The sequence below is a fragment of the Panthera tigris genome, chromosome D1, assembly GCF_018350195.1.
Source record: "Panthera tigris isolate Pti1 chromosome D1, P.tigris_Pti1_mat1.1, whole genome shotgun sequence".
NCBI lineage: Eukaryota > Metazoa > Chordata > Mammalia > Carnivora > Felidae > Panthera > Panthera tigris.
The window spans coordinates 88292910-88437088 of NC_056669.1; the positions used below are offsets into that span (position 1 = coordinate 88292910).

At 45.9% G+C, this 144179-nt stretch overlaps 1 protein-coding gene across 1 annotated transcript; it reads right to left on the minus strand.

Moving 5' to 3' along the window:
* Positions 1-12841: 12841 nt before the first annotated feature.
* On the minus strand, positions 12842-114841 carry SLC1A2 (solute carrier family 1 member 2). Its single transcript, XM_042958043.1, has 11 exons — positions 114777-114841; positions 62368-62507; positions 60389-60541; positions 57675-57925; positions 52673-52841; positions 48257-48383; positions 39638-39871; positions 34614-34808; positions 29916-30050; positions 16914-17145; positions 12842-12948 (listed from the first exon to the last, which is right to left on the minus strand). Exons 2-11 carry the CDS (start codon positions 62495-62497, stop codon positions 12877-12879), a joined length of 1698 nt encoding a protein of 565 aa, XP_042813977.1. The 5' UTR covers positions 62498-62507; positions 114777-114841; the 3' UTR covers positions 12842-12876.
* Between the last annotated feature and the right edge of the window lie 29338 nt (positions 114842-144179).

Below are 144179 nucleotides of genomic sequence, written 5' to 3' on the forward strand. Positions count from 1 at the left end.
TACAAAATTTGCATTTTTTCCAGGGACTCCACATTCTTCTATTCTTGCACAGCCCATGTCAAATGTGTGGGCATCTCCACCCATGCCTTCCTGTCCTCATGAAAGCTTCCCTGGAGGTGCTTGAACCCTCTGTCACCTGTGAATCTTTGAAACACAGGGTCCTGGCTTCCTGTTTATGTCTCTGTGCCTGGAAGAAGAGGTGCCCCGGGGGTTCGGTGCCTCAGGTGACGGCCACACAGCTCATCCTTTTCAGAGCCACTGCCCTTTACGGTACTGTAATCCTCCTTTAGTAGCTAAAGGGGCTGCTAGTGGTTCTGGGAGTAGGTGGAGAGTTTTCTTGTGACTTCCTGGAACGTCTTTTGTCAGACAACTGTCCGCATCATAGCACACGGCCTGCTGGGTGGAGGGAGAGGGGCCTAGAGCCTTATGCATCAGGAAGAGACAAGACTCAGTGGGTCCTGTCTGGCTGCCATCGGAGCCGTGTTCAGAGGCCGTGTGGTGTGAGTCTGAGGAAAGAACGCCTCAGCTTTCAATTGAAATTCCCTTCCGAAAAATGCTCCGGTTTCATTTGCCTCAGTCTTCCCGCTAGAGAGATGGGCTTCATTAAACAGCCAGCGGTGTGCGGATTATCAGGGGTTTCAGTAGTGGTCCACATGAGGGCCCACTGAAGGAGCCATGGACAAAGAAAAGATACGAATAGGTACTTTCCAATCACACGCACACACACACACACACACACACACACACTTTTTTTTTTATTGTATCTAGGAGCATATATGTCAAAATGTCAGGGGTGCCTGGGTGGTTCAGTTGGTTAAACAGCCAACTTCAGCTCAGGTCGTGATCTCACAGTGCGTGGGTTCGAGCCCCGCATCGGGCTCTGTGCTGGCAGCTCAGAGCCTGGAGCCTGCTTCAGATTCTGTGTCTCCCTCTCTCTCTGCTCCTCCCCTGCTCATACTCTGCCTCTCTCTGTCTTTCAAAAATAAATAAACGTTAAAAAATTTTTTTTAAACGTCAAAGCCTCCTAGGTTATGCACCCAGGAGACATATACAAGAATGTTCATAGCAGCCCTGTTTGACACAGAAACAAAACTGGAAATGAGGCAAATGTCCACTGGCAGGAAAGTGAATAAACCAAAATGTGGCATATTTTACATACTGTATTGTTCTACAGCAGTGACGATGAATGAACCATTAGAAATACATTAGGTAACAAAGAGACATGTTCAAAAAGCCTACGTGTAGTCCTTTTTATAAAGCTCAAAATAAGCAAAGCTTGCTTAGGCACGCATACCTGTGAGATAAAACCATTTTCTAAAAGCAGAGGAATGATAAACAAAATTCCTAGGAGCATTTCCTCTGGGAAGGAAAGCGGATGACTGGGGTAAGAAGGAGCACCAAGGCTAAGGGCAATTATTGGTGATGTTCTTGCAGGGGTAATGGCTTTGTGTGCTTCGATGCAGGTGGCATTATAACTCCGGTATAAGTTACATACATGATGACTTACCTGGATGATAGGTAAATTTCAGAGTTCAGAAGTTTAGAAATTGCCTAATCCAACGCCCTAATTTTACATATGCCAAAATTACTTCCAAACTGCAAAGGGACTTGGCCACATCTAATCAATACTTTAGTGACTATATGGAGATCAGAACTCATGTCTTGTAACCCTCAGTCCATAATTCCTCCTTTCATTCTTACCCCTAAAAGAATAATAGCTATTATTATTGTAATTATAATAATTATTAATTATAATTACATATAATATGTGATTTGTACATAATATATGATAATTATATATGGGGTTTTTTTTGTTTTTTGGTTTTTGGTTTTTGGTTTTTTTTTGCCGTGGAAAGTAAAAGCAACTGGCTTTCACAATGTCAATGGATGGATTAAACACCTCTGCTCCAGAAGAAAGGGTAAGAAATCAGAACATGGGGATCATACGACCTGAATAAGCAAAGTCAAGTTTCTCTCTGGCTGTGTCCTTTTTTTGAAGGACCAACCGAATTGTATCCATACTAAAGTGTTACGTGTACTTCAGCTGTGTTTTGTGGCTGTTTGCTATCTTACAACAAAATGGCAGCCCAGAAATTTACTGACCAGCATACATTCTGGAAATAAGATTTTAATACAATTTTGAATATGGATGTGATGTGATATATACTTGACTCCCAGGGAAGAAGGAAAAGTGTATGTTGAAATGTCCATTTTTACCAGGTGTTTAAACAAACTGCTGACATTCATAAAAAGAATTGTGGTGTATCAATATCTATTTTACTTATTCAAAATAAAATATTTGCTTCCTTTCATCCCCAAAAAGAATGAGAGAGGGTAATTCATTTAAGCCATTTTATTCAGTATGTGGGTGCCCTGGGGTGTCAAAAGAGAACCTGCCATTCTGTTGGTGGGTCTCCATTCCTGTACACATACCTTTTCCTGGGTGAGAATCTCATCACGCTGAGTGTGATCCTACTTTTGAAGACCATACATTTAATTTCTACAGTCTGACTGTCAAAAGCTTGCTACTTAACCTCCATAGCAATGGTTTTTCCAATGCTAGAGAAAAACTTGCAGTGTTGACTTATTGAAAGACTGTATGCTTGTATAGTATCCTTTCTGCATGATGTAAGGATTCTTTATGGCTATTCACCAAGCATTTCCAGTTTTCTTCCTGGGCACCTGGTAAGGCTGCACTTCCCTGCCCCCTTGAAGTTAGGCAGAGTCATATGACTTGCTCGGGCCTTTGAAATATGAACAGAAGTGAGGTACATAACATTTGGGAAGAAGCTTTAAGACTCAGTGTAACGTCGGCCATGTTCCCTTTCTCCTGCGTTGGCAACTGCAGAAGCCTGGAGATCAAGTCTTTCTCAGACTCCCTCAGTGAAGATGGTGCACGGCAGAGTCCTCTAGACAACTTGTGATGGGCATTCTACATGACTAAGAAATAAACCTTGTTTTAAGCCCTGAGACGTGGGAAATAGCCCATATTGACTAATTCATTGGGAAAACTTGGATTATATACCATTGCTGTCCAACTCACTACCTCAGGTAAGACGTGACTCCGCTGTATAGCTCAGCTTCCTGGAAAGTATTCATTTGGACACTTTAGTTTTGAATCCACAACTTCTCCAAAAGGAACACTGGAACAATTTCTCCAAAAGGAACCCTTCCTATGTAACCAATACGAGTTTAAAATGGGAAGTGAAGGAGAGGCAACAAGCAAGAGAAATTGGAATCCACATTTATTGATGAGAGATATATACACAAAAGTTAAAACACTTAGTGAAATATTGGATTCACAGATCATTTCCAGTATATAAAGAATATCCAGTTATTTTACACATGAAATGTTACAGTAATCAGTCCACGTTGTAAGAAAGCTTAGAGAGCTAGAGGTGAAAACAAAATATCTCAGCTACCCAAAATGTGCTTTGCCAACAAGGCATCTCCTAGTACCACATTTAAGAAACAACCCCAAAATTAGTTGACATTTTTATCTTTTTTCATTCATTAGTCCTTAAACTCTACGTGCTATTGACGCTCTATGCTACATGACTTTAGACCAATGGGGATTGTGAATGTGAGGGAAACAATTATCTTTCATTCTGGACACACAAGCATCTCCGGAGGAAATCCTGCCTAAAGGCCAGCTTTCCTTCAGCAAGGCTTCCAACCTAAATCTGACGAGGAGTTGAAGAAGCCACATGTTCAAGGAAAAACGTGCCTGTTCCACCATATGTGTGTGTGTATATATATATATATATATACACACGTATATATATATATATACGTATATATATATACACGTATATATATATATATATGTGTATATATATATATATATCTCCCCTTCCTCCAATCATTGGAGAAGCCACTGAAAATTCATGTGCTTGGTGCCCTCCTGGGATTGCTTAGGCTTCACTCCTTTTGTGAAAAGAGAGGGACACCCAGTGTCCCCAACTGCACATGGCCATTTTTCTCTGTCCTTGCAGAGAAGAAAGGGGTTATAGGAACTATCGACTCCAGAGCATTCCATTTGGTGGTAATTAGACAGAATGTGTGTTTTAGGAGGCAAGTGTATATTTGTATTAGTTAATCTCCATCACTGAAAACATGCACACAGAGCCTATTAGGTAGAGGTCACACTCCCGTCACATATGTGGGATCTGTGCTTCATCAGTTGCCTGTCTGCAACCCCAAAGCTGTGCCCTGACCGCTTCTGTGCCTCTGGCGCTCTTTCAACGGACAACTGTGCAGTTTGCTACCGGGACTGTGCTTTTGTGGGGTTTCACCTGCATGGAAGTTAGCCAGTGAATGCCCTTTCCGTAACCCTGACTCAAGAAACCAAGGGGGACAAGGCCCTCCAGAACCTTTAAGTCATGAGCATCATGATCAGTATTTGGCAACCAGGGAGGCAGACCTTTACCTAAGGACATGACGTTAGCATGCACATACGCAGACTAACCTTTTGTCTCTCTGAGCCCAATCCGCCAAGCAAAGGAGGGCTATAGCTAAGTGTCCTTCTAAACCTACCTAAGCCTAGATAATCCGAAGTTCCACAGCTGCATTCACCATGCATTATACAGAAGTCAGATGACCTTTCACTAAGAATCATGGCACACCTCCAGCCCTCCCTTGCTCCGAATGGCGTATTTACAAAGATGCTGGACCTCCAGACTTTCAAACAATCATTGGTACAAAAGATTCACAGCTAAGCTCTTCACTGATACATATCCCTAAATCACATTTAAAAAGAGGAGAAGTGATTCACTAGGCATCTAAGAAGGAAAAGAAGGGTTTTTAAAACACCAGTCCACATGTCTACTGCATTCAGATGAAGAGCCAAAAATAACATTTACATTAAATTAAAATACATCTATACACCATTTCACTGAAATTACACATGGAGACCTACATTATAGCTACACAAAGTGCAGAGGCACTGATTTTCATGCGCGAACCAAGTGTTACTGTATACACACAAGAACTTCATGCTTTGAACGGCTATCCGTACTTGAAAATCACAGGTACAATCGTTGCCATTTGAGGGCACATCTAATCTGTTTGCTTAATGAGGAACCGTTTTAAATACATACCAGTACACTTTCTATGTAACTATTTTGTTTTTTAAACGTGGCAAAAATACTAGCCCTACAAACGTATCAGAAGGTGTGTTTGGCAGAAGGAAGACCCCCTTGTCTTTGCAGTGGCTACTGATTTGCCTTTTGGGGAAATTACATATTCACCTGAGGACAGAATCTACCTGGGCTGCTTCTCAACAATTTCAGTATGACCCTAAGCCCCCACCTCCAGCCCCAGCGGTAAGAGTTATTATTGCTTCGTAGTTGGTACTGACAACTTTTTTTCTGAAAACGTTGTGCTCAATTCACATAACCATGTGACATTTACTTCCGATTTGCTTGGCAAGAAGGAACTGCAACACATCTCTCTCGATTTGCTTCCGAGCACTTGCCCTCAAGCTCTGCTGTTCGAGGGTTTCCGAAGCCAATGCACATGAATAATTGGGAAGGCAGGGGAGGTTCTGATATAGAAATGGTCCCACTGTTATCGCCTTGTTTTTCATCTTCTTGCTGTTGCAAAATTTGAACGCTTAGCCGGAAAACTGAGGTCTGGTGTCAAAAATGAGTTAGCACCATTCCTCAAGTTAAAAAGACTAATTGTGTGAATGCATATCTTCACCAGCTCACAGACTTAAGTGATTCCCTGTCCTTTACGGTCATTTTGCTCCTCGCATCGCGAAGGATTGGATTCTTAAATTTTTCAAATGCGGCTCTATGCTCAGGAAACAAGCGATAGCTCTAAATTGCTGTAGAAACTTCTTGCGCTCTAATTAGTTATAATTCTACATATGTGGTCATATAGAAAATACCATAAGAAAATATCTGTCTGCAAAATTACAGATACTAAATAGATTAATTCAGTCTACACTGAGTTCTTTACGCTTTATGAAGAGTAGATACAAACCTGTAACATTATGAAAGGCTAAATCAATAGTAAACATATAATATCCAGGTCTATAAATACATTTGCTCATGCTCTTTATAAATAATAACAAAGAAGCCCAGGGATTTGTTTAAAAAAGAATGTGAGATCGGGCTGGAGGAATTTGTGAGTGGGCGGGGGTGGGGGGTGGAATACTGATCAGGGGGCAGTGTATTGTCCCTGGTAACATCGATTCTTACCAGGAAGCCAAAATATATCTGCTGGCAGCAAGATCAAATTAGATTCACAGTTTGCCAGCTCTCTCCTTAAGCCGTAGAAAACAAATAGAAAAACAATATACAAAAATCCTCACAAAAGTAGTCTTTTATATACAAATCTCTATAGCGACCAGATAATCTGATCTGTGTTGTGCAACATGGGAATATGCAATGCTGAGGTTTCCCAAAGGGGAGGAAGAAGAGAGGAAATTAAGGTGATTTGTGGAAGGATCTGGATGCCCAACGTTGAGTTCCTAGTAAGGAAAATTGCTCTCCCGGAGTATTAAGCAACCAGAGTGCCAGCTTTCTGATCACACATCTCAGAGGATTCGCTCCATGGAGGAGAAACCTGAGTTGTGCTAGACCAACTTCCTTGGCTAGTGTGTGCATTTCTCTCCTACCAAAGGCAACAGCCATTTCTAGGCAGGCTGAATGGTTGCCATGGGGAGAAATGGAGCCCCAGAAGGAGCAAGGCTCTGACTTCATCATCCCCGGTCTCCATGGGGAACGATGACAAGGGTAACAGTCAGCTGGTACGCTCCAACACTCACCCAGGGGTTGGGGGTGTCCCTGGAGAAACTGGGGACCTGTCATTACCCATGCTCCAGGCCATGTGTCGACTCTGCAAAGCAGTGGGGTCTGTTTCGGTATCAGCCTTAGTCTCGGCACAAAAGGGCCCCCGTATAACAATCAGAAGAATAAAACTATAAAAATGGATACTTGGTTTGGAGGTAGGAGGGTGAAGCAAGGCTGGACACAGGAAAAAAAAAAAAAAAAACCCTCATCGGTAATTATTCAGGATATAATTTGAGTGAATGAAAGAAGAACGTGAGGGCTTCTCTCACTTTTCTAGGTTCTTATTTGGGTCAGTTAAGAAATAGCCTTTTCCTGGCTGCTCTCGCAATCCGGTCTTCTGCACGTAAAAAGCAAACCAACACAGAAAACTTAACCCCGTCCTTTCAGCCCCGGTCTTACATCATGGCTCCTCAAATCTAAAGAGCTGAAGTCTTCTCTGGCAATAAAGGTGCTCACAGCACATTCAATACCAAACCTATTCCATATTTAGCAGAAGTCTGGACACAGAGCGAGGATGAAGGCAGCGGCCCATTGGAAGCAGTACCAGAAAGTGCAAGAGGGTGTTGAAAGGCCACGGCTGGTGGCGCGCACCTTGCAGACAGACCATGCATTTTACCTACCTTAGAAATTCCTGAGGTATTGACGAGGGCAATGGTAACCAGCCCAGCTCCACTCTTGTGAGACAGAGCTTCTACGTGGTGCCCACGATAAAAACGAACCAGGGGGACAATTTGAGAGTGAATTCAAATATCCCTGCTCATCTCTCCAGAGAAATGACTGGGCCCAGGCTCAGCCTGTGCTTGGATGCGCGTGACTGCATACAGGCAGAGAGGGAAGATAGTGACAGATGGTTGCTGTTATTCTGTAAATCTTGCACCAAATTTCATAAAAGTGTTCAAGTTTACTTGCCAAAGCCTCCCCAATTCCCATACTGGGTTGGCAATTAGGACGGTTTGGAGAAAACCGTGTGTTTGGGGTGTTTGGAAGGGGCTCTGTTGCTACAGCAGGAATGATCTAAGGCCTTGAGTGAAGCTATGGACGCACCCTGCCCCTTGGCCAAGCAGCAGTTTCCTCTGAGCTCAATCGCTACTTCTACGAAGACAGTGAGTTAGGCAAAGGGCAGTTTTGTAAAAGGATGTCTGTTGGCATCCCAAAACACAAACTGTGGATTAATATGGCCAGCTTCCAAGCTTGTTGTAAAACATCAAATGAAGAGAGAGGCTTGAGTTTAATATCCCCCCAAGGGGATGAAAAAAGATCCAAAGTGATTATTCACCATCGAGGGCCACTCCGACTTAAATGATACGTAAGTCATATTTTATAATAGTAAGCCTCTAATAAAATAAGAAATTAAAGCAGAGATCATAATATCACGGATTCTCAGGACTGGAAGAGGGTTTTAATCACTTAAGCCGACCCCTTCACTTTACATATGGGAAGGAATGAGGTTTGGGCATAAAGTGACTTGTGTAAGTTATACAGCTACAAACTGGCACCATCCAAGTCAAATGTTTCCTGTACCCAATTGGGTCATTTCTCATCATCCCTATGTCATTACCTGAATTTGTTGTGCTATGCTATGCAATGGGATAGTGTCCAAATAAGATTCCTTGCCATCTTTTCTAAAGCCAACTCTTGCACTGACACATGTGGGCTTCTACTTAATTGTCTCTTAAGCAGCAACGATGGCAGGTGGAATAAGAAAGGAGGAGGAAGGGTGGGGCCTTGGGTTTTCCTTTTGGGAAAACCATAAGCTACTGTTGCATGAGAAGCTTTGGACTTGCTCCACCTAAGGAGAACAGTCTGCCGATAGGGCACCTGCCTGGGGTGGCGCTCAACGGCCCATATCCTAAGTTTTAACCAGAGGGCACCGGAGATACGGAGACCATTGATCTCTGACAACTAGATTTACAAAACTCTCACTTCAGAATTTCTTCAGGCTCTTTGCTTAATCTTTTTATGTTCTCAGAGAGAGTATAATGCTAAGTGAAATAAGTCAGAGACAGACAAATACCATAGGATTTCACTCATATGTCAAATTTAAGAAACAAATGAAGAAAGAAAAGAGAGACAGACAAAAAAAAAAAACAAAAAACCCAGAATTTTGAACATAGAGAACAGACCTGTGGTCACTAGAGGGGAGATGGGGTGTGTGTGAAACAGGTGATGGGGGTTAAGAGTATACTTATTGTGACCCAAATATTCCAAGAGCAAGTATTACGACAACTGAAAAAAATCTATCATTGGTCCATTTGCTTGGCTTGGAATGAGTTTATTTGGAGAATAAGAAGAGTAAAACCAACTATATGGCCCTAAGAATTAAAAAGCAGCACAGAAGAGCCACCTCCACTGGGTGTAACTGCTGAGCACTTTTAGCCATAAAGCCAAGCAAGGGCTACAAAGACCTGCTCCTCAAGAGTCTGAACTATGGAAGAATTCTCTCTGAGCATGTGCGTACCTGTTTGGACTTACTGCTGTATTTCCTGGGAAATACAGCACAGACAGAACCCGTAATCCTGACAAAAGTAAAATATTGTACTAAAAACTAAAGGAAGCGGGACAGTTGCAAAAACATGGCAGGATTGGGTTTCTTTTCAGAAACCTGGCAGATGAGTTACCCAACTCCAAAAGGGTTTCTTGATGAGACACACTGCCAAATGACCCACTTCCCCATGCAAGGTTGGAAATAACCCGAGGCCCTCTAATCAACCAGTCATTGGGATTCCTGACATCTCCTACCAGGAATACATCTCCCCACAAATTGAATTTCCCTGAAGCCTTTGTCAGTTTCCACCAGGCTAAATCCAGGAGCTAGGCATTGGGGTACCCTTTCTTTCTGCTGACGAGTAGTTGCAGGGGAGAAGCAAATCAGCTGACCAGCAGTTGCAGGGGAGAAGCACATACTTGTCTTTTACGGACAAGGTAACTTCTGCAGGCAATGAGACCCTAGACTGTGTTTCCACACACAACAGGAAGTGAATAATTCAATCTGACATCTACTTGGTTCAGATCTTATTACTTGAAGTCCATATTGAAGATCTACATAATCTACACGATTGCCTTGGTTCTTTGATACTCTATATGGGAGGCACATCCTCAAAGATCCCACCTTGAGAGATAAGCCATTCTTCTTGCTGACTGGATTTGGCTCTTTGCATTGTAGTTAGTAAGTACATGATGATTCTACTTGGGTTTCCCAGTGGGCAAAAATCGTAAAGGGGAAGATAAAAGTCTGGTTAGTTGGTTTGCTCTCAAAATGACGCGGATTCCTAAGAAGAGTGAATGGGTCTGTAACAAAATGGCTTTGCTGAAGCCCTGACTTACTGACCTCATAGGATGAGCGTGTGGTTCTGGCCTGCTGTGTCTGCATATAGCTTTTATGCATCATCAAATATTAATGGACTGTTATAAGCATTTATATCTGTGTTGAACCTATTAATATAAATCTATGCATATAACTGACAGATTATACAGATCTTATTTAGAAAAAGTGTCTTGGAGGTATACTCTGGATCTGTTTGTTCTGTTCATGGCACACATGATGGGCAAGGAAAGCCCAAATGGGCATGGCATAAGAAGAATGAATGAGACCTAAAAAAATAGAGAACACAGTCATACGTCAGCTCTACATACATCCTGGATTTTCAGCTTAGTCCTGAACTTGACAGATTATTCATTTTTAATGTGATTTGTCAAATTTCCAGATGAATGTGATTTCCTAAGCATATTCTCATGAAATTTGTTACATGTAGTCTAAAACCAGAAAAACCTGTTTTGTTAAGCATACACCTTGTTTCTCCTGAATCATTGTCCCCTTATGTATTCATAGGATAAGTAGGAAAATGCTGACGACAAAGCAAGGCAGGAAGACATTTAGGCAGAATCTTGGGAAGACAATCCTGAGACCACTCTTTCGGGAAACATGTCAGCGTGTATGAGTGCTAACCTGGCCTTAAATGGCAAAACCCACAAACTCCTCGCTGCCTTGCCTAGATCCTTCTCTTCGCCATAAAAAAGCTCTCGGGAGCACCACTTAAAGACAATCCATAACAGTTTCATAGCTAAATCCAGGAACTGTCCCCTTGACCCACAATATCTGCTCTAAAGGATGCATTTTCCACTACTACATTTCAGCACGTCCTTGGCCACCCAGTCAACTGTCCATCTAATGAAAATGAAGAACCAATGGCAATTTTTTTTTAAAGGCAAAAAGCTGCTTAATACTGCTCAATAGTGATCCTTATCCAAAAATAACAAGGGTTTCAGAGACAAAAGCAATTGGAAGCTCACATCTCTTGTATGTTCCAAAGGTGTCTGGTTTGGAAAAGAAAAGTCATCAGGAATAGGTAATAAAGCGTATGGGATGTCTATCACCCCTTCTCCCCAAAGAATTTGAACTCTACGACTACTCACGTATACCCCAGCACCCATCTGCTGGCCTCTGATGACCACCCGATTCCTACGTGTGCACCCAGCTTCTACACACTCTTCAGAGTTAGTCAAGTGTACTTTACTTCTCAGTGATTCACGTTCAAGTTCCCAGCAGACTCCCAAAGCCAGCAACCTTAGGAAAATACTGTGAGTTATTCAACGGGAAAAGGATAGTAGCGACATCAACAGATTTAGCTTGCACGATCTATCATCTGGAGTCATTGGGTGCCTGTGGCATACAAGGCACTGTGCTAATCCATTTGTATTACTGACTCCCTCAAACTGTGACAGCCTTGAAAAGATTCCGTCTGTGAAGCTGGAAGGAGTCATCATTTGCTCCCATTTCAGGGCTCAAGGCTGCCTTGACTTTGCCACAGGAATGTCACCTTTATAGGGATTTGCCCATGCTTGTTTTCTGTTCCTTGCTACAGAGAAGACTAGGGAAGAAGACGGACCCTGCTTTCAACTGTGCCCTGTACCTGGTTTTATGTGCTTTGAGAGAATAGTACCAAAAGCTTTCTACACATTCGATCAATGACAGTGTTTTGCTTTCATCAAGAGGTGGTGTTAAAAGAGGCATAGCCAACATAACTGTCCTCCATGTGTGAGGAGAGTAAAATGATTAGGTCTTCCAGGTTAATGAGGCTATAACTGAAATAATTTGGGGATTAAAAATGCCTTTTTTTTTTTTCTTGGTTAGAAACCCAAACAAGTATTTGAGGGCTGAAGCAAAGAAAGGAAAGCATAAATCAAATAATCTCACTTGATTTCACTATGTCCGGTGAATGCAAACCAAACCCAAACAAACTGGATTGTTTGAATCTGGTTCAAGTCTGCGTTGGCTGTGCTCTCTTACTTTTGTCAATATGTACAGCGGCTATGTGCAAATTACATGCTAATCCATTATCAAATTTGGAGCAAATTATGAAACATACTTTGAAATGTCAATAACTATTGCCACAGACTAGGTAAGGGTGGAGCAGAAACTCAGCGGGTTCCGTGATCAATTGTCGCGAGGAGCACAGTGCCCACTAGAATTTTCTTTGAAATACTTCGTTTCAAGACTATATATATATATATATATATATATAAGCTAGATCATCAGAGTTCCCTAAGGCAGGTATTTGCTTTTAATCAACACATGGGCAAACTCTACAAGACATTTCGAGAGAATTAACTTCTAGAGGCTTCTAACAGAATCTCTTGCGCGTAATGAAGCAGAAGCATGAAAAACACTTGACGGGATCACACGCTGAGTGTCTGCTCGTCATCCCAAATCCCCGGAGTGCACCACATTGCGTTAGTCGTATCCCCCGGGGAAAAGAGCGCCCACGGCTCTGCATTTAGAGAGAAAAGGGAAGCCGGCAAGAATGCGCGTTCAGTTCCAACTGGTTCCTCCAGCAGCATCCATCCAAACAATAATACGGGCGAGAAAACGAGACGGTTACGAAGCATGACTTGGCAAACACACAGCACCGTGCCTATCACTGACTCACAACAGATCCTCGAAGCCTCAGCTAACGGATTAAGTAAACACAGAAATAAATGCATCTTTTTTTCTTTTTAAAGAAAGCTTGTTTTGAACTCTCTTTTACCATAAGATAAGCTGGGGAGTTTATTCAAGAATTTGCTGAGAGTCATATCCTTATTTTTCACGCTTCCAAGGTTCTTCCTCAACACCGCCGTCGGCTGACTTTCCGTTGGCTGCCAGAGTTACCTGAAAATAATCACCATCAACATCCAGCTTACAGGCCACGAACCAGAAAACCACCCCGTGGGTTATGTGGAGAAGCACGAGATCTGAGTTACACTACATGACTTACATGTTGGCTTCAAATGTGGTTCTTTCCAAATTGATTTTGAGCCCGTCTTGCTTTTAGACACTGATTTGTAAATAGTGAAAAGTACATATTTGCCTTGGGGAGTACAGAGGAACTGGAGAGAGTCTGAAATTTGGGACATGAGTTCTACTAATGCTTTCAGGGTGGCGGGGGCGTCTAGCTACACATAGACCCATCAGAGAATAATGCAGCCCTTAACAAACAGTGCCCTTGTGCTACTCCATACAACCAGAGAAAAATCCAGAACTAGACAGCTAGTTCTACTCATGCACAGCTAGTGAAGGGTTCAGTTGCCATGAGGCCAGGTGGAGTTTATACACGTCCAGTTTCGAAATCGGAAATCATGATGGCGTGGATACCAGGTAAGCTATCCAGGCTTTAAAAATCGAGAAGGAAAGGGGAATTAAAAGCCAGACGTCCAAATTATTTCCAAATTATATCCAAATTATTCCCATGCAGGCATTTAACAATCAAGTATAACCACCAGAGTGTCTCTATTATGCTTCCCTGGCTCGAAGCGAACTGAACCCTCACACAGCGTGGGAGGTATTCCCCTCCACTTCTAAATCATTTTCCTAGCTTACCTTCCATCTGTCTGTCCTCAACGTCATGTGCAAACTTAAACCCACGACTGATATTCCACATAATGGAGAGACTGGATTTATGGAAGCATTAGGATATGGAGACATGACAAATGCAGCAATGTTGGAAAGAAATCGGATCTTCTTAACCCGAGAGGCAGCGAAACGCATGCGTTAGGAACACACACTACCATGCTAGGAACAGAACACAAGTGCCCTTCACAAACCGAGCGAATGAAAACAGAAGCCATTCGTTTCTCCAACCCCCACGTGGGCGCCCACAGTTTTCTAGAAAGACCATGCAACAAGCCATGACCACCCCACATGCAGTTATTCTGATGACAATTAAAAAGCTCTCACGTAACTTCCAACTACAAGGACAAGGCAAGAGTTTGAAAACAGCAGACACCAACATGACGTAGCAACGCTCGAAGTGGTTAACATTTTGACCAGAGCGGCAGCAAATTTGTTTCCCCTTCAGTGAACTCTCAGGAAAGAATGCCAGGAACAAACTGTCTGCCTGGAGAAAGCTGCCTGTTCGCTCTGACCTTGAATGTGCCTATTTGGCTTTCCGTGATGAACCAGATCAATAGCTGTACAAAAGTATAAATCATGCTGTGCGGCCTTTGGAACACCAGGCCGCACTTGGGGGTGTGCCCTGCTGTGGCCATCACTGTTGTTGAATACTGGGGCCTGTGTTTCCAAAGTGGCCGGGACAGCCCCTTTTTTGGCATTTCTTTTTCTGAGCCGGTTCAAGGAAGCCAGGACTCTAACTCCCCGGTCCATCCCACCCTGCTCTGCTCCAACCACCTGGGTAATAGAAAAGCAGGAAGGGGAGGGGGCTGACAGGAAGCATTGACGTCTCCCATCTTGGTTTTTAAAACAGTGAGACGGAGAATGGACCAGAAGGAAGTTCAAAGGCAGGAATAAATGTGACTCAGATATTCTGGGAAAGTGTGCAAATTCATCTTGATGGCTCTGGCTGCCTCCTCTCGTGCATCAGTGGCAACTCAGTTTCGTTGGTCTAGGTGGGAAGAGGTGTTCGCCTCACCTCGCGAAGGCTGAGGCCAACTAACCTTCGGTGAGCCGAACCCAATGACTTCACTGAAAAATCCAAACGGCCAGACAGTTATTAAACCAACATGGCCATTCGGCATGTCCCTGACCTGCTCAGTGTCCTTTCGACCATGTAAATGCTAATTCACCAAGATTGCAGGTGGTTGGGTAGGCAGTCAGTTATAGAGACAGACTAAGCCAGTATCTCTACAGAACTGGCCAGCAACAAGGTTGTCTGAAACAAAGCACAGGGTCAAGATGCTAAAAGGATACATACAACAAATATTTATAGAGCGCCTACTGCATGCCAGGTACTGCTTTAGGTGCTGGGATACAGCAGTGATAAATGCGGAAACAGGGTCTCTCCTCATGGGCTTGCTTCCTAGTGATAGGGACAGTTCACAAATCTCTTCCTTTAGGGGGCTTGAGTTGTTTTTGCTCTAAGAACATAGCAAACTTCTCCTAATGTCCTTTAAGAAAAAGAACCCAGGAAGTCTGAAATCTAAATGTATCTCCATATCTATATACGACCTTTTTCAAAACATGTCCTTCTAACACTATTAGGAAGCCTCTTGAGAAGCTCCAAAAGAGCCACACCACAGGCAATTAGTCACTATGATTCTTCTTACATATAATTGCAAAATGTAAAAATGTATGGTGATTTCATTTTATTTCATGCTATTCTTTTTCCTTGTATGGCAGTAACTTGGAATCAACCCTTCTCTTTCCTACAAAATTGTACATTCGCTTTTCTGTCCTCCCATTGCCTATTTCAGGGCTTTGCAGATAACGGGCACTCAATAAATATCTGATGAATGATCAAAATATAGGAGGTCACAGGAATGAGATGCTTAATTAAACCCCACAAGGCACACAATAAATATTGTTAAATAGAGCACAGAGCCATGTCATGAGAATGTGGACCCTTGTTGACCCAAATTTTGACGGGGAATAATCCAGCACATTCATCTAGACGTGGGAAGAGCTAACTTCCTAGGAGAATGGAATATGCGCTTTAGATACATCTGAATTTCGAATAATTTGAATCATTTTCACTGAGTCAATTAGTTTTTGCAGTTGCTCTTGATGGCTAAGTCCTTCCTTAATTTGTACCAGAGCCTTGGTTCACCCACACGTGTACCCGGTAGAGAGGGGGTGAGCAAAAGACTACTGCTGGCCCATTAGACTTCTGGACCTATGTTACAATCCAGTAAAGAGAAGCACTTCTGTGTCACCCTTATTTGCCTGGCAGAGGCCATGTGTATGTTTGGAATGACCCAGAAGTAACCCAGGGAGAAATTAACTATTAAATAAGATCCTGTCAGCAGGAATCAAAAGAATATCAGAAACCTGTACTGGGTGCTGATTGCCTTCAGATGCTACTTGGAACCATTTGGGCAACCCAACTCCCAGAGTTGACTCTGCTCACCTGCCAGGGTTTCTCCAAGTTTGCTTCACTCTGGTCATGACACTCTGTCTTTGACAATGTCAAGTTAGTTACAATGAAGGCTAGACAGAGCCCATCAAGCTTGAAGACTTAGTACCCAGCAGCTTGGAAAAGAGTCCAGAACATCCATGCTTCAAGAAAGATGGTGCCACCACTGTGTGAAATGTAGTGGCTATGGGATAATTGTCCTGAGGGATAGTTATCCTTTACTTGAAACAGCTTCCCCATTCTTGGAGCACAGTGACTGCAAGGTCAAAACTCACCTTCCCACAAAAATAATTAAGAGAAAAATAGTTGCACAAAGTTGTGTGGGCACATTTTTGACCAGCATGTAATATACAGCAAGTAGGAATACTTGTGCTACATATATTGAGTGATTCTGGGTATTTCTCTTAGTGTTTCATTCAAGGAATAGAATATTTGAAATCCAACAAAGCCTTAAGAACCACAAATTCTTCGGCAAAATGTTCAAGAAAACCAATCAAATTTGTGGAGTGGGTGGAAAGGGGGGGGGGTGGTCAAAATGATTGTTTTACATCACATGGACGAAACAAGCAACCGATTGGCTCTTTGACTGTTAGATCTGCCACGTTAGACACAGAGTTAGATGATCTGGGACTCATAGAAGCTTGGGTTACATGATTCTTCAGAAAAATAAATGTGACAATAATACATGCAGGACTTTTGGTGCTTGTCTTAGGAAACTGAGCATGCACTATTATATACAGGTCTCAATATCCATGAACGGGAAAGGTACCTTGCACTCATCTACTATGACAGAGTTGTGTGCAGCATAGACACATTGATTAGAGTTGCTTTCCCTATGGTTCTTCATGTCATCATAAATGGACTGAGTCTTGGTCATTTCAATATCTTCATGCACTCGATGCTGGGAGTCAATAGTATCCAGCTCAGACTTGGAGAGGTGATAGACAATCCCAGCCCCAAAGGAGTCACCCACAACATTGACTGAAGTCCTCATCCTGTCCCTGGGAACAAAGAACAAAAATGTTTAGTGAAGAAGCAGTGACATGCTGGTTGAGAGGCCAAGGTCTAGAACCCGGGGTTGAGTTCTGGCTCTACTTTTCCCTTTGCCTGATCTGGGGCAAGTCACTTAATCTTCATGAGCCTTGATTTCCTTGTTGGTCAACCGGAGAGAGCAATCATATCTGTCTCATAAACTTGTGTGACAATCAAATGAGATAATGTACGTAAAGGCCTTAGCAAAACGTCTGATGGATGGTAGAAACCCAATAACAACAGCAAACAGCAAAGAGAACAACAACAGCAAAGAGAAAGGAGAGAAAGAAGAATTGGACGACAATAATTCTCAGATCTCGGAATTAGCACCCAAAGCTCCAGACACTGTTAGCTGTGTCCTCTTGATTTCCACTGTTCTTCAAGGACACCAGATCACATCTGCTTATTTTGCTTATTAATCCTACCTGTGAATTCTCCCATGATAGAAAATTCATCTCTTCGTAAGGATTGAAATTAACATTGCCTTTCCCTCTGCACCTCAGTCTCCCACCGACACATACATATACACAGGCACAGGCACAGCTGATGGGTGAGAAACCCGGCCACAATTTTCTCCCTGACCAATAAGCACAGTGACTCTGTGTCCTGGAAAAACCAAAATACGTTGTCTTGCTCTCTCTGTTAACCAAAAAAAAAAAAATTAAATCTTCCAGAGTGCCTCTTGAATCAGGAAGTGTTCAGAAAAACCCTCCCTCCAATCTTGTTTCCCAAGTTCTGATTTAAAAAAAAAAAAAAAGCAGGATGGCCCAGAACCTTCCCTCTCAGAAAGTCAGCACCAGGAAAACTAAGTTCTTAAGAGTAAGTGGTGTTCTGTCATCCACTAGTTCAGATTGGTGTGAAAAGTCCTTCTAACCATGTTTATGAGATACTCAAAGTCTGAAAGAGAAGGGTGCTGGAAACTTTTTTTAAAAGAATTTAAGCAAAAATGCTGCTAAAATCTCTGTCCAGGACACTCTAGCCTTTAATTCAAAAAATATACATAAGGACACCAGAATCAGCTCAAGGCAAAGTGAAAGTCTTAATTGGTTCTTAGAACAAAGGCCTAAAATAAATTCCAGTTGCTACCACCCAATCTATTTCTCATTAGAGAAGAAAAATGACGCTGCACCAAGAGGACTGGCTTCCTCGCAAGGAGCTTGTGAGCAGCTATCCTCTGGGTTCAAGTGGGAAGATCCTGCCCATACAAAAGTCAAGATCAGACCCTGACATCAGCTCTCAGGGGCATCTCTCCACCTAAGAACGCTCTTCTCTTCCTTTCCACTTTGGAGAATCTGCCGCAGGGTGGTAAAATCTATACATGAACGAAGACTGGGTCTTTAAGTCATCCACAAAATTAGGCATCTGAGGCAGAGACTGGGTGTGAGAAGGCATACATAATGATGATTAAGAAAAACTATGGGCTCTGGAGACAGCCCGACTTGGATTCAGATGCCACTTTTTTCTTTTACTTGTTGGACAGCCCTGACCCTAGTTAACCTTTGTGACCCTTAGTTGCATTAACTATAAAATGGAAATAATAAAAATATCTACCACCTTGGGTTGAAGATTAAATAAGATAGCAACGTGCTTAGTACAGTTCCAGACATTCAGCAAGGATTCACAAAACATTAGTTATTACATGAGGTGTACTTTAAATATTACCGTTATTCTTATGAAGTTAATTTAAACATATTTTTGGCAACTCCTAGGTAGAACATCCAAACATCCTAGTTAAGCTACTATCTCCCCCGAAAACATCCATAAACATTTGCGGGACATTTCCCGTGGCAGCACTCCCAACCAACCAGCTGAGTTATTTGCCCATCATTTAGCTGTGGCCTACTCTGTTGTTTTTCAACTTTACTTTCAATCCCTCCTGGCGTGTGTTCTGAGTCATGCACCCAACATCCTTGGCCAATGGTTACATTCCAAAGAGCGCTAAAGACGTCAAGAGGAATCCACTGGGTACTCTTTTGTTTCACGGCCCAGGAGAATCTACATCATTTTCAAGTAGAAGGACCAAAGGTGATGGTGGGGTGATGATGATAGTGGCTGATATATTACATTTAATATGTAGAAGGATATGCTTTCCAGATATTACCTTGTTTAATCCTCACTACAATGCTGTAAGAAGTACAGTTATCCACACTGAGGAAATTGAAACACAGGGGTATGGAGAGATTAAATGGCTTCCCAAAGTCACACATCCTAGTGAAGTCATAGAAACGAAAAATTTGAGCACAGGACGTGTGCCTCCAGAATGCACTGTCTGCCACATGCTGCAAAGCACCTGGGAGCCAGAAAGCTCTGAATCTGAACCTAGTTCGGCCACTTACTAGCCGTGTAACCTGGGTGACTTCCTCTACCAGAATTTTTCTCAGGCAGGCAAAATACCTATTTTATAGCATTTCAAGAAGACAAAACCAGTTCCTGATCCACAGTTGATATTCATTAAATTCTGGTTCCTTCCCCTTTAGGGAACAGCCATCACTCATACGCCCATTTTATGGGCAAAAGCACAAGACACTGTCCCCAAGGGCTAATGACTTTTTAAGTTTAATAAATCCATTGCCACTCAAATGGATGATACAAGTTTACAAACTCTTGTTTCTTCAACTCTTGACTTTCTCTGATACCAAATCTCTACTCTCCAAAGAAGCCACTGAACCAAATTTTTTGACTAGGATATCTGTTCCATACTCTCAGATCTCCTTTTTATTTTTTATTTTTTTATGGTTTACTTATTTTTGAGACAGAGACAGAACATGAGTGGGGGAAAGGCAGAGAGAGAGGGAGACACAGAATCTAGAGCAGGCTCCAGCCTCTGAGCTGTCAGCACAGAGCCCAACGCAGGGCTTGAACCCACAAACTGCGAGACCATGACCTGAGCCAAAGTCGGACGCTTATTTGAGCCATACAGGCTCAGGTCTCCTTGAGTTTGAAAATGAACCTGGCCAGAGGAAATAGCTATCAGGCCAGGAATGAATGGAAGACAGAATCGAGCAGAATCAAAGCATACTGATGTTCGACACCAAAATCAAGAAGGAAAGGGCCCCGGACTTAGGGCTGGAAGCTCAACCCAGATCTTCTGACTCTCTTACCTTGAGCAAATCACCTCTCACCTGACCATGAAATATGGAATGGAGCTAATCCAAACCTCACAGAAGATTATGAGGGTTAAATAAAATGAGAGAAATATTTGGAATGCCATAACTACTCATTAAAGACTGGAGGAGCACAAGAGCATCAAAATGGCTACACAGAAATAAGAAGACAACACAGACTCTAATACTTGCTGAGTTCTTTGTTAGCTCATTCATTCATTCATTCATTCAACAGGTGTACAATGAGCATCTTTGTGCAGGGCACTATGTCAAGTGTCCTGGCAACGAAGAACAAGAAATGGCTCTTCCTATGCTCCCTCTTCCTCCAAGAACCCACGCTCTCTTTACGGGCGCTATGGGATTTAGTAGGTAGGACATTTTATCTACACTTGGGCCCCTGCAAAAGCTTGAGTAGAAGCGTGCCAAGTTTGGACCTGCGGATAAGTCTGAGAAAACGAGCTAGAGAGAAGAAATCGATAATGTGAAATCGAGGAGAGAGAAGCACGCAAGGCCACTCAGGAGGCAAATGAATGTAATGAGAGGCAGAAGGGAAGAACTGACCAAATCACGTATGGCCTCATCAGCCAAGTTCAGGAGGTCAGGGCTTTGTCCCAAGTGTCACGAGGAGCCACTGAGGAGCAGCAAGGGCACGCTTGCTCCCGTACGAAGACCGGTCTGAAGAAGGGCAAGGCTGAAAGAGCAAAACCCACTTGGTGAAGATGTGATGGAAGATGATGAGACAGAATTACAGGACTTGAGGACTGATTGGTCATAGAGAATAAACAAGAGTCAAGGATTCCTCTCAGGTATCGGGTGTGGGCAGCTGGCGTTGATATGTCTACTGGCAACCAGTAGACCATACCACCATGTGTAGGGGACATGACGGGTCGGGGTGAGAAAGGTTCTCATGTCAGCTTGAACATACTGGGGCTGAGGGTTGGGACCCAGCAAAGGAGAGATGTGCCATAAGTGGTTGGGAATTTGGACTAAAGATCAGGACCGACAACTGGGCTACAGGTAGTGAATTAGGAGGCGACACCTAAAGAGGCCATGAGGAGATGCCACAGGCGTTTTGGGTTCATTCTTGGAGAGAATGCAGAGTGGGAAGAAAAAACAGTCTTATCTAGGACCCTGAGAGTGACCAACACTTAAGGAGTGGGCAAAGGAATAAGAGTCCGCAAAGGTGGAAGAAAACTTAGAAGAGTTTGAGGGAAGCATGTTGCAAAAGTAAGGGTGTGATGGACAATTCCAATGACTGCCTGGAGATCAGGTAAGAGAAGAAAAAGAAGCGCCCCTTGGTTTTAGCAACAAAGAGGCCATCGCTGCCAGGGCAGCTGCAAGCCAGAGGCAGAGACAGAAGCCAGCTCGCCACGGGTAGAAAAGTGAATGAGAACTGAGTAAGTAGTGATATTATTTATAATCGTCTTATTCAAGACGATTGACTGAGAAGGTAAAGAGAGCGAGGGGAAGATGGTGGGAGATGGGAGATAGGATTTTTTTGGTTTGGCATTGAGGCCACCAGGGGGGATGTCTGACCAACTCTGGGGAAGTCCAAGTGTGGCCAAAAACAGGATATGGGAGTTTATGGTTCACATATGGAAAATTTCTCCACAGGCAAATGCTTTCATTTTGCCTCACAACCAGCCTTGACTGTTCGGGAAACCCTGCTGACCTCAGGAGCTTCAAGGCTACTTGGTAAAAAGAATTTCAGAGGGCCTGATGCTGTCCTTGAGTCTGGACACTCTGTGTCAGACCTGTGAAAAGGGACAGAGGTGAGATCCAAACTTGCGTTGAATGGGATCCGCTGCGGATGACACAGCTTTGGGGGCCACCAGGAACCAAAGGCGAGAGAGGGGCTTGCCTAAGTTATTCATACTGAGGTACTGGGTCTGGTTTCCTGGGAGAAAAGTAATTGCTAAGGTGTGCTCTCTTTTTTCTATCCCTTGATCTAAATCCTCTGGCAGGAAGGGGCGCCTGGGTGGCTCAGTCGGTTGAGCGTCCGACTTCGGCTTAGGTCATGACCTCACACTCTGTGAGTTCGAGCCCCGCATCGGACTCTGTGCAGATGGCTCAGAGCCTGGAGCCTGCTTCGGATTCTGTGTCTCCCTCTCTCTCTGCCCCTCCCCTGCTCATGCTCTGTGTCTGTCTGTCTCAAAAATAAATAAAAACATTAAGAAAAAAAAATTAAAAAAAAAATAAATCCTCTGGCAGGAAGGTGTTAGAATTGTCTGCAAGTCCTGGTTCTCACAGAATAACAGAGCCAAGGGAGCAGGGTTACTCAGGGTCATCTGGGTCTTTGAATTGGGCTGAACCATATGAAGTTGCCGCTTCTACAAGTTCCCAAAGGTCACATATTGGCAATTTCATGTGACTCAACTTAACATTCACAGGTAACAAACCATCATGTCTGCCTCTCAGAATGCAGGGTGCACAGTAATGGCGGAGGGGCCGCCCGAGGCCCCAGGCCTGAGAAGGCTGGCACAATCCTAAATATCCAAGGGCTAAAGCCACATGGGGTTGAGAAGGGAAGGAGGGCCTACGGAAGCATTGGTTAAGAGTGTGAACTCTGGATGGGAGCCCTGATTGCAATCCTGGCTCCGGCAGGCCAAGTCACTTAGCTTCTCCTGCTCATTTGTAAAATATGGAAAGTAATCCCTCCTTCCAAGCTTGTGGAGAAGATAGTAACTGTTAATGTGTCCTGAGTGCTTGTCATCAAGAGGACCTCAGCCAAACTCTGCATATAAAAGGTCTGACACCAACCCAGCGCTCAGCTGTTGGCCCATCCCCCTCTTCCTTCTTCCCCTCCTACTCCTCATCTTCTCAGTCCCAGTGAAAAGGGGAGTAGACCACTTCCTCTTTTGTTCTTCCACCAAGTCTTGTGCATTCCTCTTTTTGCACTTAGCACACTCAGGTTGGGATTTTTTTGACCACATCTGTCCCCATTACTAGATGATAAGCTCTTTGAGCGCGGACACCGTGTTGTATCTATTTGTGATATGGGCAGGGTGGGGGAACCTGGTGGGCGGGTGCGTGGAAGGAGGGGTGGGGAGGGGCTGTTAAAGAGAGCAGGTTAACTCTAGAAAGAGGACTGTCTTTTGTTCAGCAAATGTCTGGTTGGGTGTCTTGGAGGTGAAAAGTTAGGGCAAGGGCAAGATGGAGAGGGAGGAGGAGGGAGAGACAGAGCCCAAATTACCTTGCCTACAAAAATAAGACACGTGTCCTGAGCTCTGGGGGCAAACACAGGGAGGCCCAGCAACACAGGGAGAGATTGGGACCAAAGGGAAAAACTGGGCAGGGACAGGTCCCTAGAAGAGGGTGGCAAGCACTAAAAGATTTATTTTTTATTTTTTATTTTTTTAAGTTTATTTACTTTAAGAGGGTTGGAAGGGCACGGAGAGAGGGAGAGAGAGAGAGAGAGAGAGAGAGGATCCCAAGAGAATCCTGACACGGGGCTTGAACTCACCAACCGTGAGATCACAACCTGAGCCGAAATCAAGAGTCAGACACTTGACCAACTGAGCCGCCCAAGCGCCCCAAGGATTTATTTTTCAAGGAGAAAAGGTGCCTAACACTCAATTTTTGCTTCCGTGCTCCCTGAAATTATTCACACTGATTATTACTTCAAGGAAACAAAACTCAAGATTCAATTGCAAATATAGGGAGATTTTGTCTGTTTCATCTTATAACTCTCCTGAGCTCTGCCCCTCCCCTTTGTTTTTCCATGAACACATATTTCTTTTGTGATGCATTGAAGAATGATTCTGCTGCGCAGAACTGTAGCCCCACCCCCACCCCACCCCCAAACTGCAATCTCGCTGCTTCCAGTCAGGGACGCGTTGGCAGGGGAGGGAAGGACTCAGGGGGAAAGAGTGACATCCCAGCTGGCGTTGACATCACTGGAGGTCAGGAAAGTTGTAGAAAAGAACTCTGGTGGGAGCAGGGAGTCACGGCACAAGACTTCAACAATAAACTCCCAGCATCTTCAGAGATGTGATAGATGGAGGGATTGGTCTTCTCTTCCACCAGATATGGAGTGGGGTTTCGATCACACATAGCGGCACAAGTGTGTCTTAAATAAGAGAACGAGACCCCAGATTGGCGGGCCTGGACCCCCAAGGGACAGCCAGATCACCTGGGTTTGAATCCTAGTTCAGTCACTCGATATCCACTACATTGGGATAAATTACTTTTCTCTGAGCCTCAGTCTCCTCAACTGTAAAATGGGGATAATACTATGAACCGGTCTCATCATTGGGGGCACCTTTGAAACAGGTCCCTGTAAAGTGCTTAGAACACTGCCTGATATTTCAGGAGCACTTGCTAGGTATTAGCTATGAGTATCCCGAGTCCTTTCCATCTGTTCTCGTTGGCTGGATGCGTGAACTGTCAACTGGTATTCAAAAACCGTAGCGGTGCTTAGATACCCACAATCAGGGACTCCTACTCCCCCTTCCGCGTCTCCAGTCTCTGGTTTCTGGAAGTGAGGTCCCTGGCCTGCATCACCTGGGAACTTGTTGGCAATGTCAATTCTTGGTCCCCACCCCAGACCTCCTGAATCTCCAGGACGTTTGGGTGTGTGCTCAGGTTTGAGAATCCCTGCTCTATTCCCTCCAGGGAGGGATGTTAACAGGGAGCCTCAGAGAGCAACCCCCCCCACACCCCCGCCAAAGGGTGGAGGCCCTTAAGGTCTTCCTAGTAAGTTCACCTCTATCCCCCAGCTAGTAAATGTGTCCCCAGAAAAGACCTCCCCAGCAGTCTCATGTGATAAATGAGCCGCAGATCCACTCGGGTTTTCACTTTATTTTGGCTTCCCTTTGGCCACCTGTGGCCAGACCCGGTTATTTACGACCTCTTCCTGGGACTGGCTCCCAGTTTTCACTCCATCCTGCTTCCTTCAGAGAGAGAGGGGTGTCAGCGAGGTCTCTTATAAATATCAGTGGAGGATTCCCGACACAAAGGGCTTCTTGGCCCCAGGGGAAGGTTCTGGTTTTACCAGCCCTGCCCATCCGGTGTTTGAGGACTCCCAGCATTTTTCAGGGCCCAGAATCTTGGTTTTCACCATGACATTTACAGAGCAGCTAAGCCTGCCCACTGAAAAGCATCCAGGGCTTGGCGGGCAGTAAGGAGGCTGGCAGATCTCCAGCAGCTGGCAAACACTGTCGCACATTAAATGTCACTGCGGGCTTTGTTTGGTTTTAAATTGAAAAATTGCTAGAGTTATGAGAGCTTACGAGCTTTGCCCGGAGAGAATAATAAATCCCCTCACCTTTTCCTTTTCTCTGCTTTTCCCCCACACACTATTTTACTAGGGAACGGCCAGCCTCCCCCACACCTCTGTCTCAACCCTCCCCCTACCCCATTCACACTGTAATGGGCCCCCAACAGCCACGGAGCCCATGACCAAGAGCATGTTTCCAGAACTCCACTTGCTGGCGAGAAAGAATGTACCACCATTACTAATTCAAAGCAGATCTGACCTAGCTACAGACCCCTACGCACATTTTCCCAGGATCCTCTATCCTCCGTTGTTCTTCTCTTCTTAAAAGGAACGTTCAGGCTTATTTGTGTACAAACATCCATCACCAGCAGAATCCTAGTCCGGGTCTTAAAACCAGAAGGGCACTCAAGGGCATTGGGTCTAGACTCCGCTTTTAAGCCAACAAGTTCCCATTCCCATTGTACACATGACACAGGGGAAGTCCAGAGAGTAGCTTGTGCGAAGTCCTCCAGAGAATAAGCAGAGCTCAGATCCAGGGCTCCTGCCCCTTTGCTTTCCTTTCTCCAGTTACATGCCCCTCGCACCCCCACCCCCACCCCCTGCACCTGAGATCAGACCCCAGAACCAGAGAACAGCTCTTCATTTCTTCCTTCCTTTCCACTGCCAGCCTGGGATCGAGTTTTCTCATATACGGTTTCATCAATATAGGTAAACCAAATGTATCATCATTCTTGGGTTCGGCCAACTCCCTTCAGCTGGCATGATTCCACCATGGAGTTAGGACGCCCTGCTCTCCGTGCAAGTACGCACATGAGCGCACTAGTGTGGGGTGATCGGGGAGGACCCAGCCCTCCGATTCCATTCGCTGGCATTTAGGTCAGAAGTGGGCAGGGTCTTGGATGTCTCATGAAAGGACTCTCATCCAACAGGCTTGGAAGCAAACGACTGCCAAGAAGACCAGGGTCCACAATGGTCTCAGAGTAGCTGAGACCTTGATTGTACCCCATTTGTCCCCACTTAGGCTTTTTCTGCTCTTTTGTTCTAATCTTGAGAGGAGGAAAAAACAGGTCAAATGGAAAATTCCCTTTTATTATGTAAAATCAGAGGTGACCCTAATAGGTCTGTCTTCCCTAACCTTTCCTTGGGCCTCTTTGCTTCTGCCCATTGCTAGATCTCCTTGGTTCTAAGAATGAAGTTGTGTCAGGTGGGACGTAGCTCTCCAGTGCTGTAGGCAAGACACTTAACCCTTTCTGATTCCTGGTTTACTCATCTGTGAAACAGCCCTTAGGGCTCTTTAGGAATTAATCGCCAACAGATGCAAAGAACATGGCGGTCTCCGCCAAGTATCATCTTTTCTGCATCTCCTGATGATATTACTGCATTTGTTTTTCACTCAAAGTAAGGAATTTACATTAGAATGAGGGGAGGCAGCCTCTATAATGACAATTTTTTGAAAAGATAAACCTCTAATGGTGGAATCCAAGCCTCCGAAATAAACCCAAGAAGAGGCTAGGCAACGTAGTCACAGCAGGTAAGGTAGCCCGATGATACACGGGTTCAGGAGGTTCCAGGAACAAAGGGTCAGAGGACCTAGTAAGCAAAAGTCACAGGGGAAGCAGATTTAATTTTAATAGCTTCCTCTGTCTTTCTTCCTGTGTGGAAAGGCCCCTACACGCAGCAAGTCTGTGGTTAAACTGAGCACACATTTATTGAGCTCCTACTGACCCTAAACTATTGAAAATGCCTTCATTTCCCCCTTGTCCTCCCCCACTGAAGCCTACCCCACTGCTTCGCCTCCTTCATCCCATCCCCTCCCAATGCTTCCACCCACACACCACCACTGAGTCGCAGCGGCCATGACTGTGTGGTCTGAACTGACGTCCTGAGAAAGGTTCCCCTTGGGGCCTTCACAGGCGCCGAGAATAACCAAGCTAGCGGGGACGACCCCACCCCACCCCCTAAGAGACACTGGCAGAGACAGAAACGAGGCTATTTCGCTTACTCGTCACCTTCCCACTAAAGATATTTCCAGAGCATATCTCCGGTGATGAAAGAGCCAGTCAGGAAGATCCATGACCTTCCTCGCAGCCCTCCCTGAGGTGAAGAGATCACCTCCAGGGAGCCACTTCTCCATTCTCGCCCAAACCTTAACAGCAGACAAGTTCTATGGAGAGGCCAGTCTCCCTCCTAGCTTCTCAGACGTCCTTCCTTTCAGCCACGTGCACATTTTTCTCTTTGGAAGGGTGAATGAAGGGGGAAGGAACTGTGGTTTTAGCACGTGGGAAACTCGAGTCCATTAAAGATGGCTCCTGGCTCCTAAAATCTATGCTGACAGATGTCAGAAACATTGTCACTGCCATGTGGAACAGTTTTTAAAAGTGTGTGGGCACTTTGGCCTTGGACCTCTGCATCAGCACTTGTCACTCTGCTCTGACACCGAACCCAACAGCATTCCCCAGTCCCTGTCCCTTAGCTCCAAGACTGGACATGAGGCATCAGTGTGTACTCCACAGAACGTGAGAGGCTGAGTGGGCTCTTAGCAAGATCGACTCCCATCTCCCTACTGGGGACCTTCTGGCCAGACATGCCCACCTTTGTGAATGGGCAGTGAGTGTCCTACGTTTGGAAAATGCCCTTCACGGATAAACACACTGGGAAAGGTAGCTAGGCCACGCGTACACAGTCAAGTTCAAATTTCTCTGCATGGCCATACATGGTATCCATTTTTTGCCCCACTGTTCACCAATCCCTGCCTCCCACTCTGTGCTCCATCAATGCCACATCACTCCTAGGTCCCCACACTGCTGGCTGCCTCAGTGCCTTTGCACATGGCCTTGATTGGAAGGTCCTGTTTCCTTCTCTACCTACATCTCCCTACCAGTTATGATTCAGCTCAGCTATCACTGCCTTTGGAAGCTTGACTAGAGCCATGATGACAAATGTGGCGGCCTCCCAAACCCAGCCAACCTAGAGTCAAATCTCTGTTCACTCTCAAGTCACCTTACCTCCCCACACCTCAGTTTCCTCATCTATACAACAAGAGTGGTAATACCAAAACTTCAGGGTTAGAGAGCATAAGATATAAAGTGCCTGGTGCAGTGGCTGACATACAGTACCCATGCAAATTCAGTTGCCATTTTCATTATTTCCTGATTCGTCCACTCTAGACTAGGATGGGTGCCTCTTTCTATCACTAGCCTTTCATTTTATTTTTTAATATTTATTTTTTATATTAAATATAATTTATTGTCAAATTGCTTTCCATACAACACCCAGTGCTCAGCCCAACAGGTGCCCTCCTCCATGCCCATCACCCCCTTTCCCTTCTCCCCCACCCCCCATCAACCCTCAGTTCGTTCTCAGTATTTAAGCATCTCTTATGGTTTGCCTCCCTCCTTCTTGGTAATTTTTCCCCCTCCCCTCCCCCATGGTCTTCTGTTAAGTTTCTCAGGATCCACATATGAGTGAAAACATATGATATCTGTCTTTCTCTGCCTGACTTATCTCACTTAGCATAATACCCTCCAGCTCCATCCACATTGCTGCAAATGGCCAGATTTCATTCTTTCTCACTGCCAACTAGTATTCCATTGTATATATAAACCACATCTTCTTTATCCATTCGTCAGTTGATGGACATTTAGGCTCGTTTCATAATTTGGCTTATCTCTACGAGTACGGTAATAAAATAACCAAGGTCACAACAACAGAGAGCAAGTAACAATCTCCGAAAGAACACCTCCCGAAGGGCCAGGCCCTGGACAATGTATGACCCTCCTTTAATACAGCAGTGCTCACAGGTGCAGAGCACACATCACTATCTTTTTATATCTGTGTGCTATTTTTTGATCTATTTTATTGAAGTATAATTAACATACAATAAAATGTATCCATTTTAAGTGCATGGTTTGATGATTTTTGACAAATGTAGACACCTGTGGATACCAGTGCCTACGGAACATTTCTACCACCCCTCATGATTTCCCTGTGCCCCTTCCCAGTTAGTCTCTTCACCCCCTCCAGGCCCAGGCAATGACTAAGCTCTTTCTATCACTAGAGATTATACTGTCTTTCCTAGGGCTTCATATAAACGGGATCATACAGCATACACTCCCTCGTGTTTCTTCACTCGACATCATGGATTGAGACCCTCCGCAGGCATCAGTAGTGGGTTCCTTACTGTGATGCTTTAAACTTTGTATTATAATTTATGTGATTCCTCCACTGGACTGTGAGGCCCTCAAGGATTCCTTCTTCCTCTTTGGTTCCCAGTCAGGCTCTCCATAAATGTTAGAGGGAAGAAGGGAGGAAAGGAGAGAGGGAGTTGTCACGGGGATTGGCTAAGACCTTGGCTGAAACCTTGCCTCCGGGAGGCAGTACTCACATCCCCAGCAGAGCCCCATCCACCAGCACTTACAGCAGCCAGTCCACAGCCACCAGCAGGCTGATGTCCTCCGTTGGCAGGCCCACAGCCGTCAGGATGAGAAGCATGGTGACGAGGCCCGCGCTGGGGATACTGGCCGCACCGACGCTCGCCAGCGTGGCCGTGAGGCTGAGAGAACAGAGAAGACCAGGTCACAGGAGAAAGAGGACTTGGAAAAACCATCCCTGGCAGGCAACGTGAAGCTCCAATTTTTCCGGCAGTCATAAAGGTTCTTTTCTTTCTCAAGGAATAGAGAAATCTAGAGTACTGAGACCCAGGAATTAGGGTCTATTGGATTCTACTCAACTGTGATGGAAATTTGTAAACCCATGGATCGGAGCCTTATCCTCAGCATGATAGCCAACTAGCCTAATATATCACAGGGCTCAACTAAGGTAAGCGGGGCTCTGAAGCAGGCAAGGAAATAATAAAGGAGGAAAACAAATTGCCCTTAATCCTCCCATGGGAACATCACTGCATTCATTTCTGCTTACGCCTTTACCTCTCCGTCAGCCCCAGAGACATCTGGACTCTGAGGCAAGAGTCTGAGGAGACCACTGCCAATGTTAACATGAGAACTCACAATAGCAAATATCCAGACCCAACTGAGTGGACATGAGGGAAACAAATCAACAGATTCCAAATGACATTAAGTTTGAGACGCCTGGACATTTCACCATGGACTGGAAAATACATTATTCAAAACGAGGGCGCCAAGAAAAGATAATGAAATAACAGGAGGCTTTCTTTCTGAAGCATCTCACCACTTGCAATGCCAAGGGCACACCCAGCACCATTTTGAAGTTGTCTCTGGAGGAGGGTTTCATCTAGGGCTCGAGTGCCCTGTCTAGACACCAGGGGGTCTCTGTGGTCCAGCAAAGGGCAATAACCTGTCTCCCTTTTCTCTGGATGCCATTTACAAAAGTCGTCATTTCTAAATGGAAAGATGCTTCTGAAAATATAGACTCCCAACTTGCTTTTGTGGGTGCTGTAAAGAAAAGGAGGGGCTTTATTTGCAGTTAGATCATTCTAGACTTTCTAGAGTAGGCCAGCTAGCTCCAAACTAAGAGTTGGGCTCCCAAATCGGTTTGAAAGAGCCCAGACCATTGTTGTGACCAAGCACAGAATCCTTACAGGACTTATAGTGGGGAGGGACCTGAATTTACCTAATCTTACATATGAGGAAAGGAAGGCCCTAGGAGGTTTCGTAGTACACTGGTTTTCCATAGTGCCATCCTTCCAGATTTAGACCTGTCACCATAGACACCTCCCCTAGGTGGGGTCTACAGAACCCATCTGTGCTATTCCCCTGCCCCTTCATTGCGGAGCGGGTGTTAAGGCTTCAAGAACTCCGTATTCCTGGGATCCTTCTGGGTCATAGGAGGTAGTAATATTAGTGGTTATCAATGAGGATTATGGGATTAAACAACCTGGATTCAAACCCCAGCTCTTCCAATGATTAACCACATGACTTTGAGCAACTTAACCTCTTTGCGCCTTGACTTCCTTATCTGCAGCAAAGGAGATAATAATGGTGTCTCACTCATGGGGTATCAGGAGCTAATAAATAAAAAGCACTTAGAAGAGGCCAGGCACATTGCCACCGCCCAGTAAATGTGAATTATCTTATCAGGAAATCTGGGCAGGGTGAGGTCACTTTGCAATAAAAACTTCTCTAAAGCCCCAAGAGTTACAAGGTGGGAATTCTCAGCCATTTCCCTGACAAGGACAACAACACTAGGAAAGGGGGACTTCCCAAATCCCAACAGTCGTGGCCTCAGCCGTTTTATTTACAACATCAGTTGCTTCTGTTATGAGTCACTCTGACACATCCCTTTGCACTTTGGCCACACGGTCTGCCTGGTCCCTCTGGGTTGTGTGAGACGAAATCCTATAAAGAGAATTCTTCCTGGCAGTCGGTTCCCCCACACAGTCCCTCTATCCCAATTAATACCCTCATCCTACCATGGGCAGAGTGTCTGGGTGATTCTAAGTCCTGCAACCGCTTCTTGGGGCCGTGATCTCCTCTCCATCTCTCTATCCCTTTCTGCTTTTCCTGTCGTGCCACTCACTAGCCCACTTCTCTGAGGCTGGTTCTTGGATTCTGTGCAAGGTATGACACACACATTGTCACAGCAGAACTGCACAGTAACCCTGCAAAGTACATATGGTAGCATCTGCGTTCCATGTGGGCAAACCACAAATTGGATGGATGGAGAAACTTAGGGTCAAACAGGTTGACCATGGTCTGCTGGGATTGGAACACTTATCTACTGGATTGCAATGCCATGCCGGCCCCTGAGACCCCCCCCCCCCCCCCCCACCGATCCCTTCCAACACCGAAAACTCTGAATTAATCCCGATCATTGGTCGCTGGTCCATTCTTCCATCTCTTAATTTTTCATCTAACAGTGTGAACTTGATGGGCCAAGAATTCAGGGACCAGAATTCATCTTGTTTGGCTTCAAAAGAAGGGCTTTGTTAGGAAGCCCTGTTTGTCTCTGAGTTTTAAAGCAAGAGAGGTTGGTGGTCTCACGTGCAATCTGTGAGAACATGATTGAGAAGCCGTGACACCCGGATCTGAAGCATGTTTTCCACTGAGTAACAACATCATGGTACTCACTACATCACTGTCACATTGTTTTTTCGTATTCTAGAAGAACTGTATTTTATTGAGCATCAGTAATAATGATAATAGTAGCTAACATTTATTGATAGGTGAATGTGTTCCAGGCACAACGCTCACTCCCCCCTGGTGTGATGGGATTATTGTCCCCATCACACCAGTGAGGAAACTGAGGCTCCCGTACAGTACTGCTGTGCACTGATTGGTGTTCCCCCACCACCAAATTCGTTTGTTGAAGCCCTAATCTCCAGTGTGATGGTGTCTGAAGACACGGCCTTTGCGGGTAAGTAGATCATGAGGGCTTAGTGCTCTGATCAGAGAGACGTAAGAGAGCTTGCTCTCTCTCCATGCACCAAGGAAAGGCCAGGCAAGCAAACAGCTTGCAGTCATGCACAAGCCAAGAAGAGAGAGTCACCGGGAACTGAATTTGCCAGCACCTTCACCTTGGATTTCCCAGCCTCCAGAACTGTGAGAAATAAATATGTATCGTTTGATGGTCTATGGTCTTGCGTTATAGCCGTCTGAGCTAAGACAAGTATGGACCTTGAGGGTGGTTGTAAGGATTAGACAAATTAATATATGCACAGAGGTGTGACTTTAAGTTTATGGAGAAGCAACGTGGTTGATTGATTGATTCATTCATTCTAGACAGAGAGAAAATTAGAGTTGGGGAGAGAGGTGGGGGGGGGAGAGAAAGAGAGAGAGAGAGAGAGAGAGAGGAAGAGAGAGAATCCCAAGCAGACTCCACGCTTAGTGTGGAGCCTGACGTGGTGCTTGATCCCATGACCCTGCGATCATGACCTGAGCTGAAATCAAGAGTCAGACGCTCAACCACCTGAGTCGCCCAGGTGCCCCAGAAGCTATGTGTTGTTTTTTTAAATTTATACCCCAGTTAGTTAGCATATAGTGCAATATGATTTCAGGAGTAGAATCCAGTGATTCATCCCCTACATATAACACGCGGTGCTCATCCCAACGAGTGTCCTCCTTAACACCCATCACCCATTTAGCCCATTCCCCCAGCCATGACCCCTCCAGCGACCCTCAGTTTGTTCTCGACATTTAAGAGTCTCTTGTGTTTTGTCCCCCTCCCTGTTTTTGCTTCCCTTCCCTTACGTTCATCTGTTTTGTACCTTAAATCCCACGGACGAGTGAAGTCACAGGATAATCGTCTTTCTCTAACTTCACTTAGCATAATATACTCTAGTTCTATCCATGTTGTTGTAAATGGCAAGATTTCATTCTTTTTGATAAAAGCACTGTGTTTTTAATGTCCTCTTGGGAAGGTGTTCTTCCCGAATTTCTTTTTTTCTTTTTTAAATGTTTATGTATTGATTTTGAGAGAGCATGAGCTGAGAAGGGGCAGAGAGAGAGGGAGACTGAGAATCCCAGGCAGGCTCCATCCCAGCATGAGACCATGACCTGAGCTGAAATCAAGAGCTGGACGCTTAACCAACTAAGTCACCCAGGTGCCCCTCTTCCTAAATGTCTTAAACAATGAATACATAGGGTAAAAAACAGATTTAGTATACTTGTTAGCTGTTTGTAACAAAATGGTTTATACTCTATTGAGGAATCTCTTCCTTCCAGTATTTCATCATTTCTGCCATCACCCTCTGAAATGCTGAAGGGAACATATTTTAACGAAAGGAAAACTGGATCCAGAGTCAGCTGATATCGGTCCCAGTGACGGCCCTCCCGGCTCATTAACGGGGCAGCTTTGGACAAACCGCCATGCTCCTTGAAGCCTGTGCTTCCTCATCTATTAAACAGACAGAGAAATAAACTGCCTTGCAACATCACAGGACCGTGAAAAATCAAGTAATATCAAATTTCCAAAGCAATTTCACATGCGCAGTACAAACAGAGGGCATGAGTATGAGCCTGCTTCTTTCCTGTCACAATATTTTCCCTTTGAGACAGCCAATAATTCCTCTTCTGTGTTATTTCCTTCATTATTCTTCCACCAGGAGAACTGAAATCCAAGTGGCCCTGTCAAATGGAGTTAGTGGGGAAGGGACGAAGGTTAAATGTTGTTTCAGTGCTTCCCCACCTGCACCCCTCACCTCACAGTCACAATCTGGCCTCCATCCAAGATAACACCATTCATTTGGGCAATAAAGATGGCGGCCACTGCTTCATAAAGGGCTGTACCGTCCATGTTGATGGTTGCTCCAACTGGGAGGACAAATCTGGTTACACGCTTATCAATCCCCAGGTTTTCTTCCAAGCAACGGAAGGTAACAGGCAAAGTTCCCGCACTGAGGAACAAAGACAGAAAGAGAGAGACAAGAGTTTATGTCCACTTTAGAGAAACAGGACAAAACTCAAACTGGAATGCCAACCACAAAGTTTTTGTTCGTTTGTTCCAATCAGGCCATGTGACATGCAGAAAGCAGTGTTTGGAGGCAAATTAAAGACCAACTGTCTGGAGGTTCAAATTCAATCTTATTACGATGCTCATAGGCAGCAAGCTCTTTTTGTTGCTTCTGGTTTTCAAGATCTACTTAGAGGTTCACATTCTTTTTCCTTTGATCAGTGTTTCCCTCTTGGATGAAATATTAAAGGCCATCTGACTGCCCACATTAATTGAGCTGCTAAAAAAAAAAAAATGTGTCAGGAACCAATCAGCTGTCAACAGTGAAATGGAATGAGGAATTTTTGAATGACCCATAATTTCATGCTAGAAACGCTGTTTCCAACGATGCATGGACTGCATCCAGCCTCTGGGAATTGCCCTGAGCTAATTTTGACAATGCTGGATAAACATGTTAAGTACCATTTAGCCTGAACCTGAGCTTCTAGCAATTCACTGGGGACCCCTATACACAATCCAACTCCCTAATACATGGTCATTGGCCAACTGTACAGTCTTTCCAACAACATAGGGCATAAAAGCATATGCTCTGTAGCTAATCAAAGACCCAATAGGGAATGACTCCACCCCCACTCCGCCCTGGAAATTCCTGTCCGGAACTCACCACCGCATGACCCAGCCTCAAGGGCCAGAACCCCTGACATGTTCGTGTGTCTTCTAAATTAGGAGACCTGTAAGGATAAGGGTTGCTGACGGCCAAAATATTATTTCCATGTGGAGGGAGGTACATGGGAGGGTAGGTGGATTTGCTTCCAAGTTTAAGTAATATGGAAAGAAATGCAGAATGCCCATACTGCCATGCGAGTTCTTTGCGGTCCTTTCTCTTTTGGGGTTTTTTTGGTTTGGGGTTTTTCTGTTTGGTTCTTTTGATTTTGTTTCTGTTTTTTTTGCTTTTTTGCTTTTTTTTTTTTCTATTCAAAGCTTAGTAAAGTGAACTGGGGAACCTCCAATGCAGACACACTTATTTCTAGCACACACAGACAGCCTCATAGCTTCCTCCTTCTACTGGTCAGAACCAGGGCTCCCGCCAAGTTTGACATAGACCCTTGCCAGAGGTCTCAGTTTCTCAGAGAGTAGTAGAAAGCCACCAGCTTCAGAAAAGTTAAAGAGAATGCAGATTCCAGGGCCTACTCAGAAACAGGAAGCAGAAGCTCTAAAATTAGAGTCGCCTAAATCTGCATCTTATTAAACCACTGATAAACAAGCTCCTAGTAACAATCTTAGGGACATCAGAGTCATCTTATGGCAATATTCTTTGTGATTTCAAGTCAGAGGTCTGTCTTACGCCTCCTCCTTGCTCTTAGGGAGAAGAAATGAATGTTTGGAGACCTCTCATTACTAACACCTTATAAACCCAGGGAGAAAAGTTGAGGTCATTGTATTTGGTTAGCTGCTCCATTTTAATGAGACATTAGTGTCCCTTTATTCCTCCCACCCCCAGGCCCTCCCCACCCCACCCTTTCTTAGGACCCCTTTGAAGGTTTCTAGGACACCATGACTAGTCTGAAATGGCAGCTGTGGTTGGTGGCTGGGATTTTCAACGATATGAATCTAAGCAAACTTCTGGGCGGACGAGAATATAATAATGTTTATTATGGTATTCATTTTCCCAAAATGTCATCAAGAGGTCTTTGGACAATTAAATAGATTAGGGAAAGTAATTGACAAGGTATGAAAATATTCTCGATTTCTTTACTGCATGGGCTTTGTGTCTTAAAAGTCTATACCCAACCAATTCAAAATGGGACTTGGGAGTTTTAACTCTTTCCTGTCCTTCCAACATTCTGACGTGGATGTCTTCATGTGTTGCTAATAATAAGTCTTCAAATGTTGCTAATAATAACTATCAGTTACTTGACCGTCTTTTTTTTTCTAGAGTAGTTTTAATAGCATGCACTGATGTCAGGAGGATGCAGAGACATGTGTCCCAGGGCACCCCCTCTGTTAGTCCTCCCTGACATCAGCCTGTTGAGAAAAGGGGGTGACCCCTTCCCCTTCTCCATCAGTCCAAGGTCCAAGGAGGTAGAAAGAAATTTAGCTGACTGTACTGGGGTTTTGTTTTTTTTCCCTGTGGTCATAATGGCTGAGATAGTTCTTAGTACGTGATTCATGCCACAGTTTTTTCTTTAAGTGTATTTTCTTCTAAAAAATGAAATTCTGCATCCAGGAAAGAGTCACATTTTAAACAAAGATTAAAGTCACTTGAAAGACAGGGTAAGGAGAAGGGTCTAGCATCTGTGGCCTTGGCCAGATAACCCAAGCGTTTGGCTGATTTAAATATGAACTCGGGCTACCCATATGCTTTTAAGATTTACTTTGTCTTGTAAAGGTACTAGGGATAACTAGTCGTTCAAAGGGAAGATAATAATATTTTTAAAGATCAAAACCGCAAAGGTACTGGAAGAAAATATAAAGTAATGTTTCATAATTTTTAGTAGAGATGTTCCTGAGAAAATTGAAATTCTAAACACTAAATGAAAATAGTAACAACTTCAACAACACACAAATTAAAAACTTCCAGGGGCAAAAAGCCCTGTAAATTTACAAAACAAATGTCAGGTAGAGAGGAACATCATTTGTGACATGTGACACTTGAGTTAATATTTTTATATGTGAAGAGAGTGAAACAGCCAATCAGGAAAGGAATAATACCCCAACAGGAAATGACCATCACAAATAATTCACAGGGTTGGGGAGGGGAGAGGAGGATGGTCTGTAAGAACACAAAGAGATGCTTGCCTTCACTGGTAATCAAAGAAATGCAGAATCGATGAGATCATGTTTCACCAATAACATTGGCAAGTATTAAAGGGACTGATAATATCCAGTGCTCGTAAGTAGGTGGGGAAAAGCATACTCTCACACCCAGTTCATGGGGGCATAAACTAACATACTTTTCTGAGCGGCAAACTGGGGATATGTTTTACAACAGCCGGTGTGCTTACCATTGGACTCAGAAATTCCACTTCTATAAATTTACCCTGAGGGGATCATCAGACAAGCTTGCAGGGATGTATTTATAAGGATGCCTGTTCAATAGACATGCCTTAAATGTACATCCCAAGGTGGAGACAAGGGTGTATTGTAGCACCTACAGTGTATTATTATGCCATTTTAAAATAGTAGGAAGATGTATGTTGATAGAAATTTTATAATAGGTTGATCAGTAAAAAATGCAGTTTGCAATATCTTATATATAGTAAAACCTGGAAAAAATATATGACTGTTAAGATGAACTAAAAGGTTACTATCAATTATCACTGGGTAACAGAATAACTGGTGATGTTCATTTTCTCCTTCAAAACTTTATTCACTGTCTGAACTTTTTCCCAATGAGCAAACACCACTCTCATAACCAGAAAACAAATATCAAACTAAAAATGATTGGTTTTGGAAAAAAAAAAAAAAAAGATTTACTTTTTTTCCAAAGAGAGGGGATCTTTGTGGATAGAGATACTTAGCCATAGGGAGTTTATAAGACCAAGTAGGAAAAAGAAATTTCGGGATGTTTCCCTTCATCTTGGGAAACCAAATGCAGAATGTAGATCCCGAGGATTATATGTATTTTTAGCATCTTCTGAACCCCCACATTCTACAAGTACCAAAATCTCATTGATTTGCAAGATGGAAACACAATTTGGCTCCTCGGGTAGTCACCACTACTGGCCTGTCGGGTCACTTACGGAAAACCCGACTGCTTGCTCAGTAGCCTCGGAACAGCAGTCACTCTGTGTCACAGGGTGACGATCTCACTGGCAATGCATGGTCATGGGATCAACAAGAACCGGCTGACAGGTGACTCCAGAGATCACGCTGAGCTAGGGGCTGCAGCCTGCTTGCCCCCACCCCCATGCCCCCACCACCTGCTTCATGACCTCTGTCTCTGTTTTGTGACCCTTAGTTTTGTAAAGAAATACTAACAACTAGTGCAGTCTGAAACAATAAAACTCTTTAGTCTTTGAAATTCTAAATTGATAGGTGTTTCTAACGTATTTGTTCCTGTTTGTTTGTTCTTGTTAAATTCAGTCCAAGAAGACATCAAAAAATATTTTTTTTTCTCTGCATATCTCTGGAGTCCTCACTGGCTTTAGATGCCCTGGAACTTACTTAATGAAGAAGGAACGGACTCTCAGTCAATGTCAAGTTGAATCAATGCCAACCTGATTTTCTCAAAATCAATGGGGCAGAAGGGTCCCTTAGAGGTTCATGCAGGGGTCACAGGCTTCATTGACTTCTGGTTTGTTTTTTAAAAATCTCATCTAACATGTTTACCATGCAAAAGCTCATTTTTCCAGTTTTGAACCATAACTCCAATAGAGTGATATTTTCTGATAGCATTTTTCAAATCACAGGTGGGAGAATTTCTTAAATAGCACAATACGCTGTTACATCCTTCTGGAAAACATTTGGAACTAAACCAATGCTAGATGTGGCAACTTAGGCATGCATACTAATAGCATGTATTCATCTGGGAAGTTTAACATGAGATCATATTTCCAGGACAGTTGCATATCAGCAAAAATGTTCATCAGAAAGTTCCTAAGTTCCTGGGAGCCAAAAATAAAAGCATTTATCTTTTCCAGGAATATTTTAATAATACATGAAACATGTTCTCATTGAACTGTGTGATGAAAGGGTTTTGAAAAGAGGAAGTGGCAGAGAGGGGAAAGGAATGAGCAGAAAGAAAGAAAGGTGATTTCTTGTATTCTCTACCTGGAGGCGGTACCCAGGGCAGTGATCCAGGCTTGGAAAATGCCGGCAAAAAAGGAGAAAGGGTTTTTCCTGGTGACTAGAAAGTAAATCAAGGGGAGAAAGATGCCCCCATGGATGATGAGGCCCACTATCACCGTGACCATGTACATCCCCAGTTGCCTAGCAACCACTTCTAAGTCCTTGATTGCAATGATCTTTCCACAAATGAGGCAGGCGATACCCAGGGGAGAGTACCTGAAAAACATAAAAGGAAAAAAAAAAAGCATTGAAGACAGCCTTATGGGATCCAGAACCTAGATCTGGGCCCTTACATGTACTGCACTCTGAGGAAAACCCTTTGCATTTCGGTACAAAGAGTTTTGCTGGACGACGTCCATGAGATTCAACCGTTGCTGCATTTTACTTCGGACTAACTGTACCACCTGAAATCTGTGCCATGGATCTGGGGGGATCCCTGCTCTGATGAGAATTCCAAAGGTGAACTCTGTTGCTCAGGTGATTTTTAGGAATAACAGAGTCTAGCTTTACCATCTCCCGGGTAAGCACCGAGCTTGAGAGACACACAGGCTGTGTCTTTGAGAATCTTGTTTGGTTTCCCTGATCCCCCAATTCTTTCCTTGAAAACTGGGAATCCATTTTGAGCTTCCCAGGAAGCCCATTAGAGTTTCACCAAACTATACGCCGGTGTTTGCAAATTTGCTTTGTTTCTGCCTTGGAAGATGGGAAATTTATTAAAAAATGAGAGAGAGAGAGAGAGAGAGAGAGAGAGACCTGACAAATCAAGAAAACCATCTGAGCCAGAGAGTACATTTAGAGAAATGCGGTTTTATTACTTACTTCTAAGTCTGAAAGTATTTCTCTCCATCCTTACTCTACCAGCAATCCCGACCACCATACATCGCGTCTCAAGCGGTACAGTAAGAGCACTACACGCATCACCTCATTTAATTCTTACCACAACCCTGAAATCAAGGTATCATTACTCTTGGCAAACGAGGAAATCGACATTCAGAAAAGTTAAATAACCAGCCCACGACCACAAAACCAGGAAGTAGGAGGAGAACAATTCAGGTCCTGTGAAACTCCAAGGGTATTTTTCCCCTCACCAAGCCAAACCACTTCCCTTTAACTGGCAGTTGTAGCTCGTTGTAGCTAAGCCAACAGTTTACCATACACCGATTTATTCTCTATAACCTTATTTTATATTTCCATCTTACTATTGTTTGATAGGGAGCTTAGAAACCATTGGCTGTTGTCCTCACTCTTGAGTAAGCTCATCACGTGCTCTCTCATCTTGAGTGTATTTTTCCAATGTTGGGCAACATACTTTCTCTGTTGCCCAATCTGGTGGACCTGGAGCACAGACTTGGTCAGCCTGCGACACCTTCTGACTGAAATGAAACTGTTTGTGGGAAAGTTGATACCTTGGTAAGAATTATGAACTTATTTGAGAAAAAGACTGTGGGGGAAATGAAGTCCCAGGATAAGGCCATCAACAGGGGTAAAGGAGTCAGGAAAGGAAGACAGACACCCAAGCCAGATGTGATCTTTTTTTTTTTTTTTTTTGTAATTGTGCCTGAAGCAAACCCTTTCCTGGGTAAAGAAAAGATGTGAGGAGTAGATGAGAGTTATATACACATTTACATAAGACACGGAGCTTGTCCAGCCACTTACCAGCTACATGACCCTGGTTAGAGACTTATTCCCATTTTACAGGCATGCAAGTCAAGGCTTAGGCTAACTCCAGCCTCGTGGGATTGCTGCAAGGCTTACATTTTTGAAATGTAAATCCTGCACCCCTCCCTGTCAGCACCATTCATCTCCAACTGCTGACCAAGGAATCCTTTGTATGTTCTGTTTTTACACGGATTACGCACACCATGTCCTTTCCCCCACCATGCTTAATGAGTCAAGTCTGAGTTAATGCTGCTTTCTAAAACATCTCAGTCTACTGCCACCCAATGGTGGATGTTTTATAAGCAAAATATTTTGTCAAGGGGAACCTTCTTCTGAAAGAGCTGATTTGTAACTGACGATACGATACGTAGTAATAACATTAGAATAGCTGCTCCCTTCCTTGATGAATTTCCAGGCTGTAGCCTCCACGTGTTTCCCTGGGGTAAAGACTGATGATATTTGAGAACTGTTTCCGCAGGCATTAGGGAGCTATGTTGTTAAACCCTTGGCTTTCCCACCATTTTACACTCTCCTGGTGTGCCCATAGTCACAACATCTCCCAGATCAGCTGGGTAGTCTCAGAGGCCAACTCTTTGTTCCAGGGGATTGTAGGTAACTGAGCAGAATGCACCAATAAATGGCTTCCAATAAAGCCAACAAGCATTTATCTTCATAAACCAAGAGATCAATTATTTCCCAAGCACCAATCACCCTTTTGTGTACAGAAAAACACAAATATGAGCTATTCTGGGTGCCACTCAATTTTCCTGCTTTTCTGGGACAAGCCATTTGCAGAATGGAGAGAAAGTGTTTCCAAGGCTCTTTGCCAAGCAAGACAGCTATAGAATCCCCCTGGAGAACACATTTGAGCCAGAGCCAAATGGATTAGAGAGAGGGAACAGGTTACCTCCAGAGCACTCAGCTCGCTGGGAGAAACATGAGTTTCCCACTACAAATGGAGAGCGTTATTCAAAGGCCAGAAGGTAGAGTGTTAGGTAAATAAATATGGCAAGCAGGGGCCCTAGTTAACCCAAACACCTGGGTCTCCAGAACCAGAATGAGCATCAATTAGGACAAGGAAAGAGCCTTTAGCGCTATGGTGTCCTTTAAGGCCATTACTTCCCTGCACCTGTTTTCAAAACAAGTGGCTTAAGCTTCCACTCAGGAGCTAGAGCTTCTGAGTTCCTGGGTCACCGTATAATTCTCTCACTGGAAATGGCACTCCGTGGAAAAGAGAGGGCAAATGACCAGGATTCAAGGTCACCACTCAAAGCTTCTGAAATGAAGCAAACAATCAAAGCCATAAAGTAAAGTGCATAAAGAGGCTGAGGGCTCCAGTAAGCTTCTGAAGCCAAAGGGTGCCCAGTAATTGTTGGGCCAGTTTCTAAATTAGAAGGACATCACTGCAGAGCAGGGAGACAGAATGCCTCCCACCATGCCCTTAGACTGGTTGTACCTGCAGCTCTGGGCACTGTTTTCAAAGGCACTGATTCATCTAGGACTGGCCTGTCAAGCCTTTTTCTTACTATCACATCATCCATCCTTGCCTCCGTCCGCTTTGTACCTCAGTCCTTGTCATTTTAAGGTCTTTACCAAGTTGCCTTTCCCAAGACTGCGTTCGACTCCACAAACACAAACTCATACACAGAATTTAACATGCCCAGACCTCAGTGTGTCTGTGCATTCACAGACACCGGCTTCACACTCACCTGACCTGCCTGGTAACAACACGGATTCCCTGGGCTCACCACATACCTATTGAGTGAGAATCTCCTGGAGCTAACCTGGGGCATTTGTATTTTAAACAAGTTCCCCTAGGTAATTCTGACGTATTCTCGGAAACCAATGTTTCAAGGAATAAAATCTGTTCCACAACAGGATGAAATGCAGAAGTTACTTGGTTACCCTTCGGAAACCATTTGCATTAGCTCCAATTTATTCAAGACCTTTGGTCTTAACCCATTAAAGTAGTTAATTCAGGACTTTTAGTCACAGGACAGATGGTGGATCAGACAGTTAGATGGTTAGTGGAGAGACTTTCTCGGTCTGGCCATAAAGTCACTCTGGCTTTGCCCCGCACCGCTATTGGTTTTCAACAGCAACACCAGTCTCCCAGTTTGGGACAGATCCCAAGAGAACCAAAAAAAGGGAAGAGTCTGTCAACAAAGAGCCAAACACACATTCTAAGAGTTACCTAGATGTGTTGTCTGCTCTCAGGCTCAAAAAGTAACACAAATCTCCATTTTACCCAGTCCGCTTAGAGACTGGTGTTCCGGCTATCCAAGCAGTGACTGCTGACAGTTTCTCTGTGTGGACTAGAACTTTGGATGAGGATAGAGGGAAAATCAGTACGCAGAGCCTCCAGGCTTGTAGTCTCCCCTCCCCCCTCCCCCACACCTCCCCAGGGACTTCCTTTTGCAAGTAAATAGACCCCAACTTGTCAAGGTAGCCTGCAAGGCCTTAATGGCATCTGTCTCCGGCCCACCTCTCCAATTTCACTGCCTTCCACGCCCCCTCACCAACCAACCACATTGCAGGTACTCCGGACCTTCGTCTGAACCTTAAAAACCTTTCACTTGCTGTTTCCTCCCACTGAAAAATTCTAATATGGGTTCTTCGCAGAGCTGCCTCTTCCCATTCTTCAGATCTCCATCAAAAGCCACTTCCCCAGGCAGCCCTCCTGGACCCCCAGGATACAGTCCAAGCCATACTTCCATCCCCCGTCACTCTCTGTCCCACTCTCCTGGTTACTAACTTTGTAGCACTGACTGCTGTCTGAATTCTTATTTGCTTCCTTTTATTCTTTCTCTTTCCTTTCAGTAGAATGTAGGCTCTGTGAGGGCCAGAATATTTCTCTGTCTTCTTCACCATTACACTAGCTAAAATTGTTATTGGCATAGAAGAGGGGCTCAAAAACATTCATGGAGTGACAGAATGGATGGATAGCTGGATGGCTGGATGGCTGGATGGCTGGATGGATGGAAGGGATGGAGGGATGGAAGGGATGGATGGATGGATGGATGGATGGATGGAAGGGATGGATGGACAGTGGCAGTGGGTTAAAAAGGAGGGAGAATTGAGAGTGGACAGAGATCTCACTTCTCACTTTGTGTTTCTAGAGTGGTGAGATTATGAAAAGTTTTACTTTCTGTTTAAGGTTATCAGATTTTCAAAAAAAATGTTTTAAAGAAATTTGCAAAAAAATGAGGATATTAAAATCATACTGAAATTAAGGGTTTTTCTTTTTTTGATGAATCAGAGAGCCTTTTAGGCTTCTTAAAGGATCCATGAACACACAGAAACAGAGGATACGGATTGAATTGATAATAGTCATGATAATCACAAAATAACAACAATGATAACACTGTTCATAGAAAGTGTTTAGACAGGACCCAGCATATGAGAAATGCTTTGTAACTGTTGATCACAATTTCACTCAATTCTCACGGCAACCCTAAGACACTGATTCTATGCTCAATCCATTCAGATCATGGGGTTTAGAATGTGTCTAATTCGCCTAAAGTCACACAGTTAGTACTAGGAGGATGCCGGATTCACTCCAATCTGAAGTCAGACAGAAGTTGAATTAGGCACCACTCCCACACAACTCCCACTCTCCCACTACTTAGGCTGTGCGACACTGGGCAAGTTAACTTCTGTGCTTAGTTTTTACAACTGGAAAATGGGGCTAACAAAAGTCCCTATTTCTGCTAGGTATTATGGAGACCAATAAATGAATTAATGTATGGAAAATAATTGGAATAGTACTAAGCATATAGCAGGAAGTTGGCAAGTCTTAGCTATGATTTAATAATTATGATAATAATTATTAGCTCCCCAATAATAAATAGATACAATACAATCACTGAGGTAGTGCTGAGCATATAGCAAGAATTTAATAACTATAAGTTATAATTTAGTAATAATTGTTACTAGAATAATAGGGATCTCTGCAACGTTATATTTTGCTATTATACTGTTCTTATTAGCACACAGAGAAGAACACAAAAGAACTCTGATCATTTAAGCTTTGAGAGGGTCCGTTGAAGAGTAATTGACTGTCCTACCCCAAACCGTCTCACACACATTGTTATCAAACGCTGACGAGGCAGCTCAGGAATGAAAGAAATGTGTAGAATCGGCATCTCCTACCACGTCACACCCTCCTGACTGTTTGCCTAGATGAGGTAACTGAACAGCTGTCAGAAGTCATTGCATACACCTTGCTCCTGACTCACAATTGCTCGGCATCTCCTGGGTTTTGATGCTAAATCTTTAGGAGTTTTGGTTTCATTGAATAGGAAACCTTAATCCACACCCCTCTTCCTTGGGGAGAAGTGAGCGCACACACTTTATCCCATGATTCATCTCCCACATTTCCTCTCCTTCAAGGGCTCAGTGCAAATATTGCCCACATCACTGGCATCGTAGTACAGAAATCTGAACTGTAGTTTTAGAGCGAGGATGTTCATTCTGCTAAGAATTCCAGGGGACCAGTGCAGATCCTAATGTTTACTACCAAGAGGCATATTCTGCTTCATTATTTACTAAGTCCTCAGCAAGCTCAGGCAGATTTGTAAAAAAGACTCGAAACATATTTTTAGACCGTCACATTGTGGGTGACTTTAAATTTTCATACAAAAGAAGTATTCAGAAATCTAGGGTTGCCTGAGCAGTTGAAGAATCGATACAATAAAAACAAAAACAAAATCACATTATTTTACCAGCGTCCTGTCCATGTTTTCAAAGTACAATAAAGCGATCTGAACAAGCCAGGCCTGGTAAATATGGTTCATGAAATCATAAGGAACATCTTTTTTTCTTTTCCTGCTTATTTACTCATTTATTCATTCAATAAATACTAATTTTTTTTTCCGTGAAGTGTATTCTCTTTTTTTTTTTTTTTTTTTTTTTTTTAATGTCAAGTTGGCTAACATACAGTGTATACAGTGTGCTCTTGGTTTTGGGGGTAGATTCCCATGTTAACAATGGCCAAATGATGGAAAGAGCCTAAATGTCCATCAACTGACGAATGGATAAAGAAGATGTGGTTTATATATACAATGGAATACTACTTGGCAGTGAGAAAGAATGAAATCTGGCCTTTTGCAGCAATGTGGATGGAACCGGAGTGTGGATGGAACGCTGAGTGAGATAAGTCAGGCAGAGAAAGACACGTATCATATGTTTTCACTCATATGAGGAACATCTTCTGGATCTGAGACCCTGGGGCCTTCAGCTAGTCCACTCACTCTTGAGGTTTTAGTAAGAATTACTACCAGCACATCACAAGGTTGGGTTCTGTGGGGATAAAAAATAAGCCAGGAGCAGATTCTTGTTCTTGGAAAGGGGGAGGAGGAGCCGAGGAAAGGAAGAAGAGAAAAAGAAGGTAGAATTTTAGTGGGAGGCACCATGCAGAAATGAAGGAAGCCCAGAGGAGGAGGAGGGTTGGGGAAGGTGAGTAGGCTGAGAACAAGCAGAGACGGAGAATTGGCAATCCTGAATTCCTGTGACAGGACACAGGGGTCGTTTGGTCTCATAATGGTTTTGGTTTTTTTCTAGACAGGCATATCAGACCATCAAAGAGGTCCGGAACAAATGCACGTAAAAATCTTTCATCCGAGAGAGAGTGGACGCTAGAGGTCTGAAGGTGGTACCGTTTCCTTTACAGAAGACTGGGCACTCATACCCTCCTGGGCTGCCCTAGATTTCAGAACCGCTGACCACAAAGACACACGCAATAAAGCAGAGACAGTATTGCTTAGATAATTCAAAGAAAAAAGTCACCCACTTAGGCATCAAGGATTATGAAATCCACAGGCACTCCAGCTCTTCGCCCCACTAGCTATGTCATCTTAAGCAAAATTAATTCACCTCAATACACCTCAGTTGCCTTTTCTGTAAAATGGGAGTCATGGTGCCATCTTTGCGGGGCTTACTGGGATCACATTTGATAGGCACTAAGCACTTATCCTGGCTCTTGGCAGATACAAGGAAATCAATAGCTGGTAACTTTTATGATTATAATGATCAGGACGATGTTAAGGAATCAAGATTTGGTGACTCTGGATGTATCATATGATACAGTTTTCTCTTCCATAAAACTAGAGGGTGGAACAAGATTTCCAAGAGCACTTACAACTCTAATATTGCCTCTGTGATTTCACTGTTTGCATGGCCTGAGAACTGCCTCTTTTTCCTGCTGCACGAGTCATAAAACTACAATACCTTGCTTTTGGACACCAGAATATTAGCGTAGTGGTCCTGCCACACACCCTCAGTCATGCTGTATCATCCTGGGTATCTTGGACTTATCTTAGCGTTTCCTCACAGTGCTCAGGTTCAGGGTTACTAATCGGTTTTTCCAGCTTGTCTATCTTTTCTTGCTTTTCGTTGTTGTTTTTGTTTTCCCACAGGCAGGAATAGGCAAACTTTATGTGAAGGGCCAAAGAGTAAAGACTTCAGTTTTTTAAGGCTACACAATCTTGGTCTGAACTGCCCAACTCTGCCATTTGGCACAAAGCAACCCTAGACAATATGTGAACGAATGGGCATAGCTGTGTGCCAATAAGACTTTATTTATGGGTCCTGAAGGTGAATTTCATATAATTTTCATGTGTTGTGGAACACTATTACTCTTTTGATTTTTTTTTTTCCGGCAACATGAAAACATAAAACCCATTCCTAACTTGTAGGCCACACTAAACGCATAGCAAGCAGATAGGATCTGGCCCAAGGATGGGCCACGGTTTTCCAACCCATTTTCCAGGGGCAGCTCCCCCCAGAGAAGATTTTCATCCTTTTCTCAAAGTTTTTTTTCCAGAGAGCCCTTTGCTTGCTCCATGCCTACTCTCTCCTGCTGGGAGGGCTCTGTTATCTTTCAAGGATCCCAAGACCTTCAGACACCCTCCCCCAACACTGAGTAAGAACAAGCCCACTTACCACATGATCATGATCACTAACTTCATTACAATCTCATTCAAAATGTTGAAGAATTCCACCATCAGCTTGGCCTGCTCTCCCATCTTCCCCATGGCGATGCCAAAAGCAATGAAAAACCCGATCAGACCTGTTGAGTGAATCACATCGCGCAGAAGGACAAGTTACAAAGTGTGTGTTTCTTCTCCCTCCTTCACCATTCCCGACACAGGGAGCCACCTTCTCACCTGCCCGTTACCCCGCAAATGAGGCATTAGGGTTCACACTGAAAATACCTTTCCCTTGGATAATTATGGCATCCCTTAACATTTCCCACAAGAGCGAGTTGAACTGTCAGCGGTATCAGTTCCTTGAAAAAAATGAATTCCATTTCATTCCAAACTCAAAAGCACTCTTCTCTCTCCTCCTCCCTTACCATGGGTAAGCAGATTCCAGAGTACACAGATTAACAAAGGAAGGCTTGTTGAGGCTTGGGGATTATCATGCAAACTTTGGGGCCCACATTAGAACTGCAGAGACCAATTAGCCAATAAAGTCTCTGCCAGAGTTATGTCTACATTGGCTTAGGGCTAGTGCAAATTCATGTGTGGCTGGTATGTTCCGCTGCAGAAAAATCCTAAGTATAAAAGTATCTTTCTACTGCTACATGCCTAATACGAGAAGGAGGAAGAATGTCGAAAAGTCAAATGGAAAGCAGTGAGAAATCCAAAATAGTTGGGAAACCCCAACTGACCCAGTTCGTTTGTATTTAACCTGTGATTTATTAACTCCTCAACATTCTTTTCATGGTCAAAATGGTTAGAATGCTTCCCCTTTTTTTTTTCAACTGTATTTTTTATCAGTATCATAAAGGCAGAACATAGACTTTGAAACTCGCTAGCCCCTCAGTCCCCTTCTCACTTCACTTGGCATGGCTTGACTTCTATCTAAATCTAGCCCCACCCCAGCCTCTAGGGTCAATCCTAACCCCAGGCTGGAAGGACGTGAGGAGCTCTGTCCCCATCAAAGGCACTAGGTCCTGGACCAGCTTCAACACCCAGCCTTGAGTCTTATCTCTGTGTTGTCTTTGCCTCTTTCCCCACACCAGAGTATGTTGGCATATGTGCTAGGAAGCTGCCATATACTTTGGTTCCTCCAAGCTTGGCCTGGCTTTTCTCCTCCCAGAAGTTTCTCTTCCCCTACCGCTCCTTCCCATCCTTTTCCTCAGAGTTTCACCCCCTGCCTAGTCTCACCCAGGCCCACCCAGGGACTGGGCCACTTTATGGCTAACAGATATCCCCATGATTGTCTGGGGGCTGTCTGGATTTCTGATTACTAGCCACTCTGTGCCCCCTTCCCACTCTGACCCATTGTGGCCAATCCTGGGGCTCCAATTCTGACTACTGGCATGGACTACCAACCAATGTTGCTGTCCCCATAGCTGCAGGCCCTTGCTTGCCCATCTGACATTTCTTCTGAACGGTAGTATGGCCAATATTCTAGGCCCTCTCTTTCCTTCCTCTTCCCTATGACTGCCGTGTCCCAGTTTGGCAGGTCTAATTTACAACCCTCCCTATTATATCGTTTCCTAATGTATCCAGTTATGCCTGGAGTCTTGAGTTACACTGGGTAAATTATATCATTATAATCTGATTCTCTTAGGGAAGAATTCTTTCTTTCTGAATCTCCGACTTCACCTTTTTCCTAGCCCCCCAGAGACACTCACCTCCCCACACTATGCACGTAACAACCCAGATTGTTCAACTATCCTTCACTGGACCCTCTCTCTCTTTAGCAAAAAGAACTCAGCACCTGCACTCAGGATTGTTAATCCCTGGTAACGAATATTTCCCCTTTTCAGTTCTTAGCTAGAAAGACTGGCAAGTGATTTACAAGTGAGTTATTGGCCATAAAGACAGAGGCTTTGTGAGAAGCAGTGACCAGGGGAGTGTGGTCTCACTCTGCAGTAACGTATGGAACCAAATTCAGACTATTCCCAAGCCTTCTCTCAAGCCCACGGAGAGGAGTCTGTTGGGTGTGTGATGAGACATAATCTGTGAACATTCTGGCTGAGAAGACCTAGTATTACCCAGTTAATTCCATTTGGAGATTTTAAGAGAAACTCCTCAAGGTCTCAAAGTCACAAAATGCTGGCATAAAAGGGCTACCCTTGCAGAGCCAGCAGAAATTGAGCCACATCTATGACTATGAGAGAGAGACGTTGGAAGGAGCAAAATCTCCCAGGAGTTGACTTAATGGATGGGGTTAGAGTGGAGCTCAGAAGTGGTCTGGAGGTTTTGGCGGAGAAAGGAGTCCTTCAAGAAGTAGGAGGCCAGAGTCAGGGTTTTGTCTTCACTTACTGCAATGTTCAATCATTGGGACTTTCCAAAGCCAAAAAAAAAAAAAAAAGCCACCTTCTCCACCCTCAGAAGACCAAGGGAAGAATCTTGTTTTAGCCATGACTTGTAAATGAGATGTTTCCCAACGGTCAAACTTCCCTTGGCTTTCCAGGACCTCACTCTGCACTTGGACACTCACGTCCAGCTTCCATGTCATTTCCCTCTGTCAACACAGCTTCACTGAACTCACTTACTGGAACTGGGGTGTTTCACTTGAACAAAGCCCTTTTAGACTTGGTCACTGGGGCTGAGAGAGTAGTGAGTTGTGTTGAAACTCCCTAGGGCAGCTCAAGGTCAACGTGACTTCCCAGAATCCACTGAGAATCTGGAAACGACCGTGTAAGTCTTCTGAATGATTCACCCCAAAGTTCGGCCTCATTACTCATGGCCTTAACCTCCTCCAGAGTATGTAGAAGACTGTGGGACCACTTTGACTATGGGGTTTGGGGGAACAGAGCAGGGCTGGCAAGGTCCTGAAAGGCTCACAGACATCTGGGCAGTGGAGGAGAAGGGCTTGATCAGGGGTGGAGGCTGAAGGTATTTGCAAGCTCTCCTCAGAGGAACTCACCCACTTTCTCCTCTCTCTTTCCTCCTGTCACCTCTCACTGATGGTCAACAACATTTACTGATCTTCCATTGCCTGCCAACCTATTCAGTGTATCTCCTCTCACACTGTCATTGACTCAACCTGTTTCCTTCGAGAACAAACCGAGATGATCCCTCACTGAAGCTTCTGCTTTTCAGTGCCTGGGCAATCCTTCTCTTCTACATCCTTCTCTCAACCATTCTGGGTTAGTTACTCATAAAATTATCAAATTTAGAATAAACAAACAAAACAGACAACCAGGATATCCAGTCAAAATGTGAATTGCAGATAAACAATGAATATATTTTATTTTGGTATAAGTATGTCTCGTGCAGTATTTGGGACATACTCTACACTAACAAATCATTTGTTGTTCATCTGAAATTCACCCTTAACTCGGCATCCAATACTTTACCTACAACCCTCCTAAAGAGACAAGGGTATTTGATCTCCTAGATGGCAAAGCGGAAGGACCACGGAGCTGATCCATTTCTAACCAGCTGTCCCTCAAACCCTTAGAAGTCTTGCTTGCACAGATTAACGTACTTTTTCCACCCAGCTTCCCCATTTCTTCCAGCTTAGGGCCAAATGTCCCTCTTTCTTGTTCATGGGACACCACTCTAACAGTGGGTGGGGGTTATGGTGGGGAGTGGTCCCAGGGGGTGGGTAGGGAGTAAACTGAGCAAAGGGGAGTCACTCCCATGATGGGGAATCTTCATCCTCTGTGGGGGCGTTTTCTTATGGTGCCCCTCAGCTCTCCACTCACCTTGGATAATGACAGTAGCTGAGAAGAGAGCACACACTATATACTACTGTGCTCCACAAGCACAATCTCATTTAATGCTCATAATGATCTGCAAGAGAAACGCAATCTCGTCCCGTTTCAAATGAATCTCGAGAAGTGAAGCAACTTGGCCATGGTCAGGTCACCAGTGAGTGGTCCATAAGGGATCTGAACCCAGCCTGTCTACCTGCAGAGCCGAAGAACCAAGTAATGGCATGCTATGAAGGCTCCAGGGTGGGGGAAAGGGCTCACTGGAATCCCAGAGAGTTAAACAAGATAATCTTTTGATAAGCTCCTCTGAGCACCAACACCAACACTTCACACTCCTGATAGCACTGTGTTGTTTTAAAGGCTGTGAAAGCTGGGGTGGGCTATCCCTGTGCCTAGTGCAGCACTAGCATGCAGGGCAGTTCAAAAAAAAAAAAATGCTGAAAAAAATGGAAGAATTGGATGCGTAACTTCCTGCAATGGACAGTCAGAGAAAGTTACTTGCCAACATCACGTTAGTCCCCTCTCTCTTCCCATAACTGACCTCTAGCTGCCATGTCCCCTCGCGGTCCTGCTTGCCTCTCTCCCTCTTCCTTAATCTTTCAACGAGGGATGCCGAGGTGCTGAGATGCAGGAAAGGTTGGCCATCGTCTCCCCCCAGAGGTGAACACCACGATGCCTACCTAAGACATTCATGCCATCCTTGAACTCCAGGCCCTTCTTGATAACCACCTTCGCTTCCTCAGGCGCCTCCGTCACGGTCTCGTTCAATAATGAGATGACAGCGTTGGTGGCATTGCCCTCCTCATCTGATGGAGGTGCCACCAGGACTTTCTTGGTCACCGTTTGAATCTAATGGAGTGGGAGGAGGAAGGGGGGAATATAAAGATAAGGCGTTTGACCACCAAAAGCCTAGGCACTTAGACGTTTTTAAAATCCCTAGGATGTTAAAAAATTAATTAAGAAATATCAAAACAAGGTTATGAAAGTTGGGCAATAGTTCAATGTTCGTGTTTAACGAAGTGATATTTTATTATACACATACAGTAGGAAACGATTGTCCTCATCACTTGATAATTATAGAACTGACAGCACTCATTTGTAATGTAGTGTGATCCAGTAATGGGACACAAGCTTCGAGTTGGGGGACAGTCCCATGATTGTAGCCCTTGACTGTAGCCTCTTTCAGTCCCATGATTGTAGCCCTGCATCTCAGAGACAACATCCAGCATCGATCACCGAAGCTCTTCATAATTGTGAACCCCAGTTGGATGGCCCTTTTTGCCTCTTGGGAGGGGCCCTGGATCTGGCCAAGAGTCGGAAAGTGAGGGTCTTCGCAGGGAACAGGTCCACCTGTTTTGTTCCTTCCTGCCTGGGACCTGTCTGGCGGTCTTCACAGACGAAGCCTCATTCGGGCTCCTTCCAGAGTCATGGTCTGCTGGGCAGCTCCATCTGGGCACCAGATGCTGGGTACTCGCAGCTGCCAGCAGCTGCCATGACAGGATTGTTGGCTTATATTTCAGACCAAAAATGTAAGATGGGAAGACACCCACTCCTTCTGGGCAGTGATGCCAAGGTTTGCTCAATGTTTGCCAAGCATCTCTGTGCAAGTGGCCCCCTGAGAACCTCTCATGCTATTCCTCGACATCTGTGGCATCCATTCTAATTTTAAAGGTGCCAGGCACCCTGCATGCAGAGTGCTGTAAAACACACTTCCGAGCCCCGAGAAACAATACCTCCAAGGGCATTAAAATAGAACTCCTGCAGAATCCTAGAATGTCAGTGCTGGTACATAGTAGGCAACAGATGGCTAAACCCTGAATAGCTATGGGAGAGGAGGCAAGGAGAACTCAGATGACCTGTCAGATGGCACAGAGTTCTTGGCAGAACTGGGACTTGAACTCCAAGGGCCACCACCAAGTTCTTCCACTCCCTGTGCTACCGAGACCCAGTCCTACGGCAGCTAGGCCTAACAGTGAACAGCGCCGAGCTGACCAGCTCTCCAAAGTGGGAGAGAAGCACGATGTGGCTCTGTTCTAGCCTGGCCACGTGTGCTTGTGCAGTGAGGAAGGAAGCCCAGGCTGAGTGTGCAAGGGGAGGACAGACAGCTCATGGGCTCCTGGGTCTGGGCAACGTTGGCAAGAAGAAAGAATGCAGGCATGATCAGAAGAGTCATACTCCCAGGAAAAATGGAGGGCCAGAAGCCAACATTCTCTGTCCTGAGAATGCTATAGAAGCCAAGTCTTGAGTTCAAAGGACGAACGGCCATGGTCGTAAACAAATGGTGGCTCTCAGGAACAGGTGGCAGCAGGTGTTGAATGTTTGACACACATTATCTCTTATGTCAACAGTAGCCCCTCAAGGCTCAGGGGGCTCGCTAACTGCAGGGCAGAAAGCTAGCTAGTTGCTGAAGCAGGATTCAAAATGAGTTACGTTTGACTCCCAAATCAGCTTCCAAATAGCATGGGCCAGTGGCTCAGGTTGAAGGCGAGGAGATAGGGATACTGGAACACAGGCCTGGTCTCTGCCTCAGTTCACGAGCCGAGCCTGTCTGGGTTGGACAACCCCATCTGGATGCCAACTCCAGTCTACCCGAGTCCAAGCCACCAGGGTCTGTCATCTTAAAACAGGTTGGTTCTGGACTGTGTCCCCCAACGCCCGAACATAAGTAAGTTCCATTGGGCGGGGACCCTGGCTGTCTCATTGCCTGTGGCATCTTGTGCACAGTGGAGAGCCAGCACCCAGGAAGTGCTCTCAAATATCAGATGGATGAGCAAACACACATCACTGGATTCCCCGCAAGAGAAGACCCATGCGGTCCCTGTGGCTAGCCTTGACTGAATGTGGTCAGACCGCACCTGACATTCCGCTGCTGTCCTGGAAAGCTCACGCTGGTTCAGCCCCAAGCAGCAAGCAGGAGGCCCCGCTGCTCTCTAAGACACAGGGCCTGCCACCTTGAGCAAGGCAGCCTCTGCTCCGGGGACAGTGCGCCTGCCTCTTTCCATCTCTGTGTCTAACTGTGGCAGTGAAGCCCTCCACACCCAAGGCAAGCTTTTTGTAGTCACTTCCAAGCTGTATCCCGAGGACACAGAAAGCACTTGCCTGGCATCCCTTCTCTCTGGTAACGGGATGTCACCCTACAACGGTTCCCTTTCGCTGAACCCTCTTTAAGGGCCCCCTGGGCCCATGGATTGCTCCTAGTTTAAGACCCCCTTCTTCTGGGCTGCCTGAGATGTACATGCTCCCTTGCCCTGAGGTAAATAAAAGAGTCTACACATTTTTTTCCTCTGATTGTCCCAACTCAAAGGGGCAGTGACCCTGGACTGAGCTGGGGGGTGGGGGGGGCGGCTAAGGGCTCATTCCCTCATACGAATATTGCCAGTGGAGGGGTGGGTCCAGGGCAGGGACGGGGCAGGGAATGGCTCAGCCCTCTATTCTAGTGTGCACAGTAGCCCTGCCGTGGGCAGCTTCATACGGAGATCGCCCACTGACCGGACAGGTCACCGAGTGAGCGTGGCTAACACCACTAAAGCTCACCCAAGATCAGAGCAACGGCTCCTGGTGCCTGTCTGCCTCAGTCCTGCTTTGCTAAGACGAAGGGGTCGCCTCTCATGGAGCATGGTCACGACGGGGCCCAGGAAGGAGGCCCCAGTCCGTGCCTCCATCGTGCCTCTCGTGCCACCCCTCCCCCCTGGTTCCCGAGTGCTTTCATGTAAGTAGGTTCCCTCTACAGAGGGAGCGCCAGGAAGCACCCCTCCCTTCCCTTCCCACCCTACCTCCTGAGCTGAAATGGTTTCTTTCATTTTTTTTATTATGTGCTAATGGAGGCTTTTTGATTTGTCCTTTGTGGTTGTTCTCGAATTTTATTTCATTTTTCCTTTTGATTGAAGTAGAGTGGACACACGATATATTTCGTTAGCTTCAGCTGTACCACACAGTGATTTGACAAGTCTACACATCACGCCTTGCTCACCCCAAGTGTAGTTACCGTCTGTCCCCTCACAACACCGTTACAGTATCATTGGCTGCAGTCCCTGTGCTGTGCCTTTCACCCCCACGACTTCTTCCTTCTATAACAGGAAGCCTATGCCTCCCCCTCTCCTTCACCCACTCTGCCCATCCCCCACTTCCTTCCCTCTGACGACCATCGGTTTATTCTCCGAAAGTAGAAGAAGGCTGTTGCTGCTTTTTACATGTTTGTGTATTCATTTGTCTTGGCTTTTGTTGTTGTTGTCGTTTTTTTTTTTTTTAGTTTGTACATATAAGTGAAATCACGTGGTATCTGTCTTTCCCTGACTTATTTCACTTAGCACCATGCCCTCCGGGTCCATCCACGTTGTCGCAAATGGCAAAAATCTCATTCTTTTTCACGGCTGAGTGCTATTCCATCGTGTATATGTATATACGCCACATCTTCTTTATCCATGAGATGGTTTCCTTTAACGTAGCCCTCTGCCCTAAGTGCCACCAACGCAGCACTGGAAATCAGAGAACACATCTTAACCCAGAGTAAGCGGGGCCCAGCCGTGGTTGACAATAGGATTTGGGGGACAGCTGGGAAAGCAAACTTTTCCTCTAGGCAGCCTGTCTCCGAAGTTCATTCTTCTGTGGTTCCCTGGAAATGGCTGGAGGAGATTCCTGGGTTCTGGTTGAACCTTGGTGCTAGCTCTCTCTCCCTCCATGGGCTAATGGGAACTGATGCGAATTCTCACCTAACCTGACCTTGGGGGCTAGACAACAGGCTGGGGAGCGAGGCCTCAGTCTCTCTCACTCTCTCCGTGGTTCCACCGAGCAGAATCCTCCATTTTCTTAAATTTGAAGCTTTAAAAAACTCGATCTGCCCGTACGCAGTCGGCAGGAGCATACATCACTACAAACCTTTGTAGAGCCGTTTTGCAACATCCAGCAAATTTGAAATCTAGAACTCCTGGGCAGGACATGAGCTCCCAAGAATTTATTTTTCAGAAATAACTACACAATCGTGAGGAGAGAGAGAGAGATGATGGTAAGGCACTGTTAAATAAAAGAGTACGGCACAGCACAGCATATACAATGCAGTTACCACTTGGGTTGAATTTTTTCTAAAGATTATGCACACAGGCAAAAAATATATATGGAAGGAAACAAAATTCCCAGCATGAGTAGTTCTAGGGAAGGGAAGTACATCTACACCGTTTAAACTTTTTACAGCCCTCATGTATTACTTCCACAATTTGAAAACACCCAATCCCCGGGCCTACACTACAGATTCTGACTCTGTAAGGCATGTGTCTTTTTTAAATGCATCACATGTGGTGTTGCTATCCTACCAACATAGAGACCCACTGGGCACTCTAGAGGGTTGAAGGCAAGGGCGATTTTCAAACGTGTGCCCTTGGACAGCCCACCCATGGAAACCAAAAAACAAGGGAAAAAGTAACGGGGTGGGGGAAAAAAGGAAGAAGGGGAATCCCAGAGCAAAGAGATGTGAAGTGAGCTGGAAAAAAAGGAAGGTTAATAAAATAAAGCAAAATACGACTTTAATTCCAAAATCCTGCTCCAAATCACCTCCTACAATCCCTAGACAGAGGTAATTAAATATAGGAAAATTGCTCCCCAGGGCTGGTTCACCGAAACACTCCCTAAGTTATTATCTTGATAACTGAAGGAGGCTAGAGAGGCAAGAACATCAGAACTCTGGGTTACCTGCTGAAAACAGGCTTGGACAAGGTTTTCAGGGAAGAGATTTCGGATGAGGTCCAGGAAGGCATCCAGGCTGGACACTTCATCATTTTTCTTCCCGGGTCCCAGCTGCTTCTTGAGTTTGGGGTTCCCTGGGTGGATGGCCAAGACCAAGATGACCCCCAGCACTGCGGCAATGACGGTTGTGGACATGTAATACACCATGGCTCTCGTGCCCAAGCGTCCACTGGCTTTAGCATCCAGGCCTGACAAACCTGGATTGAAATGATATGGGAAGGATTAATCCTACGATGCCCATCTCTGCATACCTAGAACGTGGCTTCATATTACTCAAATGCATGAATGGTTAATTAAACCTCCTCCTACTGAATGTTTGGTCCTACAAATCCTATAGTTTACAGTTCTTTTGTCTATTATTATTTTATTTAAAAAAATTTTTTTAATGTTTATTTTATTTTTGAGACAGAGAGAGACAGAGTATGAACGGGGGAGGGTCAGAGAAAGAGGGAGACACAGAATCTGAAACAGGCTCCAGGCTCTGAACTGTCAGCACAGAGCCCGATGCGGGGCTCGAACTCACGGACCGTGAGATCATGACCTGAGCCGAAGTTGGACGCTTAACCGACTGAGCCACCCAGGTGCCCCATATTATTACTTTATTTTAGAGAGAGAGAGCGTGCACATGCACACGAGAAGAGGAGAGGGGCAGGGGAAGAAAGAGAGAATCCTAAGCAGGCTCCATGCTCAGCACGGAGCCTGACACGGGGCTTGATCCCATGACCCTGGGATCATGACCCGAGCCGAATCAAGAGTCCAACGCTCAACAGACTGAGCCACCTAGGTGCCCCCTACAGTTTACCGTTCTGTTCTCCCAGGACATTTTTGAGATTCTAGAGAACCAGAGTTGAAGATTTCTGGTTCGGAGTTTATAAAATGATCAATGACTACTTTCTGTCAGTCTGCAATAGTGAGTTCAAGTTGAATGTATTCCATTTTTTAATTCTGAGAGCATGTCCTTCCCACCTATTTGGTATTAAGATATCCTTTCTTTATGAGGTGATGGTGCTGGAACGTTTTCTTTTAATGTCTTCACTTAAAAGACAAAAACAAAAACAAAACAAAACAAAAACAAAACAAAAAATCTGGCAGTCCTGGTGATTGATATCAAGCATCTAGCATAGTGATCAAGCACAGCCCTCCCTCCTCCAAGGCGAAGCATGACGGAGACCCACATTTTCCAACCCAGTGCAGGGATTAGAGAACACAAAGGTGGGTGCTCTGTCTACACTGTGGGAGGTTCTGTGATTGTTAGAGGAAATTCCAAGCAAGTCACAAAAACTCCTGCCTTCACTAGGTTTTTTCCCAGTTGTATGTTCAATTTTTCTACTTCCTGGTTTCAGTTTCTGCTTTTACTAGACAGAGAGATTGTAGCCCTTGCTGTGCGGGAGGAAGTCACTGGTGCAAAGTTTTCTGAATTAAGCTGACTTATCTACAAGCCACTTCTCCTTACAACCTAAAGTCGGATTCTGGCCAACAGACACTAAGTTTCCTTGCCAGGTTGACCAGTATATGGTCTGTTAAACAGGCATGGAGAATACTTTCTCTGGTTTGAAAAGGCGCCTTTAAGGTTAAAGCACAATTTCACTCAGTCTGGGGCTGATTGATGAGACCTTGCATTCACTGGGCTCGCTGGTTGACCCGAGATGAGACTATAGAACAACGTGGCTTAGCGTCTGAATCTCTTGATGTTTCGAGAGCCTCACTTCCTTCATAAGGTGGACAGCTTTCTCAAGGTCACCTAGATGGCACCAAGTATCAATCAAAGCCTAGCTTTCAGCCTTAAATCAGAGCCCAGTCTTTAAACTACATCAGTTTAATGGGGTGCCTGGCTGGCTCAGTCGGTTAAGCATCCAACTTTGACTCAGGTCGTGATCTCGCGGTTTGTGAGTTCAAGCCCCGTGTCAGGGCCTGTGCTGACAGCTTAGAGTGTGCAGCCTGCTTTGGATTCTGTGTCTCCCTCTCTCAGCCTCTTGCCCGCTCACACACACACACACACACTCTCTCTCTCTCTCTCTCTCTCTCTCTCTCTCTCTCTCTCAAAAAGTAAATAAATATTTAAAAAATTAAAAAAAATAAACTACATCAATTTGTACCCTATTTGAGCAGTGTTATTTAGTAAAGAGAAAACTACCAGCATAAGCCCAGAGAGGTGAAAACATTCTTTGCAATAAAAGACTTCTTTCAGCCCCAAAGAGTTGAACTTGATTTACACTTTAAGGGTAACTTTCTTCTTAAAAACTTGAAGGGTTTCACATCTAGTATTTAATTTATTTTTAATACCCACTTCCTTCTACACCCAGTTAAATAGTAAAGAGAAAATGTCCTTTTCTATTTATTACTTTTATCAGAATCTGAGCGAAATATAATTTGGAAAATGAGAAAAGTATACATTCAAAATTGAAATCACTATAGTTATTAACCCTTTGCAACATGTGGCAGTTTCCTTTTCATCTTTTTTTGCTAGACAGAAGGGCTGGCCAACAGATGAGAAATTCGTTTTGGGTTGATAGTCCCCATTTTAGGGACAGGAAAACCAAGGCTCTGAAATAAAATGACATAGACAATCACATTCATTCATTCATCCATTCATTCAATCAAATTGAGATTCGATGGTCACTCCACAAACCGGATGGGAGTACGATCCCCTGTGGCCTTACCTGTGATTAAGCTGGAGATGATGAGAGGCAGAATAAGCATTTTTAGCATCCTCATGAGTATATCCCCTGGGAAGGCTATTAACATAACCACGTCAGGGTGGAGAGGAGAGGCCAAGCGGAGAAGCCCTCCACATACTGCCCCCAGGATGACACCTATAAGGGAGAGGGGGAGATATCTGAATTTATTTTGGGCCCGATAAAGTGACTAACTCTAGGAAGTCTGCAACGTTGACCTTTTTCCTACTTCTCCATTATCGGATAATGAATAGCACATAATGAAAATACCATTAGATCGTGAAGTCGACTTTGACGACTAGTGAGAGAATACTGTGTACCTCCAACTATTCTAAACGGCAGTACTGACAGGGTCAAGGAGAGCCCTCTCAAGGCTTTGTGAGAAGGAGGATAAGGTAACTTGACTAACTTCTTTGAAGATACTGTCCCCTGGTAGAGTCAGAAATATAGTCAGAAATAATCCATAGTGCCAGATACTGCTTCCCAGGCCCTCCAAGCCTAGGCCTGGCCATTGGTATGGTGTTTAACATATTCCTTCCCTTTCTGACTGGATACCAGACAAAAGGAACATTTGATTTACCAAGCCGGTGCGAGTTTTCTTTTTCCTTCTATTTTCTTTGGCTCCCAACAATTTCCCCGTGGCTCATTCTCAAGAAGTTTTGTCCTTGACTTCTATGTTCTCTTACATAATCTTTAGACTTGCTGATTTTATGGCAGATTGTGGGGAGGGGGGGGGTCTCTAAAAGTGTATAATTTGGGAAGAAACAATTTAGGCAGAGTTGCTGGCAGGAGCCTTTCACTTTGCATACTTGGGGATTCCACGAGACAAACTTTGGATCTCTGCAGACAGGAGGCCGACATAAAAGATCCTTGTAGAAACCACAAATCAGGTCATAGCACCACTGGCTAGGAGGGAGGGAGGAAGTTCCTACATCCGTGGGCTATGATGTTAACTGCAGGGATGGGAGGGGAGTGATGTGTCCAAAAGCCTGATGGTTTTTACTTTTACAGGTAAAAAATATACTTCTTTAGAATCTACGATGAGTAAAATTTCTTCATGTGGAAGGTAACCTTTGGAAACCCTACCACACCTCTGTCTTCTTTCATTAAGTAAACTGAGCTGTGGCAAGCCCCCAGTCCAGACCCTGGTCCACTGACATCCAAGATGACTGACTCAGAGGAGAAGTCACGGAATGGAGTGGGGAAAGGGCAAGGCACGATGAGTTGTTCATTGCTTCTGTATGCAGCCTAAGTGAGAGCTGAAGAACAAGGAGGGATCGAGAGAGGAAATGATGTGGTTGTCACTACAAAATACTGCAATCTCCCCATTTTCAATAAACCCTGGTCGAAAACCCAAGACTAAGGTGTGTCAACAGTCACACAAAAGGACAACCACAGCCTGGGCGAGGTCTGAAGCAGAGGAATCAGGCTCTTGCGAAGGAGCCAGACCAGATCCAGGCTTCTGGACAAACCTCTTCTACCCTGACCTCATTAGCTAATGTGCTAATTTAATCTAAGTTAATGAGGGTGTTCGTAGGTGAGACGTTGGGAGCCCTCTTCGTGGGGTTTTCAGCAACTGCTGCCTTTATCGCCATGCAGGTATTTCTCTAAGTGTGGTATGCTGACCATCTGTCTTGGAACCACCTAGAAGATTTGTTAAGATGGAGATTCGAAGGCCTCACTGCAGATGGGCCACAGTCTCCGCGTGTAGGGCCGGGGAATCTGTGTGTTCACACACTCACAAGAGGTGGTGAGGACCACTAGAATCCCAAAGGAGAAAACAGATAGCCAGGGCAGGTGGATGGGAGACTGCATCGTCAAGGCAGCCGTGCCTGGGCAAAGGAGGCCTTAGGCTCCTTTACAGGGGGAGGGGCTTCCTTTACAGGGGGAGGGCGGCCGTGGGAGCCAGCTTCCGCACAGAGCCCGGAGGCAGCCAGAGAAGACAGGCAGGCCCTGTCACTTACCAAACACGGTCAGTGTGAGCAGGAGATTCTTCCCCAGCTTGTCGCACAGGCGCAGGCCCAGAGGCCGGTGCTTCGGCTCCTCTGAGCTGAGATGGCTGTCGTGCATCCGTACTTCCACCTGCTTGGGCATGTTGTTGGCACTGCAAGAAGAGCAAAGGTAGTGGTGAGGGCCTGCTGGGTGCCCCCCTTGTGCAGTCTGCGGGGCTCAGGTAACAGCAGGTCAAACAGGCCTCCCGCCAGGTACGGTGGGGTATCTAGAACCACTGGCAGGAAAATAAAAACCAGAGCAGCTCAGGGGACTCTGAACTGCAGTTACCTGTAAGCAGGACGCCAGGACACATGGAACCTCTACACGCCAGGCACTTTTATCCCTGCCATCTTGGATCATCATGGTAAAGAAAAGGCATACCACAAGGCGGGGTGAGGTTCTTCCAAGAGTTGCCCACCATGGCAACTCTGAGAGGCAAGTATTTCAGCCCCGTTTTCCAGAGAGTAACTTGCTCAGGGTCACAAGGCTAAAAGAAATGGAGATACAGGGGCGCCTGGGTGGCTCAGTCCCTTAAGCGTCTGACTCTGGCTCAGGTCATGATCTCACAGCTCGTGGGTTCTAGCCCTGCGTCGGGCTCTGTGCTGACAGCTCAGAGCCTGCAGCCTGTTTGGGATTCTGTGTCTCCCTCTCTCCCTGCCCCTCCCCGACTCGTGCTCTGTCTCTCTCTCTCTCTCTCTCTCTCTTTCAAAAATAAACATTATAACATTTTTTTAAAAAAATAAAAGAAATGGAGATATCAACCCAGCTATATCTGCCTCCAAAACCTGAGCTCTTTCATTCTTGTATCAATAGCCCAAAGTGACCTTTGGATTATCTCAGGTCAGAAGGGTCATGACCTAAGTCACGCTAAATTCAAACGCCTCTGAGCTCAAGCCTTCCCAATCCTGGTCATGGAAAAGTCATAAATGTGGGTGGTCCAAGTTCTGCCTCTCTTTTGGAAAGCATGGTCTATCTAGTTTTTTAAAAATTCAATCAACTGTGGTTTTTAAAAGGTCATCTGCATTATCAGGGCTTTGCTAAGCTGCCCAAGAGTCATGCTACTCAGCGTCAAAGACGTGTGGCTTTAAGAAGCACGTGATCCCCTTCAGCCCTCAGTGCAGCCCAGCCCTTTCCCAGATAAGCCCCATGCTGTGATGAGAGTCTTACAGGGGTGGTTGCGGGTAATGAGTACACTGCCTCTTTTTCCAGCTTGGTCATTGGCAGGCCAGTAAGATTTCAAATTTAGGCTTGGAGATTCACATCGGGAGGCCAATTTTTTTTACTTTGCCAACTTAAGACCCTTTTGTTAGTTGCCATTTACAATCACCATCGCGTGATTCAAAAAATCCCTTAAGTCTTCAACACCGAGAAAGACAGGTCACGGTCTCGAATAAATGGCAATGCCTTCGAAGATGGGAGGGAGCTAGCCTTACCCAGATATTGTCTCCAGAGATTGGGAAAGGCTTCCTTTGGAACCAGTAGCAATCGGCGGACCAGGGGTTTGAAATCACTGGTTATAATGGAAATCGTGTGGGTTTTGGAGACAGGGAACCTGGGATTTAAATCATGCCTCCATCACTTGCTAACTGTGTGGTGTGTAGAAAGAAGGCCTTGGGGCGCCTGGGTGGCTCAGTCGGTTAAGCGTCCAACTTCGGCTCAGGTCATGATCTCACGGTCCATGAGTTCGAGCCCCGCCTTGGGCTCTGTGCTGACAGCTCAGAGCCTGAAGCCTCTTCAGATTCTGTGTCTTTCTCTCTCTCTCTGCCCCTCCCCCACTCACACTCTGTCTCTCTCTCTCTCTCAAAAATAAATAAACATTAAAAAAAAAAGAAAGAAAGAAAGAAGGCCTCGATGCCTACCTTGTGGACATTAAACATGGTAAGATAGGTTAGGGGCCTCGCATGACACCTGGCATGGGTTGTGACTTTCTCCAGGCAGCACGGAAACATACGGTATTCATCAAGTTCATTACAAGGGTGACGTTTGCTCCACCATTCCAACAAGACACCAAGCTTAGCTTCCAGAGTCTCAGATTTAAGACCAGGGACCCAAATACAACTACGTACTCTTTCCTAACAGGCTCCTTAATATACTCGCTACCAAAATGTTTTGAAATTAGGAATGATGTCTCATGATCTGGTTAGAATACCCAAATGAAAATATTAGTCAAAATATCAGCATCTCGGTGTCCCCTTCGTGGCCTAATTATCTACTCATCTAGTTAGTTTTGGGGCAGCCTCTGACTAGCTGTCATGTGTGTGCTAATGATCACTCAGACTGTCTGAAAAGAAAGTAGGGCATGACTGCTCGCAGCAAGCACATGAGGGCCAATCTGGTCAGCAAGCAAGAAACACCACTTCCTCTAATCTCCACAGGAAACAGACAGAAAGGCTCTTTTTACAACACAGCAGGGGAAAATGATCAAAACGGTCTTTTTTAACATGGGTAGACCATATGTTTCCATTGGGATCTTTTGATAGTTTTAAGCATTTCTCCAGTCAGTAATCTAAAGCTCCAAACCAGGAAGCGGCCAACAAAGAACGGAGGCCGTGTGTGTTCTGAAATGGCGAGTGCATCCGTCAGCCAGCCTTTGGCATCACTCTAGGTCCCCTTGAGATTGTAAACCCCTCTGCCTCCTGCTTCGTTTGAATCCCTTTTGCCACTGAAGTTAGACTCAGGTGCACGATTGGTATTTAAGTGAGACTAGCAAGCATTTCAACCAAATGCTCTGGCAAGATCCAAAGGATATAATGAAAGTGTTAGGCACCAAAACAGCCACGTCAGAGTGAAGACACGCCAGTGTTAGGTAAACGCACGCACGCAGTCCAGCAGTGTGGCTGAGTGTCTGATGCGCACAATGCTTAGTTGTACGCACCTGCTGTATGTTTAATGGTTTGTTTCTCAGGCCATGACAAAATGTCCCCGAAACCCTGAATCAAAACAGCCACATCAAAGTGGCAGCATCAAAATGCCATGAACCCACATGTATTTATTGAGAGGATCCCTGTGACTTCCTCAGCTCCCTTGAAATTAACCAAATGCTCATAGGCTCAGAGGAGGTTCTGACATCGGCTCGTAGAGAATGATTTGCGACGTACATCAGGAACCCAGCTTGCATCTAGGAACACAAAGTCCCCTAAAAACTCTTGGTAGCAATTCTATACCAGCCTACATGATCACCACATCACCAGAACACAGGAGAGCCTGAAGTGGAGAATATTATAGAACACAGCATCACATCATACTGTACAACAGCGCAGAGCTGTTTGTAAGACTTATACATACATGGCATATGAATGCTGGTTACTGAATGCACACAATAACAGTGGCAGTAACAAGGATACCTGGTATTTACCAAGTATTCTATATGTCAAATGCTATCCTCAGGAGAGAGTAAGGTGTAATCCCTGCTCTTAAAGAGCTTGTCAAGGGAATCTGCTTTACATGTGGGCCGTGGTCAAGCTCTGCAGTGGGTAGCTGGGGAAATGGGAAAAATGGTACCCAACGTAGCTTTGGGGAAGAACAGTGTTCAAGAACAGCTCCCAGGAGGGCTGACACCAGAGTTCTATCTTAAAGAATGGATCTAATTCAAACGTCTATATCCGTCACCAGTCCGTGAACCCTGGGAGAGCAGGGCTGGATCTTTCACACCTGGTACCAAGGGCTTGATGACTATTTGCTCGAAGAAATTATAAATTGGAAAGCAACTACAAAGGGCAGGCACCTTCCTTTCTCCTGGGAATGAGGCCCTTTTACGGACAGAGTGGCAGCATATCGCTTCTGCAAGCCTCTTTCCGGTCTTGCGTTTATTCCACAGATTTCTACTGGACACATATGACAGGTCCCATGCTGTTCTGGATGCTAAAGATATCACAATAAACGAAGCAAGCAGAACCCTTGCTCTCATGCAGTGAACATTTTAGCGGAACAACAAATAAATGGACAAACATATTTCACGTGGAAATACGCGCTGGGAGGAAAATGACACGTGGAGAGGAGGTGTGCTATATTTTGCATCAGGTGGCTGGGGAAGGCTTCTGTGATAAGGGGGCCTTAAAAGCAAAACCTGCAGGGAATGAGGGCTCTCTTACATGAATCAGGCAATTTATCCAGAGCTTAGGAAATAAACGGAATGTACACCGTTTAGAAACCTGTATTTCCACACTGGAGCCTGAAGCTCCCACCAGATGTAATTCCAGGTGTCCACATGCTGGTTTCTTAGCACAGGCACTGATTCAAATGAATGTTGAACCAGTAATGCCGCGCTCTATTACCATCATGCATATGATGGGAGTTTCGGCTGTCCCAGCTCCCAGCAAGGGGAATGATACCAGGGAGAGGTGAGCTGGACACCAAAGGAAGGCTAAGGTCACAACAGCCTGCACATTTGCTTCCCTGGCAATGAACAGAAAGGGCAAGACCTGATATGGGCAAGCTCACCGGAGAAACACAGTAAGTTAATTCGAGTGTGTGCACTTACCCCCTTATCATTCCTCCCTTCCTACAACCTGTAGGAAGTGTACACAGAACCTGTGCCTGTGTACACAGAAAAGCAATGAGGAGTTTAGAAGCTCAGGTGTGGCTTGGTGAGATCAAGTCCATCCAGCCTGATGCTGTCCAACCCCGCTGACCACCTCTGTTTCCACTTGAGTGACTTCTGGATGGAACATTTAGCAATGCAATTCCTTAACACTGGAAGTTGTGCATGCCAATTCCGCTGGATCGCTCTCTATTGGCCCACAAAGGAAGGCCATGTGATGGGACATCTGTTTGGATAATTGAAAACTTCAAGAATGAGCCTATAATTTCCTTCAGCCATAACGTCTCCGCTGAATTAGTTAAACGGCTGTTAATTTCGCAGTCGCTGCCCTGTCCCTTCTCACGCAAATCCACGAGTACTGTTTCAGCTTCTCGCGCAAGACTTCCTCTGGGCTCGAAAGGGAACATGTAATGGGGCCGGCTGGTGCTGAGTTTTAAACTATTCTGAGAACCTGCTTTTCATTAGCATTCGATTTCCCTTGCTCTGTCAAGAGCCTCTAAGAATAGGCTCGTTAGATGTGGGCTCTGATTCAGATTTCCTGCCAGCACACTTCAGTGTTGCCTTATCTGGCACCATAGTCTTTCTTCCTCTTCCACTGGCTCAGTGAGGTGGCAACAGAACATTCCCCAGGGAACCTAAAAGCAACTGATGTGTTTCTGCCTGGAGGATGTGAGATCTCCAAGGAGCATCACCATCCAGCCCTCTGCTGTGCAAGTCCAAGAGCCTGAGGAGACAATGCCCAGGAATTGCCCTAAGGGGGACTCCTAGGTCAGACCCTCAAAAACAAAAATAGAGCCTGCTGAGGTCCTTTCCTCTTGGGTGGTTGGCGTGTTTGGAAAACAACGCTGGAAATGCCAGTGCTGTCACAAACCGGTGACTATAGCTGTGACTGCCCCACATCTGGGATTTCCCCAGCTCCCTAAAGAATGCCACCTTTGCTGTGAAAGGGACTGGAACTCTAAGACAGCGGGGCATTCCCAGCCCACCAGTCCCTCCACCCTCGCTAGGTCCTGTGAGACCTGGTTGAATGGTGTCATGACTCTCCCTCTGACAGCCACTGGGTCTTCAAGGACCCTGTGAATGAAATCTAAATGTTTGCAACCTCCAAATCTCCCTCCGGTCCCTTCTTCTGTTCATCTTTGGCTGCTATGTCCCCGTCTCGAATCACAGACATGCTTTCTAGAAAGGCCCTGCCAGTGGGCCACTCTAGACTTCACAAACGATACTCCTTTTCTATGGCTTTTTCCTGAGCATCCAAAGGTCTGGTTCAAGAGCACAGTTTAGAGTTTTCCCAAATCATGACAGGATCGGACCTGGGAACAAAATGCAACTGGAAGTCAGGAGGCCTGGGTTCTAATTCCAGGCCTGCTGCTACCTGGTAGCGTTGGGAATAGCATGGGGATAAAACGGATGTAAGGCTACTTGCCCATGACCAACAAACAGGGAACAAAGTAGTATGAAATGAGAAAAACAAACTCAACGGAAGATACCAATAGGGTTTAGGTGTCATTTTTGGCCGATTTTTATTTTTTAGGTTCCAGGCTCTTCATCTGTAAAATAAGGGGGGTGAATTAGACATTCTTTACCGTTCTAAGATTCTGTGATTCTCTGGGGGTGGGGGGAGGATATTCACAACCCTTGGTAGCTTTCATTTTAGTTACTCAAGACTGAATAAGCTTACAATGTACCATGAGATGAATCATTTCATCAACCATGAGGGGCAGCCCGCTCACTGCATGTCAGTCCCCACAGGGAGAGGCACATGGGTGACTTAGAGACAAGAGACAAACCAATAATAAAAATAAGCACCGTTTCTTTATGCCCTTACCTCCATGTTTCCCTCACCTCTCCGATCTCTGCTGCAAAAGCATATTTTTGTAGCATTACTAATGCTGAGTTAGGGGTCAAAGTTGTTACACAATTCAGACACGGGCATCTTCTTAATCCCCCATCCACCCTTGACCAATTCTCAGTCTAGATTTCTAAGATAGGCAGGTCAATGCCACAGGAACAGACTCAAACAGGTGAACCAGCACTGGGAGCCAGCCAATTGCCAGATTCATCCCTGAATCACCACCCATATCACTCCCAGTCAGCTCTCATGGAACTGGAGAGGTGGCATTCACAGAAACATTCCAGATGAAAAACTGAGGGAAAGGAGTCTTTTCTTCATAACATTTCCCAAACCATGGGGCCCAAACTGGCTAACGACATGAATGGTAAATATGGAGCTAACCAGGGCTGGAAGAAATTACAGGAGACAGAATCCTGAAGAGATAAATAAAAATAATACTCATTTGGCCCAGAAACAGAAGTTAAAACACCAGCCACCAATTGATTAGCAGCTGCCAAAAGGCGACTTGGTGGAATGCAATGACATAAATGCGTGGCCATTGGATTCTTGCTTAAAATCTCCCTTTTCCAACCATGCCTGGGACGAGGCATTGATTTCTTGGACAACAACATGCAGCTCACTGGGTCATTACAGAGCTTCAATGAGGTAATACTTAAGAAAGCACAGGCGGAGTAAGTAACATGTAACTGATACTCAATGTTAATTTCCTTTTTTGTCTTAAATGCCTAACATGGTGCAAAATGACCATTTCGATGGTCTCTTTACAGTTGAGTTTTGGCAATAAATGGTACTTGCGTTTTTTACAAAAAGAAAAGTCACAAAGGCGCCTAGGTGGCTCCATTTGTTGAGTGTCTGACTCTTGATTTCAGGCCAGGATCCAAGGGTCTTAGGATTGAGCCCTGCATTTGGGTGGATGGGGGAATGGGGGCTCAGGATGGAGCTTAAGATTTTCTCTCTCTCCCTCTGCCCCTCTCCCCTGCTTTCTCTCTCTCTCTCTCTCTCTCTCTCTCTCTCTCTCTCTCTCTCTCTTTCCCAGAAGGACCAGAGTGGGTGGGGGCCTGGGAAGCTTCTACACTGTGGAATAGCTGGACAACCTCCCAAAGAACATCAGAAATACAGTCTTAAGTATAAAACCTCTGGGCTTTTGTGAGATCCTCCCAAGGTTAGAGACTTAAACTGGCCTTGATACAACAGATTTCCCATTTCCAGAAAGGCTCACCACCCAAAACAGAAATAAGATGCCACGGAATAGGGACCCTCCAGGCCTGGGTGAGAGACTGGGGTGGGGTGTTTAATCATCTCCAATTGGCATAAAGGTTATGCCATGACCCAAGAAGACACTGGCCAGCCCTGTCTCCAGAGAGGCATTGTCACTCCTGAAGTAGTTGCTACCACCTGCGGTTCATGGAACAACATGAAAATACCCTTTGCAAACATCACACAACTCCAATAAATAGGGAAATCTATGTGGCACGCATTCTGGGTTTTGAGCCACAGGGAACTTGGCCCTGCTCCCAGTTTGCCTTGAAGCGAATGGTTTCCTCCGGCCAAAATGTCCTCTCCACCCTAGCCTCCAACCCTGCCTTCATGAACTAACTTCTGTTTCTTCTTCAAAACTCGGGGTTTTTTTTCCAGTATGACTCCCCTCAGAAAGTCTTCACTGACTTTTAGATGCTCCTTCTGCAGTTTACCTGTGTTTATCCGGGCCGACCTCTCTTGAGGCATTTATCACAATGACCTATCTGTTTCCCCCACTGGAATATAAACTCTTTGAGGGCATGGCCTCGTCTGAACTCCACTCTCTCTCCCTCAGCACGGTTCCTGGTATATGGTACATACTCAAGTTCTGTATGTTACATGAGTGAACCAATGAATGGGCAACAAGCTAGAAGGCATGTTCTCATCACAGGTTCTGTGGAGTAGTGCCCTGAAAGCCTAGGAAATATGGAAAGAGGAGAAAAATGAGAGCAAAAGCAGCGAACACCTGCATTAGGAAAACCCACAGGTGGCAGGAAGGGGCAGGCTGCTACCAGGTAGGTCTGGGCCCTTCCCTGCTGGCAGCTTTGATCCAGCTGCCTTGCCCAAGGCGTGGTGGCCCCAGTGCTCGTAGCATTCTCAGGGGAAGAGGAACCATGCACCCATCTAGGCTTGGCTAATGAGGCCTTCAGGGGACACCGATGAGGACCCCGGAAGATGCCGTGGGATCTAATTGCCAAAATCAACATCTCTAAATCTGGACCCTCCAAAATGTCCTTCTACCAAAGTGCATGACCACTCTTTCCTTTTCCAGAAGTCAGTGGAATTCTGATTTTGAGAAGCCCTCTTAATTAACAGAGCTCTGGATTTGGCCCTCAGGCCTGGGAGGCTCTTCTTTTGGCCCCTGAAGCTTCCAAGCTGAGCCTTCCTAGCCTGCCAGGCAGGGCAGCAACTGGGATGTTCACAAGTGGCTTAGCTTCGGTGCCTTCAGGCACCAGGCAGAGACCAGGCACCAGGAAAGGTAGCTGGGACTTCCTGGACGTTCTGGTCACACCTCACAGTTGTTTTTCATCAGTGCAGCCCTTGCCCTTCTTTGCCCTTCTTTGAGCAGAGCGGTCCCTGTGCCTTTTCTCTCCTTCTAGACCAGGCAGCCAACCTTGCGATGCAACGTGAACTCCAAACAGGAAGACAGTTGATGGCCGTGAGATTTCCCAGGGCTGGCTCTGGAAACGCCACGCTACGCTTCTGTGGGGAGATGTTGTAGGACGTCCTTTATGCCTCTCTGGAGGTCTCCAAAGGCGCCCACTTCTGGCTCCCAGAGGCCTGAAATTTCTCCTTGAGAGTCCCATCCTTCGCATCTCAAATTGAAGCCGCAGCCCGTGGAAAAACAACCCTTTCACTGACAACCCAGCATGAAGGAGCTTCTAAAAACAGGGTTTGCTGGGGATGGGGGACCCTTTGACATGAGTCCTGACCAGAACCACACCCAGAAGCTAAGTAAAAGGAGAGCTGCTCAGGACATTGGACACAAGCTTTGCCAACTACACGCTGTCACCCAGGGTCAGTTCTGAGCTTAACTGTGGCCTCAATAGGGTTTCTTGGCTACTAACAATTTCCTTTTTCTTTCTCTTTTTTGTTTTTAATCTGGATGCTAGTTTCACATGTGTGTTCAATTTGAGAAACCTAATCGAGCTGGTCATTTAAGATCTGTGTGCTTCTCTGTATGTGCATTGGACTTGAACAAAAAGCTGAAAAGAAACAGGCAAATGAAATTATGTTGTTGGCCCCCAAATGGCTGATTCCTACAGTGCTGCCTTTGCCGGCAAAAGGTGCAAATTTCGCCCACCTTCTACCTGGGAGGCATGTGGAAAGTCTCCTTCCAATGAGACAAAACCAGTAGGATCTGGGGTGAGCCGGTTATAAGGGGGTGGTCTCACTGGCCAAAAAAGATGCCCGTGGTCCTTATCTTCCTGCCGCTTTTCCATGTCCATAGCTGCAAAGGTCCCTCAACACATTACCTTCTCTTCCATCAGGAGACCCTTGTAGGCTCTTCACCTCATGTTCATCTTTCCAGTTACAAACAATAACCAACATTTCATCAGTCGGATTTATTAACAAGTACGTTAATAATAATATCACGACAAACCAACATGTGCAGAGATCCCAAAGAACTGTCATATCCATTACCTTACTTTGTCTTCATGACATCCCTGACAGGGGAGGAATGGTCCCATCTTAGAAATGGAGATTCTGGGGGCGCCCGGGGGGGCTCAGTTGGTGAAGCATCTGACTCTTGGTTTCGGCTCAGATCATGATCTCACGGTTTGTGGGATCGAGCCTCACGTCAGGCTCTGCGCTGACAATGCGGAGCCTGCTTGGGATTCTCTCTCTCCCCCTCTCTCTGCCTGCCCCTCCCAGCTTTCTCTCTCTCTCAAAAAATAAAGAAATAAACATTTAAAAATTTAAAAAAAGAAAGAAATGGAGATGCTGAAACTTGCCAGAGCTCACGGCGCTGAGAAGCAGCAGGGGCAGGGTTTGAACCAGGTGGTTCTGCAGCCAGGATTAAACCTGCGTTGCCATCTGCCTTTCAGTCCAGGGCTCCTTGGGTACATCCATCCTAGGGGTGTTTGCAAAGTGACAGACACCCTCGAACTTCCAAACCCACCAAAGCGCTATTAACCCAGAGACCTGTAACCCACCACCCAGGGAAGGAAGGCAGTGCAAGGAGCGAGCTGCCCAGTGAGGGAAAAGCAGCTGCTGGCTGCTTGCCTTAAATGACACAGGCTCTCGGCCCCTGGCCTCGGGTGTAGCATGAGCTAAAGTGGCAGCCACTTAACTGACTCCTCCCCTCAGGCCACCAGGGTGCACAGGTGTCACCCTGTCCCCGCGGACTCAGGCAGCACATGCTGATGTGAAATAACCTTGAGCTCGTCACCAGCAAGGACTCCTCACCTCAGAAGGGCTCAAATATCTGGTAACCGGTAATAATAAGGATGCAAATTATGATGAGGAAAATAGATAGTAAGTCAGGTCTATGCAAAGCTTGCTTCGTACCAGGCACTTTTCTAAGAGTTTTAGGTATAGGAACTGAGTTAACTCTCACAATAACCTCATGAAGTAAATACTATTACTAACAACCTTTACCAAAGGGGAAACTGAGGCACAGAATGGTTAAATTATTGGTCCAATGTCACAGTTAGCAGTTTGTAGAGTCTCGACTTGAACGCAGGCAGTCCTAAACTTGGAAAAACAGGTCAGTTCTCTCTCTCTCTCTCTCTCTCTCTCTCTCTCTCTCTCTCCAGCCCTAAAAAAAAAAAATCCTCTTTACATTTGGTAATTTTATGCTGGCAGTAAACATCGACACTGAATATTTAGCCAAAAGAGTGATTTTGCTTAAGGGGAGAAGAGTCCGGAGAAAACAAGGAACAGGTCTAGTCCAAACCAGACATTGACGTTTAAGAGCTATATACACAGTCCTCACAGAATCCTAGAATTTGGGGACTGGACAGGCTTCTGGTCCTCCGTCAACCTCAAAACAAATGATTATCTGGTCCAGAGGCCCCAAATCTGTCTCTGGGTCATTTGTTAAAGACACAGATGTCCAAAATTTATGTCCACACGTAGATGTTTTTTACAGTAGCTTTAAGATTATGAACCATGAAACTGCCAAAACCTGGAAGCAACCAAGATGTCCTTCAGTAGGTGAGTGGATCAGCAAATTGTGGTCCATCCGGCTCTTATCCAGAGCTTAAGAAAAAAAAAAAAAAAAAATCAGGGTGCCTGGGTGGCTCAGTCAGTTAAGCGTCCAACTTTGACTCAGGTCATGATCTCATGGTTCGTGACTTCGAGCCCCAGGTTAGGCTCTGTGCTGACAGCTCCGAGCCTGGAGCCTGCTTCAGTTTCTGTGTCTCCCTCTTTCTCTGCCCCACCCCTGCTTGTGCTCTGTCTCTGTCTCTCAAAATGAATAAACGTTAAAAAAAAAATTAAGAAAAAAAAAAAAGCTACCAAGCCATGAAAAGATATGGAGGAAACTCAGATGCACATTACTAGGTGAAAGTTGCTAATCCAAAAAGGCTACAAACTATACAGGACACTCTGAAAAAAGCAAAACTATGGAGATAGTAAGATCAGTGGGGAGGGGCAAGAGAGGGGTGCATAGGTGAAGTACAAAGGATTTTTAGAGCAGAGATAATTGGTATGATACTATAACAGTGGATACATGTTAAACATTTGTCCAAACCCATAGACTGTTCAACACCAAGAGGGAACCCTGTGGGCAACTATGGACCTTGGGTGTTTGCAGGTTTGTCCCTGATGACAAATGTATCTCTCTGGTGTGGGTTGTTGATGGCCCCTGCAGATTATGCGCGTGTTTGGGAACCAGGCAGTGGGTGCATGGAAATCTCTGTACTTGCTGCCCAATTTTGCCGTGAATCTAATGCTGCTTTTAGAAAATAAAATCTACTGGGAGAAAAAACCCAAACAGATTTTGGAGCCCCATCTCGGAATATCCCAAATGAGCATGTCTGGGTGGGGCCTAGACCCCTGGGCTGTTTTCAACCACCCCACCCCCACCCCCCACCCCGCCTTTATTGCAGGCGTGAATGTCTGGTCAATGACCGAACAGTTGCAGTGAAGGGGGGTCTGATGCACCACACCCCTCACCATCTTGACACAGCACAGCTTCCGCGGCTACAAAGCTCTTCCTTCATGGTAAACCTGAATCTGTTTCCCTGTAGCTTTTACCCACTGGTTATTTTTCTACCCTGCAGAGTGATTTAGTAACACTGACCATGGTTACTCTCAGGCAACTAATTGCTTCAGTGCACTCTCATTAACTCCTCCCAACGCTCCCACAAGGTAGATGCTATTATTATTCCTTCTTAACAGATGAAAAAACTGGAGGTCAGAGGTGAAGTCATTTGCCTAATGGCTGGTGAGGGGCCGGGCTGAGACTGAAAGCGCCAGTTCTACCTGAGCAAAAGGCTCATGCTGTTGATCACAACCCAACACTTAGCGATGCGTGAAGCCTGCCTCCTTCTCCATCCACCAGCCTTCCAGGAACATGAAGACAGCTTTTCTCTCTGCTCAGAGTTTTCTCTTCCTCAAGCTCCCCACCATCCTGGTTGCAGCGCCTCAAGCCACTTACACCCCTTTACAACGTGCCTCCTGGACCGGACACAACCATCCAGGTGGGGTGTGACCACATCCCTGCTCCCCCGAGCTAGTCAAGGCAGGCTTTCTAGCCCTCAGCTTGCAGCACCTCAGAATACGCCAGAGCTGGGGCTCTGACCCCCCATTTGGGGGAGTACTGGTAACAAATAGGGACCACTGATTGACTTTTTAGTACGTACCGGTAGTAGGCATAATAACACCACCACCCCCCCCCCAAAATGTCCGTGTCTTAACCCCCAGAACCAGTGAGTATGTGAGTTGCACGGCAAAAAGGAATTAAGTTTGCTAACCAACCTTGAGATGGAGAGTTTATCCTGGATTATCCAGGTGGGCTCAACGTAACCACAACGATCTTTACAAGTGGAAGGGAGACAGGAGAAGAATTAGAGTGACAGCAGCGAGAAAGACTCACCCCATACTGCTGGCTTTGCAGACAGAGGAGGGGGCCGTGAGCCAAGGAATACGTGGGTGGCTTCTAGAAGCTGGCAAGAGCAAGGAAAGGCATTCTCCTTTAGCGCCTCCAGAAAAGAATGCAGCCCGCTGACACTTGGAATTTAGCCCCATGAGCCCCATTTTGGACCTCTGCCCTCCAGAAGTATAAGAAAATAGATGTGTTGTTCCCAAACACCCCATTTGTGACAATTTGTTACAGCAACAATAGAAAACAAATGTAGTCCCAGACCCTAGGCTGTTTCCTACATTATCTTGCGTGATGTTTACAATAAACCCGAGAGGCAAGGTGGCAGCCGCTAAGGTTCTCTCGGTACCCACCCCTCACCTTCTAGAGCTCTGCCCAGAGCAGCAGTGTGCTCAGACAGCTACGTGCCTCTCAGCCTCCCTGGCTGAGACACAGGCCGAGGCCCTGGGCACCACCGTCTCCCTTCTCCCAGCTCTGAGGGAGCTGTGAGACAGACACAGGCTGAAGCAGCATCTTGGTCTCCTTGGCCAGTCACCAGTTCCAAAGGCTGGCCGACGCAAGGTCTCTGGTGGCTCCCACCACCAATGGAGGCATTTCAGGGCCTCCCCGGAGGGCCTGTGCCTTTTCTTACTGAAGTTCCTTCCAATGAGCCACGCAATTTGTGGCTATCGATCAGGCAGCTAAATCCTCGGGTCCCGAGGTCTCCACCAGTCAACTCAGCTTCCCGACTGCCCGATCACTCCTGAACTAGTTGGACGGCCTGATTTTACAGGTGAGAACCTGAGCCATCCAATCACCAGCAGGGTTATCCTCTCACCAGGAAAACGGCTTCTTGAGAGAAGAATGGGCATTTCACACACCGGCCGCTTGTTGAGACAGCTGGTTCACAGCATCCTGCGTGGCCGTGGCCCAGTCCACGAGCAGACTACAGCCTGTTCCGTTACCCACTTCCCCCGTTTTTCATAGACAGATGCAGTGCTTGGTGTTTGAGTACTGTATTACTTCTCCCATCAGAACCTGAAATCTTAATGGACTCTTTGACGTTGCTCCTTTGAACGATCCTTTCCTGAGCCCCCGCTTACTCTTCCTGCATCCATGATGCTGCATTTACCATTGCGATACATGAGTGTTGTTCCCTTACTGTCTGAATGGCTTCCCCAGCAGACTTGAGATTCTATTCACGAAGGGCCCATCTCTACCCCTGGACCCAATACGTATTAGATGCTCAATAAGAATCTGTTGAGAGATAATGACTCGGAGGTACGAGAGGCCCCAATTCCAGAGATCTGGGAAGTGCCTTTGGCAAAAGCCTACCCAGCACAGGGGCCGGATAAAAGGTTCCTCCCACGGATGTGGATTTGGAGAGGAGCCAAACAAAGCACGAGGAAAGGGTGCATGAAACTCCTTAGCTTGGGGTCTACCGAAGCTCAAACGGACAACCAGTGACCTTGCCAAAAGCAACTGCAGCTTGGAGTTACCGCAGGTGGACGCAACTTGACATTTTATGCTCTTCCTGAAGTCGCTCTGGCCCCACCTGCCCTCGGCTCCCCAGGAGCCAAGTTCAGTACGTTGGCCATTGAACACTACTTCATTCCACACTGTTACCAATATTGTATCTAGTTCTGTCAATCACTACAGGCATTTAAAAATCTCCCTCAATGATTGTAGATTTGCCCAGTTCTTCTTTCTTCTTTCGTGTCTGTCCATTTTCGCTTTATATATTTTAAGGCTATGTTGTAGGTATGCTAAAACTTGAAAGTTTAGGTCTTTTTTGTGAATGTAACCTCTCAGAACTATGAAATATCAATCCATATCTTTAACAGTGTTGAATGTGGGGCGCCTGGGTGGCTCAGTCGGTTAAGTGTCCGACTTCAGCTCGGGTCGTGATCTCACGGTTCGTGGGCTCGAGCCCCGCGTCGGGCTCTGTGCTGACAGCTCAGAGCCTGGAGCCTGCTTCCGATTCTGTGTCTCCCTCTCTCTCTGCCCCTCCCCGTTCATGCTCTGTCTCTCTCTCTCAAAAATAAATAAAACGTTAAAAAAAATTTAAAAAAAACACCAATGTTGAATGTACCTTTATCTGATATCAATATAACACTCCCATGTATGTTAAAAAAAAAACAAAAAAAACTCCACAGCAACTAAAGTGAAAGTCCTTCATCCCAGGTGTTTGGGAAAAAAGGCTCAATCTTGCTCAGTTTACAAAATCTTTCATTTTTTTCCACGCAGGGTTTCTTCGTGCATCCATGAGTTATCTAGTGGGCTCTTAAATCAAGACATCAAAGCCAGATCATACCCTGTCTTTGCTTGAATCCACTGTATAATGGCACGCACAATGCCAGACACCTAAAGGGATTCAGTCAAGACTAGTAGATCGCATTCCGTGCTGGGACAAAAGAGGGGAACAGGTAGGGGCTGGGTAAGGTCTGTGATGTTCCCTGGACTCCAGCACATCCTAAGGCTTTGCTTTAACACGGAACTGGCAGGCTCTCTCGCCCTGCCTCCTTCACCTACCTGCCCTCTCTCCCTGTCCACCCTAAGTGCCACATTCAGCTGACACTCAGCCCTTTGTGCCTTACCTGAGAACAGATCCAACCCTACGATCCGGTCCTGAGAAATCACCATCACACAGTATGGGGAGAAGGGGGAGAGGTTTTACCTCACACACCACCCAGCAAACACATAATAAAATTTCATTGGAGACAACTTTCTTCATCCTCCTCATACACCCCAAGTGTTTCTCCTCGTTCTCTTCATCTTTCACTCTCCACTTCCCTACCCCAGTGAGCAACACACAGCCTCACGGGCCGCCCAACAGCTGCCCCCCTGCTGTTCTTCAAGCACGATCCCGATCCCGATCCCGGTGGGTCTCAGTCCCCAGCCCTGCCCACTTACCAAGTGTTCACACAAAGCCTCTTCCTCAGCCACTAAGAAAATGTGACCTTGTCCCATACCGTTCTCCCCAAAATAATGAAGAGAAGTCACCAAATCCATCTGTTCCCTTTACGTAAGGATTCTTTCTCTTTATGGCTAAGCTCAGTAAGAAGTAACTTTTACAATGTTAATGATAACAAGCTGGGTATGAATTCTAAAACCTCTTTTAATTTGCAGTGATAAATTTCAGTAAAAAAAAATTTTTTTAAGTAGGCTTCATGCCCAGGGTGGCTTGAACACGGGGCTTGAACTCACCATCCAGAGATCAAGACCTGGGCTGAGATCAAGAGTCGGATGCTTAATTGACTGAGCCGCTCAGGCTCCCCAAACTGGGTAAACTATCATTTAAAATTTTCTTAACTAAACATCAATGCTCTTTGATTTAACCTTGTTATTGAAAAGCACTAAAGGTGCTTATCTGCTTTCCTGTCTCAGGAAGTAGAATCTAAGGCATATGATAAACTCGAATGAAATAGTCAAGCTTTTCCACTTGGAGAGTGTTGCAATAAATGCCACACACAATCTTTGAGGGGTTAGTCCACACGACCGTTTCTTCTCCCCTCAACATCATTTTTTCCCCACCAATTCTCCCTGTCGGTCTGTACAAGTGCTTATAAACTCAAGGGTAACACAAGATTGTTGTTGTCATTGTGGTGGTTGTTTTTTAATTAGAATCATTCAACAACATTTAAAAGCTAGTAGATTTCACATCAAAGTCCATATTTCTCCCTTTTCTTAAAGTACCAGAAAATCTAGATAACCTGGAACCTGAGTGGTTCTAACCATTCCTGAGTGGCGACCATCATCGAGAACTGAGAAGTGATTTTCCCTTAGATGGGCATGGGTTTGCCAGCCAGCCAGTCACCATGAGTCCTTATTTCTTCCCTAACCCCAAGGCCAAGCATCAAATACCATTTATCGTTGTGCTTCCATTGCTATTTCTCTGAAAGAAGTATTAAGAGGAAAGTAAACTGCTTTCTAATTTCATTCACACACCTTCCTATGATGGCTCTTATGGAGTTAGCAGCCCCTGTCCCATTTAGGTTTATCACTGTATAGATGGGAGCTGTCCCTGTGTGCTTAAATAAAATCCCCAAACAAGGAATGAATATTTATTTGCCAGGTTACAAAGTAGGTACACTGTGGGTTAACAGAGAGAATCACGTTGTTACCAAGGGTGTCACCTAATTTACAACTTCCAGCCAAGTTTCCCAGGGGACAAGTGTGAAAACATAAAGCCAGTGACCTGGGATCTCACCTTCCCTGAGAGCAGGCAGAGTCAGTGCCTGGGAATAATCTAGGACTGGCTAGCAGATTTCAGAGGGTGGAGCAGGGTTTCATTGTCTTCTCAGCAGATCTCCTTGGATCAATGGCTCCAGGATTACAACTCTCTAGAGGAATGACTTAGCATGTGTTAAAATGCTAAGAGTGACTTCAGTCTTTTTTTACAAGTCTACAGGGAGGGGGAGGGGGTGTGTAAATTTGGTAATTTGGACTCCGACCTTACAGTCCAAAAGATGACAGTTATTTGCATTAGACATTTTATACCATGTGAGAAGTGACTGTTAGTCATTTTACAGATGAGGAAGCAGGATTAAGTAAGTCGCCTGTTATCAAATAGCTAGGAAAGGGCAGAGGTAGGAATCACATCCCCGCCTGCCTCTAATGAAAAGCTAATCCTTTTTCACTACAACATGGTGGCTGCAAGAACGTGCAGCTTCATGCAAACGACATCCTTAGATGTTCCTTAGTTACTGCATCATGGACCTGACCTTGAATTATCCCAGGCAAAGTGTGTGTATATGTGTAGATGTGTGTAGAAGGAAGGGGTTGCTGTTTTTCATTGTTTTATTTTGCCATTCTTGAGTAAACTTGTTGTTCACCAGTCTCACTAACTCACCCAACCTCAACTTCATAGCTCATAATTCTTAAAATATCTATATTTAGTTATTGAAAGCTATATTCCCTAAGGATGTTGAACACATAGGTGGCTTCAGGCCAAATCCTTTCCAACTTCAGCCTTAGTAGCAACAGGAGGTGCAAAATGACAGGCAACATGATGAAGTCATTGGGAACTAATTAGCCTAGGTCCCAGAGCCGAAGTCCCAGAACGCTCCTCATCACTTATTCTCAGTGACGTTGATGATCCCGACCCAGAGCAGGCCATTTGGCTTAACTCCACGGCTGAAGAGAATGTTCAGTAAAGGACTTCTAATTTGAGATTTTCCTCTGAATGTGAGGCCTCATTTTTCAGAGAAAGAAAGATGATTTGTCTGAGTTAGCATGAGGCTCCTTACAATGTTGCAAAGCAAATCTCATAGTCTCGGACTCACCCCACAGAAGACAAGGGAAAAGGTTTCTTAGCACCTGTCATCTAGTTCCCTTTGAAGGTGACCACAGAGGTCAATTCCCTAATTGTATGCTATTGATTCATTCCTTACACCCATTGGGCTTGGTTATCAATCTGAGTACTGATTATACTACTGTCTTTTAGGCAGCATACCAACTCTGTGATAAGTGACTTCCTGCCTGTGCTTGTTCTGTACAACAAGTCTGTAAAGGGGATTATTATCATCTTCATTCGATAGACAAGGAAACCAAGGGAACTAACCTGACTTAAATCATCCACTAAGCAGCAGAACCACAGAGCTACATATACAACTCCAAAGCCCAAGTTTTTCAAGACTACATTCAAGTAAGTGGTCAGCCAATTCAAATACTCCATCTTTTGGTCTGCTCTTTATAATTAACTAGAGCTTAGAACAGGAGTCAGCAAATCACAGCCCACCATATGGCCCACAAAGCCTAAAATATTTACTATCTGATCCTATGCAGAAAAGTTTGCTGACCTTGAGCTTAAAAAGTAGTAAACCAAATCCCAAATGTTCCATTCTGTTAACTGAGGTCTCTGTAGTACTTGGGACCAGAGGATTCTATGGCATAGTTTCGATTCATGAAAATAGTTCTTTTCATTGACTTATGTAAATGACCCTGAGTAATAACAGTTGGAAACAACTGTTTCGGGGCGGGGGTTGTGGGGTGGGTGGCGGGTACGAAATAGCTCTGGGTCTAAAATATCCACTTCCTGGATCACTGCATAACTGTTGGTTAACCAAAACCCAAGGAGAGTTTTACCCATCGTGAAGAATTTGGCCAAGGGGTCTGTCCCACTGAGTGTAGACATAAGTGTCCATGGGCCTCTCTCTGTCCATGCTGATGGAGGGTTGGAGAGGAAGCCTTTCACCAGCATGCAAATTGAAGATATGCTGTTTTTAGATGGCTGCCAGCATGCTAAGCCAATGGAAATAATGATGAAGAGACAGTAAGGCATTCTATTCACTGTTTTCAAACGTAGCAAGAGGTGTTTAGTAATCTTCGTGTAAAACAGACATCTGAGTCATCCCAGCAGCAGGGAGTTCTCATGAGTCATAAAACACATACTGGTCCAGAATCAGGTCTTTGCACTGGCTCAAGAACACGCCTAGAATCATACCCCATACTAAGCCACCATACTCCCCAGTTGGGATCCAAAAATCAATGAATCTTTATCGTCTGACTCCACCCATGTGCTCAAATGTACTAGGCACACCATGTGTCTATCAGGTAGAGTCGTGCAAGGCTTCAGGAGATGGGCTGGAGGAAACAGCTGCAAATTCCAAAACTATCACTAGTTTGTTGTTTGAACTTGAGCCTAAGATTCATCTGTAAAATGAGGTAATTGAATCGGATCCCTCTGTGGTGCCTTCCAGCTCTATAAGTATGGAGAGCGGAAGGTCCACTAATAGTATAGAAACAACTCTTGAAAATATTGATGACATATTATTCATAACTCACTATATCTCATTATGCAATTAGTATTATTATAATTATCATTAATGTTATCATTGTTATTAGCATAATAAAATAATAATATAAGAATAATAATACACTTATTAAGTATTTTCAATGTGCCAGATGTCATTTGTAGAGGTTTCTGGAATAAGTAGGAAAAGAAGATTCTATGTTCTTCCTGTGCAGTCTATCTTTCAGACTGCAGGTTAACAAACCATAACCATGGATCAAATCCAGCCCACTGCTTATTTTTGTAAATAAAGTTCACTTGATAAGCCAGGCCCATCATTTAACTACTGCCTATGGTCGTTTTTGCACCACAACAGCAAAGCTGAGTAAGTTCAGCAGAAACCCTAAAATAATTGTTATCTGGCCCTTTATAGAAACAATTTGCTGACCCGGCTCATTTAGCCCCTACGCTGCAAGCCTCTTGCCTCCCTAGTATCCGTTGACTACTCTTTTGGTTCTCCCCTCTTGACTTTCCTCGGGGTACCTTCCCTCCTCTACTTACAACACTGTGGACTGGATGGATCTGACCCATTGCTTATCTCAGACCTGACGCATCAGGACATTTCATCCTCATGACCATGAAGATTTAGGGGCAGGAATGTAGGATTCAATCAATCCTAAGACTTTTGCTGTAAATAGTGGCCAAAAACAAAGCTTTTTTCTTTTTTTTTTTTTCCTGACATTTCTGAGCTACAAGTATGCAACTACAGAGCTTCCAAGAGCCTTCATAGAAATGACTTGCCTGTGTTTGAAAACAAAGAAAGATGAAAGAAAGCCTCGTGATAACATTTTAGACTCTGGATCCAACTATGCCTGAAGCTACAGGTAGACTTTTTAGCTAATAAGCCAACACCTTCTCTTTTGTTGGTTTAAATCAGATTCAGTTAGGCTTCTATCACCAGCAACTAAAACAAAACAGTCCTTTGAAACTGACATAACCATTTTCCCCCCCGCAAAGACTTATCTGCCCAAAATTACATGAGCTAATGAATGGCAGGGTCTACACTGAGCTCTGTAAGATGAAGGAACCAGTGTCCAGAGCTCTCCAGAAGATCTGGTTAGGCCAGGGACAGGACCAATAGGTTATTTTCCTGTCTTTGAAGAAGGAACGTTTCAAACCACATCTCTGTTCTCTAGAGAGCAGTTCCTTGGGGATCATCCTGTTTTCTACTTCTGACTATCCCAAGACAAGGCCCCATAGAGTACCAGCTCCTCATGTGCTAATTTGGAGGAAGTTATAATGAAAAGCGGTATCACAGCCATTTGTCAGCCCTTCATTCTTGCCATACTTAACTGGGAAGAGAGGTGCTGCAGAGAAAACTGACCGCCTCCTGTTGAAGCTCTCAGTTGTCCAGCAATCAACATACGTAAACAGGCAGTCTCAATGCAGGCAGCAGGAATGAACCTCAGGCAAGGAATGAATCAGAGCAGCCTTTGAAGAAGCACAGATTCTGTGAAATCTCACCTACCTAGAACTATCTATCCCACAGGGCATTGCAGGGGAGCAGAATATGCCACCCCAAACTACGCCTCTTTGGCATCAGGGTTATTTGGAGCTGAAGGCAATCAAGACCTACCAGACTCAGGAAAAGCTTTTTACCACCCACCCCCCAAACTGCCTAAAAGAATTTAGAAAGGGGGCCTGTACCAGGGAAAGAACTATTATCAGGGATAACATTTTCATCTCAAATACTTATCTGTATGGCAGGGCAAACATTTTTTTTAATGTTTATTTATTTTTGACAGAGAGGGAGAGACAGAGTGTGAGCAGGCGAGGGGCAGAGAGAGGGAGACACAGAATCCGAAGCAGGCTCCGGGCTCCGAGCTTTCAGCACAGAGCCCTACGCGGGGCTCGAACTCACAAACTGCGAGATCATGATCTGAGCCGAAGTCGGACGCTCAGCTGACTGAGCCACCCAGGCGCCCCGGGGCAAACATTTTTTAATCAAACATTTGTTCTTCTCCTCTTCCTGGTTATGACTTTCTCCCTTTTGAAGCCCCAGACCCCTATCTCTTTCTTTAGCTCACGATGGTATATAAGTCTCAAATGCCTGGCTGCCTTTGTGTCTCATAGCTTTGTGGGGTTCCTGGACATACATACAAAATTACATTTGTTTTTCTCCTATTAATCTGTCTTTTTATTACAGGCAGGTCTCAGTCAAGAATCTAGAAGTGTAGAGGAAAAAATAGTTTTATTCCTCTGTTGCATCTTCTTATATTCTGCTTTACAGAAAAAGACAGGGGCACCTGGGCAGCTCAGTCAGCTAAGCGTCCAACTCTTGGTGTTGGCTCAGACCATGATCTCACAGTTCATGAGTTCGAGCCCCGAATCAGGCTCTGGCCTGTCAGTGCAGAGCCTGCTTGGGATTCTCTCTCTCCCTCTCTCTCTGCCCCTTCTCTGCTTGCTCTCTCTCTCTCTCCCCCAAAATAAATAAACTTAAAAAAAAAAAATAAAGAGAATGACAGACTCCAGGAGGAATAGTATAGTGCAGTGTGGAAACACAATCTCTCAGAAAGGTCTTTGGTTGGTATGTGACTCAATGGTATACCTTCACCAGCTGAAGACTTTATAATAAGGACTGGACCTCAGACAGGCATCCCGGGCGACATGCCAGGCCCTCTGTCAGGGGTGTACTGGTCCCGACACACCAAACCAAGAGAGGATGAATTCTAGAATTTTGAATGATTTTCAACCAGACAAGCTGAGCATAAGTTGAAATGTAAGGATGGATGGATGCATGGACAGATGATAGATAGATAGATAGATAGATAGATAGATAGATAGATAATAGATAGATGATAGATAGATAGATAGATAGATAGATAGAGACAAAAAAAGTACACACTTAACCATAGCATATACAAAGATTACAGATAGCGTTCTGGAAGGATCACAGGATACGGGTAATAGCAGAGGACTCTCAAGAGAAGAACGAATAAATAGGCATCTCATGTGAGAGAGAGACTCACTGATCACTGCATACTCTTCAGTATGGTTTGAATGCTTCCCCATGTGTTTATTACTTTTTCAATATAAGGATGGAAAATAAGAGGGGATTCTCAAAAACATACTCAACAACAAACCCCTCTTGGTGCTTTTAATGACCCTAGAAGTTAAGTGACCAGAACCCCATTTCCTCGGACTGCCTGGTTAAGCTTTCTCCTCTGAGGCTTTGTTGTACTGGCCATGCAGTCGTTCACCCTGGTATGAACTCTGCTCGTGCGTCACTTCCCTAAGCAGAGAGATGAGACAACGGGACCCACCTTGTGCCAGGCAAACATGTTACGTGGGCTTTGTTGCCTTTGGGTCTGCCCTAGTTCAGAGGTAAAGGTGAAAGGGTGACATTAGGGAGTCCAAAGTCCCAGCCACAAAGCCTCCAGACCCTCTGCACACAGCCAGGGACAGGTCAGGGTTTCCTTGGCCCAGAGATCAAAGAGCTGGCCTCAGCCCGGCCTCCAAGGTACTCAAAGTTCTTGGAATAGCCTGAGCCCCTCATTGACCTTATTACAGCCGGTGGATACCATTCAAGACTTCAAGAGAACGGGGGACACATAGATGGTTCAGTCGGTTTAGTGTCTGACTTCAGCTCAGGTCGTGATCTCGTGACTCATAGGTCCGAGCCCCACATCCAGTTCTGTGCTGACAGCCGAGAGCTTGCTTCGGATTCTCTCTCTCGGTCTCTCTCTGTCTCTGTCTCTCTCTCTGTCCCTCCCCTGCTTCACACACTCTCTCTCTCTCTCTCTCCCAAAAATAAATAAACATTAAAAAAAATTTTTTTAAGGCTTCAAGAGAATGGGACATGAAATAGACTGTCCAGCATGATTCTGAGCCACTCCATGCCCCCCACGCCAGACACACACATGCACAGGTACATTCCACAGGAAGAAGCTGGGTCTGGCTTTACAGCCCAGTGCTACTGCTCTCTAGCGGAACGAACCTCACCAACTCCTTTTCATCCCTAGAGCCTGCTTCCTTATCCACACAAGGAAAGAGGATTGTAGAGAAGATTAAATTAGATGCAATCATTTCTGCTATAGATGCCCGCCACATAACAACAGTACTGTCCTTCCCTCGTTCCCCCTTCCCTTCGGCGATTTCAGAAATAAAGGAGCGCTTTTCAAAGAATTCAACGGACTGAAAGACAACATAAGCTTCTGTCAAAATGAACCTTCCGACTTCTTAGAAAACTCCGCAGACGCTCCAGTGGGATTCAGGTCTCTTGGACTCTTACACAATAAGTTACGTAAGGGTCATCTTATTCCCCCAGCGTGCCCTCTCGGATTACAGTGTGCAGGCTAAGGTCAAAAGGAAATTATGTAAGCATAATCCCGGGAAATCGGCATACAAAGCAGGGCCCAGTTCAAGAAGCAAACCAGCAGTATGTTACCACGAATCTCGGAGGCCAGAAACTGCTAAACATATAAAACATAGTTTGAGTACATTTGGTTGAGAGTTGGGGAGGGACTCGTGGAAATATTTTCTAAACGGTGTATCAGGGGGGCAAACAATATGAATAAGGCCTGGTTTTGCAATAGACGGTGGTCTTGAAAGTCTGCCTATTAACCTCTTAATTGCTGCCTTCCTGGGAGGTCCGGGCAAGGGGCCAGAGAGCCAGAGGGAGGGGGAGCCAGGGAATTGAGACTTGGGGCAGAGGCACTTTACCTACAAGTATGAAAGTATTTCAACACTTTAACTACCAGCTACACATTTGCCCTGGAGGCGAGGCATTTCTGAAATAGTCCTATTAGTGAAAATGTTTGAAACTGTGTCAAAAACCCAGCAACATACAGCAATGTACAAAAAGATTCTGAACTCCCTTAGAAAACAGAGCAAAGTAAATTAAAACTAAGTTTGCACATCAAATTGACAAAACTTTCTTAAAATCTTTTTAATGTTTATTTATTTTTGAGACAGAGAGAGACAGAGCATGACTGGGGGAGGGGCAGAGAGAGAGGGAGACACAGAATCCGAGGCAGGCTCCAGGCTCCGAGCCATCAGCACAGAGCCCGACGTGGGGCTCGAACTCGTCAACCGCGAGATCATGACCTGAGCTGAAGTCGGACACTCAACTGACTGAGCCACCCAGGCGTCCCGACAAAACTTTCTCAAAATCATAACATCTATGATTGGCAGGGACACAGGAAATTAGGTGTAAGACTCTGTGTTGGTAAGGTAAGGGTGGAGAGAGGGTCGATTTGGCATTTTCCATCAATATTAAAACTCTGCAATACCCTTGGACCCAGCAAAAATATCTTTCTGTCCTAGAGAAATGTGTGCATGCACAAAGGTGTATATCTTTTGCAAAATTGTAACAGTAAAAACTGAGAAGTCACCTAAATTCCATCAAATAAGGGGATGGCTGAATAAACACTGGTACATTTTGAAGCTATGCAAGACTATGTTCCTGTCGAAAAGAATGATGTATTGTTGTATAAACTGACATGGAAAAATGTCCAAAATATAGATATATGAAACGTATTCACGCACATGTACACTTATAGTGAACGGAGAGAAATTTTGGAAGAAGCAAAAGACTGCAGGAGTTACCTCTAGGAATGGGATTGGGTTTTAGAGTCAGGTACATAAGGGATCCTTTTATGTTTGTGTAGGATTTTTTTGTAGGTTTTGACTTTTAAAACCATGTTATGTTCATGTATTATACTGGATAATTCACATTTCCTTTGGTAAATGATGAATCAGCCATCTCAAATGTTTGGGAGAGGACAGTTGTTGTTTTTTTAATTCAGGAAAACATTAACTTTTTAAAAGATGAGGCCAAGAGGCTTCCATTTGTAAAAGAGGTTACCAGGAGGTAATAGCTCTGTGTGCTGAATTTACTGCCAAGATCACCTGATGCAGACAGTAACACAAGATAAATTTTCCAAAATGATTCTGAGGTTTATGCTCAAGAAACACAGCAAATAATCTGCCCAGCAGAGACTAGCGTTTATTTCTCTCAGAAGGAATGGACTTCCCGGAGGAGGGTGGTACCTTTTGTTCTCTCCTTTAAAATGAGAGGAAAATACAGGATCTCTTTTCCTAGTCTTAATTCCCACTGGCCTTGATCAGACACAGAGACAGTTGCCTCCCATGCACATAGGAGTTCATGCATCAGAAAACACTAGCCCCAAGCTGGTCCTGGTCACTTAAGTTCAACCCCTGGGACATCTTCTCCAGAACGGAATCATAAAGATTCCAGAGTGGGACTGTAGCTGCACGTGGGGCTTCCTCCACCGCCCTGCTCTGACACGTTGTGCAGCCACACACAAGTCACTGACACCTCGCTGTTGTGCCGGAAGTATCAGTACCCTGCCTTCAGGTAGGGATAACCCATTCTCTGTGCACCGAGATCATAACAAATAATAACAACAACAACAATAATAATAATATCTGTGCACCAGAATATCTCTCCATTTTTACACACACACACACACACACAGATCTGATATCTAGTGAATTCAAAGGTTTGATAAAGTTAACAACAGATGTGCCAACATTGTGAAATCCGTAGAAGGCTCCAGCCAAAACATCTTTTGCGGTGCCCGGGTGATCATTTCACAGTGCTTCAAACGTTTGGGACCCAAGGTATATGGCCAGGAAGTGACCCCAATGAGAACTCAGACCCTGATCTTCTATCATCAAAAAAAAACTGTTTACATCTAAGACCCAAATATGATCCATGTTATTATTTGGCTAATTCACTCATCCACTCAGTAGATATTTGCCAATCATCTATTCTGGACTTGCATCTACATGCAACAGACACAGTGGTGAACAAACAGAGGCTTACATAATAGTAACGGTAGGAGAAATAAACAAAGAATTAATGTCATAGAGGAATACATTCTATAAAGAACAATGAAGTGATATGGTAGTAAATGGGATACGGTGTGGTGAGGTACTATTTTATATAAGGTGGTCAGGAAGGCGACATTTATTTTTTTAAGTTTATTTACCTATTTTGAGAGAGGGGGTTACAGTAGGAGCAAAGGAAGGGCAGAGAGAGAGGAGATGGAGAATCCCAAGCAGGTTCTGTGCTGTCAGCACAGAGCCCGACACGGGGCTTGATCCCATGAACCGTGAGATCACGACTTGAGCCGAAACCAAGAGTCTGACGCTCCACCAATCGACTAAGCCACCCAGGCACCCCAGGAAGGTGACATTTAATCAGTGACTTGGAGAAAGTAAGGGTGACCATGTAGGATCCTAGAAAAAAGTATTCTGAGAGAGGAAACTACAAGTGCAAAGGCCCTGAGGCAGGAGCAAGCTGATGAATTCTAGGAACAGCAAGAAGGATCTCCTCACCACAGGCTCACAGGCAAAATTCTAGGAGCGTGTGCTTGGAGAATCAAAGGACAATTCCCCTAAAAATGCAAATACAGAAAAAATTTCCTTACAACTTAAGAGCACTGAGAATTAACTTAGGGCATTAAAGAGCACAACCTGCTCACTGCCCCGCCCTCAGTACTGGGAAGGGTTTCTCGGGTGCCAATCACCCTGACTGGATCAGATTCCTGTGCCCGGAACTGGAAGTGACCTCGAGGCACTTTTAGTTCCCAGAGGCAGTAAGAGAATTGAACCATTCAATTGGGCTTAGCAGCTCTGTTTCAGACCCAAAGCAAGTAACTGACAAATATTTTTGGTTTGTCTTTAAGTTGAGTGTTGAATGTCCCAAGAGTATTAAGTAAGTAAGTAAATAAATAAATAAATAAAAAGGAATAATTAAAAAAATAAAAATAAACAGGGGCGCCTGGGTGGCTCAGTCAGTTGAGCTTCTGACTCTTGATTTCAGCTCAGGTCATGATCTCAGGGTTCATGGGTTCAAGCCCCACGTTGGGCTCAGTGCTGACAGTGTAGAGTCTGTTTGGGATTCTCTCTCTCCCTGTCTTTCTGCCCCTCCTCTGCTTGCTCTCTCTCTCTCTCTCATTCTCTCTCTCAAAATAAATAAATGAACTTTAAAAAAAGAAATAAAGGGGCACCTGGGGGGCTCAGTCAGTTAAGCTTTGACTTTGGCTCAGGTTGTGATCTCACAGCTCGTGGGTTCGAACCCCGTCTTGGGCTCTGTGCTGACAGCTCGGGGTCTGGAGTCTGCTTTGGATTCTGTGTCTCCCTCTCTCTGTCCCTCCCCTGCTCGCACTGTGTGTGTATGTCTCTCTCTCTCTCTCAAAAAAAAATGAACATTAGAAAATTTTTCAATAGATAGGTAATAATAAAAAGAAATAAAAATTTAAAAAAGATAAAACAATAAAGAGGCCGATTTAAGCAGGATGCTGAATCAAAGCCACCCAACCCACTCCATGGCACTTACCTCGCCTGCTTCTCATGCCCCACCCCCAACTCTCATGTGAAGACCATCACACCTAGTAATTCTTGCGAAGTACCAGGCTTCCAAGTGCAGCTCGCCCATAAAACACTTCATAAAACGTGTGGACTTGGCTCCTGCTTTTGCAAGCACAACCTTGCCCTCCCTCCTTTCTCCTCGTGGCCAGGCACACCGCCCTCCCGCTCTTAGAGCACGCCTGGGAACCCCGGCCCGCACACCTTCTACCGCGCTGCCTGCCTCTCGCATCCCCTCTGGGGAGGCAGTGCTGGCTGGTTTCCTTCCCTCGTGCTCTTGCAGGACTCACTGGGCGCCAGTCCTGATACCACCCAGCAAGGTTGGAGGCTCGGCTGGGAGGTTCCTGGGACCACGAACAGTCAACGGGGACCCCCCAGGGGAGAGGGGCACTGAAGCTGGTCTTCCCCATGGCAAGTGTGCCGAGAGGTACACGCACCCGGCTACGGCCAGGGGCTGGCAGGGCCAACTGTGACCCCCTTCCCTACCAGACCCTTTGCTTGTCTCTTAAAAAAAAAAAAAAAAAAAAGAGAGAGAGAGAGATAGTTTTATTGTATGGTTTTCGGATTGCATCAATAATATGTACTTTGTTTACAGAAAGATATAAAAAAGAAGGGGAAAAATCACCAGTTAACTCCATTGTCCGGAAAGTCTAATAGCCAATGCTTGGGTCCAAGCATTGTTTTAAGTGCTACACACTCACTTAAACTCCCTTAAGATTTATTCATTTAAACCTCATAACCGTTGTACAAAGGTGACATTATTTTAAGACCCATTTTGCAGGTGAGAAAACCAAGGCACAGAGAAACGAAAGTCCTTTCCTAGGGCTCAAAGTAATAAAGCTGAGGAGCTAGAATTCGAACCTTGACCCAGGTTCTTAATGCATCTCGACTACGTCTACTTTCCATCTGAGGGGCCCATCTCTAGCCCGTGCTGCCTGGGTCATAGCACGGAGCAGGGAAGGTTCCCTCTCTTCGCCTCCGTGGGCTCACAAAGGCTGGGAGGGCTGACGGGAGGAAGAGCAGGCCGTGGAGGCTAAGAGCCCCACTGAAGGACTACACATTCACCAGACCTGACAGCAAAACAGACAGAGCAAGGAGCCGCTTTTCAGCCCATCGGGATGTGTTGAGTATCCAGTATCTGTCCGGGACTAGGGGGATATAATGACTGGCACCCAGCCTTTGACCACAAGGGTTTGGTCTATTGGCAGAGACAGAGCACGTAAGCAAGCGTAACTGACAACAGACATGGGACCAGACTGTAGGCTCCTCGGGGGCAGTTTCACCTTGTCTGCACTGGGGACTCGTTGGAAGTGTTGAGGAGCTATTTGTTGAACGACTGAATGACCTGAGCCAGTGGCACTGTTCTCTTCTGAAATCCTGGAGAAGTCAGGAAGGGATTTCCAGGTGTAACGACAGTTCAGCTGAGACCCACAGGCAGAGGGGAGGGGCAGGGGATGAGCAAAGCGTGGGGGCCGGACTCTACACGGCCAGCACCCAGGCTGGGGGAAGCCCGGTGCCCACGGCAGAGGCACGTTCCACAGGCGAGGAACGGAGACCATGCAGGGACTTGGAAAGACAAACAGGCTCAGATCAGGTGCTCTGAGGCCAAAGGAAGGAGTCCAGACGTGGGGGGAAAAAAAGACACATGTGAAGACAAAGTTTGAGAGTTAACACTTCATTTGTTCTCTACCCAAGGGAACAGGCAAGAAAAAAAGACCTTATGGAGGATAAGAGTTGAATCTTGCATAACAGCTACTTCTGTGGGGAAGAAGGAGGAAGAAGAATCTTCAAAAACGCAGGAAAACACCATGAGGGAGCAGGAGGGGCATGAAGGGGTTCCCAGGAGCAATCTAGGGGGCTTCCCCCCAGCACTGTTATTCTCAAGCACTCCGACTAAAGAGGTCTCCCAGTCTGCCCTGCACAGATGCAACCACTCACTGCGACAAGAGCCCTTTCCCTCTATCTCAGTGGCCTGCAGATCACCTTTAAGACAAGAGTGGTTCCAAGCCCCTTTCACCTCACAGGCAAAGTCCAATCCAGTAACGCTGGCTGCCTGGACCAGTGGGTTGAGATGGATTCTGAAGTTGAATCCAGATTCACAGCGAATGAGTTCTATGATCGATGAGCAAATATCTGCCACGGACACAAAACTGAGGAGTGGCCACCCATGTGCCCATATGGGCCCTCCCTGCTTCCAGCAATTTGCATTTATTTTATTTCGATGCGGACTCACGCAGAGCAGAGACTGTCGTATTTAGTCTCGTGCCAGGGGCTGTGCCACGTGGGCACTGAGGAAATAGAGATTACGATACTCAGCAAATGTTTGCTAAGTGAATGATCAAACTCATTTGTTCCCGAGAGAAGGGATGACAAAGAAGCTGGACGCTGTGAGCTTTCGGAGTGCAGAAGCGGCAGGAAGGGCCTCTTCCTTTGAAGCCAGCCCTCCAGCCCTCCATCCTGACCCTGCCCTGTGCCAAAGTCCCTGCGACAGGTCTGGGCCCCGGCTGCATCCCAGCACTGCTCTGCAAGAGGCGTTGCTCCTAACACAGCCAGTGAATTCTGGAATGCATGAGCTGAGTCTCGCTAGGAGTGGGCTCACAGGCTAAGCCAAAGCATTCCTCAGGCATCTGCTTTTACCAAAAGAGACACGGGAAAAAGCAGAGGCATGCCTGGCTTGGCCTCTCCTGGGGTTGGTGAAAGAACTGTCTAGAATTGGGTGGGCCAACCGACTCTCCCTCTGAGGGTCTCCCCTCGAGTACTGATGATGAGCAAACCCAATATTCCTCTTGGCTGCTCCCCAACCTTCAGTAGGGTGCCCCACATGGGTTGGACACTCAGTAGATAAGAGAGACACATTTCATTTAAAGAACTCCCGAACTGGATGGGGAGGAAAGCAAACAGGTGGGAAGTTATGGTCCAGGAGGTAAGCAAGGAAATACACGATTGCCAGAAAACGCCAGTATAGACACACATCTCTGCTCCCGGAGTTAGGAAGACAAAGAGATTGACAGAAAAGCTGGGGACAGAGTCACAAAGGAGAAGCGTGTGTGTTCAGTCTGGAAGACTCCAGGCCAACTTTTAACGGCGAGAGAGAAAGGGAGCGGATGCAGCAGGCAGAGGAAATGGAGAACGTGGCTCAGAGGCGGGAAGGGAAAGGCGAAGTTGAGAAACAGGCGGGCTGCACGTGGGAGGTGAGGCTGGGAGGTGCCGGGAGCGAGGTGAGAACCAGGCACGTGAACCGGAGGGTGCCGCAGGAGCCCGGGCAGCCCCGTACGAGGCCTGGACTAAGGGATGGGCCATCCAGATGAAAACAGAGATTAAAGCCAAGGCCACATGAGAAGGGAGAATCAGGGAGGAATCAAAAGTGCCCAGGGAATCCAAGGGAATCCCACAGGCCACCAGGAACAAGAAATAAGAGGAAACGATGGAGGAAGCCGTAACTGTCCGTGAGTCCTTAGCAACGTGGGTTCGTTGTGTGGCCTACACACCTCCAAACCTCATCTGGCAAGCGCCCGGGGCCCGGAAATCAGGTGTTTGCGTGGCTCTTTCTTGTGAAGCCTGTGGATGTGTCCTCCTCATGTCAGCTCTTCTCCCTCCCTTCCTTTTGGGGGAAAATGAAGAGAAGAAAGGCCCCTCCCTTCTAGATTTCCAGCGCCCTTCCCTCCAGACAGCCACCCAGCGACCCGCGGAAAGGCTCATCTCTGCATAGCAAAGAAAGTATCAAATGTGCTTACTCCTCATAGGATATCTGCATTTTAAAGGAGGCCTAACCCAGATGCTTGGATTTCCAGTACATTCACCCACAATCTCCTGTCTGCTGCATACCTGGGAGGGTGCGGAGGGGGTAGCACACAGCTCGTGGGCTCAGGGGGCTTAGAGTTTAGCAGCGGAAAAGGCCATTCTAGTCTGTTCTGCGCTTATCTTTGCCAGCAGGGGCGGAAGTCCTGTGCAGTTAGAGATTCACATACCTGGGATAGTCACAACCCGGGTTCAAATCCCAGCTCTGCCAACTTACCAGCTAAGAAACTTGGGGTGAGTTTCCTAATGTCTCTCAGCCTCCGTTTTTGTCCTCTAGGAAACCCTGAATAAGACCGGTATGGTGAAGGGTTCAGTACAGTGCCCGGCACAGGCAAGAGCTATCTGCCACGATGTTCCAGGAAATACTAGAAACTCAGTCCTGGCTTTTAGAAATGCGCACTGAATCAAAAGAGAAGAGGACATCTCCAGAGACTGAGCAGGGCTTTAACTCCCATGAGCCCTTTTCATTCCAGTTCCTTATTTATAGATGAAACAACCACGAGACTGTCTTCTTCTACCTTGTTCTTATCTTGCAGGATTGGGTGGGGGGTGGATGATAGGATCCCCATTTATCGAGCAGACAGTGAGTACGGCATGGTGCTAGGCACATCACAGACTTAATCTCTCTCAATCCTCCCAACCCAAAAGATACAGGTGTTCTCCCCCAGATTAAGAGAGAGAGTAAAGAAAGAATGCAAGTCGCCCAGGGTCTCCAAAAAACCACCTCAGCTGCTTCCCAGCTCCCGACCTGAGTCAGGCTTGGACCCCAGGTGCCTGGAGATCCTTCCAAAAATGCACACGGAGATAAAATGTTTTCCCAGCCTTTTGATTTACAACTCTAAAGAGCTTGGCTGAAGCAGCAAATCTTTTGATGATTTATTCCAATACTCTTAGTTGCCCTGTCAAGCCTGATTGGGAAGATGCCTGGCTGGGGTTGGAGTCTGTCTCTGGTCTGGTCCAAACCTTGGGGCGAGTGACCTGCCACCAGGCATTGGAGGTACGTAATGGAAAGAGCCTTAAGATTCCATTCTTTCGACTACCCTAAATCTTGAACTTACCACCTCTCTGGGAAAACGTACTGAAGCCTGCCAACATTTTTATTTCCTTTTAGAGATCTTCTTTACCGCGTGAACCCATCTACCCACAGCTCCCATGTAACGGAATCATGATCTGGTCTCCATTGGAGAAGTTAATCATAATAATATACCAATGACCACTAACACTGAGTCCTTACTCCGAGGTAGGCACTGTCAGTAACCTAATGAAATAGGTGTTATCATTAGTTCGACTCGATGGATGGGGACACTGAGGTTTAGAGGGCGGGGTAGGTCAATCAAAGTCAGGCAACTGGTTAGTGGCAGAGACAGAATCCAAACCAGAAACACTTTCCTCGGGGGGGGGGGGGGGGGGCAGGCTCTACTCACTGTGTAATGCTTCACATCCCTTCTCCACCTGCCTGAGTGACGGGCACATCTCCACTCTCACAGAGGGCAGGCACGTCAGTTCCTGTTGGGACCGTGAACACTCCAGACCAGCACGTTCTTCTACCACTGTAGACACGTGTGCCTGTCATCTGGCCCCCCCTTGGCCCTGGCCACGAAGTTAGGAAGCTAAAAACAGTCTGATTTCCAAGTAGTATTTAGCGACCTCATGAGACACAACATCACTGTGAGCCTTTTGAGGGTACCTTTAAAAACCAAGACAGAAACTTCACGAAAATGGTACCATCTTGGAAAAATTGTACACTGTATCATCAAGATGAAAAACAAAAACAAAAACAAGAGGTTCCCAGTGGCTGTCTGTAACGGTAGGATGATGGATGGTTTTTTATTTCCTTATTGATTCTCTCCTTTATGTTCAAACTTTCTACAGCAAACATGTTTCACCTTGATAATAAGAAACCAAAAAAGTTAAAAATAAATTGATCGCCTCCCCCTCCTGCCTCCAAAAACACAGTCTACGTGACTCAGAGTAAAGACAAAGAACTACTTCATCTGTAAGTCACGTCATTGGCACATGCTCCCTCACCTTGCAGCTCACACATCGTGCCCTGGTTATGCATTTACACCTCTAACACGACTCGGGTTTCAAGCCTGCCTCTGATACTGAGAGCATGTCAGCATGGGGAGCGAATTACCTTAACCCGTCCATGGCGCCTTTCCAGTCCTTCCAGTGCCTTCTGCAGAGGGAAGGTTTAATTACCGAAAGCCCTGTGACGCAGTCAGCCTATTTTTGGCTGGCAGGCGGGACAGGTTAGCTCTTTATCCACTCCTGCCTTGGCCGAGCCTCAGAGGTCACAGAGAGGAGGCATTTTCATCCTGACCGGTTGCCAAGCCTGACTTTCTAGAAGCCACTCCGGTACTGCCTCCCGAGGAACCAGCTGGGTTTCTGCAAAGGATGGGTACGATATCTCTCCCCCCCCAGCCCCCGCAGTACTGTCACCCCCAGCTAGGGCTCTTAAAATGTCTCAGCACGTGCAGGACTGAACAGAGGGAGCCCTTGTTTTGTAATGCACTTTAGTGGGCACGTTTCACTACATGGATTAGGTGAGATGGTTGGGGGTAAGCTAATGTGGTGGGTAAAGTGCACTGCAGGAGAAACAAATGGGAATTTGGGGGTGGCAGAGGAAGGAAGGGAGGCTTTGGAGCAGAGAGCAAGAGGCCCTATCAGTACAGAGGGGAGGCCATGGAAGGAAACCGTGGCCAATGAAGACTATCCCAGCCGGGAGGAGTGGCCAAGGGAACTTCAATAATACTAACAGCACTAATAATAGCAGTAATAATAATGTCGATGGTAATGATAGCTCACATTTACAAAGCACTTACTGCGGGTATCCTTCCAAGCAAGCGCTGTCCTCTAGACCCTCCACAACCCCATCAGGTAGGTACTACTCTCATCTCCGTTCGACGGGGGAAGAAATTGAGGCACCAAAAGTCAAGTGAGCTGTCCACAGTGATATAGCAAGTGGCAGAGCTGGGTTTTGAAACTCTGAGCACATCTTGAAGAAACTCGGTGGTACAGAAATGCCCAAGGCTCCACTGCACTCAGCTTGCTATCTTGTTCTGCGGTGTACACACACACACACACACACACACACACACACACACACACACACACACACCCCGCCACCTCCCTTGAGGCTCAGACCTTCAGTAAAGTCGGCTACGCCTGCAGCATCTGCCGTCTTTAGGCCGTGGAACTTAGGGAAGCAGGGGATCAAAACAGCTCCCCGGGAGCAAGGGAGGGGGGTGGAGAGCAGCCTGAGCAGTGCGTGATGTTGTGGAGAATATTCTCCCTCCGAATGGAGGTGCCTTAGAGAAACGTTCGCTTCCAGGCATCCCCGGAATGGGAAGAGACTCTCCCAGGCCCCCTGCATGGGAGATGGGGCTTTCAGGTGGTTTCACTTAAACCACAAAGGACAACAGATCATTGGCTGAGCTGGAGAATTTGTGAAATTTCCGGACTGACACTCGAATTTAGATACTTTGTTTCTTTGGTTCGAAGATATATATACATTTTTTTAAAAAAACGTTTTAAAATTTCTGTAATTGGGATACATGGTGTTTCTCTTTTTACTTAAAAAAACTATTATTAAATTGTTTGTACAGCTTACAACCAAGGGTGATTTAGAATGGAGTAAAAGCAGCTGTCCGAGAACCTTCTGGTGGAAAGGGCACCTGGGTGGCTCAGTTGGTTAAGCGTCTGGCTTCGGCTCAGGTCATGATCTCATAGTTTGTGGGTTCGAGCCCCGCATTGGGCTCTGTGCTGACAATGCAGAGCCTGCTTGGGATTCTCTCTCTCTCCCTCTCTCTCTGCCCTCCCCGACCTGTGCTTTTTCCCTCTCTCTCAAAATAAATAAATAAACTTAAAAGAAAGAAAGAAAGAACGAAAGAAAGAAAGAAAACCTTCCGGTGGGAGCAGATGAAGCCGCCCGGACCTCTCTCTTTAGCAGAGGTTTGCCACCCCATTTGTTCCTGCAAATGCACAGAGGCTGTGTCCCACCTTCTTCCTCCCTCACAGTCTCCTGCTTGTTCTGATCTTAGCTCAAACATTGCTTCCTCCAGGAAGCCTCCCTGACCTATCTAGACCAAGTCTAATTCCCCTATTGATCTGTGTCATAGATCAATGTCCACCTTCCCCCACTAGACTGCACCCCCAGAGAGGGCAGGATTGTGCCTTTTTTTTTCCCCCAATGTTAAATCTCCAGTTAGGAACACAATAAGAATCTCAATGGTTTTGTGCTTCATGAGTAAATCTGAGTCTCGAACATAAAGCTCGAAGAAAAATGACAGATTCTCATCTCAGATGATCACAAGTTCCTTTCAATAATCCTTGGTAAACACCACCACCAAAAAGGGCGGGCATGAGTGGCTGTATTAATTTGGATTTAGTAATTCTGGAAACAGGTAACAAATATTATAAACCTTTATATTCACAGACCTCGTAATCTGATCTTGGGGATATGGTACATGGAACAATCTCCCAGAAAAAATAAATGCAATTCAGACACAGATGGCCAATTGTAGCACTCCTTATAAAATACAGAAATCGGAAACAACCCAGTTCAGTCATGGCAAAGGTTAAGCAAATGATGCCACAGCAGTGGTAAAGTAGAACAGAGATATCAAGAGACGTAATTTCTTACCCATATTCCCACATGGCAACCTAGTGCCTTTCTATGAAGCTGGGCATAAAGCAGGCCCCACACATGGCCCGCACCGTGTCATAGTGGACCTAAGAAGGGAGTTTAGAATAAGAACTCATAGGAAAAGAATTTTAAGTTCCCTTTTCTTTAACAAAGGAGGGATTGGCAGCATCAGAAGCAGATATAAGAGGAAAGGAATACAGCATGATCTCTAATACATATGGTCGTAGATTATGACCACAAGGAGACACATTGCAAGAGTGACGACCTCTGGTTCACAGACTGACATTTCCCCCCTTATTTATCCTTTTAAATATTTTAGCAATTCTCTGCCATGAGCATATAGAACTTTCATAATCGTAATATGAGCAGCCTGTAAAAAAAACTATAAACAAATGAACTTCAAGGAAGTCGTTTTAAACAGTGAGGAGAAATGGGCCAAAATGTGAACAGGCTAAGTCATTTATGCTATTGTAACAAAGGAAAAGCATTGGGTTTTCACAGCTTCGGATCAGCCACAGTGCCAAGCACATGTAGAAAGCCCTCCCTCAAAATCTAACTTTCCCACACTTTGTGATTTCCCGAATGACTGCTGTCAGCAGCGTCTACTTCATTGGACTTACTACTTTTTAAAATCATCTTTTTGGGGCTTCTGAAAACAGAAATCAACACTTCAAAGGATAGGATTTTTGAATATGGTCCCAATTCTGATAAACACGAAACCTGTTCCCCAAATCTAGTGAACATTCGATAGATAGGCATCAAAGGGCTGAATGATCATCAGCCATTTTCTTTCCACTTCTGGAGGGAAAAAAAAAAAAGCAATAACTTGAAAGGGAGAAACAGCAAATGTATCTGGTGGTCTTTGTAACACCTACACTCTGTGTTGCAAGAAGAAACACTTAAAAGGATCGCGGGGTAGAACGCTGAACAAAATACCTTACGCGCTTAGCAATATCAGAAAGTGTCTTTCCACCACGGAAACCAAGCCTGCTGGCTTTCCCACCACACCAAGTACAGGTAACAGCACCGTATCACTTACACTTTTGCCTTTGAATATGTGGACCCAAGAGCTTTTGCAGCAGGATTAACTGGTTGACAAGGCAAACTTAATGTAAGCCCCTCACATTATTCCATAACTTGCAAATGGAAATAGTTTCACACAACACGTAAATGGCGGAGCTGGGATTCATGGATTTTTATCTGGACCAATTTCTTCAGCAGTGATTGCTGAACACAGGAACGTGAGAACCTCTAGAAAGAGTCTGAGGTTGAATGCAGAAGACAAAGCCAATAAGTATGATGTCTCCTTTTGGGTGCTTAAGTTCTTCAAGATGCAATCACAGATGATGATTTTGGTAAAAGATACAACTTTGCCAGCTCATGACTAACCATCTTATCAATGGGTCATTTAAACCAGCATTTAAAAGGGGGGAGGGTCCTATATGGAAAGATACAAATATCATTTATTCATTCACTGAGTCATTCCACATCTATTCATCGAGAAGCATACCATGTGCCTAGGGTTCCAGGACCTGCACATTTTATTCACCATCCTGAGTTATTTCAGAGCCAATGATTTCTCTGATGAGCAGATTACACTTCCCAATTTTTACTCCTCCTTTCTCTGAAACTACATGTCTAGAGAGAACCTAGTTCACAGGAGGAAGCTCACATTACTTCAGCCCGTGGGAAAAGCAAGTCTCTTTGCCAAGTTCCATACCAAAGGAGGCTCTAATAAGTATTTTATAATAACCTGTTGTTCCACCTTTCCATTTCTCCTTTTTCTCCAGGAATATAGTGATGAGCTCCTTCTCATCCCCTCTCACTGTCCACCCCCACCCTACCCAAGGTTTCTGACCTGACCATCTTCTCGTCTCCAGGAACGCACTGGCCACCTAGCACTGCAGTGAGCTCTCTCTTCCATCACGGTCCTGCTGTATCTCAGAGGAAAATCTGTCGGGTGTTTTAAAGTTTACCTAGCCAGCGTTCTGATGTCCTATTGACCGCCATCATTTGGCTGGAGAGCTGTCCTATTGACCGCCGTCATTTGGCTGGAGAGCTCAAGGTCGCTAAGTGTTTGTTTGAATGTTGTGTAATTATGCAAGTGAAAGACCTCTCAGGATCATCTTAGCCCTTTGATGTCCCTTTCCTCTCCTTAAGCAAGAACTACAGCTGTTCCTCGCCAGGTTTGGGCAATTTCCATGTGGCTCTCCCAGCAGATCGCCAGGAGGGCCCCGAGCCCAGATGATTCTCCCTCCGCACTTACCCCCTTCCTCCCTCATCCAGCCTTGCAGCCATCCGTGGTCATTAACCACTTCACCCCTGTAGCCTCGCTCCCTGACATTTAATCCAGACTCATCAAAGTACTGTGTCTTTAACTTCTAACTGCCAGTGTAAATGAAAGGAGAAAGGAGCCCACTCCTTTTAAGGTCCAGAGATGTTCCAGGCTTCCAGTCCTTTCTCTGTACTTAAATTCTACATGTTCTTTAGCTTAATTTATTCATGGACTCTGTTTTGTTTTCTAAGGAAATGTAAAATCAAAGGTCAACTTATTGTTTTCAGATAGATGTGAACACCAGTCCCCAAGTCACCTTCAACGGCATCCATGGACTAGAGCGCCAATTCTCAGAATGTGTCCCTCAGGACACTAATCCCCCCAAGTGTCCCTTGACATAAAGGTTAAGGGGTCAAATAAGATTGGAAAGAGCTGCTCATCCTTGAAGACTCACAAAGTCTGTTGGTGTATCAAGGCTTTGAGAAGTTCAGTAGGAAAGAAACGTTTTCGAGCAAGCCTTATGCAAAGTCCCTGGAGCCCAGAACACGCTTTACTTTTTGTGTGTTTTATTTTTCTTCTATAAAAACTATAGACGTGGCATAGATTCAGTGGTCCAAGGAACACACTCTGGGAAGCAGTGATCTGCTATATAAACACCGAGAGAGCCCCGAACCAATGCTATAAGTTGGACTTATTTTTGTAGAGAAATAGTAAAGGCTTTCAGTCAAAAGATTTAGTAGGAGGCAGGCAGCCTTGAATTAGTACTCTGGCTGCAGTTTAGTATAGAGAATGGAACCTCAGTTCTCAACTGGGATGGATGGCAGGTGGGGAAGGGACCAGGGGGCTAGCTGGCCCATCACCCACGCCAGACAGGAGACCTCCACGTGCTTTGCAGATAATCGGACGTGGAGCCCCCCATAACTGGGCCTTTGCAGGAGCCCCGCATCCTGAAGTCCCGATCCACTACGTACAGCCTTCCCCACATCCGTGGCTCTTTCACAAGCTCTTTATGGCCCAGTTCGGGGCCATTTCGATCCCAATCTGAAATTTTCGCAAGCACGACTGCATCTGGAAAAGGACTGATATTCTATTTGGTTCCTAATCACCGCCATAGGTAAGTATGCAGCAAGCAGAGGGCATCTTGGGAGCTCCACCTGAGATTTTAAGCCCACTTCCAGCACTCATGTGTGATTCTGGGTAGATTACTTAACAACTCGGGGCCTCAAATATCCCGTTCATCAAGAGGCACAATAATAGTAACCAGGGGCACCTGGGTGTCTCAGTTGGTTGAGCGTCTGACTTCGGCTCAGGTCATGATCTCACAGTTCGTGAGTTCGGGCCCCACATCGGGCTCTGTGCTGACAGCTCAGAGCCTGGAGCCTGCTTTGGATTCTGTGTCTCCCTCTCTCCCTGCCCCTCCCCCGCTCATGCTCTCTCTGTCTCTGTCAAAAATAAAAATAAACATTAAAAAATTTTTTTTAAATAATAGTAATGATAATATCTCATAGGATTGTTACAAAAATTGAAAATTAAATCAGTCAACGTACATGCAACAGCATGCAACACACAGTAACTATTATTATCATCATTATTATTTATGATTAATTATTATTTATTGATTCATTCCACAGATATTTCTTGGGCAAAACAGTCACTGCCTTTAGGAGCCCTCAATGTCCTTTGAACAGCTTTGCTATTGAGAGTTGCCAGTAGAATCCGTGGCATATCCATAGCAAGGTCTCAGCTCTCCTCGAGAGCTTGACTACTACTGAAGTCCTTTTAGTTGCCACATCTAATCCTCTCTTGGGGACATTTATCACAGCCAGCCTTCATGGAAGACTCACTATGTTCTGGGCCCACTTGAAGGGCTATGCATGTGTTGGCCTTGTCTAACTCCTTCAACAACCCCAAGGGGTAGGCACTACTGTTATTCCCATCTCTAAGGCCAGAAGACACAGAGAGGCTGGGTAACTTGCCCACGTTCGCACAGCAGTTCACTGGCAGAGCTGGGATTCAAACCCTCAAAGTCGGATCCTGAGCCAGCACCCATGACCGCTGTATTACCCTGCCTCTCCCTGGAGGGGTTTACGATGTCTGTAGGGGCATGAACGTGTGAGGAAGGAGGAGAAGCGGAGAAGGCAGGGGTGGGCACGGGTGAGGCATGGAGAGGGCACAACCGTCTTTGGGGCGTCGTGAAGAGAAAGACAACCGGCTGATCAATTAGTCGTGCACAGCCCGAGCAGCGCTCCCATTCTGCCTCAGGATGTTCTGAGGTTGCCGGAGACCCGTGGACGGCCGAGGGGGAGGCAGGCAGCAGGCTGAGCCCTGGCAGCGAGGAAGGGGGCCCAGCTGGAGCCCAGGACACAGCTAATGAGAGCAAAGCTGCTACAGAAGCCTCTTTTTCTGGGCTGCCAAGAGTTTTTGTTATTTGTAAAATAGGGGCTCATCGGAGAGTTTCAAATACTGTTCGGGAATCAGAACCAGAGGGCGCCTAAAGATCCCTCCCAGCGGTGGGGCCTTAGGATGCCAGCTCTCCCAGGGTCCATCTCAAAGCTCAAAGCGACCGACAGAAGAACTAACACTCAGGGTACTCTGCGAGCCAGGGGCTTTGGGCTGAAAGCTTCCAGCAACCCTCTGCATGGAATGATTATCTCCACCTTCCAGACGAGGCAGGGAGAGGGAAAACAAGTTGTCCCAAGACATGTGGCCGGCAAGGACTGGCACCAGGGCCTGAGCCGGAGACGGGAGAAACGCCAGGCATGGTGACCGCACGCAGAAAGTGGCTCGAACCCGAGGAGCGTCGGCACCTTTCGTTCCCTGACTCCTCCTCCGGGGAGCCCCTAGGATGGGACCCAGATGCAGACCTGCACGCAGCAGGTGGCTCGTCCGCACCCTCCCCGAGTTCTGAGTTCTATTTGCTCTTCCTGCAAAGAGAGGCTCTCGGGCATGAGAGCTTAGTGAGCGACAGGGCACAGGCAGATGGAGTGTCCCCGAGACACTGGGGCCCTGCGCTGGTTACCATCACTGCCACTCTGTACACGGAGGCTGGATTTCAAAGCAGCTCTTGGCAGAGGTTCTGCTCCCTCCGACACCAAGAACACCATATGTGTCCCTGATCCAAAGGGAGAGGAGACAAACCCCCTGCTGTTCTGGAGCTGGTGTCCAGGAGGCTGACAAACAACGTCTCAGCATTTCCTTTCAATAGCCCAGGGAGGGGTGGGGGGGACACCAGTGGGAGCTGCCCGGGGGGGGGGGCGGGGAGTTAAGCAGCTGAAAGTTCCCCTTTGTGTCGCTCTCACAGACTTCTGGAAGGGGTCAGTTTGGGGCGATTCATCAATCACCCAAGTAGACTCGGGCTGAGAAGCAAATTCAGATACTGTGGTTAAAAATAAATCTCTGCTCACCATCTTCTTATTAATATTCTGTAAATGTGTTAAGGACCTTCGGCCAACAGGGAGAAAAGTTCATTTACCCAGTGGTGGCTACACTGGCTCTAATAATCTGGTAAGAGGAACCCTATAGCTAAGCCCTTGATTTCTTTTCAAAAAGTTATGGGGAAATGTTAAGCACAAAACAATTCAGCGAGGCAATTACTTGTTCGGACAGTCTGCTGGCATTTGAGTACCACTCACTGACTGCATAATCACTCTGTGCCTCAGTTTCTTCATAGGTAAAATGGAGCTAATCACAATAGCTGCTGTACCTGTGGGTTAATACATTCAGACCCCTATGTCCAATGGTGCCTGAGGCATAACACGCACTCAATACAAGTTAGCTATCATGCAAATTCAATCTATTTTATAATATTTATGGTAATGACTATCATTTATTCTTATTGCCAGGGGCAGGGCTGAGAGCTTGTAGACAGAGCACAGGTTACTCCTCCAGACAATCCCATACGGTGGGTATGATGCCCATTTTACAGATGGGAAACTGAGAAAATGGAGTCAGAGAAGTCCAGACCCGGTGGACGGCAGAGCAGGATTGAAACCAGATCCATCTGAACTCATGAGTGATGCTATGTCATTTCATTGCCTGGTTAGTGTCAGACTGTGAGGCTGGCAAGAGAGAGAACCTGATGGTCCCCGTTTAACTGGTATAAAAACGGAGGTAAAGAGGTGAAATGATGAAGGCATAGCCAGTTTTCCTTGCACAATGCTATGCTACGAACGTCACAACGGCCGGGACAGGAAATGAAACGGAGGGAGACTGTAGTAATAATTGGACTTCTTTCTTGACCAAAATAACACAGCAAAGGCATTTCTGGTCCCTCTGAGGGGAAGCCGTATATGTGCCATTTGGGCACCTCCTCTAAGAGAGCCCCCAAGCTCTTAGAACTGCTCCTTATACATGATTGAGCACATGGTTAAAGCTGGTTTAACTACAGTCCTGAAATCCGGTCTTTCTGACTGTGAGAAGGCCCTGTGGTCAGCATCTCCAGTTAGCTATTATAGCATTCACTACAATCATCAAAGCCTCTAGCTAACCTCTGGGGGTGGGGATCACTTCTCTGGAAGACTCCTCTTCATCCTTCAAAACCTTACCCAGCTATCTCTGCCTCTATACAGTCTCTCTTGACCATCCCCAGCCCTCAACACAATGGATGCTTCCCACTCCTAAACTATTTCTGTTTCCTTTACGTATTTCCAACACAGAGTCCTCCATTAGACGGGGGGCAACCTCCATTAGACCAGGCACCCACAATTTATTTCAATTCGTTGGGAATTAGCAATTCCCACAGGGAATTGTGGGAACAGGCCACCCACCCGCTCGTGGGTACAGGCCACCACGCTGCTAAATGCCCAACGATGCACAGGGACAGCCCCTCCCTGGCAAAGAATTATCCAGCCCAAGATGTCAATGGGGCTGAGGTCGAGCCCCTGGTCTACCCGGTAGCTCTGTTAAGCCACACCCACAAGGCTGACCAAAGAGTTTACTGCTTTCATACTCAGGGCTCAGGACCCGCAGCAACGTGTGTTTTGGTCCCCAAATATTTGCAGCACCTCTGCAGGAAGAGTATACCTCTCCTATCCCTAAAGACACGCCGTGCCTCACGGCTGCCTTTGGCCGATAGCATGAGGTCCTGTTCCGGATGCTCTGGGTGCCTCGCCCACCTTCCTTGCCTTCTCAGTATAGTGCACTCCAGCCACCTTCCGCCTGCCAGTGTCTGCGTCTCTTTGACTGAGGGCTTTCTCAGAAGTGGGGAGGTGACTCTGCCCCCACGCAGGCCAGAAGGGCTGGGGAACTCAACCCCCCGGGAGTAGCCCTCAGCCACTCCCGGGCAGTTTTGAATGTGTGGATACACCAGCTCCCTTGTTCCTCAAGAGGACAACTCTGAGCATGTAGCTTGTTCCGTCTCTGAGAATTTCCCCACAGGATTAAGTGGGAGTTGCCTACATTGCTGGCAGACTCGATAACTCCCCCTCTCTTGGCTGCCCTCCACTTTCCCCACCCACCTACCAGGTGTTTCGTGCACCTCCTAAATACGCTACTCGTGTTGGAATCCTTGACCTAGAACCTTCTCCTAGGAACCCAGACCAACACAGAATAGAAGCAGCATAGGATCCCTCCCGGAAGAAGCATCGGGAACCTTCACATAGTTCTGTCATTGCCCTTTTCCTCTCTCTGCTACGAGAGAGGCATGGCCCCGGTGGGGGCTGTTTCTTTAGCTCAGGTCCCCCATGGAGGATAGTACCGGTGTCCTGCAACCAGATGTAACAGAAACAAGAAACAAACGTCGTAGCTGTAAGCCACAGAGCTCTGGGGCTTGTTGTTACAGAAGCATGACCTGGTGAAAGCTGACTGATACAGGGCTTGTTGCTTCCAGGGGACCTTTCTCACTGACTCTATTATAGGAAAGCTGGGCTATATACTTTCCAAATTATATCTGTCTAAGGGCAAAATCATACAGCCTAGCCCTGTCTCCTTGAACTTGTAGATGATTATTGTCTTCCCTTTCCCTCATGGCGCCTTGTGCAGGGCTGGGAATTGGTGAGCACCCAGACACTGGTAGACTGGACCCAGAGCTGCCTGGGTTTTACCACCCAGACCAGTTCAGGGCCGGTGGCTCTTTGGGGGAAAAGAGACCAAAGATGAGGATCCTGGCCTGAAGATAAATGAAAGCACTGGCCACGCTGGCTGGGAGACCTTGGGGGAAGTCCCTTCCGCCATCTGGAGCCGCCGTTTTTCTCCCTCCCCTACTTGACCCGTCAGCCCTGAGAACAAGCTAAATTCAGACCCGAACTCTCAAGGGAAAGACTGTCTCATCCAGGTTACAAACGGCTCCTTTCCTTTCTCCTTCTCGTGGGTCGGAAGAGAGAGGTGCATTCTCCCCTCCCTCTGTCCTTGACATTTACTGAATATGCACCACGTGCTACGCATCAGGCTGAAAACTACTCACGGTCTGTCACAGCGTTTCACATGCTTGAGTCACCCACAGTGGCAACATCACTATTTTTGCCATAAGTGAATGCAATCTCTGCTATTACTTACTTAATAGTGCCTAACACTCACCAATTCTTTGTCCCTAAATGCAGGCACCCTGAGAGGCATTTTTACACTACTGTCAATGGAAAACCAGTACCACTGATGAATAGAAGGGGGTGTGCAAACCAACATGACAATAAACATTTTTCTTGACTTTCAGCTAGGTCCCGCTCGCTGAGGCTTCTGCTGCCTGCCCTCTGTTGTTGTTGTTTTAGATGATTTATTTTGAAAATGAGAGAGAGAGAGAATGAGGGGCTAGGGGCAAGGAAAGAGCAGAGGAGGGGCAGAGACAATACCAAGCAGGCTCCGCGCCATCAGCCGGGAGCCCAACACGGGGCTTGATCCCGTGAACCACTAGATCATGAACCGAGTTGAAAGCAAGAGTTGGACACTCAACTGACCGAGCCACGGAGGCGCCCCTGCCCTCTCTCTGTTTTCAAGGGAGGTTGAAAGGTTTCAGGGCAGCAGCAAAACACGGCAGCACCTGTTTTAACCTTGTCATAACCAGACTGAAGAATTCGAAAAGGAAATGACTGTCTCACCATACGATGCGATGTTACTTAATCTGTCATCGGTGCACCCCCAATCGTCCCCTGTGCCCCCTGAAATCATCTCTCATTTCATCAGGACATCAACCTCACACCTGGAATAAAGCTGTATCGTGCCTGGATCCTGACCACAGTGCGGTTTCGTTATTAACAGCACAGACTGTAGCCGGTCCGATACAGGCTTGAGTCCTGCTGCGCCCAGGGCCGCTGGGCAACTCTGGCAAAGTAACTAAACCTCTCTTACCACTGACACCTCCGCAAGGGGTCCCATTTCCTTGCTTCCTACCATTTCATTTGCCTCCTGTCTATGGCCTCCCCTCACCACCTGGATATGACACCAATGTGGCCACGATTCACACGTACCCCTCTCCTACTGACCTGGACGAGCATCTACTGTGGTCCTCAGTTACCAGTGGCTCGGTCTCCTTCCCTCCCCAGCCCTTCTCATACGAGCTTGGTGGCCAGTGGCTACCGGCTTAGAGCCCGCATCTGTGAAGCAATGCGAGGTTGCCTGGCCCCGAGAGGCGGAAGGTGAACCTGCAGCTTTGTTTTTCTTAGCACCGCCACATTAGAGAATATGCCAATGATGCCTCAAAATCTTTGCAAAGGAAAACTCTGTGCCCTCCTGTAAGGTCTGTGGGGTAAGCGCCATTTGTGGTGATGCCTGAGGCGTCACTAATCCTTAAATTCTTTGCCCGGCTCTCAGAAGGACACCGAGCGACATTCATGTGCTCAGCTTCTCGCTAAATGAAAGACGCTCAGGTAACCATCAGAGTCTCAGGCTCCACTGTGTGAGGGAGGTGCCCTTAGTGTCTCCATCATGCAGACGAAGAAACTGAGGCACGGAGGATTTCAGCAACGTGCCTGAGTTCATTTAGCACACGGTGGTTTGGGAGGAAAGCCCAGGCAGTGTGGCTGGGCACGGGGATTCCACCTAGGATGCCCACCTGCCTTACCGCATGCTCAGAGATCCAAGCCTGTGACTTTCAGAAGCAGCAGGAACCACCGACGCGGGACCTAAGCTGTGTCTGGGGCATAGGGAAGGCCTCCTCTTACAGATGGTGACCGGCACAGAGCCTAGGGGAACACGAGGGGCCTCCAGCCACGGAAGGAGGTAAAGGGCTTCCCGGGACCGGGGAACAAAATGCTGGCCACCTCCTGCCTTGTCCCTCCTGCAGCTGTCCTTCTGCACTCTTTTCTCCTTGAATGCCTTCTTTCAGACTTCAAGGCCCACGGCCAAGTGCTGCTACTTCCATAATAGGAGTGAGCCCCTTGTTGAGTCGGGCAGACCTAGCGGGGATGCCAGTCACGAGGACCTGCCCCAGACTGGGCCACACGACAAATCCCAGGGACCGAGCACGGGGACAGGAAGCGGCTGGTCCGGGGCAGGCATGAGGCCAGGCTGCGGCTAGGGGAAGAAGCCCGAAACCAGCGACAGAGAAGCAAAAGCCAAGGTTGGAGGTACAAGGTGAAACGGAGTGGAAGAAAAGTGAAAGCACCAGGAACTGAGCAGATCAGAAACAGACGGAGGACTGCAGGCTGAGCTGTATCAAGGTGGAGGGCTGGGAGTGACCCCATCTGCTAGGCGGGGGGCTGTAGGGCCAACGCAGCACAGCATGGGCAGGGGTACTCTGGTCTGGGAACTGAGCAAGGTGCCCATTGCCCAAAGTGCAGAGTGCTGAGTCAGTGAGCAAACACTTAGAAGCTGCATCCCAGAATCATGTAAACCACAAGCCACAGAAACAGAAATCAGATCATGGGATTAATAATAGCTAAAGTTTACTGAGCATTAACTCTAAGCCAGGCACTTTGCTAAGTGCTTTATATAGATTATCTTATTTAACCCTCACAGAAACCCTCTGAGACCCCATGGGGCTCCAGAGCCAGGTTGGGTTTGAATCTCGACCGCTCCACATCTTGGCTCTGTGATCTTGGGCAAGTTATTTAAACTTTCTGTTTCTCGGTTTCCTCATCGATAAAATGGGATCAGGCTAATAGTTATGCCACACTGCTGTGATGGGGATTAAACAAAACAACAGGGGTCACATTTACAGTGGTGACTCACAGAGAATAAAGCCTGTCACCTTAACGGTATTACTAGCATTAGCTCCTTTTAGAGACCATCAATCAACCAATCAATCAAGCACAGAGATCTAAGTACATTTTTAAGTGCTAGGGATGGGAATCAAACCCAGCCAGTCCTTCTGGAGAAGCTGGGTGTGCAACCATCATGCCTCACTGCCTCATACCAACTGAGAGGGACACAGGGAACACAGGGTGCCGGGGGGGGGGGGGCAGGAGAATGCCGAACCAAAGGAAAAGAAAAGCAGAGGACAGAAGAGGGGTCTGCATACAATAAGCACGTAGCCAGGAGGCTCTGGAGACTGAACTTGGTCCTGGCAGCCGAGATTCAGCCCTCTGCTGGATATGGTTTTTCTAGATGGGACATGAGGACTGTATCCCCAAACCCCAGCGCTGTGCTGCATACTCATCAACTCTGGTCGGGGCCACACCTCCACGTGCATATCTCAGAAGTGACATCCTGACCTGGACTTCATGGGACAGGAGTGAGGAGGATACAGCAGCGGTAACAGCTAAGATAGGCTGAGTGATTACTACATACAAGGCACCGCTCTATGCACTTTGTGCTTCAACTCACTTAATCTTCACCCCATACCCTAAGAAGTCAGTTCCATATTATTCTCACTTTGTAGGTGAATACATTAAGGCACAGAGAGGTCACGTGACACTCACAAGGTCACAGAGCAAGCAGGTAATGGAACTCGGGTCCCCATACTCTTAACCTCCAGGATCTAGGTCTATAACACCCAGCCAGGCTAGTCTCAGAAATAAGTCGCTAATTTATTAGGCCTTCGAACCTCCATATTTGTCACTGGATCCCCAGCCTGGGCAATGAAGCATATGTACAACAGTCAACTAAAAAGGTAGGACTGGGGGCGCCTGGGTGGCTCAGTCGGTTGGGCGGCCGACTTCAGCTCAGGTCATGATCTCGCTGTCCGTGAGTTCAAGCCCCGCGTCGGGCTCTGTGCTGACTGCGCAGAGCCTGGAGCCTGTTTCGGATTCTGTGTCTCCCTCTCTCTCTGACCCTCCCCCGTTCATGCTCTGTCTCTCTCTGTCTCAAAAATAAACAAACGTTAAAAAAAATTTAAAAAAAAAAAAAGGTAGGACTGGAGAAAATATCAGATAATCTCAAATTGAGAGGCATTCTACAAAATAACAAATCAGTCCTCTTTGAAAGTGTCAAGGTCATGAAAAACAAGGAAATACCTAGGAAACTGTCACAGGTGGGAGGAGACAGGACAATGAAATGCCATGTGGGATCCTGGACTGGATCCTAGAACGGCGAGAGGACCTTAGTGGGAAAACTGGGGGAACCTGAAAGGTCTACACTGGAGTGGGGTTGACTGCTTGGTTTTAACCAATGTCCTACGGTTATGTGAGATGTTACCATTACAGGAAGCTAAGTGAGGGGCACCCAGGAACTTTCTGTATTATTTCTGCAATTCTTCTTTAAGTCTAAAGTGATTTGATTTTTTTTTAACTCAGTGTTGAAAAAAAAAAACTAAAAATACAAATGGCCAAAGGATCAAAACCACTGACATTCTCGGTTTATAAACGAATGGGTTGATCTTCGTAATTATAGTGTTTCCACCTATGTATGTGAATAAGTATTCAGCTTGATTTGACATCAAATCTGTTTTAAATTGTGAATAACAACAACAAAAACGCTGGCAGCACTTAGGCTTAGAAACCTGGTCTGCTTCAGAAGAACAGATGATTTCCATGTGCTTCAAGATGTAACTCTGTTGTACTTCCCTCTGACTCAAATCCTCAGTGGCTATTCTACAAATCCACTCGACCCCCACACGTCGATGGCCGCTGGCCAGAAAAGCCTTGAATCACTTGGAGGTTGAAGAACTACTTTGCAGGCAGGGGTGAGCTTCCCGAAATGCAGCAGGTTTGGCACGCAGGGAGGAGCTGGCAAGCCAGGGAGCCCCAAGTGTCTTCATGAGGGTCAGGATAGCTGGCAGCCAAAGGGGTAAAGAAGAAACAAAGGCATGGGTCCCACTAACTATGTGTGGGGCAAGGAGGCGAATGTTCTGCCTACATTAGCTCCTGTAATCCTCTCCACAGCCCTAGTTGGAAGGAACCGTGATTATTACTCCCATTTCACATCAGGAAATTGAGGATCAGAGAGGTTAACCTGCTTCCTCAGGTCACACAGCAATTCAGCCCTATAGTTGGAATACAGCAGGGAAACTGTGTCTTGAGAGACTATAGGCGTCTTTTCCTTTGTTGACCTTTTTATTTCAACCAAAATTGGGCTGGCTCTATCAATCACCCCTCTGGTTTGTCTTCAACTCACAGAGTGGGATGCCGAGTGAACCGTATGGACGTCACAGAACACACACTACGTAACAGATGCTCGACGTCCATCGCTCCATTTGACCAGTACAGAAGGGGAGTGATTACCAACTCTACATGCAAATGAGGTAGCTGAGGCTCAGAAAGGTTACATAACTTATGGATAGGTGGCCGCACCACAACGTAAGCCCAGATCTTCCTGATAGGCAAAGCCCAGGCTCTCTGTATTCACCTGCTCCCAAGCAAAACTCACTCAGTGGGGGAAAAAAAAAAATCATCGATCATCTAAGAAGGCATGAACCCCCTCTCTGCAACCCCTGAAAAGTAACCCTCCAAGATGGACCTGAGCGGGCATATTCACGAAGCTTTTGCTGTTCTCCAATTGATTTTGCCTGTCATATTTATCAAATCCAGATCATTTAGACCCCAAACAAGTAGAGTAGTTTTTGCTTGCTGGTCGGTCTGTTTTGTTTGTTTTGCCTGTTTTCTTTTGTTTTTGGCCTCCCTCATCTATTTTGGAAGCCTACGTGATCTAACTATCTAGGAAACTGCATATACCCCTTTCTTTTATTCCAACGTGGGTTTTCCTTTAAGAAACCCGGGTTCCCAGCCTGTTTCACTAAGTGGGCATTTCTAAACGAAAACACCTGCACAGGGCAAATGAGCACAGCACTTGGAAGTTCCCTTGGTAGGTTTCAGCCAGAAGAATGAAGCCACATGCAACCAGGCAAGCGCCCCTCAATCCGTGCCCAGTCCGTCGGCTTCACACTTGGAAATATAATCAGTAATACCACTGCCTCCCGTCCCCAAAACACATTCCAGCCCCAGTTCAGGATTCCACACTCTGCAAGGAAAAGCGACACGTGGATTTAGAAAAGGGTACAGTCCCCAGATCCGAAAACACAGGCTCGAGTGGAAATGACCTGATGCCTTTGCACAGTATTACTTCAGGGACTGATTATTCTGAAATGTTGTTTGGATGAGGACACGCATGACACTCGGGGGACCCTGCCTGCCTCCTAGGAAGACAGCCATCTTAAAGCAGCTCACTGCTGCCTATCACACAGCTTTCACCAAAGGCAGAGGAAAGGCCAAAAAAGACATAAACGCTGACTGACCCGAAGCAGCTTAAAGTTGTCACCCACCTGGTCTGATTTGTTAAATATCTTTATCTCCCAAAGAGCTCACCCTTCCCATTCACATCAGCAATCTATGTCTTCATGAGCAACTCGAAAAAGTCCGCAGCCCTTCTTTTTCGTGAGGTTTAACTACTTAGCATAAAACAAGAACCTTTCAAATGTGTTCGAAAGTGAGAAGGGCAGAGGGAACAAAATGTGTCTTTGCCTGCAACGGAGTCTCTTGATTGGACTGATAAATGGTGTGCTTTGAATCTGTTGCTCACAGAACCCACAAGAGGGGCGCGTAAATGGCTCAGTTGGTTGAGCATCTGACTCTTGGTTTCAGGTCATGACCTCACAGGTTGTGGGTTCGAGCCCCTCCTCGGGCTCCATGCTGCTAGCACGGAATCTGCTTGAGATTTTCTCTCTCCCTCTCTCTACCCCTCCTCTGCTCGCTCTCTCACCCTCTCTCTCAAATAATAAACTTAAAAAAAAAAACAAACCCATAAGAGTGTAAAAGGCAAGCATGTGTCGAGACAAATATACAACCTGTGGTTCTCTTCAGTCAAACTCTGTTCAAAGTCAAGTCTGATGGGTGCCGTGAAAAGCTGGCAATTACCTGGTCATCTTGGAAAGGGTGCATAGCCAACACGGCTAATTGTAGCTGTGGAAGGAGAAGATGGAGGGATAAATCTGAGGCCCCACTGTTCGTGGATTAAATGCATCAGAATCTGTGATACACAGAGCAGAGTCTGGCACACAGAAAGCACTACAGAAATGTCCGTTCTTGTTCCTGCTGCTATCATTATTACCAACACTGTGATTAAGCTGCCCAGATTCACAAAACTCTTCAAAGCCTGTGCCACATTTAGGCAATTCCGTTTAAATAAGCAATGCAGGTTTTGTAAAGAAGGCAGGCATGAAAATCCCAGATGAGCAAACCCACCCACAAAGAGCAAGGCGCCCCTGCCTCTGACATGTTCCTCGGGAGAGACCACCTAGCAATTTGAGAGCTTAGAAGCCTTCGCTTAAGGTTTGAGAAGATGCCAAGGACTCTCCTTGAGAGCCGGTCCAGAGAGAGACATTTGATCGCATTTTCCAATGAGAAGCATGTGTCCAGGGTACATACGCTTCCTCCACTCACGTATGGATGGAAACAATGCTAAGTACATTCTGTCCAAGAACTTACTCATGCTTACCCTTCAAGGCTTAACTTTTTAATTTAAATCCCAGAAGCCTTCCATAAACCGGCCAACTGAAAGGTTGCTCTGAGAACAACTTCTGGGCAATCTATTAATCGTGTGGCAATTCCCAACAGCTAAAACAAACGTTCCATGTCGTCCACACATCCATACAGTTGGTAAAAAACCGTGTATTTTTTCCCTCCTATCCATGATCGTCACTAGTGACATCCAATAGATTTCATGTAAGTACCAACAGCAAAAGACTTTCTTGGATGCTTTCACTGGGTTCAGGTTCATTGTCTCGTTAAGGAGGCATCTGATTTCCTCCAGGCAATCTTTAAAAGGTCACATCTGTAATGACTCACATATTTTCATAACCCATCTAATTTTATCATTTAATCCCTTGGCCAGGTTTCAAAAAACCCAAGTGCTCACAGGTTTGACAAGACAGCACGAGGCAGGCCCCCAACCCGTTAGTCCCAGGGCATATGATACCAATCCCCTTAGCTCCTTAGCCCCGTAAAATGGGACGCCTCCTTGAAACAAGAAGACCTTGATTCCCTGGATGGCTCAGCTCCACCTCAGAATTCCACGCAAAAGGAACTGATTTTTGCGTTGCCTTTGAACACCAGCCCGGGTCGTGGCCCTGGTGGTCATTTGTGGGCACTAACCTTCTGCGTTTATGGTCCTCAGGCCTCTTCACGGATACATACGTGAGGGTTACTCTAGGTGACCTCCTGTTAAAGAGTTTTATTTTAAATCCCAGCTAATCTTTGCTGCTCCCTGGACTGGTCTGATCTCTCGACACATCTTAGTCCAGGTCTCGAGCGAGCTGCGAAACCACAGTGTGTGAACAAGCTTGGTGTTTGCTTTTCCCTTTCCCTTTCTTCCAGTCAGTTCTGTCCCATCAATAACCCCCTTTTGTTTTTTTTCTCCTCTGCATAAACAGCGGTACAGGGGACCCAAGACGAAAAGTGAAAAATAAAGAATAAAACCGAACGCCCAGGTTCTCTGGACAGCGCCCGAGTTAAGGCAATTTACAGAGCCGGCCGGGGGGGGAGTGGCCGCGCCTGCGCACACAGCGCCTCACTGTTTGTTTTGAGTGCCTCCGGGTATTTTTAGAACCCGCAGGGAGAAGTTAAGCTGCACAGGGTAGCTGTTAGGCTACTAATGACACCCTGAGCTTAAAGAAGCGGGTTTCACACCAACTGCTGAAGCTTCAGGTGATAAAAAGCAACACTTGACTTAAAAATCACACCGGCGTGGGGAGGGAGGCGGAAAAGGCAGAAGAAAAGAGGGAAAAGAGTCGTTGGTAAACCCAGCTGGGATTCAGTCCTGCAGAACGTAGGCTTCAGTCACCTAATATAAGATTTTTAGGAGTTTGTAGTAGTCAGATATTTCCCTTCCTTGTTCCTCCCCCCCCTCCCTCCCTCCCTTCCTTCCTTTCCCTTCTTTTTTCCACTTTTTGTCTCCCAGCATCTCTACGGGGACCCACCCGTTTCCGTTCGTTCCAGAGAAGTGAACACAGTGACCCAGACCTGGCCAACCAGATAACCCTTTCTTCCAGTGGTCAGCCCAGGAAGGGGTGCAACTGAAGTCCAGCTAATGAGACTGTTCCCTGGGCCTTTTCTTTTTATTGCTGGGATCATTAACTATGAGGATGCTGTCAGCCTCGAGCTGCAGGAGACACTGTCACCTGAAACAAAGATACCCAGGAAAGCCCAGTCAAGAGATGGGAAGGGGAACAGGATCTTAATGACAGCATTTGAGTCCTGGGACCTGCTCTGCCTGTAGCTACCAAATCCCTAGAAATCCCAGGGACCTGAGCCACGAAAATTCCCCCCTTCTTTCCCTTTGAGGAAAGCACCCAAAAGAATACAGAGCAATCTCTAAATGTAATTTTTTTTAAACACCGGAGAAATGTTGAAGCACAAGCCATAAGCCTATCCAGTCAGGCCCACCCTGCTGTTGCAGAGCATCCCAGCCCCTCAGCAAAGGCCCCTAAACTGTCCTCATTTGCCTCGGAAAGCAGACAGGAAACTCTAACACAATCCTCCTTTGTGCTTCAGGAAAATAAAGTGCAACGTTTATGAGGCTCCCTTTAATTTGTTGTCGTTCCTCCCCCCCCCCAAAAAAGCAAAACTTCTCCAGTGGTTTCCGTGGGCCACAACAGCGTGGAAGAACTGACCTCTCACGATATAATCCCCCCCACTAAGTGATGTTGATGCAGATGAACATGATGCTGATTCATGTGTAAGAGCCTAGTGGCTTGCACGAGGCAGCCAACAAACAGTACTGACACTTTCACTCCCACAGTCAGATTAAACCCTCACAACAGCTTTGTGAAGCAGGTACAAAAACATGCCCATTTTACAGATGAAGACACTGAGGCTCAGAAAGAGGGATGACTTGTGCGAGATCACACAGCAAGTCAGAAGTGGAGTTAGGCTTCAAACGCAACTCCACGCAGCCACAAAGTCAGTGTTGAAACACTGGTTCCATTTCCACGGAATCACTCGCTGCTTGATGGACCTTTCAGTGACATTTACCTCATACCACATTCTCCCTCCTGGCCTGTCCGCCCCTCTAGATTTCTACTTCCACAGAGTTCCTGTTCAATCTGTTTTGTGTCTTCCTGTTCCTCCCGTGTTCTACTCTCCATCATCCCTCTGGGCGATTCTTCGAGAAGGGTGAGAAGAGGCAACCAGGCCGGCTAAACCTTGGTTTTGTTAACCCTTGGTAGAATCGTGAATCCATTTGTCAAAAAGAAGATGCCATATCATTCCAAAACCGTAAATCGTAAGTTATGACGTTTCTCCTAAAAAGCAAAAGATGAATGATTTATAGCATGCTTCATACACTTATGGTATTACTATTTGAAGCTCTCCAAGAGTGAAAAGAACTTAGATGGTCCTTTTAAACCTGATTCCTAAGTCTGATTCTGCTTCCCACCCCCCCCCCCAAACACCACAAAAGTTAAGATCCACCTAAGGAAATTATCAAACACACATGAAAAAAATGTATATATAAAAATGTACACGACAGTGTGGTTTAAGACAACGAAATGTCAGAAGTCACCTAGATGTCCAACAAGAAGGGGCTGGTTACATCAATGTATGGTGTGACTATGTTTTTAAAACATTCAGACCGGTTAAGCCATAAAAATTATGTTAGGAAAGAATATAGTGGGAAAAAGAAAAAGAAAACCTGACGTGAGCCTTGGTGAGAAGTTCAGACTTTAAAATGTCTATTTCTACAAAAATAGCAAAACATATGGATTTAAAGGACATAAACTAAAATGATAACAATAATTGGGTTGTGAGTGATTTTACTTTTTGTTTAGATTTTTTGCCTTGTGCCTTTTGGATTCACCGGGCTTTTTGTTGTTGTTGTTGTTGTTTGTTTTGCTTTAAGCAACATTATTTTTCTAAGACTTGTTATGGAAGAGAGAAGCCTGAAGAAAAAGGCGGCAAGGATCAAGGAGACGAAGATGTTCCTGGGGAGGTCAGAGAAGAGGAACGTACACGCCAGGAAGGGAGCCCGGACTCTGGAGTCACCTGCCTAGGTTTGGATTCAGGCTCTACTGCTCACAGGCTATAGAACTGAGCAGGTTACTCAACTTCCCTGTGCCTCAGTTTCCCCATCTAGAACACAGGGATGATAATAATTGTACCTACCTCGTGGGGTCATTCTAAAGGTCATGTGAACTAACATACATGAAGGATTTAAGACAATGCCTGGCATAGACTATGTTCTGCACACGTTGTTATTATGGTATGAACCACTCAAAAGTAAGCACCCTATCGTATTCACTTCTGACACCTATCAAAGGGCCTGATGCACAGCGGGCATGGATGATGAACGTCTGTTGAATGTGCTCGGTTGGATTCCAGAGGGCAGTGCTAACGTTCTGAGGAGCAGCCGCCATGATACCATGTCACTGGTGATGGCTCCCTCCAGACCACACCCATGGAGGGCGAAAGGGAAGGCAGTTGTCTAGGGGCACGTTTGGAGCACTGCCGATTAGCAGGATAAAAGACACAACTGAGAAACCGTACTGCCACAACCCAGGAAAGTTTGGCAATGGCCGTCATCATCCCCCACTGTCCTAGTCAGGGGCTATCGGGTTGCTTCAAGGAGAAATGTATTCGCGTGACACAAAAACAGAGAACACGGTATTGTCAGAAATCTCATGGAATCCAAGAACACGAAACAAAATAATAACGGAAGTGCCCTTGTCAAATGCAATTTGGGCCAGTGGTTGGATGACCAGTCAGGTAGAGCTGGGAATAATTTTTTGAAATGACAGCATAATACCATAAATATTTTAACAGAAACGCGTAAAGACATTTATTTGCCAAACTCTGGATGACCTCAGATCCCACGTGGAATATGGAAGATGATTTTTCTCAGCCACGTGGCTTGTTCACGGTTTGTCTGAATTCTGACCTCATCCTTAGAATCCTAAGGATGAGTTTTAGGAAAGTAATTAATGTACAGATAAGTGAATATGACCTTCCTCCTTCTCGAGTAAGGAAGACCAACCCAGAGGCCATCTGCAGAGCATAACTCAAAATGACAAGTACATGTTGCGTTCCAAGAATCCTAAAACGAGTCTCAGTTTCAGCTTTAGGCCCAGTGGATTAGATAACCCGAAGCATGCTGGCGTGCTGAGTTACCTACCCATACTTGCCACCGTGGCATAATCATCAACGTCCCAACTTCCAAATCTTCAGATTTACCAACTTTGGGGGCGAAAAATACCATCACAAAAGTCTGGCCATTTATCTGCTTGTGCTACAGAATTTGGGGGGTGTAAAAGGACATTTAAAACCCAATCATCAACATCATATTTTACATATGAAACAAATTTAGAAAGCCTCGGGAGGTCAAGGTGATGTGCCAAGGTCAAGAAGCCCACAGCCGCAGAGTCTTAGTGCAGCATGCTTTTCCCTATGCCACCGTCTGCCTCACAGAGAGGCGCTCAGTTAAATTTCCCAGAAATATGTCGTTTATACAAGGATGAACTAAACAAGTAGGATAATAAACATTCACCCACATACTGAATGACTGACAAGGTCATACTATGGGTGGGTCCAGAGTAAACTAATGAGAGAGTGAAACAGAAATATCCAGAAATGAAAGCTCTCCCCTTTACCGCTTTCTAACTCGTAACTTAGGCAAGGAAACCTCCAGCTCAGATCAGATCATCCCTGCCCTCCTCTCTATAAATTAGGAAAGTGGATAGATTTTTTCTTTTTACTTTTTTTTTTTTTTTGAGAGAGAGAGAGAGAGAGAGAGAGCATGTGCACAAGCGTGGGAGGGGCAGATGAAGGGAGAGAGAGGATCCTAAGCAGGCTCTATGCTCAGCATGGAGCCCAGCATGGTGCTTGATCCCACGACTGTGCGATCATGACCTGAGCTGAAATCAAGAGTCAGACGCTCAACCGACTGAGACCTCAGGCACCCCAGGACAGCTTTTTCAAAAGACAGAAGGGGACTAACACTTCAGGGCCTACAACATGACAGGCATGTCACGTTTCATCCCCATTTCATCCTCATGACAACCTTGCAAGGAAAATACTATTATCTCTCTTCCCTCAGTTGAGCCAACTGAGGTTCAGAGAGGTTAGGCAATTTCTCCAAGGTCACACAGCTAGTCTCTTGGTTCTACAGCCTACAGGTTTCACAGTGCTGTGCCTCCCATCCTCCCAGGAGAAGATCCTACAGAGGGGCATAACAGGCAGTGAAACGATCTTTTCGCAATACCTTAGAGGCGTACTGTTTGGGACCCGTAAGTTATCCCGCACACCAATCCCACGGTGAGCCAGCCATCTGCTTTCCTGGCTGGGCTCCCTGGATTCTCCTTCACATCTTCTAACGGAACTTCTATAATAAGTTTTTTCTTTTTCAATCTTGTCCCTAGAGGAATTTGTCCATCAGAATTAGAAGCATTCAGGCAGAGAAGACCGAAAGAAAGGCGAAAAAGCACCTTTAAGAACTGTCTCTGGGCCTTAATTACGTTCCTGGCTGCACGTTTGATCTGGCTCTTCTCTCCAAGGAACACCTGAATTCTGAGACCTGTCTTGCCTTCTCTCCCCACCCATTCGCTGTGTCCAAAGAGGAATGTCTCTTTTAAAACGTATACATTTTCTAGATACTTTCAGACGTGGATGCCCTCAGACACTGTTGCCACGAAATTCAGGGATGTTTGTGAAAACCAAATCTCAACCCTAAAGCAAAGACGTCCGTGAGATGTGACTTGGATGGCAGTCTCCTGAATCTCCTAATAGATTTCAAGAGATCTGGCTACATTAAGGAAATACTGATACATGACTTAGAGCTCAAGCATTTTATAACACAGCTAACATAGTAAGGGGCTCGCCGCGTTCCGGAAACTGCTCCACACACTTTCTATGCATTTACCCTCACGACCACCCCTAAGATATTGGGTTCTATTATTAAACCCATTTTATATAGGTGGTAACTAAGGGTCAGAAAGGTTAAGTAAGTTGCCTTAAAATTACCCTCAGAGAGGCGCCTGGGTGGCTTGATCGGTTAAGCGTCCGACTTCGGCTCAGGTCATGATCTCACGGTCCATGAGTTCAAGCCCCGAATCGGGCTCTGTGCTGACAGCTCAGAGCCTGGAGCCTGTTTCAGATTCTGTGTCTCCCTCTCTCTCTGCCCCTCCCCTGTTCACACTCTGTCTCTCTCTGTCTCAAAAATAAATAAACGTTAAAAAAAAATTTTTTTTAAATTACCCTCAGAGAAGCTTATCCATGACTAACATGCAGTGCTTATTATTTAAAAAAAATTTTTTTTAATGTTTTATTTCTGAGAGAGAGGGAGAGTGGAGGAGGGACAGAGAGAGAGCGAGACGGAATCTGAAGGAGCTCTGTGCTGCCAGCACAAAACCCGACGTGGGGCTCGAACCCACGAGCCGTGAGATCATGACCTGAGCTAAAGTCAGATGCTCAACCAACTGAGCCAACCCAGGTGCCCTGCGGGACATTTTTTTTTTTTTTTTTTTTTTTTTTAGAGACAGAGAAAGGGCACAAGTGAGTGAGGGGCAGAGAGAGAGAGAGAAGCGGGGCTCATCTGGGGCTCGTGTTTTTCCCCGAAGCGGGGCTTGTGCTCACCTGATAAGGAACTCGAACTCACCAAGTGAGATCATAACCTGAGCCAAAGTCAGATGCTTAACAACTGAGCTGCCCAGGCACCCAGTGCTTCTTATTTTTAAATACAAATAAGGGCAGCCATTTATATCCCTGTAATTTCCAAACCGACACGTTCTGACCCTCTCCTCTTTCAGTGGCCTCCCCATTCTCCCACGAAACTGGGATATGAATTTGTTCCTGGTCAACCAATCCCCCCCGTACGTGGCTGTCTTAATTTGTGGGAAGGATTATCTGAGCAGGAATGGGTGAAATCTTTCTGGGAATGAAAGAAAGTGCCAGTGTAAGCATCCTGCTTCTGGAAAAGTGACTCAGGCACCAGCCTTTTACACAACCTGAAATGCCAGGAGAAAATAGGGTCTGTGGCCACTGAAAAGGATCCCGGGCAGGCAGCTGGTTCATGCAGGTCTTTTCCCGTGGACGGGACACGGCAAGCACATCCCCCCGAGTTCCCGGCACTGGGACCCCTCTTGCTGTTAGTGTCCTATTACCTTGCCCTGGAGGACACTGAGTGTGTTTACTGCTGAGGTCCTCAACAAAGACCATTAATGATTCAGCCCTGGATAACTGACAGGAGAGCTTGGCTGTCATGGCAACAACAGAAAGCCCTTACTTGTTCAAAAAAAAAAAAAAAAAAGTGTCCACAAAATGTGGCTGTTTTTTCAGGAATGTCGAATTCCCGACAGCAACCGTGTCTGTGTGAGAGCGATACGTGAACGGGTGGAGGAAAACATCTTAAAAATGCAGTCTCTAAGTCACTAACTGTCCGCGTATGAAAATCGCGGGGAAAGGGGGCATTTCTTGGCTCCACACTGCACCCTTCTGGAAGGAGGAGGAAGTGACAAAATTACATCACCTCTATACTCCATTTGCTATGTTCGGAAAACTGATTCATATCAAAAATTGCATACGGAAACGCATGCTCCCACACTTTAACTATTTTTCTTTTAACACACGTGTCCCCCAGCTCATCTTCACCACAACTTTATGAGGCCAAGATCATCCCCATTTTACAGATGAGGAAACTGAGTCCTTAGAGACCATGGTCAAGTCAAAGCCTGGAAACGGTGCAGGTGGGCTCTATATCCAAGTCAGCCTAACTCCAAAGTCTGTTTGGTCCCTACACACCAATCCTGCGGGAAAGGGAAAAACTGAATCCATGTGGCGAGTGGGATTTACTCAATTTATTTCGGGAAACGGGACCTTAAAGACTTTTCGCTATAAAAATTATTTAAAATGTCTTTCATCACTTAGCTAAAGAATAGAAGGGAGACAAGTGAGTTTTCCCGGTTTCTACTTTTCATCTTTTATGGAATTATGAGCCAGACACAACAACAAACTCTTTTCCACTTCACTCTGAATAATCTTAGATAGGTTTTTATAGAAGGATATCATACCATCCGCCCCCTCCACTGTGAACTGTTTGGGCACAGAGCCTGAACCCTTGTTTTTAGAGGCTCAGAAAAATTTGTGGAGGAATCAGTGAAAAAATCAACAGAGGTGCACCTGGGTGGCTCAGTCGGTCAAGGATCCGACTCTCCATTTCAGCTCAGGTCAGGATCTCACGGTTCGTGAGTTCTAGCCCTGCGTCGGGCTCTGTGCTGAGTGTGGAACCTACTTGGGATTCTCTCTCTCCCTCTCTCTCTCTCTGCCCCTCTCCCACTCACTCTCTCTTTCTAAAATAGAAAAAAAATCAAGAGAATGAAACATTTTAAAGCAATATCTCTTTAACTTTGTTTTATATGTTCAAAACTGCCAAGCAAAAATGACTCGTGATGCTTAAACCACTGAGGGAATTAATCCAGTTTTCCATTCATGCACAGAGGTTGAGCGCCGGCAGGGGAGGGAGGAGCTCTTCTCAGGCCGGGTTCCCACATTGCCTTATTCTTATCCCAAAGCACTGCTGCGGGTTTGGGTCTTGACTGAGCATTTCACCTCTCTGGGTTTCCATTCACTATCTGTAAAATGAGGATTCTTTGAAACAAATATAGAGGTCATAGAGTTTAAAGTTGGGGATTGTGATTTGCCCATTTTAAAGTATTTTTTTTTTATTTATTTTTGAGAGAGTGTGAGCAGAGGAGGGGCAGAGAGAGGGGGTACTGAGGACCTGAAGCAGGCTCTGCACTGACAGCAGTGAGCCCGATGTGGGGCTCAAACTCATGAACCTTGAGATCATCACCTGAGCTTGAAGTCGGATGCGCAACAGACTGAGCCACCCAGGTGCCCCTGGTTTATACATGTTAAATGGTCAGCATGACATTCAGTAACTGGTTTGGCCGGTTTCGGACATTCATTCACTGGAACACCAGATAGCTTTGGCCCGGCCCCAGCACAGCCTGAGTAAGAAAGCAGCTATACGCCACAGTTAGCCTGATTTAAAACAAAACCAGCACACATCAGTAGGTAAAGCAGTGAGTTTCAACCCTGTTTGACAACAAGCCACAGAAAGAAATCGTCTTATGCTTCTCATCGTGGTCCAGCACACGCGCGCACACACACACAGACACACACACACACACACACACACACACACACACACACAGCTGCAGGAAACAGCCCATATCCTTTCTGTAAGTTATATGCTCTCTGATAGTTTCTGTTCCCCTCTATTTCATTTTTGTAGCCAGACTTTTTTCTAATAAATTGATTTCTGGACCCACTTCATAGCATGACCTGCAGATGGAGAATCGCTACCCAAGGCTGTGCCAACCAGTTCAGCTACTGAATACGTGAAATGTGACCAGTATGACATAAGAGGTGCCGTAAGTTCAAAATACACAGCAGATTAAAAAAATAATAATACCAAAAATGAAAGGAAAGGACCTCATTAATGATTTCTCATGTTGTTTCCATGTTGAGGCAATCATAGTTGGGATCATTTCAAGTCAATAAAATCTATCGCTGAAACTAATTTCCCCTGTCTCTCTTTTTGTGCTGTGGCTACGAGAACACTTATTCCCTATGAGACTCACGTTGTATTGCCAGTGGATGGCACTGATGTACAGCGGGGCCACCAACTACTGCCCTTGGCTCAAACCCACCCTGCATTCTTTTTCTGTTAATGTTTGCTGACCGCACTGGGTGCTTATACCTGCCAGTCACCATCCAAGGTTATGTAGATAGATAGATAGATAGATAGATAGATAGACAGACATAGATGGATATAGATACATAGGGATAGATAGATCAGTAGATAGATATAGATATAGATAGATAAGGACAGATAGATAAGTAGAGATATAGATAGACAGGGATAGATAGGGATAGATAGAGAAGATAGGTATAGGTATAGATATAGATATAGATATAGATAGGGATAGATAGATAGATAAGTAGATAGATATAGATATAGATACAGATATAGAGAGATCAGTAGATAGATATAGATAGATAAGGATAGATAAGTAGATAGAGATATAGATATACAGGGATAGATAGAGAAGATAGATATAGATATAGATATAGATATAGATATAGATATAGATATAGATAGATAGGGATAGGTAGATAAGTAGATAGATAGATATAGATAGACAGGTAAGTAGATACATAGAGGTAGATAGAGATAGATAGGGATAGATAGATAAGTAGATAGACATAGAGATAGATAGGGATAGATAAGTAGATAGATAGATATAGATATAGATGATATAGATATAGATAGGGACAGATAGATCAGTAGATAGATAGAGATATAGATAGATAGGGATAGATAGAGAAGATTATAGATATAGATATAGATATAGATATAGATATAGATATAGATAGATAGGGATAGATAGGGATAGATAGGTAAGTAGATAGATAGATAGATAGATAGATAGATAGATAGATAGATATAGGTAGATAGGGATAGATAGATAAGTAGATAGATAGATAGATAGATAGATAGATAGATAGATAGAGATATGCTACTTGACTTGATATTAACGGCAATCCTGCAAGAGTTTTCTTACCACGTTTTACAAATGAGGCAGTGAGGGATTAAGTAACTGACCCAAGGCCCCCCAGCTGGGCAGCATGTAACAGAGCTGAGATCTGAACCTGTGCTAGTCCGACAACAAAGCCTGTGCTATCATTTCTACTCTGTGCATCTCTCCCTACCCAAACCATCGCCTTCCCAGCTGGACGTAGCACTAAATTCCACCTCTGTCTCTGGGAAAACCAACTGGCCCACATGACCACCAAGCAGTCCAGGAGGAAACGGGGACAGGTCTGGGGAAGGAGGCCTCCTCTCCTCAGGGTATTTAAGGGCCGTAACTGCTCTTCTAGCTTTAGGAAACACCACCTGCCTTCTACCCATCATGCAAATAAATACTGTTAGATGCTGCTCGTGGAGTGACCAAAACATAATCACGTTAAGCCTCTCTTCACTTTAATTAGAAATTTGCATTTGAGATGCCCTGATTTTTGTTTTTAATCTTAATACCTTAGGGCTTTGAACCTCAGATTTGATGGTCCCAGATTATCTAAACAGAGTCAACTCTGAAAAGCTTCCTAGGGCTATTGTCATGTGAAAAAGCAAGTAACAAAATAGGTTGCAGAGTGCTACCTTATTTTAGTAAATATATAAAAATCATTTATAATTCTTCTATTTTGTGTGTACATGAGTTGAAGACTATTATCAAGGGGTGTATGGAGTTCTTTCGGCTGATGTGTGCTTTTAAATTTTTGTGACAATGAAAAGCTATTTCTTGCTAATTTGTTAAGTTTCCTGGTTGAATAAGCCATGCACATTTTCTGGGGGTTTTGGTTTTTGTTGTTGTTGTTGTTGTTTAGGGCACTGCAGAATTCCACGTAGGGAGGCACAGAGAATGGGCAATCATGCAAGTATAGAGGAAATGGGGGATCTTTCAAGGCTGGGTGGGGAAACCCAGGGACGGGCCTCCCTCCGTCTTTGAGGAAAAGTGGGGCTGCAGCGCCCCCCCGCGTCGGGGTGGTGGAAGTCACCAGCAGTGGGCCGAGGAAGCCTGCCTCCCTGCTGCTTTGGGCCATTCCATCCCGACTATTCTGAATTCCCAGGAACAGAGTATTTGTCTTTTTGAGTTTGTTGTTCCACTTCTGCTTGCCAGACCAGGCACGTCAGAGACTCTGGGCTCCTAAGTGCCACATCTGAGCTGCGAATAAAGGCCCCCAGGGCTCCCCAAAGTCTTCTCCCAGTAGCAATGGGGGGGCTTGGAAAGCCATCTGGAAGGGATACCCTGAGTTCTTCACAGTGTCCATCTAGATTCGGCATCCTCGGGATCTCCCTTTCTGGAAGATTCAGCCACAGTGAGGTACACATGTGTACTTGGAGGGGGACCGTGCACAAATGCAGCATTGACACATTTTGAAGGTTTTATCTATCTTGGGGCTCCGTTTGAGGTGTTCCAGAGGGACAGAAGCACAACTGTGCTTGAATGCTAATATGTCATAAAACGGCTACAACTTTTCCTGAGCACCTATTTGTTCCAGCACTGGTCAAATGACAGATGACCTTCATTATCACACTACAAGGTAGATGCTATTATTCCTACTTTATAGCAGGGACAGAGAAGGAACCTCTAGCTCTAAGGCTAGGTCACCCATCCAGTATGCAGCCAGTCCTAGGTCCAAGCGTCTTCAGCTCCTTGGTTCCAGGTGTCTCATACTAAGGTTCTGGTCAGGGCACGAGGACAGCAGGGACCAGAAGACCAAGGAGCATTACCTCCAGGGCACCAGGCTTCCAGGCTCCATGTGGCGGCCAGACAGTGGCTGTATCTGACTCGACTGGGAGAAGGCCACCCTTGACACTTTGCAGAGGGCCAGTCCCCACGAGCATCTGTTAAATCAGTGAATGGCACCACATTTTACTGTGACTTGAGCCAGGGGTCTGTGTGGTATTCCAGGAGCGCCTTCTGAAACTGCCTTGTTGAAGACAGAGGCCAGTCTAGCCCCTGCCCTTGCCCCTACCCCCACTGCTACTACAGGGGCCCCTTCCCTGGGCACTGCAATGGCTACATGCGCAGCCTACCCTTCCATCCTTCCTGCCGCCCTACTGTCCCGAGCAGAGGGTATTCACGGCTAAGCCTTTAACCAAATTAGGATTTGGTAATCAGAAAGAAGCATTCAGACAAAATGTAAATGATGTTTTACAAATTTGAAAAAAAAAAGTCACCAACCGCTTTTCCTCTGAGTTTTAAACATTCCCTTTAATAATTTGTGAAACCCCCCCACCACCAAAAAAAACCCCGAAAATCATTATAAATATGAATAAAACACTCATCTTAAAATGGCATGTGGATACTTAAAAGACATCAATAAGGTTTGTTGTCTAAAATGTTCTTGTTTTAGGGGCACCTGGGTGGCTCAGTTGGTTCAGCGTCTGACTCATTGTTTCAGCTCAGGTCATGATCTTACAGTTTGTGGGTTCGAGCCCCATGTAGGGCTCTGTGCCTGACAGCACAGGGCCTGCTTGGGATTCTCTCTCCCCCCTCTCTCTCTGCCCCTACCCTGCACATGCTCTCTAAATGAATAAACAAACACAAACAAACTTTAAATGTTCTGGTTTTAAGAGAAGGGAGAGAATAGAGGCTCCCTTCCATTAACTCGTGTTTCTACACATTGCCTTTTCATCCCCCAGGGCTTCATTCTCATGACAACAGCTAGAAGGAGCCCTTGAGACTCTTTCTAACCATGACCCAGCACTTTCCAGCCCACTCGGTGGAGCCCTTCCTGCCTCAGCAATCTGCAAGCTTACTACTCCCCTTCTGTCACCAGCTCCTGCCTCAGCTCCTACCCCAGCCCCTGAGCAATTCCCAACCAAACCCTGGAATCTGGCTCGTTGGGGGAGGTCAACTCCTCTGACTTGTCTAAGGGCCTCAGGATGTGATCCTTCCTGCCACACACACACACACACACACACACACATACACCTGCTACAGCGGTGGTGACCCGGACCTGCTCTGCTCACAGCATTGCAGTGAAAGCCTGAGGTCCACGCTGGTCCCCGAACATGCCCGGGGCCAGGTGTAGGGCATCAGAGACACATGAGCTGGGTCAAAGCCTCAGCCGGCTGCTCAGGCACCATGGAGAACGGCCTCACTCTGGCCCCCCATGACCTGCATGCCCTTGGATGGTGCACGTGCAGATTTTGCAGCCCGTACCTCCCGGAGCAAAAGGCCACTTTTCAAATATAGGAGAGTGCAAACAGCTAATTTAAGTGCGCTAATTAAAAATAAAATTCCTTCCCTTCCATCCACGGAGCATAAACTTTCTAGCCTGCAGAAAACGGCCGAGCGGCTCAGCTGAAGAAGCCAGAACAGGCAAGGCAGGCCGCGCGGCCTTCTCTTCTCCCGGGAGAGGCCGTAACACCCCTGCACCCTCTCTTCCTCTTCATTTGCTGGAAGGCCTCCATGCCACCAGCCAAGAACAGGACAGAATTCCGGGAAAATCCCAGCCCATAGATTCTGATCTAGTTAGCAGAACCGACCAGGGCCCAGTGGCCCCGGGCTTGGACCGGCACGGTACAGAGTCCTGTTCCGAATGCACAGTTAGGCCGCCAGGCATGACATGGAAGATGAGCAAAGGTGATGCCCAGGTAGGCTAAGTCTCTGTGATCGATGGAGGATGGAGTGCAGAGCTTGTCACGTCTTGAGCCAAATACCTCTCTCGTTGGTAGGTATGGAGGGTGCGCTGCCCACGAGGACCGTGCTGTCCCCGAGAACCCGGGGGCCTCGTGTGGAGGCACACGCTGTGGCCTACGGTTACTAAAAGGCCCCCAGAGACCCTGGAGACCCAGGAGGACGTGAGCTCCGATACATGCTGCAGCTGTGCCTTCCACCGTGATTCACCATGACTTCTGGAACACTCCACAGTGAACACTTCTGAGCTGTCCTGGGGCGGGGAGGGCGACAGAGATCGAAGGACAACACCCGGTATACTGTGGGCAGGAGCGGGGTGGTTTTCCAGAAGCGAGTGGCGGTTAGCGTGGAGGAGGACTGGAACAGGAGCTCTTTCTCTGAGTTCAGACCTCAAGCCGGCACCAGGGATGAGTTCATCTCTTAGGAGGCCTCCTGTCAAATGTTTAGGATTCTTTTCCTCTTAAGCACTGAGCATAGTGATTTTTATGGTTATCTTTTTTTCACATCACCATTCCCTCTAGGTGGTCCCTTATCTTTGATAAAGTCTGTACATCCACAACCCCCTTGTATGTGAGCGGTTCTGGGGAATTAAGGACAGAGAAACTAAGGGAAGTTCGGCTTTCCCCACCTCACCTCTGCACCAAGACCTCGGAGTGAGCAGCACAGTGTCAAGGGGCAACAGTCCCAGGGGCCCCAGAACAGCCAGCATATGGGGACCAGAGGTCCAAGGTACAGGGAAGAACACAGGTACAATAGGCAACACGCCTTCTAAAGCTCACATAGTGAGCAGGAAAAAGAATGAGATAATGATAGATTTCTCGTCCAGAAGCCAATGGCAGAGCAAGGCCTAAAACCCAGGTCTCTCAACCCTCTTTGACTGTGGGCTTCAACATAAGGAGGGGGCTGAGCCAAATGTTCTGGAATGTTCTGAGTCCATGATGACCACAAGTAGAAACACTTAATTATCCTTCACATGACATTAAAGCCCATTCGGCATTCATTTCCAGCGCAATTTCACATGCACTGACCACTGTCACTTTTGAAGGGGACGGAACAAAAAAACAAAAACAAAAACAAAAAACAAAAAACAAAACGCAGACATCTGGCCAAGGAAACAGGGCACAGACTTGGAGTGCTACCATACTGAGTAGTCCAAAGGACATTAAGCCTACGGTGACTGCACATTGCATGAAGTAAAACCTGCTCAAAGATATCTGGGGTCCACAGTTTGTCAGGTAATAAAAAGCAATGCCACCCCCGGACTCTAAGAGGTGATGCGAGTTATCTAATCTTAAGAGAGCTAAATAAAGGCAAAGTCTTACCCTAAGCGGCAGGAGGCTTAGCCTCCGACTCAGCTCCACGGGGCTGGGAAACACGTGAGATGAGAACAGAGTGTGTCGCATTTTACAGAGAGCCCCTTCAGAGGCTCGTGAACTGGAAGGAAGGACCCCACGCCAGGCCTGCAGAGCCTGCCCCTGCCCGGGTCACCATCCAGTTGGAGGAGAGACTTTGTGAGCATTTATTTGCAGCCTGCAAATTGCTCACAAAATAAAAATTTTCAACTACAATCCGTTCCTACCAGCCTGGAAAGAGCAACCCCATCCACGTTGACCTTCAGCATGTCCTCAGTACTCCCCTCTCTTCCTCCCCTGCTCCCCGAATCTCTGTCCTCCCCACATAGTCCCCCTTCGTCCATAAGGAAGCCGAGAGTTGGCCTTTAACAGACACTGAGCCCCCTGTGGACTTCTAAGATGGGAAACCAGAGCAAGCACTTTTAATTACTTGGACCCAACACCTTGACCTTGAGCTTGACCTACTCAGTAATGAAACCAAACTGGATGATTCTCCCTGTTTGATTGTTACACACGTGTCACCTCCATAAAGCTTGGGTACAAGATCCAGATGAGCACAACTGGAGGTCAGGGGGTGGCTGGGGTGAGGGGCAGAACTGGATCTCGAGACAAGAAGGTTAAGGATGTGGGAGGCAAACCTTGTGTGATGATGCCTGCACTCTAGAAGATGCCTTTTCCAGTTGTACACAGCTTGTCGGACCACCTATTTGTACTCAAAACAGAGCGGATATTCGGCTCCTTCAAGGTGCAGCAAAAAGACAAGGCAAAAAAGAAGAAGCCAGCCCCAGTAACATCGGGAGCCACTTTTTTTTTTTTTTTTTTTTTTTTTTTTTAACAAAAAGCACTTGTTAGAGGAAAGCTAGCCCCTTAGGAACGCAGCGTGAACTCTGCACAGTAACAGATAAAGAAACCGTGAGAATGTTCCACAAAAGCCCTGATGTGGAATGTAACAAACATACATATAAATGGCCAAGACAGGGGGCTTCTGGGTGGCTCAGTCGGTTAAGCGTCCTACTCTGGCTCAGGTCATGATCTCACGGTGGGTGAGTTCGAGCCCCATGTCAGGCTCTGTGCTGATGGCTGAGCCTGGATCCTGCTTCGGATTCTGTGTCTCCCTCTCTCTCTGCCCCTCGCCTGCTTACATTCCGTCTCTCTCTTTCTCTCAAAAATAAATAAATACTAAAAAAAAAAAAAAAAGAGCCAAGACAGGAAAAAAAAATGTTTCACCAAGTGCAAAGAAAAGACATTTCTTAGTCTAAAGAAATGGTGTTTGCTCAGGAATGTTTCAGGTGTTTGCCAGGACTTAAAGTTAACCTCAGAGCCATTCTATATTACAACTACAATAATAGACACTGCAGTGAAGTCAACTCAAAAAGACAACTGCATTTGGTCATTCAAATCTCCTGTCCCCACCAGACACTGCACAATTGGGAAACAGGTGTCAAAACGATAAACATGTGTACCGTTTGACCCAGCGATTCAACTTCTAGGAACCTACCCTAAGGAAATGATGAAATGGGTTTGCATAGGGGTATACACAAAGACGTTCATAATAATGAAAAATCGGAAACAACCTAAGTATCTGACAAGTGGAGACTGGTTCTAAAAGTTATAATACATCCACAAAATGGAACCTACTGCGATTAAATAAGTTTATAGATTTACTTATTAACAGAGGTTCACAACACATTGTCGAGTCAAAAATTAGTTTATAAGACAATCTGTAGGTTATGCTTCCATTTTTAGTAAAAATGTATTGATAAGTAAATATGCATTTAGTCTGAAATGAAATACACCAATGGCAAAGATATTTATTGCTGGCTAGTGGGAGAATAGGTGTTACAGTTTGGGGTATTTTAATCTCGTCCGTGTCTAACCAGTAAGGACTTCACGCATCACGAATACCTCTGTTACGGATAAACTCTCTACCTTTACAGAACAGTGCCTTCATATGGCTTAGTGCTGCCACAATATCATACAGGTGCATCCCTGAAAAGCCAGAGGCCCATGAAAATTTAGCAGAGATAACATTAAAAAAAAAAAGACCCCTCGGGGCGCCTGGGTGGCTCAGTCGGTTAAGCGGCTGACTTCGGCTCAGGTCATGATCTCGCGGTCCGTGAGTTCGAGCCCCGCGTCAGGCTCTGTGCTGACAGCTCAGAGCCTGGAGCCTGTTTCAGATTCTGTGTCTCCCTCTCTCTGACCCTCCCCCGTTCATGCTCTGTCTCTCTCTGTCTCAAAAATAAAGGTTAAAAAAAAAAATTTTAAAAAAAAGACCCCAAAACACAGAAGTCTTTCTAAAAGACTTGATTTGCCTTAAAAATAATCATATAGAAATCTTATGGCACTCAGCTGCATATGATTTTTTATGTTTTACTTATTTATGTCTCGGCCCCAACCCTCGACCTCTGGGGAGAGAGAGGAGCTGGACAAAGTTAACAACCAATGGGTAGCGATTTAATCAGCTGTATGTAGGGAAACCTCTACAGAAACCCCTAAATGATGCTTCGGGAGCTTCTGGGTTGGTGAGCACATCCAAGGGCTGGGAGGGTGGTGCACCCAGAGAGGGTACCAGGTCCCTTCCCCAGTACCTTGCCCCGATGCACCTCTTCTGTCTTCTGCTGAGCGGTATCCTTTACAATAAACTGGGAAACGTAAGTGTTCCCCTGAGTTCTTCGAGTCGTCCCAGCACATTATCAAACCTGAGGCGGGGGTTGTGCAAACCCCCCGGATGTTCGGCCAATCAGGGAGAAGCGCAACACGGGCTTCCAACCGGCACTGAGGTGGGCGCAGTTTGGTGGGACCGAGCCCTTAGCTTATGGGATTGACGCCAACTCCAGGTAGATGGTGTCAGAATGGAATGGCATCGTAGGGCACCCGGCTGGTGTTGGAGAGTTGGAGGCATGCTGGAAAAGTCACCATGCGTTTCGAGTCAGCAGTGTTGTGAGTTCAAGGGTTAAAAGCACATAGGAGAAAAGTCTTCAAACCTACGCTAGTGCAAATACACCGCTCAGAAGATCAAACACGGCCAGGACCCACTTTCTAATCTTATCACCAGGGGCCTCTGGGAGAACGAATTAGCAAACATATCTGCAGGTATGCGCTGAGTGTTAGCAATCCAATGTGCAAAGCCAGGAGAATGACGGATAGACTCCGCTAAGTTCAGCAGTATGGTAATGCCATTCCAAGAAGGACAGTCACCACTACAGGGCGTCTGCCACGTCCCAGACACCAGCCAGACTGCTTCACACACATCCCGCCTCAATCTTTTCCCAACCCCGTCGAGTGGGTGGTATTGTGCCTATGTAATGGAGAAACAAACCGAGTCTCGGAGAAAGTTAATGAATTTCCCTGAAGTGACGCTGCTCACAAGTGGTGGAACGGGAAATTTTGCTTGGGTCTTTCTGAGTGTAAAACACACCCCTTAACCACTGGGCAACACTGGCTGCCGGAAGCCGTTTTATGCAAAGCGCCTCGTTACTGGAACATTCTGGTGCCCTGCAAGAGATCAGATAGCCCCAAGGTTATCGTCTTGGGCTCGCACACGTGTGGCTTCCCTGCAGGACCGGCCCCGCACTTTCCAAGGGTCTGGTGCAAACTGAAAACACAAGGTCTCTTGTTACTAAGAATTTCAAGTTGGTGACCGCAGAGCCTTAAACCAAAGACGGGGGCCCTTCTGAGCTCAGGCCCTGGGCTACCACCTATCACATGCCCGTGAAGCTGGCGGCTTCTCTGTGTTTCTTTGTCCACACCCAATCTAAGATTCTCTTGAAGGAGGAATCAGAAATCATTACAGGAAAGAACCCGCCCAGTGAGTTTTTTACTGCTTTCATGTATGTACTCAACACATACCCTGGGACTCCATGACATGGAAACTCAAAGGTTAATTTAAAATATCCTGTGACCAGTCACTAAAGTCACAGCTGGGTGGAACTGTGATTTTCCTGCTCCTTGACACCATGGGGACGCCTTCATCTCACTGGCCGGCCGCAGCAGCTTAGCTCAAAGGCGAAGAGGGAGGTCCTCTTTAGACAAACATATGGACAGAAGTCCCTGACTCCTCTCCGGCCTCCTCCGGAGGGAGTGTGCCCTGTACCGAACACACAGCATTTTCACACACATCTTGACTTTGTTGCCTTCTTCCAACTGGGCTGGGACACAAGCTAGACCTCTGGGCCGGCTGGTTAGTCCTTTTGAGAAGAGAGATGACTATGTTCATACTTCTATTCTTGCATCCCTTATGTTGGGGCCTCTCCAACCCTTTCAAAATGTACCCTTCAATCTCTCCAGTGTCTTTTTCTCCCTCTTTAAAGGCTTCTCCTTTTCCCCATGGTTGCCCCTGTGTCACCTTAAAAAGTCAGTCAACAACCCAGACAAAACCAGTTTCGACATACCCGAGCTCTGGAACCAGCAAATGTTTTTCAGTCGGCGCTGATGACTCTCACGGAGAAGCCAGGTGGTTGATGACGTGGACAAGGACCCAGGACCAGGAGGGTAAATGGCGACTGCTGTCAACTCACTCTCAACCTCAGTCCGTGGTGTCAGGGATAGCCCTGAGTGCCAGGGAGCTCTGGTCCCCTCAGTGACTTAACAACTCCAGGTCACTTGAAATGTAAATAATCAAAGCAGTAGGGCTTCCCTTCTTGAAAACCAAGGCAACAGCTGGTGTTGGCCTGGGAAAGAGGCAATTGGCCCTCTGGCTCTTGCTTCAGAGCCTCGGAGGAAAATTACCGTTGCACTGCAGCGAGCCTACACGGGGCTCCACAGTGCCCCCTCCTGGAAAAACCGGATGGGTCCTTCTGATGGCTGAACAATTACTTGCAGATTGTGTGGGATCTGGAGTTTACTTTCCCAGAAACCCACTGAGCATCTTCAGAGGGAAAGAGAAAGCAAATAAAGTAAAACCATGAGCCGTGTATGCTTGGTTCTCCCAATGAACAGTGACTTCCATGCCCGAGGAAGCCACTTTCAACTCAAATACAGCAGTTTGAAGGCCCTGGCTCTGAATCCAGCAGGAATCCAGCATTCGCCATAAGGACGATGAGGGTGGTTTCAGCTACAGGGTGAAGGCTCAGGAAGACAGTTTCACAAACTGGCCCTTCACTCAACCTCAGAATTCTCACTGATAAGAAAAGAAGATTCTGGGCAGAGTTTTTATCCTCTTATCCCACCAGGGCACAACAAATACCCCTCAGCATGTCCCGCCACCAGAAAACTCCAGAGAAGAATTTCACTTTAGAAAACAGAGAAACAACAAACGTTTTTATTTAGATGGCCAGAAGACACACGTACCAACTATAGGATTTTTTATTTCTTCACTCATGGCTCTTTTTTCCAACCACAATAGGAAGCCAGAGTGGAGAACTCTATTGGGAATGATTAAATACACTCAGAAGCTCTTCAAAAGTTAAAAAGCCTCAGCTTAACAATAATGGTGTCTGCTTCTGGACTTCTCTTTTTCTAAATCAGTTTTATGAGCGGTTGAACTCTTGAGCCTTGGATTTTATTCACTGATGCAATTTAAACATCATCTTGGACTTAAGAAATCCTTCTCTGTGTATCTAAATATCAAACTCATGGTAACTTCTTATTTTCCTTCACAAGGAACAAGGAAAGGAACAGAAAGACATCATAGGACAGGATGCAGGTGGTCTTGGGAAAGATGGAGGGAAGGCTCAAAAGTCTCATCTGATTAAACTTCAGTGCATTCTAAAATAACGGCCATAGGGGCGCCTGGATGGCTCAGTCAGTTAAGCGTCCGACTTCACTTCAGGTCACTCACGGTTCGTGAGTTTGAGCCCCCATCAGGCTCTGTGCTGACAGTTCAGAACCTGGAACCTGCTTCAGATTCTGTGTCTCCCTCCCTCTGCCCCTCCCCCACTCGTGCTCTGTCTCTCTCTCTCTCTCTCCTTCAAAAATAAATAAACATTTAAAAAAAATTTAAACTAACAGCCGCTATAGGGATTTGTCATCTTTCCCAGACAATAGCACAGGAACATGACCGACTGTGACAAATACAAGTGGCTTCACAAGATGAGCTGCTGCCCAGCTAGTTATTCTTGTAACCTGCCTGGACGCTATCAACCCTTAGCAGTCAAAAGTCGGGTTATTGACTGCTGGGCAGGGTAGTGCAACTGGCCACCAGAACCTTAAGAAAGGACGTGTCCCAAGAAGCAAAAGGACATGTTTTCTCCACTATGGCCCTGAAGCCCCTTAAAGCCATCCCCTTCTGCCTTCTGTAAGCTAGACAACTCAATTACACTAAATGCATTGTGATAATGATAATAAGTTGGGGCACAAAGAAATTAATATAGCCCTGATCCCCAGAGAGACACCAGGACGGGAGCAGACAGACAAGAAAACACTCAGCACACCCCATTATCACGAATTGTCGGAAGAGAGGTCTGCACAAAGTGTAATGGGAACAAACTCCCTGGAAGAGACACAGTTCAAATGTCACTTCTTCTGAGAGGCCTTCCCTGCCTCCCGAGGTTGGACCTGGAGGATGAGCATTCAATCAACAGGTGCTTACTGAGTGCGTGGTGCCAGGGTCTAGGGGGTGCAATGATGGACCAGCTGCCAGAGCGCTTACATTCCGGTGCGGGGGGTAGATACGGACAAAAAGGTAAATAAATAAAATATTGAAAAACTGTAACCGACGCCATGGAGGAAGCAAACGCAGAGGATGAAGTGGGGCCACGACAGGGGGACCTAGTTTTTGGAGTGATGAGGGCAGACCCCTCTGGGAAATGGCGTACGAACCGAGAACGGAAGGCTCTAGGATAAGAGGGTGCCGGCCAACTGAAGCATGGCGGTGGGTGGAGGGCCGGAGGTGGTCCGGACGGAGGGAATGCGCTCTAAGGTGGTGGGCAAGACCACGGGGTATTTGAGGAACTGAAAGTTAGGAGGTTATGGAGCTTCTAGTGGGGCCGTGATGGTAGTCTGAGCTGATGTGAGGGCCCTGGCAATGGAGAGAAAAGGCCAGACTTGAGGTACATTTTGGAAATGGAACTGAGAAAGCTTGTAGGGTGGGGCTGATGGAAGAGAGGGGAAAAAACAGGGCTAATACCTATACTGCTCGCTTCAAATGGCCAAATGGATGGTAGTGCCATTAACTGAGATGGGAGAAACTGGGTGGGCCAAGGGAGAGGTCTACAGGAAGAAATATCAAGAGTTCTATTGTTCCCACGGTAATTTGGAGATGTCTGTGCATCGCACAAAGGGTGATGTCAATTTGATGGCAGGATATGCGAATCTGGAGCTTGGAGGAAAGGTCCGAGCTAGAAATATACATTTTAGAGGGTGTCTGGTGGTTCAGTGGGTTAGGTGTCTGACTTTGGCTCAGGTCACGATCTCACGGTTCGTGAGTTTGAGCCCCACAGCTGGCTCTCTGCTGTCAGCGCAAAGCCCACTTCAGATCCTCTGTCCCCTATCTCTCTGCCACTCTCTTCCAAAAATGAATAAACTATATATATATATACACATTTTAAAGTTTTCAATGTATATGTGGTGTGAAAGTACCCAAGAAGTTATCCAAAGAGAATGCAGAGCTGAGGAAATGGAGATCAAGAATGAATCCAAGGAAATTTCACCAGCTACCCGAGAGTACAAATGAACAGTTGGAAGGAAAGAGAAAAATCCCAGCTAGGGAAACTTAGAAAGGATTCCAGAAGTTAAATCTTAAAAAATAATGCCAATGACTATGAAAATCTACCCAACTCCAGCTGGCTGCCCCATCTGCCTGTCACTCCATGGATCACCAGGGTGGAAGGCACAGAGCTCGCAGTCTAAGCAGGTGACCTTTTCCTCCCTCTCCATCCTGAGGTGTCCTTCCCTATACTGTGGGCTGTGGGATCAGTCAAACAGGAATACTCTGGCCAAGCACTCACAGAGCGACCTTCCCCTCCCATGTAGGAACCTCCAGAGCAAGCAATGAACTACCCTCTGGCTCTAATTCTTTTCTTTTTTTTTTTTTTTAATTTTTGTTAACTTTTATTTATTTTTGAGACAGAGAGAGACAGAGCATGAATGGGGGAGGGTCAGAGAGAGAGGGAGACACAGAATCTGAAACAGGCTCCAGGCTCTGAGCTGTCAGCACACAGCCCAACGCGGGGCTCGAACTCACGAACCGCGAGATCGTGACCTGAGCCGAAGTCAGATGCCCAACTGACTGAGAATTAGAGGCGCCCCCTCTAATTCTTTTCTTCATCAGCTTCTACAAAGGGCACCCAAGACATCACCATCACTAATCAAACTTTTCTCTTAGCATATGAACATGTTCACATTGCACCCATCCTAAAAAAGCCAAGATGTAATCTCCTCAGAATCTAATTTCCTATTCCCATCCTCCCTTTGATTGCCACTCTTGAAAAAAAAATTACATGCCTTTCCCTCCATCCATTCTCAACCCATGCCAACATGGCAACAGGAGCCACCACGTTGCTGACTCTGGCACAGGTCAGTGATGGCCTTGAAACTAATTAATTCAATGACACTTTTCAGTACCTAACGTTATTTTACCTCTCTATAGCACGTAGCACTGTCTCCCATTCCAAGCCACCTGCTCTCTCCTGACTCCCCTCCCTATTTCATAGCATCCTGTGAATTGCCCCCCACCCCTGCTCATCTATAGACATTAGAGCATCCCAGGATTCCTCCCCCAGCACCACCCCCTCATTTTTCTTTCTAGCTTCATGACCTGTCTGAGTGAGCTCATTTATTTCTGTGATCATAAATGCCACTAAATCGAGGCCCCCAGACTCTCCTGTATCTGACTGCTCTGTGAGCATTCCCCACCTGATGTCCACCAAAAAGTTCTAAACCACTATGATGAACCAAATTGATTACCTTCTCCTTCAAACTTGCCATCTCTCTCCTGAATTCCTTTTCTGCACTCTCTTCCACCTCTATTTGCTTAAGCCAGAAACCCAAGAGACTCCCTTCTGCTCACCCACTATAGACGCTTGGTCACTGAGTCCTTCTAACCATCCTTGGAACCTGGTAATGCGAATGCATCCCTGTACCTTCATTTGGGCCGTTATCTCCCACGTGAATCACTGCTGTCACCTGAATCATAACTGGTCCCAGTGTCCCTGCCTCATCCTCTCCTCCAATTCATATTCCACCTCTATGGACATACGATAGACTATTATCAGATAAATATAACACATGTACATACACTTAAAACTGTCAAGTGAAAATCAAGTTGTACAACCGTCTGTATAGGATGGTAAAATTTGCATCTTAACAATAGGACGTTTACATGGGACAGAAAAATGTCTCAGGGCACCTGGGAGGCCACTAAGTGTCTGACCTTGGCTCAGGTCATCATCTCACGGTTCGTGGGTTCGAGCCCTGTGTTGGACTCTGTGCTGACAGCTTAGACCTGGAGCCTGCTTTGGATTCTGTGTCTCCCTCTCTCTCTCTGCCCCGGCCCCACTCGTTCATTCTCTTTCTCTGTCTCTCTCTCTCTCTCTCAAAAATAAACATTAAAAAAAAAAAAAGAAAACTATCTCGAAGGTCAGACCAAAAAATGAGTAATTCTAGAGAACAGGGTTGAGGTAAGAGACATTCTCTTACTTCTTCATTTTATGCCATTCTGTAATATTTAAAATTTCGGGGTTTTTTGGTTTCTGTTTTTTAATAATGCCACTTTGTGCTGTTGCCGCTGTTACTGTTATGGGGCTAAGAGTCACTGATCCAGAGGACAAAAAGTTAAAAATTTTTGTTAAAAATAATTCCTCTGACAAAAATTATTCATGTAATTTCTGAACATCGCTTTATTTAGCTGGTAAATTCTTTGTATAAAATGGATTTTCTCAATGTTGACTGAATACAGTGTTGTATTTACCCAAATACTGGAAACATGTACAGTATCTGTTTGCCATAGTAAATAATGTAAACAAGTAAAAAGAAAGAAAGGCAATTTTCAATGTTGGCTTGCTTTATCATCTATTGCCCTGCAATTGAGCCATTTGGATTAAGTTGTCATGCTAATAAAAACTCAAACATTGATAATCAATGTCCTAGTCTCAGAAAGCAGAGTCAGCTAATGTGAGAGAAGACGGGGAAATGTCCATAGATGTGCAACCTCCAAGGCCTTAGATTATGTACAAAAGTTCTCTTTCATCTCTGAACATATCTTAATATTTGCCAAGGGAACGGAGCTGAGACATATCAACCTAAAAGCACCTTTGGCTGCAGACTGACAGAATGCATGAGTTCTTGAATCAATAGAACAAAGCAGTGGATATTCCAGAAAGGGGTTGTCCAGCTCACCTTTTCCCAAGGTAAGGACTCCATGGGCAACACACTAGTGGGAGTATAGAAAAAGCTGCTGTCGACCCTGGGATTACCAACAATAGCTATACTCTGGTTCCCTGTATATTTATCTATTGCTCTTTCTGGCCCCTTCCACTAACTAGAGGTGATAACCCTTTCCTGGGCAATTTCAGATAACCATCCTCCCGTTGCACCAGATACTTCTGGAAGGTCTGGACTGAAGAGAAGGTCTTTGGTCGTCCGTCTTTGGCGACCGTGTGGGTCACGGCTAAAACTAAGTAAAAGGATGCCTGCTAACTCTGCCCATCGTGCCCATTAGACTCCATCTTCTCCCTGCCCTTTCCCCCAGCCACCTACTCTTTTAAGATATCGTATTTTATTACAGACAATGGCTTTGTGGAGGCCTGGTCATTCAGATGGAAGGCAACTGTACCCATTATTTGATTCTCTCTCGAATGTTCGAATTTGGAGTCAATAATGGATGCTGTGGTGTGCCACTGAGACTTCCATGCTCCCACCTTCAGAACTCTTAAGATATCTTCCCCTACCTACTGACAGTGTCGATACTGACACCAACTATAGCGCCCTCTAGAGCCTTGCCCTGTACGCACCCAGGGCCATGCCCACTGCCCAGCAGCGGCTGGTTGACGCAGGGGTAGAAAGGCCAGACCTCTTTCCTCAATTCAGGATCATTCAGAAGAAATGAGCTTCCTGTGGGATGGGCTGAGCCCTTTGATGTGACTGTTTCAATTTCTCCCTCTGCTCACACCTTGCTTCCTTCCCTCTTCCACGGGGATTTATGCTGACAGCTCCCCTCAATAAACTTTATGAACACAAGTCTCCACCTCGGGGTGCCCTCCCAGGACGGACCAACCAGCAACAATGCCTCAAACCCAATGTATCAATGTCCTGAAAGAATGCAAATTTGAATATTCTCAGACTAATAAACTTCTACAAATGATCAGTTCTTCATCTGAAATGTCAGCAATTAATCATGATCAAAAAATCGATGATCCCTTCAGAGCTTCTATTCTATGATGATTTTATTAATGTCTGCTGATTGATGACGCTGAATCCCAGAGAAACACCAGGGAAACAGATTCGGTCTATAATTCCATTACTCCCTACTCTATTCTTATACATTCGTACAAAATTTATTTTTCTAGACCATATGTTGCATCTAAATATAAAAAAACAATAGCTGAAGGTCCCGAGTGCCTGAAAGGAGTGTTGTCAGCTGACATCCATCCATTTGATCTCTAGCCGAGTTTATCTGCTTGTGTTTTGTTCATGTTGACTTCTATCCACTTTCCTAACAAAGCTGGTTATCAGATCCCAACCATCCTTTTAAGTAAAGACTGAGATAAAAACAAAAATACAATTTGGTCTGCAGCAGTTGGCTTTGTCTGATACCTAATAGAAAAAGAATGCTTTTCTTGTTTTATCTGTCTTCTTTTACTTTATCTCCCTTTGTACATTGCAACTGCTTCTTCTATTTGAGATTCTTTGGCTTAATGTCTACAGGCTGGGGTCTGACCATTGTTCTCAGTTGCCTAAACTTATTCCCACTTTTTTTTTTTTTTAAATGGAGGCATTTTCCTTAATGTCGCATCTCCATTCAAAGATAAGTTAACTTCTCTGTAATCATTGCCATCCTTCTTGGGCATTGTCTCTTAAATGCTTTATCATCTCCTTTTGCAAGGACACTCTGGCTATCCCGTTCCCTTTGACCACAATGATTGGAGATACTCACTAGAGCTGAAACAAAGAGAAGGTCTGTGAAATTTTAAGGAAATGTGAATTAACTGCAAAATGTGGATACTTTGAAACAGAGTTGAATGAGATGGGAATAAAAGGCACCCGATAACAGCATAAAACCAAAATTTTTCAAAGCTTCAATTTCTCTCTCCGTAAAATGAGCCTAACATTCCATAGTAATTTTCCAAGGATTTAATGAAATCGTATATGTATAGTCACCCAGACTTGGAATAAGTTGAAATGAATAGTCCTATTTATATTTGTTTATGGTGATATCTATGAACACTGTTGATTTATGATGATTGTCTCACAAATACTAAATGATGTACTTGGTGGAGATATATTTCTTTAATCAAAAAAGAATGGAATGCTGTGGGAATTGGGAGTCCCTAAGCACCAGGGGCTTCCAAAGGGAATCAAAAGACCAGTCTGGACAAAGTGCTGACATTTACTGCCACCTATGGAGTGATCAGCAAACTGTGCTTAAATACACAGCAACATGACCTCTGAAAAAATTTGCCCTCAACTTAAAAGGCATCTCTACAAAGCATAAGAGACTCTTAAAAACTGAGAACGAAATGAGGGTGGATGGGGGGTGGGAGGG

What these genes read in the sequence shown, in the direction of transcription:
- SLC1A2 (XM_042958043.1), bottom strand. Translation starts at nt 62,497, where the DNA reads ATGCCCAAGCAGGTGGAAGTACGGATGCACGACAGCCATCTCAGCTCA. An exon ending in TCCAAGCCTGTTTTCAGCAG is followed by an intron (nt 52,842 to 57,674) that starts GTAACCCAGAGT and finishes CCACTCCATTAG; the next exon opens with ATTCAAACGGTGACCAAGAA. An exon ending in GCCCTGGGTACCGCCTCCAG is followed by an intron (nt 34,809 to 39,637) that starts GTAGAGAATACA and finishes TTTGTTCCTCAG; the next exon opens with TGCGGGAACTTTGCCTGTTA.